Source organism: Littorina saxatilis, linkage group LG3 (genome assembly GCF_037325665.1).
Source record: "Littorina saxatilis isolate snail1 linkage group LG3, US_GU_Lsax_2.0, whole genome shotgun sequence".
Classification (NCBI taxonomy): Eukaryota; Metazoa; Mollusca; class Gastropoda; order Littorinimorpha; family Littorinidae; genus Littorina; species Littorina saxatilis.
Genome location: NC_090247.1, coordinates 43699160 through 43843338, shown reverse-complemented (window position 1 = coordinate 43843338; position 144179 = coordinate 43699160). Strand labels below are relative to the sequence as shown.

At 42.7% G+C, this 144179-nt stretch overlaps 4 protein-coding genes and 1 pseudogene across 13 annotated transcripts in view; 2 read left to right on the top strand and 3 right to left on the bottom strand.

Annotated features, from left to right (window-relative positions):
• LOC138962452 (uncharacterized) overlaps positions 1–43627 on the bottom strand; it is a 172530-nt gene extending 128903 nt beyond the window's left edge. For 5 of the 9 annotated variants that reach the window (XM_070334264.1, XM_070334267.1, XM_070334265.1 and 2 more), the window contains exons 1-27: positions 43221–43626; positions 42279–42548; positions 41781–41932; positions 41142–41315; positions 39205–39409; positions 29800–29979; positions 27237–27445; positions 26460–26651; positions 25407–25525; positions 24671–24889; positions 23289–23422; positions 22821–22957; positions 22029–22149; positions 21215–21519; positions 20452–20711; positions 18080–18234; positions 17605–17730; positions 13708–13825; positions 12985–13309; positions 12375–12487; positions 11477–11581; positions 10843–11003; positions 3706–3837; positions 3008–3183; positions 2553–2709; positions 1634–1846; positions 255–368 (exon numbers count right to left, since the gene is read on the bottom strand). In XM_070334264.1, coding sequence (XP_070190365.1) covers positions 255–368; positions 1634–1846; positions 2553–2709; positions 3008–3183; positions 3706–3837; positions 10843–11003; positions 11477–11581; positions 12375–12487; positions 12985–13309; positions 13708–13825; positions 17605–17730; positions 18080–18234; positions 20452–20711; positions 21215–21519; positions 22029–22149; positions 22821–22957; positions 23289–23422; positions 24671–24889; positions 25407–25525; positions 26460–26651; positions 27237–27445; positions 29800–29979; positions 39205–39409; positions 41142–41315; positions 41781–41932; positions 42279–42548; positions 43221–43475 — 4827 coding nt within the window. In that variant the 5' untranslated portion in view covers positions 43476–43626. Of the gene's footprint in view, positions 1–254; positions 369–1633; positions 1847–2552; positions 2710–3007; positions 3184–3705; positions 3838–10842; positions 11004–11476; positions 11582–12374; positions 12488–12984; positions 13310–13707; positions 13826–17604; positions 17731–18079; positions 18235–20451; positions 20712–21214; positions 21520–22028; positions 22150–22820; positions 22958–23288; positions 23423–24670; positions 24890–25406; positions 25526–26459; positions 26652–27236; positions 27446–29799; positions 29980–39204; positions 39410–41141; positions 41316–41780; positions 41933–42278; positions 42549–43220 lie in introns of all 9 variants that reach the window. The other 4 variants (XM_070334266.1, XM_070334269.1, XM_070334272.1 and 1 more) reach the window with 1 other exon arrangement.
• A 17533-nt stretch (positions 43628–61160) lies between these two features.
• LOC138961205 (alpha-(1,3)-fucosyltransferase 10-like) lies at positions 61161–69423 on the top strand. Its single transcript, XM_070332805.1, has 7 exons — positions 61161–61260; positions 62285–62356; positions 62810–62964; positions 63348–63552; positions 66026–66233; positions 68071–68263; positions 68818–69423. Exons 1-7 carry the CDS (start codon positions 61161–61163, stop codon positions 69340–69342), a joined length of 1458 nt encoding a protein of 485 aa, XP_070188906.1. The 3' UTR covers positions 69343–69423.
• A 10968-nt stretch (positions 69424–80391) lies between these two features.
• LOC138962450 (transmembrane protein 39A-like) lies at positions 80392–118202 on the bottom strand. Of its 2 annotated transcripts, XM_070334262.1 has the most exons (9): positions 118068–118202; positions 112405–112618; positions 111606–111689; positions 111254–111408; positions 110408–110744; positions 108515–108544; positions 106675–106859; positions 93119–93239; positions 80392–84516 (listed from the first exon to the last, which is right to left on the bottom strand). In XM_070334262.1, exons 1-9 carry the CDS (start codon positions 118151–118153, stop codon positions 84289–84291), a joined length of 1440 nt encoding a protein of 479 aa, XP_070190363.1. In that variant the 5' UTR covers positions 118154–118202; the 3' UTR covers positions 80392–84288. The 2 variants fall into 2 exon arrangements, with proteins under 2 accessions (XP_070190363.1, XP_070190364.1); XM_070334263.1 differs by lacking the exon at positions 108515–108544.
• Positions 100514–100632, bottom strand: LOC138963349 (5S ribosomal RNA; annotated as a pseudogene).
• Positions 118203–119545: 1343 nt separating the features above from the next.
• On the top strand, positions 119546–134600 carry LOC138962449 (uncharacterized). The gene is made up of 11 exons (XM_070334261.1): positions 119546–119844; positions 120701–120765; positions 121341–121397; positions 121767–121910; positions 122701–122835; positions 123465–123599; positions 124474–124614; positions 125000–125131; positions 125728–125850; positions 128208–128322; positions 131591–134600. Exons 2-11 carry the CDS (start codon positions 120717–120719, stop codon positions 132735–132737), a joined length of 2178 nt encoding a protein of 725 aa, XP_070190362.1. The 5' UTR covers positions 119546–119844; positions 120701–120716; the 3' UTR covers positions 132738–134600.
• Positions 134601–144179: the final 9579 nt, after the last annotated feature.

The window sequence follows — 144179 nt, the reverse complement described above, 5'->3', positions numbered from 1 at the left end:
GCTACTACAAGAAACAAAGGGACGTAAGCCCTCTAATGAGCTAGGTTGCTTACGTTCCTGTGTTTCATAGATCTTATCTTGTCATTCACACTCTGCCCCACGTGGTTGTGATTAGAGCTACTCTAGTCAAACTGTGCTTGCCACATCACCTAGCTGTACTTTGAAAGTTATAACTACTCGTCACATATCTCTTTTTCACCCTTTTACGTCCTCATGGGCACAATTAAGATCTTGATTCAAACTCCATGACTCACCTCCCTTGATGAGCTCTCCAGGTCAACCTCGGCCCACAAAGTGTCTCTGAAGCGATTATCGAAACGAATGAACTTCTGGAACAGTCCGTACAGCTGACTCAGCAGATCCAGTTCCTGAACACAGAAAAAAAACATGCATCACCTGAATACCATTGTATCATATAAATAGATGAAATAAACTGAAAACATGACTGCTCGTTGCGAGAATCACACACTGAATGTCGCCCCTTTCTAATTCTAGATTGAACCTCATGTCAAGGTTAACATTCACTTTGAGTCTCCGTCATCACTATGTTCAGATACAAAGCAGAGTCACCATTCAATATTCTCCATTCAACTAAATTCTGCATGCTGTACTGTTTCAAAAATAACACTGTCAACTTTCTGATTCCTCTACTTCTGACCAATTTAAAAACAAGAAGGGCAAAGCCCATACGACTCACATGCTTGACCTTGACCTTTACATGACCTTGACCTTCAGGTCAAGGTCAAATAACTAAACCTAGCAATGACATCATACACTAAGAACTGCTTAACACATTTTTCCTATCAAAATACATGTGACCTTGACCCAAGGTCAAGGTCATCCAAGGTCATGCAACACAAAGCTGTTAATTCAAGACATAGGAGGTACAATGGTGCTTATTGGCTCTTTCTACCATGAGATATGGTCACTTTTAGTGGTTCACTACCTTATTTTGGTCACATTTCATAAGGGTCAAAGTGACCTTGACCTTGATCATATGTGACCAAATGTGTCTCATGATGAAAGCATAACATGTGCCCCACATAATTTTTAAGTTTGAAACAGTTATCTTCCATAGTTCAGGGTCAAGGTCACTTCAAAATATGTATACAATCCAACTTTAAAGGACCCTTGCGACCTTGACCTTGAAGCAAGGTCAACCAAACTGGTGTCCAAAGATAGGGCTTACATTACCCTGTATAGCATACATAGCTAAGGTTGCCATTCTCGATAACTTCAGAAAAAAATGCGAAAATGTGAAAAATGGTCGTTTTTAAGACAACAATTACGGCCCCTGTGACCTTGAACTTGAAGTGAGGTCAAGTTGCCGCACATGTTTTTTGAGATCTTGTAACCATACACCATCAGGCCACATCAGGTGTTGATAGACTTAATAGTGTCCAAGAAATATCCAACGTTAAAGTTTTCCAGACGGACGGACGGATGCCAGGACGGACGGACGGACGACTCGGGTGAGTACATAGACTCACTTTTGCTTCGCATGTGAGTCAAAAATGAATATGCTCATCAAAAAACAAATTGGACATTGTTTGTTTTCTTTTAAAATTACAATTGTCACATCGGCTCTGAACGCCAAGCAAAACACAAGCAATGAAACAAACAAGTAAATCACCTCTCCCGTTCTGTCCAGTTCTGGGAAAGGTTTGCATGGGATGCCGAAGAGCTTGGAGACAGAGTCAAGGGTCTTGCGCTTGGTGTCGTAGATCTGGTAGCGCATCTGGAAGTCCTGCAGACGAGACACAGCCTCCGCTGGCTGGATGCCAGGCACAGCTGGACCCTGGGCGTCAAACGCGTTGCGGAACTGGATCACCTCCACCACAAACGTCTGCAAGAAAACAACAAACCATGGAGTGTGGACTTAGCAAAAGGAGGGCCGGGTAGCTCGGGTGGTAGAGCATTGGACTTGTGATCCTAGGGTCATGGGTTCGAATCCAGGCCAGGACGGACACAGGTCAATTCTATATGCAGACTCAGGGACGGTATTCATGTGTCACCTCAGTGGCACACAAAAGACCTTGGTCATTCTGCCATAAGTGCAGGTGGTTGATTACACCTAAAAACGCATTCACCTGTGTGTCTCATCTAAATTTGGGGCAACACCCGGGAACATGCCCCTTATGGTTTCACCGTGAGGGCGTAAAACAACATTATCATCAAATTAGCAAAAGAAATCAGCTGCGCTTAATTAAAACAGTACCAAGGGTTTTGTGTCAGCGCTTTCATTGTAAGATTTGTTGGTACTGTCTACGGTGCTTAGAACAGAGGTATGTGGAATGCCCCTCCAATGGTAGGTCACCGTCCAGTAAATGACACTTCCTGTTTCCCCTTCTTTGTCCATTAATTTAACCAAAGTGTCCCTCTCATGAAAGGCTATCCACAATGTAGGGACTCTTTTGACTGGATTCAAAAGTCAATTTTTATGACAGGTACCACCACTTCACAGGGCCACAGCTGCTTTATAATACAGAGATATCTACAGACTGTACAGCAATGCCTGCGGTTGGGAGTCAAAATGGAGAAGTGCGGCTGACCTTGACTTGCTTGTCCAGTTCCTGTTCAAAGGCTCCACGTCGTTCCTTCAGCAGCACTTCCCGCACTTTTTCTGCCAGTTCCAGCAGCTGCGTCCACTGTTCCCTCAGCTGGTCTACCAGCTCTACCTCCTCCCTTGGCAAGCGCAGCTCGAACTCCCTGCAAGGTCAATGTCATTTTTCTGTCAGTGACCATTCTAGTATTTTCCCATCAGTTACAAGTTACAACCACAATTCTATGATCACTCAATTTTGTCATCAGCCAGTCATTTCCATTTTTTTCTACTGCTTGAAATCTAAAATTATACCTGGTGTCGCTGTCATCATCATCATCATCATCATCATTCTATTACATCTCCATTTCTTTAATTTAGAGCCTGCATCCGAGTTTATTGTTTTTTCTTACCAGTAACGCTCACTAAAGTCCTCTTACAATATTAAAAAAATGCCATACATACCTGAGTTTGTCGTACATGGTCTCAATGGGCAGATACACATCATCAATTTTGTTCTCCATGTCCCGTAACTCTTCAAGCAAGTGGAGAGCGCTGTTCAGCTGATCCAAGGTCGCAACATGCTGCTCCAGTCGACCTTCAACGTTGGTGCGATATGCCACTGCTGCATCCAACTTTTTCTGTGAACATGTGCAAGCAAAAATATAGTCATGGATCAGCTCAGATGAGGTATCAGGTTCTACAAATTTAGCAGACAACATAGCATTGTTTTTCCTTCTCTGTGATCAAAGGTCAGATTGGAATGGTTTAATTCATTGTCTCCAGTTACGAATATATCCGCTCAGACTGTCAGCTTCAGTCGCTTCCTGTAACGTCGATCTAACGCCTGCATTCCAGTGTGTTGATACACTGTTACTACACAGTCACTACAATTCTGAGTGACCTGCTGCAGCACAGCTGGTCTCAGCTAACAAAATCTTGGTCAACATAGGTAGGGTAGAAAGTGATAAAGGAAATCTGCAGATCTACAAATTGACTTAGTTTGACGTGGATCGAACATCCAATAATTATATTCTGTGAGTTTTTTCTGATGTGGCTGTTGGGGCCATCATCTCTTCTTCACAGTAAGCCAACAAAATTAATGAAATTAATTTGACTTTAAATACTAGACGCTACTTCTCAGCTGACAGGTAAAACCTTACCTTGGCTTCTTCATGCAGCACTGAGGCGAAGGTTGTCTTCCATGCCATGGCAAAGCCGTGCAGAGCGTCCTTGATGGGGTCCGACTGCAGACACACCGGTCCCACTGGCAGCATGCTGGGGATGCCCAGTACCTGACATCACACAAAAAGAAAAGTTCTATTATAACTTAGTCTGGGGTAGTATAACTCTTACTCATTCTGATGGTACCAGAGTTAGCCCAGTAGGTTTTTCCTCCAAAATCGCAAACTTTTTCAAACTTTTAAGCCTGTGTTTTCAAATCAACATGAAATTGACTCACAGCAATTATGAACTTGCCCCTTTAGTGAATATACCATTCACATTTCAGTATTATCAGTTACTCATACTCTCTCTCTCTGTATTAGCAGAATAGGACAGTCATAATGATTGTACCTTACCATTATGAATGCACACACTGTTGGGAGAGTACTTAAGTGTTTGTCTGTCATTTCAAAGTTGTTCTTGTTGCCTTCTAACTTTCTGAACTTCTGTGGGTTTACATGTGCACACATATATATAACGTAGAACATAGTCCCTCATCCAAGGATGGTTGGATGAACACTTTCACATGCATACTCCATTATCCTAAAAAACACACATTATAGCTTGTTCTTGATTCCAAATATGCTCATTACATTTAGTCAAGTTTTGACTAAATGTTTTAACATAGAGGGGGAATTGAGACGAGGGTCGTGGTGTATGTGTGTGTGTCTGTCTGTCTGTCTGTGCGTGTGTGTAGAGCGATTCAGCCCAAACTACTGGACCGATCTTTATGAAATTTGACATGAGAGTTCCTGGGAATGATATCCCCGGACGTTTTTTTCATTTTTTTGATAAATACTTTTGATGACGTCATATCCGGCTTTTTGTAAAAGTTGAGGCGGCACTGTCACATCTTTGACGAAGGCCGGACTTCGGTATTGCATTTCAGCTTGGTGGCTTAGAAATTAATTAACCCCTTCACTGCCCACCCCGTATGTAATACGTGGTCATTTTCGGTTTCTCGTACGCCCATAACCGTATCTCGTACGTGGGATTTGTGTCATCAACATTTCAGGACATTTCTGAAAACTAAATGGGAGGTAACCACTGTCCAAGTACTTGTAGGGGTTCTAAACACAGTTCTTTCCCATAGACCGTTCGGATAAGTTACTGAAGCTACTACCACGTGTGTAAAAACCCATGATCGTGTTGTAGAATTCTCGCCATTCACAATGGCGGCCGAAAGTCAGACCTCAACTCGTAGACCTGTTTTCAAGCGATACAGTGTTCTGGAAGCTCTACAAGAAGTGATTTATGGATTACCACACAGAAGAATACTTTTATGGGCTGTAATGTGAGTACCTGATGTTTGACACCAGTTTTAGCAGTGTTTTGTGTGGTTTTACGTGATGCAATGTGTGTCACTGTGTGTGTGTAAGTCCGGAAACTGTAATTTTTGACGAAAATGGTCATTATATCAATTTTTACTATAACAATCACAAACAAAGTCCAATGATCATGTCATCATATAATAGCCAAGGGTATAAGCAAAACACATGCCAAAGATCTAAGAGATATCTCAATAAATGATCGAGCAGTGACCAGATTAGTGAACCTACCGAAGAAAGTGAAATTTTGCCCTGGCACACAGCAATACCAAAATGCTGTTATACTGTGGCAGTGAAGAGGTTAATGACTTTGGTCATTAAAAATCTGAAAATTTTAATAATTTTTTTTCCTCTTTTTCCTCGATCCAAATTTACGTTCATCTTACTGTACATCATTTCCTGATTCTAAAAACATATAAATATGTTATATTTGGATTAAAAACAAGCTCTGAAAATTAAAAATATAAAAATTATGACCAAAATTAAATTTCCGAAATCGATTTAAAAACAATTTCATCTTATTCCTTGTCGGTTCCTGATTCCAAAATCATATAGATATGATATGTTTGGATTAAAAACACGCTCAGAAAGTTCAAACGAAGAGAGGTACTGAAAAGCGTGCTATGCAGCGCAGCGAAACCACTACCGCGCTGAACAGGCTCGTCAGTTTCACTCCGTTTTGCACAAGCGGCGGACTACGGTCATTGTGAAAAAATGCAGTGCGTTCAGTTTCATTCTGTGAGTTCCACAGCTTGACTAAATGTAGTAATTTCGCCTTACGCGACTTGTTATATATTGTATCAATGAACTCAACTGTGAATTTAGTCTCGGTACACAGACTAGACGGCAATTTCTAATGATTAGAGAGGACGCATGCGCAACCAATTACTTTTGGTTTCGCGCGTTACCAGGAAGCTTTCAGAAAGTTTCAGTGCTCATAGAAATGGATTATTCATTTGGATTATAATGTGTTGGGTGAACTTTTTTCTTTGTGATGTGTGCCTCAGAGTGTTTTGTTTCGTGAGGACGATGTCATTAGCTCGGATGAGTCAAGGTGAGAACTGATTTTTCATGATTACATTTCACGCCGGACGCTCGCCGGTTTCTATTTTTTGAAGATGGCGGATTCCGCAGCAAAAAAGGATGCGGAGTCTGCTAGTACAAGTGGTGGACAAAACATTAACAATGAAATGGTGGAAACTGTGCGTGATTTGATGGGGTCGATCATGAGTCCATTTTTGGATAAACTGAAATCTCTGGAATCGAAATATGACGATCTCTTTTGTAACAATGGTGATGATGAAAATCAATCTGAAAACAGTGATCTTGGCGATCAGTCTTTCTCCGTTTCATGCGGTGCTACCGGTGTTTCTATCGGAGATTGTTCCAGCGGTGCTACCGTGGAAAAAGTGAAGAAAAATGAAGCAATTGTTGACCCCGGCAGAGGTTCTGTGGCAGAGGTTTCAACAGAATCAGAATTTGACTTTTGTGTCAAAGCATCAGCTCAGTCAGCGGATCAGCTTGATGATATTTTTGCTGCGATGGAGGCAGACTTGGAAGTTGAAGAGAAAATAGGTGGTGTAGTGGATGAGAAGCTCGCAAACATCACTAAAAGCAGATTCACTGTCAAATTACCAGACCAAAAGCTCAAGGACAAGATGGAAAGTATCCTTATTCCGGCAAACTGTGTGGAAATAAAGGCTCCTATCCTTAATGAGGAGGTGATAGGGAAAGCAAACCTCGACAGAGGTGCAAGACAAAATGACACGCGACTGCTCAATGTACAGAAGCTGATTTCTAAATCAACCGCAGCACTTGTTACGGCAACAAGCAAACTCCACACCTTCACAAAAGAGGGGTGCACTGACAACAGCAGTAGTACCGTGACAGTAGAGAGTACGAAGTTCAGGGCAGAACTGAATGGGATGTTGTCCGCGTGTGGTGATGTTATCTGTCTGTTGGGAACAGCGCAGCAAGAGCTCAGCATCCGCCGTAAATACCAATTAGCTCGCGTTCTGCCAAAGGACATGGCAGCTATTTGCACAAACGAAAATCTCCCGAGTCGGGACATGCTTTTTGGCGGGGATATCGAGAAAGCGATCAAAGGTGCTAAGGAGAATTACAAGATGAAAACTCTGCACACTTCAAGCTACAACAATCGTTTCCAACCATACCAGCGCAAGGGGCACGGTGGTAGGCCTTTTTTAGGTCAAGGGAACACATACGGAAATCAACGAGGGCAGTCTTTCAGTCCCAGAGCTCGGGGGAGAGGTCAGAATCGGGGATTCGGAAAATTCAGAGGAAAACAGTAGACACAGAAGTTTCAAAAACTCCCGATGTGTGCAAAGACAAAGAGGTGAGGGAGTTTTATGATGAAGTTGAAAACATTAAAAATAGATTACAGGAACAAGCAGATCATTTTCAAGCAGGTCAAATTCGTTACTGCCTTCCCTCTTGGAAGGAAGTCTCAATAGATAAAGACATTTTGGAAATGGTACAAGGGATAAATATTGATTTCACAGAGACCCCTGTACAGAGAAAAAATCCTCAAAACTATAATTTTTCCAAAGAACAGACAACAGCAATTGATTCAGAAATTGTCGAACTTCTACAAAAAGGGGTGATAAGAAAAACAGATCACTCGGAGGATGATTTTCTGTCTCCAATTTTTGTGAGACCAAAAAAGAATAATACATGGAGATTAATTTTAAATCTGAGAGATTTGAATGAAAACATGATTTATCAGCATTTCAAAATGGAAACACTGAAGACAGCTTTGGAGCTAGTCACCAGAAATTGCTTCTTCTGTTCTTTGGATCTCAAAGATGCTTATTTTTCAGTGCCGGTAAATAAAGCATCTCAGAAATATTTGAAGTTTCTCTGGAAAGGAGAAGTATTTGTTTTCACTGCATGTCCAAACGGACTAGCACCCTGCCCACGTTTGTTCACAAAGTTACTGAAACCAGTCATGGCCCAGTTACATAGACTAGGATTTCTTTCAACAATCTTCATTGATGATACATTACTTTTTGGAGATTCTGAAAAAGAATGTGTGCAAAATGTAAAAGAGTCATTGTCTCTTCTGGAAAAATTAGGATTTGTTGTGCATCCGGTGAAATCTGTTTTGATACCTTCCCATAAAATAAGATATCTTGGGGTTGAAATTGATTCAGAGGACATGACAGTCACTTTAACAACAGAGAGGAAGGAAAGGATACATAAACTAGCCACTGAGCTGTTACATCAGGGGTATGCCACAGTAAGAACACTCGCAAAGTTCATTGGGCAAGTAGTGTCTGCTTTTCAGGCGGTGAAATTTGGTCCTCTCTGGTACAGATGCATGGAACACGATAAAATTGCTGCTTTGAAGCAAAACAATAATGATTATGACTCCTCTGTGGAGTTCTCTGCCGAAGCCAAAACCGAAATGTTATGGTGGAGGGAGAATATCATGTCATCTGTTAATGATGTGGACACTGATCATGGTGACCCAGATTTCATAATGTTCACTGATGCATCAAAGAAAGGCTGGGGTTGTTCGTGTAGTCAAGGTAGAACAGGTGGACTATGGAATCAACAGGAAGCACAGCAGCACATCAATATTCTGGAATTGAAAGCTGCACTGCTGTCTTTGCAAACCTTTGCTAGGGACAAAACTAACATTCATCTCAGGCTTATGATGGACAATGTTACAGCCATTGCATGTGTTGACAAAATGGGGTCCATTTCGGTAACATGCAATGCAGTTGCTAAGGAAATCTGGTCATTTTGCATTATGCGAGGCATTTGGGTTTCATCGGCATACATACCAGGGATAGAAAATGTAGAAGCAGATGAAGAATCTAGAGTACACAATCTAGATACAGAATGGGCCGTGAAGACTGACATTTTAACAAGTGCTCTGGATATTCTGGGTGCTAAACCAGAAATAGATTTGTTTGCATCAAGGATAAACTGTAAATTCCCTCAATATGTATCATTTAGACCAGATCCAGAAGCTGTAGCGGTGAATGCTTTCACTCTATCATGGTCTAATAAACGTTTTTATGCTTTTCCACCCTTTTGTGTTATTGCCAGCATGCTGCAAAAAATCAACAAAGAAAAAGCTACGGGAGTTGTAGTAGTTCCAGACTGGCCCAGTCAACCGTGGTATCCAAAACTGGCAAAGATGTTGATAAACAATCCGGTGCTTGTGTCAGCAAGGGAAAATCTGCTAGTCATGCCCTCAAATCTTCAGGAAAAACACAGACTGAGAAAGTCCTTAAGGTTGATCATTTGCGAAGTCTCAGGATCAGATATCGAATGTCAGGACTTTCGGCACAAGCTTCAAATATCATCTTTTCGTCATGGAGAGAGGGAACTAGGAAAGTTTACGCGTCCTATATCGCAAAATGGAAAAGCTATGCGTGCAGGAGAGGTATACATACCGTTTCGCCGACTGTGAATGATGCGATCAACTTTCTAGCAACACTGTTCAGGGCAGGACTTGGCTATAGTGCCATTTGTGCGGCCAGATCGGCTCTATCTTGTTACTTAGACATTGCAGGATGTCCTCAATTTGGTGAACACTGTTTAGTGAAACGGTTTGTGAAAGGTGTGTTTGAACTTCGACCCGCTTTTCCTAAATATGCGTCCACATGGAATGTGGATGTTGTGCTGGAGCATTTGGAATTGTACTATCCACATGAACAAATAACACTGAAGGAATTGTCATACAAACTTGTAATGCTTTTGGCACTGTTATCTGCGCAAAGATGCCAAACTCTTCACAGTCTGTCAGTGAATTCAATGCATCTTTCCAACTCAAAATGTGTGTTTTATTTGAATGTATTGCTAAAACATTCCCGCAAAGGAAAACACTTAGCACCGCTGGAATTTTTAGCCTTTCCACAGAACAAGGCTTTGTGTATTGTGTCTGTACTCAAAGAATATCTTCGAAGAACTAAGGAGTTTCGGGGATGCGAAGACAAACTGCTTTTGAGCTATCAAAAACCCTACAAACCCATCAGCAAGGACACCTTGGCTCGGTGGATGAGAGACGTTCTCACACGAGCTAATGTGGACACCCAAGTATTTGGTGCACACAGCACACGGGCAGCAAGTACGTCAGCTGCAGCATCACGGGGGGTCCCCATGGATGTTATCCTCAAAGCTGCAGGTTGGAGCAGCGAGTCCACGTTTTCACGTTTCTACCACAAAGCAGCGACCGTAAATTTGGGGCAGTCTCTGTTGGACTCATATTTCTGCAAGGCTTAGGGTGAGTTTCTATGTAATATAAAATTGTATTGGAGGTTGAGCAATATGTCACAAAGGCAATCTCTAAAAAATCATTAGAAATTGCCGTCTAGTCTGTGTACCGAGACTAAATTGAAAGGACAGACGAGGCTTACCTGGTAAGGTGAAGGCTGGACCTGATTTAGTAGAGGTACACAGACTGCGACGGCTGTTCTAATCCCACCCTTAAGTGAGACTGTAATTCCCTCCGCATTTGGGATAAAATTAGGGCACTAAATTATTTCAAAACATGTGTTTGACTTTGTAACATATTGTTATCTGAAAGGTGATTGGTTGCGCATGCGTCCTCTCTAATCATTAGAACAGCCGTCGCAGTCTGTGTACCTCTACTAAATCAGGTCCAGCCTTCACCTTACCAGGTAAGCCTCGTCTGTCCTTTCAAATAAAACACTGTTTAAACCAAAAAAACACATTTATTTTCTCTTCCCTTATCTCTCCCTCTCTCTGACTGACCTTTTTCTCGATGTAGAGGTAGTGTTCCACCTCCCGCTTGATGGCCAGTGCGCCAGGGTCCGCCACAATAAACTCGTTGAAGTTGCCATGCATGTCATCTTTCCACAGAAAGTTGTAGTAGCTGAAGTGGAACAGGTGTCGACTCACAAACCCGCTTAGCTCTGGAAACAACCATGAACAGAATTATTGAAACAACCATTCCCCACAAAATGATGCAGTAGTTCCTCTTGTCACTACAGCTTGAAAGAGGTTCTCTGCTTTGAGCTATATCTAGCTCGGTGGTCCGAAGACAACTGGGAAATTTGGAGAGCTGTCAGTGACATGGTCTGACTGCTGTGTTTTCTTGTTACGCTCTTGCTGTCATTCAGCAAAGCAATTTTTGAAAGGCTATTAACTTAGCCTAAACTCACCCCTGATATGTCTTCCATTGGTTTAAAAAAACAATTGAAAATGGCTAGAGCACATTTTAGCAGACTCTTACACAAATAAAATCCAATGTCATAGACACAGATCCCATATTTTATTGTTGACTTTTTCACCAGTTTGAATAAGGCATCAGCTATTTAATGAATAAACTATCCATGTATAGACAAAGATCTTAATCCAATGTGTCAAAATAATGTATCGAACAGACCTTCAATGACACAGGACAGTTGTGACTGCAGTTCCTGCACATTGCCGTCGCTGGACACACGGATGAAGAATGACTCCTCCCCGTCTTTCGTCAGCCAAACAATCTCTAAAACACAGCAACAAATTATTCATAATACAATTAAAGCCTTTGCTTACATTTAGTTATTACGTGGTTCAGCGGCTCACCTTGACGGTTAACGTATCGGGGCAAAGCCTTTACATGAATCAAATTTTGATCAATTTGCGTACAAAGTCACATTTGTATAGGTTTTTAGGACAAGCAAAACGGATGCTGCATCATGCAACTTTCTTTTTTGCCGAGATAGGCTACGACGAATGGTTTCATGTTTTTATAACCCCAACAATAATTCTCACTAACTTCTATCACTGCACAATAAACACAAAAGGTTTACCATTAAAAATATTCCTGCTCATGAATATGGTACCTAATACCTGCATGATCAACCTTCTGGCTATTAATTTGCAAGAATGAAATCCTTTCATGCCTAGCAGTGAGTGTTAAAAAACAAACAAACAACCTAACCTGCTTATTCTGTATTAACGATCTAAATTATGCATCCAGAGATATTGCAAGAATTTATTTTCGAATGCAAAATTTGCCACAATGGTTATAGAAGTTTGGGCAAATGTTGTTGTTGTTGTTGTATTAGGCAGTCCTTGGTGTCTCCATTCATCTCACAGTTTGTCAGTTTTGCTGAAATTTGTTTGAAATAATGTTAAGCCAATTCAGTGACTGCAAGCGCAAATCGACATCCCTGGCATTGTACTGTTATTGTTTTTGTATTTTTACTCTATCCATCCTTTTTTCCACCTTAGTGTAGATTACAGGGAGATCACAAGGGGACAATCTAGTCAAGGGGATAATCTAGTGTACTGACCGCTGGTGGCTTCCAGGATGGCATTGGCGACGTCCACTATCACCTTCTGACACACGTCCAATGTAGGCTCCACGATGATGTTGGGAATGCTGAACTTGATCTGGATCTCAAACCTGTTACACACACACACTCAGACACTTTTTCTTGCTTCTTTCGACAGCTAAGCTAGTGCATAAACTCGGCACAGACGAGGGCCCAACAGATGATCAGAGAAAATTAATGACCAGCAAGATTATTAGAACACATCTAGATTACTTCTTCTCAGCATAAAATACACGTACAGTGAAACCTCCCTTTTAAGATTCCCCGATTTAAGACTCCCTCCCCTTCAAGACCATGTTTTCTCAGATTTTCTGTTCATAACCTCTGTAAACGTACTCCCATTTTCAGACTTTCTCCTTTTCAGACCTGATTTTCTCTGATTTTTGAAGGTCTTAAAAAGGGGGTTCCACTGTAATCAGTTTCTTTCGTATTGAAGCATTGCAGCAATCGTTAAAAGTTGGATATTTACGGATGCAAAACCAATCCTCAAGCAGGTCAAAATATATTACCATTCAGCAAGCGCATGTGTGGCAGATCAAAATGGGAGGAAGAGAACGACAGAACTCACTGCAGGTAGGTTGGCTCCAGCGGCTTTGTCTCCAGAGACCAGGTTGCATCAGACAGGTTTGAGACATTGCTCACGGGCCGATCAGACTGCGCTGACATCAAGTGACTGCGAGCAGAGTCCAGACGACTGCCGCCACGGGGTGTGGGACTACTGGCCAAGCTGTCCATCATGCCGTCGTTGTAGCTGTTGGCCCCGTCGTTCTGCGGGGAGAAAGGGGAGAGGGCGCGGACAACTTCCCCCTGGCAGCCGGCTGCCTCTGACAGAGCGGCTAGGGAGCGAGAGGTGCAGCTGAGGACTGCTTCGTACACCTGGTCCTTGTAGTGGCCTGCAAAACGTTGAACAGATTTTTCTTCAACATCTTTCTGCTATATGTGTGTTAATATTTTGTCAAAGCATGAGTCTTCGTTTGTAGACTTTAAAGGGGCTTAACCTCTCAATTATTGGCTCATATCATGCCATTTATTCAGTAGTCTGCAGTTTGGAGGGTAATCATTTATTTGTTTGTGTCTCCAAATGTATGGTGATTTTCTTTTCAAAGCAGTCTTCTTTTACAGAAGATCTATCTCTCTGTCAATATCTTTCATTGATCAGTGGTCTGCAACAGATGTTGTAAGGGTTTTGGAAATACGTTTTTGTTCATTTAAAACCTGATTCTATAACTTCTAAAAACATTGCATCATCAGAGAGTCCCAATGCATGAACTTGCAAAATATAAAAACAAACCTATGAGTTCCATGACCAGTTCCTCTTCTCTCTTGGCCAGGTTTCTCTCCCTCTCCTTTTCGTCGTCATCGACAATCATCGTCATCTTCTTCTCTTTTGACATCTTGGCTGTGTCAGCCTGCAGCACACAGTTATCAGCGTCAGCATCATTGTGTACAGAGGAATGGTCTGAGAGCCATTTTTACTGTGTTTATTATGCATCTCTCTCTTCTTCTGCATTTCTTCTTTAAGATAAAGATGCACACTTGTGAATAGACTTCTTTGTTTAGAACTTAGTAATGTTGCCCTCATTAACTACTCTAGCAAAAAGGAACAAAAAGAGCATTGACGAAGAACAAACATGTTTTCTTCACCTCTCTGTACAAACCTTACTAAAATTTAATGCCAAAATATTTGACTGTGATCAGTCCACTCTGTTCAGCTTTGATTCCAAATTCTCATTTCCCGCTACTGTTAATTCCAACCTTTTTAGTTGCAAAAAGAGATATAATTACTTAGCAACAGTTCAGTTTTTAATGTGATATGCCTTATAGATTTCTTTTAACTCAAACCACTAGCTACACGTCAACACTCAAAGTAGTCTATTGGTTACGTACATTGTATCAACAAACAGACTGTGTGCACATTTAGCATTATATTTTAGTTCATTGCACCTGCTGTTAGTCTTCAAACAACAAAAATGAATACATAATTAAAAAACAGAAGCAACACAAATTAAAATAACTTCCTCAAACACTATTAATCTATTTTAGTCTTGTTCACCAGTTACGCTGTGAGGAAATAACTCCAACCTTGAAGGTCTTAGCCTACACAACCTATCAGTAGGAAACAAAATTACTGATGCAGTTAGTCTTCCTCTACTGAACCCTACAGAACATTTAATGCATATGTGTAGTCTTCAATGATATATATACGAGAGATAACACATTTGACAAGTGGGGTGGGGGTGGGGGCAGGCATCAGGATGAAAAAGGGTTGATGATGGCTGAGGTGCTAGGCATGGGGAAAGGGAGGGGAGGGGGGTGGGGGGGTGGGGGCAGGCATCAGGATGAAAAAGGGTTGATGATGGCTGAGGTGCTAGGCATGGGGAAAGGGAGGGGAGGGGGGTGGGGGGTGGGGGCAGGCATCAGGATGAAAAAGGGTTGATGATGGCTGAGGTGCTAGGCATGGGGAAAGGGAGGGGAGGGGGGTGGGGGGTGGGGGCAGGCATCAGGATGAAAAAGGGTTGATGATGGCTGAGGTGCTAGGCATGGGGAAAGGGAGGGGGGGGGGGGGGGGAGAAGGAATTGGAATGGGGTGAGATTAGGTCAGAGATATGGCATGCTTACTAATTACATGTTCTATGATTGCTATAAGCATTGCATATACAAATCGCATGCATTTACAGCAGGTAAAAATAAATCATACCAAGGACCACCAAGTTTCAGCCCTTATTGGCTGTGTTAGTGTGGTTGGGAATAGTGTTTGCTCTTTTAATACATCCATAATGGTTGTCATGCTTGGTCAAACCACATACGTGTGCCACGCTCTTTGCCTGATCTTGTTTTTGCTTTTGGCTTTTACTGCACTTAAACAATGAAACTCTTTCAAATTCCACAATGGAACTTTTACATCAACACAACTTTCAACGTTTGAAACGGGCCATCAAGGCTCACAAAAAATGAACCAAAATAACCCATTATCTTAAATCATGTTCACACTTTTTCATTCAAAACTGAAACAGGTTTGGAGGCGCGTGCAAAGACTGAACGCAAAGGATATCCTGAGGTTATCATGCATATTGCAGAACAAAGGACAGTAAGGATGCGTAACATTCACAAGATCGACAACAAACACGCATGACCCCTTATTAGGCATGCAGTGAGGCGAAACGGCAACTGAATACTGGTGCAAAGTTACAAGCCACTCTGTGACCAAAAAAATTCTGCAAAAGCATGAAGCATACAGATTTCGCGCCAAACTTGTCAGTCACTTTGTTCTTGGGATGGCGAAGTTTGGAGAGAATAGCCGATCTAGCATTCACCAGGCTGCGAAGCGAAATCGTGTACTCCTGAAATGAATTTTTAACCGAGAACATAGCTGGTTACAGGATCCTTTACGGCAAAGCTCCACACCTAGGCAAGCGATATGAGCAAAACCAGAGCACAGCTCCTTACAGCAAAGCTCAACACTCAAACTATCCAAGTCAAACCAGAGCATAGCTATCTACAGCAAAGCTATAATCACACCCAAACAAAAAATACAGGTATAGCAAGAGCGCAGCTGCTTAGAGCTTCAAAGTGTGACAAGCAAAAGGTTACTTGCCTTGCTGCGTTTGTGAGACTATAAAAGAAAGCGAGAGCAGGAAAAGTACAGTCAGTTTCAGTTTAAACAGACTGAGCTTCTTGGAGAGAACGATTTGTTATTCATTCTTACAAATTCTCAGATTCCAATGGGTCTAATTAGCAAACATAAGTCATATCTTTAAACATTTAAAAAAAAAAAAGAGAAAAATTCCAGCTGTATGCAAGAAACAAAAACTTCTTATTTCATGTCATCTGAGTCTAAGCTGTTTGAAATAATGGTGGTCAAGAAAACTGGATGAACATGCATTTCTGTGCTCCTGCATAACTGGTTTACCTGGCTTTACAAATTATAAACAGATCAATTCTGAAAAGATCACCTACTTAAAAACAACATCCAGAATCGATGCTGGCTGATTTCTGTTTAAAATAACATTTTGTTTAAAACTTGTAAAACCAGGTAGGTCTACTCTGTTCCCTAAATCAACCTCTGGAAATACATTAGATGGACAGTTGAAATGATTTGATTTTTTCAGGTTTTGATAAATCCAGCTGATAAGGGTATTGAGTGCTTTTCCATTAGTAGCTGTAACTATGAAGAGAGTGTTTGATACTTGCTGCAATTTAAAAAGCATTCACAAAATGTGACATCTATGTGAGAACGCACGTCGAACAATGATTTTAAGAAAGAAAGGATGATAACGGCCACAAACATGTTCAAAGACATGTCCAGAAAGCAGTGCAGTAAGCAAGGAAAGTTTAGCGAAGGATAAAATAAACCCTTCCAAGAGCAAAATATGTTACCCGATATACTGACAGACTTATCACATAAAGTTCCATTTAACAATGGTTGCAATAACTCTAACTGTAGTGTAACATGCAAATGTGCGTGTTTGAACCATATTCATTTATTGTTTATTGAGAGTTCAACAACAATACTTGAATGCAAGAAAGAAAACAAATGAAAATGAACCAAACATCACTGATTGCATGCACTGTTTTTGAGCATTCATGATTTACTGATGCAGTGATTGTTGCAAAAAGTGGTGTCAATAATTTTCAAGTAACGTGTGAATTTTGAACAAAACAATCAAGTAAACCTGTCACTCCCGTACGCTGTAGATTAAACAAGATTCAAAATGAGACACTTCTTTTGCAATAATATCATACAGCTATTCATATTAAAGAAATAAAACATCCATATAATAGATTCAAAAATCAATACAAGAGAACCATCGAGGAAAGATCTTCCCATTCTTGAGTAAGACAGACTTCTAAAGTAATTTCAAATCCCTCACTTTTGCAGATCATGTAGTTCAGAAAATGAAGCACATGAAAGAACCATCACCAAGAATGAATCTAAGATCATACACAGAAATTGACATTATGAGAAGAAACACCTCTATAAAGAAAAAAATTGCATTGCAGAGAAAGCTCAAGTAAGGGAACAATAGTTTTCGCATTGCAATGAAAGCTCAAGTAAACAAAACGATAGCTTTCGAATTGCAATGAAAGCTAAAGTAAAAGTACAATAGCTTTCGCATTGCAATGAAAGCTCAAGTAAGAAAACGATAGCTACTGCATTGCAATGAAAGCTCAAAAAGGAGAACAATACCTTTCTGATGGTGAGAAGATTGGCGACGCTCTGCAACCCCTCCAGCACAGTGGACACATAGTCTTTGAGTTGTTCTGATCTTTCCTCAACATTCTCCATCATCATCTCCCGAAATTCCTCTGGAGGCTGCAAATAAAATGAAGTTGTAAACATTGTGATTGTGATATTGACCGAGCTTCATGTTAATTTCCTGTGAAGGACAATGTATTGTCATTGTTATTTCACCAGTGACATAGTTGCTCACTTCACACAGACACTCACCAAGCAGTTCAGTGACTCAGCCCGTCTTTTACCAAACTAAGCTTTCTCCTCTGTGTGTGGGCTACAACTTCCATACACACTTGAATTTCCTGAATACGCAGAATCTTACGTCTATCCTCATAATTTTCTACCCTGCTATTGTGGCAGCCAGACTCCATTTTCAGGGATTACCAATCCAGTCATTAAGACATTCATTCAGCCACACGATTCCTACCCAGGTTTTGGAGAAGGCCAGCTCGAAGTCGTAGAGAGAGAAGTTGGAGATGGTGTGAATCATGCCGGAGACCTTGGTTTCCATCAGCATCTTGACCTGCTCCCCGAGACGCTTCAGCTTGTCCGTGGCTGTGTGAATCTGATGCAGGAAAGCGTCTGGAACACAGTGAGAAAACTGTGAAGGAGATGTGAGGCATGTCATACAAATTCTGAAGAGTTATATTACCAAGAAGAAAGTGGTAATCTGTATAAAGCTCAACAAATCCAAGTTGCTCTTCATGATTATAAACCAATGTTTATGCTGTCACCCCATTCCAATGCTCATTGTGTCAGCACACCTCAATACATTCTCATAATACTTTAAGCACTTAGCAATCATCAATATTCACATTGTCAGGTTACCTAAATAGACAGATTCCGGAAATAACTTGATTTTTATCTTGAATTTTCATTGGTTTTGGTTAAGTTGCCCTTCAGTGCAAACACCGAGTCAAACAACACGTGACTTCTCCACACATGGTTGCTCCATCTGTGGACTGAGGGACGCGATCACATCTGCAATGCCGATTGTCAGCTCCGATATGTGTACTTTTGAACGAAAAGAGCATTATAATTAATGAGCAGACAGTGCAGAAAACACAGACCAGAGCTAATCCTCACTGGGATGTCAGTTGTTTGTATGATTTCACTGGCACAGATCGTTGCTGCACGCAGGGACACCCCATTCGCTAGATATTGGCCTACAATGTCACATGTGGCTTGACTCAGTGTTTCTATGGAGAAGCAAGAAAAAAACAAGGGAAAGCAACTCTTCCACAATCCATAACAAGAAGGGCAAAGCCCATACGACTCACATGCTTGACCTTCTGCTTTACACATTTTACCTACCAAAATACATGTGACCTTGACCCAAGGTCAAGGTCATCCAAGGTCATGCAACACAAAGCTGTTAATTCAAGACATAGGAAGTACAATGGTGCTTATTGGCTCTTTCTACCATGAGATATGGTCACTTTTAGTGGTTCACTACCTTATTTTGGTCACATTTCATAAGGGTCAAAGTGACCTTGACCTTGATCATATGGGACCAAATGTGTCTCATGATGAAAGCATAACATGTGCCCCACATAATTTTTAAGTTTGAAACAGTTATCTTCCCTAGTTCAGGGTCAAGGTCACTTCAAAATATGTATACAATCCAACTTTGAAGAGCTCCTGTGACCTTGACCTTGAAGCAAGGTAAACCAAACTGGCATCAAAAGATGGGGCTTACTTTGCCCTATATATCATATATAGGTGAGGTATTCAATCTCAAAAACTTCAGAGAAAATGGGAAAAATGGGAAAAATAGCTGTTTTTTAGACAACATTTATGGCCCCTGCGACCTTGACCTTGAAGCAAGGTCAAGATGCTATGTATGTTTTTTTGGACCTTGTCATCATACACCATCTTGCCAAATTTGGTACTGATAGACTGAATAGTGTCCAAGAAATATTCAACGTTAAAGTTTTCCGGACGGCCGGACGGCCGGCCGGCCGGCCGGACGGACGGACGGACGGACGGACGGACGACTCGGGTGAGTACATAGACTCACTTTTGCTTCGCATGTGAGTCAAAAACTTGACAGGGTTGTTTCCGAACCTTGTCTATTCATGAATGTTCATGCTGTCACTGTTAGCAGACACTCACCAATGTTCATGCTGTCACTGTTAGCAGACACTCACCAATGTTCATGCTGTCACTGTCGGCAGACACTCACCAATGTTCATGCTGTCACTGTCAGCAGACACTCACCAATGTTCATGCTGTCACTGTCAGCAGACACTCACCAATGTTCATGCTGTCACTGTCGGCAGACACTCACCAATGTTCATGCTGTCACTGTTAGCAGACACTCACCAATGTTCATGCTGTCACTGTCGGCAGACACTCACCAATGTTCATGCTGTCACTGTCAGCAGACACTCACCAATGTTCATGCTGTCACTGTCAGCAGACACTCACCAATGTTCATGCTGTCACTGTCAGCAGACACTCACCAATGTTCATGCTGTCACTGTCAGCAGACACTCACCAATGTTCATGCTGTCACTGTCAGCAGACACTCACCAATGTTCATGCTGTCACTGTCAGCAGACACTCACCAATGTTCATGCTGTCACTGTCAGCAGACACTCACCAATGTTCATGCTGTCACTGTCGGCAGACACTCACCAATGTTCATGCTGTCACTGTCAGCAGACACTCACCAATGTTCATGTCATTAGCACACATGCCAGCAATCTTCACAAATATTCAAGCCGTAAGCATACTGTCACCAAAGCTCATACCATCAGCAAAGTTGAGGCCATCAGTATCACCCTTCACACTCACCAATGTTCATGCTGTTCCAGGCCAGCGTGCTGAGTCCAGGCTGAAGCTGTTGCTGTACGTGGTCAATGTGTGGCTGGAAGAGCTGCTGCAGGGCAGGGGGCACCTGCTTGCACACCTGGCGGTAGTCAGACAGCACCAGCTCCAGGTGGGCGCGGTACTTCTTGAAGCGCCCCTCCTGCTCCAGCACTGACTGCGCGGAGTCTGGAATGGCGATGTCCAGCCTGGTCAGCCACTTGGCCTCGTGGATCAGCTCCAGCACTCTGGACAACGTCATGAACACGAATTAGATAACAAAACTTCATACTCAGTGAAAACCGCACAGATTTTCTGGTATCATCTGATACTTCTTCCTTGACACACCTCGAAGGCTAGAAAAAGACATCTTTTTTTAATCCTTTTATAGCACATCATACTAAGTGTTTATTGTTTCCCTCAACGCTTAATTAAACTCTCATAAATATGTTGTATTGTATGCCTTGTAAATCCTATGTCACACTATAGTAGTTAATAAAATTACATTCCACCTCGAAAGTCAGTCATCCGTCATGCTCCCCTTACTTGTAAAGATTAATTTTTTGCTGAAACCTTCAATGTCATACAATGTCTCTGCCTTCAGTGTTTGCCATTTTGTCACCTCACACATCAGCAACCAAAATTATAGCAAAAAATCTTCCACTCCAATTTTTGTGATGAGTTCTTCTGTAAAGATGACACCACAGAAAGAAAAAGTTGTAAAAAGAGCTGTAAGTTTATAGCCTCTAACCTTTCATCAGCGTTGACGACAACCTCTCTGGTCTCTGGGTTATGCACAAAGAGCGTCGCACGGAGACCTGCACGGGCCTGTTCAATGCGGTTCTTCCACTGAGTGAACCACAGGCTCTCAAATGTGACCAGCGCGGTGGCCAGGCGGTTGTAGATACGCACGATGCGTCCAAAGTCGGTCAGCTGCGTGATGGCTTTGTTGTCGCGGAAGATCTTCATTGGGTCCTCGATACGTTTGAGAAGCTGGCGAGACCAGTAGATGGCCCCGGCTACTGGGGGAGCGTTTCGCACAGTCTGAGGGTTTTCCTGTGTGTCCACAAGAAAGATATGATTAGAAAGATTGAAAATCTTACTCCTGAAAAATTAATAGCAGAATACCAAGAAACACTGCTCTGATAACACACATGCTTCTATTTTTGTTATTATATCAAGAGGGAGGATAATCAGGTATTCATCACTCCTGCAAACAGCCATATGTCTTAACTAAACCCACTGCCTACATGCTGGATCTGATGAAGATTTTTTATTTTCCACACAGTTAAGCGTCAAGTAGAAGGGAAACCACTACTTCTTACCTGTTCAATTAATGTGTTTGTACCTAAACTTTCACTAGACTGCAATATAACCAGAAATGGTGTGTAGTTTGTGCTTATTCCTTCTCATCTCTAGAACTTCAGATAAGTCATACAAGCTTTTTTTTTTATTCTCCAGTGTATTTTTATTTGTATTGCATTATTAGAAATAGCTGTAGAATATGTTGTCTTACTGCTAATACGCAAAACATCTAATGCAACAATGAACTACTAATCCGTTACCTTGTGGCGCTCATAGATCTGTTGCACCTCCTCCAGATCTGCTTCGTACCAGTTGAAGATCTCCACGTACTTTTCCGCGATGGTGCTGCGGATACCATGGCGGGTTTGGATGGGGCCGTACCTGAAATAGCCATTGAGCCTCATTACCACTCAAACTAAAAAAAATAAATAAATAAATAAATAAATAAATAAAAAAGCAACACAAAACAAACCTGAAGTACAGAGAGGAAGATAAAGAAAAGGGTGGGAGAAAAGAACGAAATACAGACAGACAAGACAGAGAAGTAGAACAAAACAGACATTTCTTTTTTGTTTTAAATCAAATTTACTTATTTTAACTTTTTCTCTAAAGAAATGCTCATGTGTTGAGTGTTTGTGATATGTCTGATGCTGTTGTAATGTCTCCTCAGTTTTGCTCATTTTTCTATGGCAATACATTATAATTAACGTTGTTGAAAGGAAGCATTTTTGTCAGTTTTCTTTAAAGATGATGGAACGACTGAGAGGTCAATTTTCATGCCACAGAGCTCAAGAGCATGCAACATCAAATTTGACAAAAAATGTTGGCGTTCAGTAACAGCAAAGGAAAGGTTCATGAAAGTGTGAGGCACACCTGCGATGTGAGACCCCTCTGAAGAGTGGACACCTCCCACGAAAGAATACCTTCTGGAGTCCCTTTGTCTATTATCTTGACTAAAATATACCTGTTATGACAGGTCACCTGCAATGTAGGGGCACTTCTGTCCTTTCATCACAGGTATCACTGTACAAACATATCACAAGCTGACTCACTTGGTGATGGCATCCAGCCCGTGCTGTGTCTTCATCTTGCGCACAAAGATGGCATGCAGGTAGGCAGCCAGGAAGGCCTCCAGCTCTTGAACGATGTCCCGAAAGGCTGTGTAGTGGTGCTCAAACCTGGCCTTGTCCTGCACAAACGTAATGTTCACAAGAATGAGAGATGTTTGCATGCGGTCAGCTGCCCTGTAAACTTACTATGAATTGTCCGGGGGCATCTGTTTTAGTTTTTTTCAACTAGGACCTACATTGACAAACCTACAATTCAACTGGGCATAATCTTTATAATTACGACTTGGTGAGATCCAACTCCATAATAAAATCAATCGCAAGACATTTTCTCTTCTTTAAGTGTGTGAAATCACTGCCTAACAGCTCATACCAGACCTTGCTGAAAATATCATCTAAAAATGCATCAACAAACTCCCTAAGTACAGGTAAATAAAGCACAGTCAGGCCTACCTTTGACTCAACATCCAGCATGGTCTTGGTGGTCACGTTGCTACGCATGCAGTTGTTCATGTGGTGCACGTGCTGTTCCACAATGGTGGTCAGGTTGGGCCCTTCTTCTTCCTCCTCAATGGGGTAGTACTTCCCTGGTGACACAAAGACATTTGCTGTGTTAGGCCTTCAGTGTATACAGCTGCCTTAATGGCAGTGTTTGTAGACTTTTTAGAATGGGTATTTTGACCGAGCTCTAGACTTTTTACCTCTCGCATTCTCTCTCTTCTTCTCTCTTTGTGAACCTGAACTGTTGTCTCGCTTGCTGTTGTTCAACTGGTAAAATCTCAGCATATATTACCAACTCTTGGACAAACATGGCTGTTACGTAAGCTATTCTCTTTCCCCACAACTTACATGATAAGGTATCATTACTGTACTACAGTCGAGATCGCTTTACACGAAATGAAAGGGACCAATATTTTTTTTCGAGTTAACGTTTTTTCGCGATAACGAAAATGATCAAACTATTTTGAAATCGGTTTACTTGCAGCGATGTTCGCGAAACTCGTTTGAACTGCTGACGCGATTCGGTTTCAGCTTTCGGTTTGAACGGAAGTACTCTTTTGTGTAAGAATACAGCCCGCGTCTTGTTGTTGTTAACTTCGCAGGAGTCTGACTTTCGGGTCGCTTTATTTCTCTGACAGCGAATAAAAGGCTCTATTTCCAAAGGAAGCCGCTTTTTTCCGTGTTTTGATGGGCCAATGAAGTGATGAAATGATTAAAGCATAGAAGATACTCGTTTTAAGTATAAACGCTTCAACAGAGTTGATCGGTGCTGACCAACCGAACAAACGCGCATAAGCCTAGAGTGTTTTCGGAAGTGAACACTTCTCGCTTTGGAAGCTACAAGTTGAACAAAACAGTTGCTTGGTGGTGCAAGAGGCCGAGAATTGGCTTCGTGTAAACGTTTTTTGCGTGAGTCTCAGATCGTTTTATTTCACGTTATGATGGTTTTTTTAGTAGGGTTTATGAAGGGAATGATTGGGACTGACAACACGTTTTGTGTAATGGGTTTTTTCGGCTTATCGTTTTTTGTGTTAAATGATCTCGACTGTATATGTATTATCAACGTACATGTACATGTTGTAAAAAAAAGTAAGGACAAGTGTTACCACTAGGCTCATACCTAAAACCTCCTTGATCATGTAAGTATGTATTCAAGATTAATCAACCGAACAATCAATCAGCCAGTCATTCTGTCAATCAATCAATCCTTCTCTTTTTCTTTAGTCCCTCTATTATTTTCTCTCTCTTTCTCCCCACATACGTATATAGGTGTGCATGCATGCTTGTGTGTGTGTGTGTGTGCGTATGTGTGTGTTTGTAAGTGTGTCTCTTACTGAGAAGCTGCAGATGGTCTTCAGTGAGTCCCAGCTTGACGGCCAAGACCTCATACACCTCATCACCCTGTCTGTGGGCGGGCGAGGCCTCTTCCTTGTCCTCCAGTGACTCCACACCGTCCGTGTCCACGTCCTTGCTGTCCTCCTCAGCGATGGCGCGAAGCGTGCGATCAGGGGAAGGGTTGGTGACTGTCACTATGGGGTCGTCTTCATCGTCATCTGTGTAAATAATGCATACACTGATTATTTCCACCTGGAAAAATTCTTAACAGTAGTCACTTTATGTACAAAGAAATAAAAACAAAAACGATGTTGACAAACAAAAGAATTCTGTATTCACCAATACAAGAACAGCCCATACAATAGTTTTGTATGTGCTAATCTTGTATTGGTGAGTACAGATTTAGTTTTGTATGTGCTGTTCTTGTGTGTGTGTGTGTGTGTGTGTGTGTGTGTGTGTGTGTGTGTGTGTGTGTGTGTGTGTGCGTGTGCGTTAATTTGTGTGTGTGTGTATGTGTTTGTGCGTGCATGTGTGTGTGTGTGAGTGTGTGCATGTATACATGCAAGCGTGCGGTCACCTTCAACCACAAAGGACAAGCAACATGTGTGTGTAAATGATTGTATTGACAGTGCATCTATGCACTGACCTTGTAAAGTTTTGATTGCTGTACAAAATCTTGATCATAAATAATCCTCTACAAATGACTAAACTGTTAGTCCATCTAGAGTCACTCACCCATCAGGTCAATGTCTTTTGGCTTTCTGTATTTGGCGTACTCATCCTGGTCAGACCCATCGTCGATGACCATATCCTCTTTACGGGGACGCGGAATGCCAATCAGACTCTTGGTCAGCCTGTACAAAATAGTGTCAAACGTGAGTTTGGTAAAGCAGAACTAAATCAGAAGTATATTGTCGATAATATGGAGGTCAAATACCAGTTGACAACTATTTTCTTTTCTGCATCCTGCACTCACCAGTTATATAGCACCACATTTTATGAAGTCTTCACTGTGAATACATAGCTTTCTGTGATATTCCTCTCACAAAGTATGTACACTGATTTGATTTGATTTTAACTTAGACTCTCTCTCTCTTAAAGAAGCTAATACTTTTTAGGCTTCCAACCCTTTTAAAACAGGTGGACTGCTAAACTTAAAAGCTACAGAAACATAAGGTAAATCATCATGTCCTACCCCTATCCAAAATGTCAGGTGTACATGTTTTTAACTCTAATGACACAGCAACATTTTAAGTGTGCATAATAGTCAAAGATTGTGAGAAACGTTTGACTTATTGGTAACTTGCATAATCAGGAAGATAGCTGAGGACTGGTGACAGCAATAAAAGACTTTGCTACAACCATTTTAAAATGAGTAGTAGAAGAGGCACAGGCACCTTACATTTCCCTGGCTAAGCATTTTACCAACATGTACTTGGACAATATATTCATTAATCTAGCAATACAGATACGACACTTGGTACTTATTTGCTGTACTGTGCCGTGGTGTAAATAAACTCTAGCACCTGTTTAATATCACTGCTTGTGTCACACCCTTGTTTAGTTTTGAAGACAAATAATGTGACTTCCACTAACTCCTTCAGCTTTAATCTAATAGAATTAAGTTAAAAAAACGAAGAATTCTGTACTTGACAGCTCACATATAATACTAAATCAAATGTTTGCCTATGGAGGCTTCTTCAGGACTAACAGTAACAACAACAAAAAAACAGAGGGAAACATTATTCATTAAGCAAGAGCTAGAACAGTCAAACACTTGGTACTGACTTGTTGTACTGGGCCATGGTGTTGATCACCTCCAGCAGTTGTCGAATGCGACCGCAGAACACATCCATGTGAGCCATAATGGCGTCCTCATCCGTAATGGGCACTCCGTGGCCTGCAGCGTCTCCTCGTTTGGAGGGCGAGGTCACGGCCGTCACACGAGATGAGTTGCTGGCGCCTGTCATGCTTCTTGCTCTGAGCAAAGGAGAAAGGAATTTTTCAGGTGTCTAAGTTTTGTGAGTTATCTCGTTCAGCCTTTAATGAAACAACCGTGCAAAGTGACTATAACTGCAATTTGTTTTTGTCATTTGAACAAAACAATCAGTGTGCAAAAAATAAGCAGTGAACAAGTAAATTTGGAGAAAAAAGAGAAAAGAAATATGCGCAAAGATCATAAAAGCAACAAAAATTGAGATGTCAGAAGAGAACTTGTACGCACAAACCAGAACACACAAACACGCATGCACACACACACACACACAAACAAATAGCAATGAAACTGATTCCCAAAACTCAAGATAAACACTCATACAAAACTAAACTTCTTTGTTACTAACATTACCTTCACCATCATCTTTAATTCTGTCCAACAATCTTTCACTCAGCCCAGCACCTTACTATTTCCACCGAACAGTTCAATAACTACTTTCAGCAACCAGGAAAATAAGTTTATCCATAACGTTGTTGCTGTTGCGATTATCTGTGTGCTTGTTCCCCTAACTTCTGTCCAGTCGAATCCATTCATTATTAATGTTGTTGGTCTAGGCTTGTCGCACTTACTTTTGCCCTGGTTGCATGGCCTGAGCAAAGCTGCTGACGGAAGAGTAGTGGGACAAGGTCTGAGAACCGCCCAGAGAATCTCTCAGAGATCGTAGTGCCTCACGGTAAAATCCTTGCAGCATCAGACACGCACGCAGTCGGTTGAACAAACCATCTTCAGCCACACCAATGTCTTTGCTCTCTTTGGCTTTTCCTGCTCGAGATGATTGCTGTAAAAGAAACCATGGCGTAAGGACAAAGATAGGGTTTTGCCTCTTAAATACAGTGGACCGCAAGACTCTCTGGGTGTGTTCTGAGACAGAAAGGTAAAGCCCACAATGCTATTGAAAGGCTGAATTGTCTTGTTACAGTATGTGGCAAGGTATGCAGTCAGTACACATGTACTGGCATGCTTCACAAGAATCGGACATCAATAATTAATGCACGTTGTTTTGAAAAAACAGCATACTGCTGACATGAACACCAACATGGACTCGGCCAAAGCTATCGTACAACAATCTATTTAGCATTTTATTTGATCTTGTCTTCTTGGTTGAATTCATGCAAACGTTTACAAATTAGATTTTTTTTAAGACAAAAAGAAGATGAAAATTACCTGAAACATTTAAAATTAACTTTCAGTAGCTGCTAATATCTCAGATTACAGCCAGAATACAGAAGACTTTAACATCACTATCCCCTATCCTCATTGCTTTTTTTGTCAAATCACATGCAAATTACTTGTTATCCTACAGTGTATAACAAAATGTTAGATTAAGTGTGACACAAAAAACAACACAACGAATCAGGCACACTAGTGAGGATAGTTTAAATTCAAACACACACATTTTCAGCAAAAACATTAGTTATTGTTCAAAATCAAAATATAATAATATTCAATGTTGTACATAAACTGCTACCTGGTTCATAATCAGGTAATGTTGGCACACGTGTGAACAAATGTCACATCTGTTTACCCTAATAGTGACGGCCAAGGCAAATGTCTTAGAGAAATGCACACATACACAGTCTTTGAAACTTAACGGTACACTTCACGCTCCCACCCCTACCCCATTCCTTGCAGAATAAAACATCTGTTAGCGTAGTTACTTCTTGCTCTTTTTTGTAAAGGCCGATCTGCCAGTTAACCCTAAGGGAATGATTATTCTTTGTTCACTTGCAATTCAAAATCAACTGATTTGTACTGTTAAAATAAGTACAAATCAAAGGTTCCACATCACTGGAAGTTAACTGCACTTGGAAATTGTTCAAATGTCTACTTTCCACAATGAGAGGGGCAAATGATGTTGGTGCGCAGTGAACTGAACATGCTCTATCAAGAGGCAGATTGCGAGGGACACAAAACAAAACTTAGTATTTAACCATGAAGCAGATAGAGAACTGAATGAGAAACAAAGAGTCTGCCTACACAGAAGGGATGGGCACACATCAATTGGTAGGCATTGCTATCATTCAAAAAGAACAAAATACTCTGGAAACTAATCTAAGCACATAAGCAAATTTAAACTAACATCAACGTAAAATGTAACTCTAAAGCCTCGACTGATTTTTATCTGTCTTTCCTCTCAAGAATGAAGAATAAAAAAACAAGAGTGATTAGTTATGTTTTGTTCTGGGCTTCTTGGGAATTGTTAGTTTTATGGGAAAAAGTTGTTTTCCACATGGGAAGCACACGGCAAGCATAAACGCAAAACACATACCTTTCTGAAAGTTCTTCCATGACAAAATTAAACATTAAACAACACTGCTATCGTGTACCTTATTCAACTTAATTTTTATTGTTTAACAGTATGTTTACTCTTGTTCACTTGCTTTTGGTTTTTCTTTTGCTGCTGGTATTTTTGCTAAAGACAGTGATTGTCATCTACGTAACTCCAAAAGAAACACTGCGGGCCCCATGTGGGTACATTTCACCTTCCAGGATCAACCTACACTTTCGCATATAAGCTTCAACTGCATCACTTCATTTCCTGATCAATTTTCTGTTGACTCAATTTCTTCTTCCTCTGCGTTCCTTATATAATCCATTTCAGGAATTAATTCATGCTAAAATAAGGCAAGCATCTCACGGTTGTTTTGCGTTTGAACACTTGCACAGAAGATTTGTCTGCTTCTTAAATATCCTTCAGACTCCATTCGCTGTCAAAAACTGTTGCTGAGAAGATCTGTGTATTTCTGAATCAACTATCCTGATATACATCAACACTGAAGAAAAAAAGTTAAGGATACTTTTTCAGGGGTATAACCCAATTGTTGCACAGGAGCCTTTCTATCAAAATCATGTGTGCATTAACAGATTTTGACCAAAACACTTCTATTTAGCATTTGGGCTTTATCCCTGAAAAAATATCCTTAACTTGTTGTGCCCATGCAGTGGACTATAGAAAAGTACCTCATTGCGCAAAGGCTGAATGTAAAAAAAGCCCTTTTTTATGCTTTGCTCCATTTCTTTCCAAAAGAAACAATTTCTCTTATATTATCTAATCCTATCCTTCAGAGGCATTAACTGATGAAAAGAAAACAAATTGCTGTCAGCACACAGTGGGCACAGCACGTCTACTACCTTCAACTTGGACTCCACCTGACTCTTCAGCAGTTTGTGCTGGGGGTCGGCCACCGTGGCGGGGTCGCGCATCATGGCCTCCTGGGCCACACAGTCCCACAGGAGGTCGCGGTCCTCGATGATGTTGATGGTGCACCCCTTGATGTGGTCCTTGCACGCCATCACCAGCTGGTTGGTTACCTGCAATCAATGCACAGTTTAGGCTAGAGTCAGCACAATTTAAGTAGTACGTTTGATACATTCCCCGTGCATAAAAGCCATCATGGGTCATTCACACAGATGCCGAGACACCCGCACACATACACATTTGCAGGTGCACACACACACACACACACACACACACACACACACACACACACACACACACACACACACACACACACAAGAAGAAACATACATTTGAACACACACACACAAACACAGCCTCTCAGGGTCACCTCCAATACACCTCTGACCTAAGGCAGACATGCGTCACAACCTTATATTAATTATGATTAAATCTTTTCGTCCCCATTCAATTTTCTTGTTCACACTTGTAACCATCGCGGTGCGAGGGGAAATTCATGTGAATCGTCCTCTCGAGTCGAGCTTGGGTCAGTAGGGCGACCTACATTAATACTAGCGTGGGTTGGAGTCTTTGTTGCAAACAAGGCTCGGAAATGGAGAGATCGAGCAAGGTGTTGTTCATAGGGCACTCGCACGCAAGACGTGTGGGCGAATTCGTGAAAAACGAAAGGGTAGACAGTCGAGTGCATAGCAACTTCAACGTAGCGAGGGCGAAAGTGTATTTTTGTGGCATTGGCGGTGCTAAGACACAAGCATTAACTCAGGGCATTTTCGTAGAGAAGGTTCGTCAAATCAAACCAGACACACTGGTTATCATGATAGGCGACAACGACAAGGTACACAAGTGTGACGTAGAAGAGCTGTCATCGATGATCGTGGCCACTGCTTCGTACTTCCACCACGCGTTGAAAGTGCCGCAAATTTGTCTTACCCAGCTATTGCCGAGGTGCAAAGAGGACAAGCACAACGCGAAGTACGACGAAAAAGCTTATCAGGTCAACAAAGAGCTGAAGAAGCAAATCAGCGAGATTAGCTATATGCAGTTCTTACAGTTTGACTTTGCACGGTTCGAGGTCGAAAACGCCACACGACATGCCACGCTCAGAAAATATTACAGAGATGGTGTGCATTTAACTGATGAAGGATATTACAAGCTCTACAAAACCCTACGTGGAGTAGTGATACGTTCTGTGGCTGCATCGAGTACATTACAGGTACCCGCTGGTGATCAGTGAAAATAAGTCTCGCTCGTCAAGGGGGAGAAGGTTAGGTAACCTTCAGATATACCCCTGGTTATGAGTTGTTGAGACAAACAGCGTGCCATTAGATATTATATACACGACAGGTTTTTTGCCCAGCATAAGTCTGTCAAGGGGGAGAAGGTTAGGTAACCTTCAGATATACCCCGGTTATGATTTGTGGCATTTACACAAACATGGTTGAGATGGCTTATTTTAAGCATCAGATATATCTGCGTGTAGTGCAGCAACACAAATACAGACAGGGCAATAGTCAGAGTAAACAGACCAAGGTTGCATTAACATGGTTAAGATGGTATCAGCGCCATCAGAAACAGATACGTATGTAACCTTCAGATATACCCTGGTTATGATTTGTGGCATTTACACAAACATGGTTGAGATGGCTTAATTTAAGCATCAGATATATCTGAGTGTATTGCAGCAGCACAAATACAGACAGGGCAATAGTCTGAGTAAACACAAACAGAACAGGGTAAAGATGGTATCAGTGCCATCAGGACGCAGATAGGTATGTGCGTCCCCTTCCCCCCTATTAGAGAGGGGGAGTGTGGTAATGATGGGAAGTGATTTATTCCTAATAGCAGATAAAGACAGCCTAGCTCGTACATATTAGTGAATATGGCAAATATTTGTCTGGAACAGGCTGGGTTAGTGCAGTAAACATTAAATTGTTGGGGAAAAGGGCAGACAATGAATGCGTTCTGTTATCGTGTTTATTCCCTCGTGGCATGATATTGTTACAGCGGCCAGAACATGCCACCAGTCCAGACGCACAGCAGGCCAAAGCGCTTCACAGATGCCACAGTGAGCGCTAGAGGTCGGCCGGCGGCCAAGAAGAGCAGAGGAGGCAGGACAGCAGCTACAACATCGCCCCCCAACAGCCCCTCTTTGGACAACCGGGCTAACGAAACCGAAGCACCTATGGCAGCAGGCATGCAGGCCATGATGGAACAAATGCAGGCAGTGCAGGCAACCAACACACTTCTCATGGCCAGACTGGAGGCCATGGAGGCCAACCAACGGACAACGACCACCCCTTCCCACCAAGCTCTTCCAGAACTTGTTACGACGCACAGCTTGGTTGACGCTGTCGTCACAAATATTACAGGTGGGTGCAGCAGCCAACCAATCCCGGTGGATCTGCACGTGTCAGAAAAGCTAAAACACCAGATCTGGCAAGGACGTTTTATCGAATTTTCCGATCTGCTTTACGAAGGGGAGCAAGAATACTCTCTTGCCATCAACCACACTGGTGAACCTTCATTAGTCCTAGCCCAAAAGTCAAAGCCAAAGAGGATATCCTTTACAAAGTGGGGGGAGGCATGGAATATTTTCCAGTTGGTACTTAGGGCGAATCCCCAGCAAGCACACCTTCCACAGGAAGGATTTGCGAAACATTACGAGGTAGTCTCTGGCCTTTTCCACAAGGGGCAGGACTGGGAATCATACGACAAGAATTTTCGCATCATGGTCGAAAAGGGGTTTTCCAAATGGGGGGAGAAGAATTTTGATCTGGCCTTCGAGGCGAAACAAAATGTCACAGTGAGACGGGATCAAAATCCCGACTCAGCAACAAAGGCCGTACCACCGGGTTACTGCGTCAACTTACATAAAAGGGGCCGCTGTTCGTTCGGGGACCGTTGCAAGTACAGTCATTCGTGTCATTTGTGCCAAGGCGCACATTCCGCAAAGGGTTGCCACAGCTCTCAGTCCTTTCGAGGAAGAGGGCGGGGCCACTCAAACGGAAGAGGCAGCCGCGCCACCGATGACCCAAGGAAAAGCCAAAATTGATAGCGCTAGAATAGGTCAGTTACCAACTCCGGTCAACGTAGCAGCATTACAGCAACTTTTGAAAGGATATGATTTGTACACGTCACAGTATTTAGTACAGGATTTTACATCAGGTTTCCAAGTTCACTTTACAGGAACTCCAAATTGTGAGGTAGTCAAAAACCTAAAATCAGCCCAACAGCAGCCAGATAAGATTGACCGTTATATCCAGAAAGAGCTTAAGGCAGGCAGAATTGCGGGTCCATTTGCAACGCCCCCATTTCCAAAGTACCAGTTTTCGCAAGTAGGGCTAGTACCTAAAAAACAAACTGGCGAACACAGAGTCATTCATCACTTGTCCTTTCCTGAGGGAAAATCAGTCAATGACGGCATTGATCCTGCGTATACCGCAGTCCAGTATGCCTCCATAGAAGATGCAGTAAGGTTAGTAAAAAGGGCAGGAGTTGGAGCATTCATGGCCAAAACAGACGTTAAGTCAGCGTTTCGCATCATACCGCTACATGCACAGGACCATCATTTGTTCTGCTTCAGTTGGAATGGGGAGGTTTTCTACGATAAATGTCTGCCGATGGGCTGTTCTTCATCATGTCGCATTTTCGAGGAGTTCAGTACCGCCTTGGAATGGATAACCGTGACCAAAAGAGGGGTAAAAAACATAACTCACATACTAGATGATTTGTTCTTGGTTAACGCCACCGAACATAAATGTAGGCAAGATCTGCTCTCCCTCTTGGGACTCTGCCATACTTTGGGCGTACCGATTGCACAAGACAAAACATTCACCCCTGCGACGGTGATGACCTTCGTAGGTTATGAAATAGATAGCCAAACATCAGAGGTTCGATTACCGGAGGAGAAACTGGTCAAATGTAAGCAAGCCATTTCATCGCTCATGTCAGCTAGCAAGACAACACTTCGCGAGCTACAGTCTGTGATAGGTCTATTGAGTTTTGCTTGTGGAGTCGTGATCCCTGGTAGGGCATTTCTGCGTAGACTCATCGACTTGACCGTTGGAGTCAGAAAACCATATCACCGCATACGGCTTACGACAGAAGCTAAATCTGACTTACAAGTGTGGCTAGATTTCCCAGACCTGTACAATGGAAAAAATCTCTTTTTGTCCGAAATGTTTTTGTCACCTAAGACTCTGCACCTGTATACAGACGCTGCGCAAGGTTTTGGCTTTGCTGCTGTTTTAGGATCTCACTGGTTTTGGGGTAAATGGACAGATTGGTGGTCGGCACAAAACATTACTCTGTTAGAGTTGGTCCCGATAGTGTTGGCTTTGGAGACTTGGGGGGAATTGTTCCGCAACCAATGCGTGGTATTGCATACCAATAATTTAGCTCTGGTATGGGTAATCAACAAACTGTCTTCCAAAGAAAAGCAAGTCATGAAGTTAATTAAACGTCTGGTAGGCACATCTCTGTCTTTCAATATATTCTGTACAGCAGAACACGTTCCTGGCGTTCAGAATGAGTTAGCAGATTCGCTTTCTCGATTACAGGTGGACAGGTTCAGGATGCTTCATCCGCAGGCGGATCCACATCCAGGTTCCCAGATCTGCCGGCAACGCTAGACTGATGGCGACAGCTTACATCCTGCTAGGGCAAGCGTTGGGCTCGTCGTCAATTACCGCATATAAGAGAGCTTGGGAGTTATTCCGCACGTTCCTAGCAGAGAGCAAAGTACAGTCAGCCTTCCCAGTAAGCGAGCATACAGTTTTCCTTTTCGTGGCATATCTACAAGATAGGGCATATGCGGCATCAACCATTGCTTCCTTCATGTCTGCAATAGGATACGTACATAAGCTTGCTAACCTTCCTGATCCGTCAGCTTCCTTTTTAGTCCGTAAGACGGTGCAATCGGCTAGGAAGTTGAACCCCGCGGTTGATAGTCGACTTCCAATCACAGAAGACATACTTCATCGCTTGCTCATCACGACAAGGCAATCGATTCAGAATAGTTACCATCGGTCGTTGTATTTGTCAATGTTTGCTTTGGCATATCATGCCTTTCTAAGGGTAGGCGAAATCACTATGTCTGCACATAACTTAGCCCTTTCTGACATATTGTTGGAGAGCAAGAACATAACTATCACATTCAGGTCAGCTAAACATGCTGCAGGGAGACAGCATAAAAGTTCAGTGCGTGCATGCAATGATCCTACCTTATGTCCCGTTGCGACGCTGAAGGATTATGTTCATGGTAGAGGCAGCACACCCGGCCCTCTTTATCTCACAGAAGGCCATGCAGTATCAAGAAGAGAGTTTGTTTCCACTCTAAAAGCAATGCTGACAATAGCAGGTATTCCCGCAGACCGGTTTAATTCCCATAGTTTCCGGATTGGAGCAGCTACCACATGTGTGATGAAAGGAGCATCAGACGCGCAGATTCGCGAACTCGGTCGATGGCATTCAGATGCTTTTAGAAAGTACATACGCGTGCAAAACCCATTACAAGGGAGGTAATATGGTCCCCTTCCATCCTGTCTCAGATCAGCAGCTACTTCTTGCCAGGGAGGTCGACCTTGGTACTGAACAGGCTGAGCTGAAAATACTTTCATGATGGTGAGGAGGTTGGCCTCACCACATGCAGCTTATTCACCCTAAAACTAGAGGGAGACTACTTCATGGGGTTGCTGTTGAACCTGGCTAGGTCCCACAGTCGTGGCGGTCAACCCCAAACTTTTGTGCGGGTTATGTTATGTAATACTTTTGCTAAGGCATGGCTCAGGCTTGAGCCAATGCTGGATTGCATAAATTTTGTAAAAAAGGTTGTCATTGAATGTTAGTGCTCAACAGCACAGGTATGTTTTTTATAATGTTGTGTTTTTATTTGCTGCAAGGTTGCATTGAATGTTAGTGCTCAACAGCACAGGTATGTTTTTATATTTAGTCAAGTTTTGACTAAATATTTTAACATCGAGGGGGAATCGAAACGAGGGTATGGTGTATGTGTGTCTGTGTGTGTGTGTGTGTAGAGCGATTCAGACTAAACTACTGGACCGATCTTTATGAAATTTGACATGAGAGTTCCTGGGTATGAAATCCCCGAACGTTTTTTTCATTTTTTTGATAAATGTCTTTGATGACGTCATATCCGGCTTTTCGTGAAAGTTGAGGCGGCACTGTCACGCCCTCATTTTTCAACCAAATTGGTTGAAATTTTCGTCAAGTACTCTTCGACGAAGCCCGGGGTTCGGTATTGCATTTCAGCTTGGTGGCTTAAAAATTAATTAATGACTTTGGTCATTAAAAATCTGAAAATTGTAAAAAAAAATAAAAATTTATAAAACGATCCAAATTTACGTTTATCTTATTCTCCATCACTTGCCGATTCCAAAAACATATAAATATGTTATATTCGGATTAAAAACAAGCTCTGAAAATTAAATATATAAAAATTATTATCAAATTTTTTTCCCCGAAATCAATTTAAAAACACTTTCATCTTATTCCTTGTTGGTTCCTGATTCCAAAAATATATAGATATGATATGTTTGGATTAAAAACACGCTCAGAAAGTTAAAACGAAGAGAGGTACAGAAAAGCGTGCTATCCTTCTCAGCGCAACGAATACCCCGCTCTTCTTGTCCTTTCCACGTGCACTGCCTTTGCCACGGGCGGTGGAGTGACGATGCTACGAGTATACGGTCTTGCTGCGTTGCGTTGCGTTCAGTTTCATTCTGTGAGTTCGACAGCTACTTGACTAAATATTGTATTTTCGCCTTACGCGACTTGTTACATTTAGTCAAGTTTTGACTAAATGTTTTAACATAGAGGGGGGAATCGAGACGAGGGTCGTGGTGTATGTGTGTGTGTGTGTGTGTGTGTGTGTGTGTGTGTGTGTGTGTGTGTGTGTGTGTCTGTGTGTGTATGTGCGTGTGTGTGTGTGTGTGTGTGTGTGTGTGTGTGTGTCTGTCTGTCTGTGTGTGTGTGTAGAGCGATTCAGAGTAAACTACTGGTCCGATCTTTATGAAATTTTACATGAGAGTTCCTGGGAATAATATCCCCAGACTTTTTTATATTTAGTCAAGTTTTGACTAAATATTTTAACATCGAGGGGGAATCGAAACGAGGGTATGGTGTATGTGCGTGTGTCTGTGTGTGTGTCTGTGTGTGTGTGTAGAGCGATTCAGACTAAACTACTGGACCGATCTTTATGAAATTTGACATGAGAGTTCCTGGGTATGAAATCCCCGAACGTTTTTTTCATTTTTTTGATAAATGTCTTTGATGACGTCATATCCGGCTTTTCGTGAAAGTTGAGGCGGCACTGTCACGCCCTCATTTTTCAACCAAATTGGTTGAAATTTTGGTCAAGTAATCTTCGACGAAGCCCGGGGTTCGGTATTGCATTTCAGCTTGGTGGCTTAAAAATTAATTTATGACTTTGGTCATTAAAAATCGGAAAATTGTAAAAAAAAATAAAAATTTATAAAACGATCCAAATTTACGTTTATCTTATTCTCCATCATTTGCTGATTCCAAAAACATATAAATATGTTATATTCGGATTAAAAACAAGCTCTGAAAATTAAATATATAAAAATTATTATCAAAATTTTTTTTTCGAAATCAATTTAAAAACACTTTCATCTTATTCCTTGTCGGTTCCTGATTCCAAAAACATATAGATATGATATGTTTGGATTAAAAACACGCTCAGAAAGTTAAAACAAAGAGAGGTACAGAAAAGCGTGCTATCCTTCTTAGCGCAACTACTACCCCGCTCTTCGTGTCAATTTCACTGCCTTTGGCTTCCATGAGCGCTGGACTGACGATGCTACGAGTATACGGTCTTGCTGAAAAATGGCAGCTACTTGACTAAATATTGTATTTTCGCCTTACGCGACTTGTTTATAATGTTGTGTTTTTATTTGCTGCAAGGGTGGTCCCGCATACAGATTACAAGATGTACATTTTTTGCAATATCAAAGTCTGTGTAGCGGGACCACCCCTATTTTAATACAACTGGCACTTTAAAAAATTTTAAAGTTGCCCTTCATCAATCATGAAGGGCAACTTTAAAATTTTTTAAAGTGCCAGTTGTATTAAAATAGGGGTGGTCCCGCTACACAGACTTTGATATTGCAAAAAATGTACATCTTGTAATCTGTATGCGGGACCACCCTTGCAGCAAATAAAAACACAACATTATAAAAAACATACCTGTGCTGTTGAGCACTAACATTCAATGCAACCTTGCAGCAAATAAAAACACAACATTATAAAAAACATACCTGTGCTGTTGAGCACTAACATTCAATGACAACCTTTTTTACAAAATTTATGCAATCCAGCATTGGCTCAAGCCTGAGCCATGCCTTAGCAAAAGTATTACATAACATAACCCGCACAAAAGTTTGGGGTTGACCGCCAAAATGAAAATGACTAGGGTAATACCACATAAATCCAACCTTACGCGGTGGAAAGAACATGGGGAGGATGGAGGGTCAGCAAAAATTTCTCGGCTGTTCGACTAGAAATAGTTTGGACGGAAGTGATAGAACATCAAGTCCATCATGCCTTGTTCTATTATAGTACTTCCTGTGCCCGCAACCGAAAGTTCGTCTGCTACCAAACGAAGGCAAGGTCCTACCCTCTCCTTTGTGACATAAATTTCCTTTAATTTGGGGCAATTGAGCTTAGTCGTGTATATTTAATGCGGTGGCTGTTCTTTATGTGCATAATTTAGCATTCCCATTTAGCATTATATTTACTTCTGTATTTGTTAATCTGTCTAGGGCGGGGATGTAGCTCAGTCGGTAGCGTGCTGGATTTGTATCCAGTTGGCCGCTGTCAGCGTGAGTCCGTCCCCACGTTCGGCGAGAGATTTATTTCTCAGAGTCAACTTTGTGTGCAGACTCTCCTCGGTGTCCGAACACCCCCGTGTGTACACGCAAGCACAAGACCAAGTGCGCACGAAAAAGAGCCTGTAATCCATGTCAGAGTTCGGTGGGTTATAGAAACACGAAAATACCCAGCATGCTTCCTCCGAAAACGGCGTATGGCTGCCTAAATGGCGGGGTAAAACACGGTCATACACGTAAAATTCCACTCGTGCAAAAAAACACGAGTGTACGTTTCAGGCCACGAACGCAGAAGAAGAAGAAGAAGTTAATCTGTCTGTTTGCTTTGCTTATACATACATATAATCATAACTGAAGTACTAACATATTTGTGTTTGTGTCTGAGATGGAGTAAGGACTGGTTGTAAGACTAGGCTTGTGCCTAAAACTTCAATTTTTACATATGAATCAATCAGTCCATCAATCAATCACCTTAGTCAGAATAATGCCGAGGAATCCTGTGCGAGCATAGTAGCGCGAAATGGCGTCCATCTGCTTCATGGAGTTGGTCAGTCCAGGAATGGCGTTGTTGATGATGGAATGAGGCGTGGCGTCATGGTACAGTTGATCAAAGTGACGCTTCAGTGACTCCAGGTATTTGACTTTGTCCTTGGTGTCGTTCAGCCCATCTGTGAGGCTGTAAAGAATGGGGTGTGTGTTACAGATCAAAAACCGACATGAACAAGATTTCTACCTTTTGTGAACTTTCACAAGAACATAATTGACTTGTGTGCAAATTTTAAAAGAACAGAGAAGGTAAGTTTATGGAATGATTACTTACAGACAAAACAAAACATTCAATGGTACTTTGACCTACCTATCGGTTAAAGTTTTTTTCTTTTTTTGTGTGCTAATTAACTTGCATTTCTAACAAGCAGACTTTTACATGTATGACAATGTTCTACTCTGCCATTGAGGCAACTATATAATCCATTTTGAAGGTACAGCAATAGCCAACTTGCACAATACCCCGCTTGAATAGCTCTCCGGTGCGAAAGATAAGGAAGGTTCACTTCCCTGCGGGCACATTTTTTGCTCTCAAGAGTTATCGTTCCTTCCATACACTACAATCACTGATCTAAACAATGGCTACCGAACAGCAGAATTTTCATGCGATTGCAAGTACTAAAGTTGCAAAAATACCTCAAAGAAAGAAAAATACAATATTCAGGATACAAGAAACCGAAGCTGATAAAGTTATTGAACAGACAACGGAGTACCGGGATGGCACGTCATTTTGACGTCAAAGAGCATTCAGCCATCGCTTCACAAGCGCTGGTGTTCTCTGGCTTGTGTTAAAAAAAACTCGATCGCCTTTCCTTTGTGTACGGACCATGCTTGGGTACTTTGAACGAACTTTAGGATTATTCTTGCGGCTAACATTGCTGCAGCCCACTGCTGCACAGTGCAAATTCACTATTTTCAAGGCGAAGTGTCTGCACTGAAACGCAACCTCTCACAGAGCTATCAAAACATGCCCGCAGTTTGAGGCAGATCTTGCAAGACCACGCAAGGTATTGCAGATTTATCGCGCGACTTCGCGGCGCTGGCCGATAGGGCAAGTCGCCTATTGTTTCCCAGCTACAACTAGTCCAAGTGAACAGGGGAACCCCCCTTATAAGACCCCAAGAAATCTGGGAAAATTAGGTCTTAAAAATGAGGGAGCCTTCACATTTACAGACGCTCTGCATGAACAGAAAATCTGAAAAAAGCAGTCTTAAAAAAGAGGAAGTCTTACTGATGCAGTGCCTTAGTCTCAGCATGGAGAGCAAAGATATGTTGTTTTGTCGCAGATATAAACCACCAGGAGATTCCCACAACTATCTCACAGATGCCTACAGATACCTTTAGTGTTGCCAACCAAACAAACTTTCATGCGGTTTGTCAGTTCGCATCTCCCACCAAATAGTAATTAACATTTGCCGTGAACATGTTCTGAATTCAGGCTAAAGGCTGTGTGCGGTATGCCAAAATGGACTTACATTCAATCTTTTACAATTTTTTTTACGTCACGACACACAATGTCTTGACGTAAAGTACTCAAAACAGAAAAAATTCTCCCTCTCGCTGAGATTAATAGACTTCCATGTAGGCTTTTGACGTAATTAGTTCACATGCGGGACTTGATGTGAGCCTGGTCGAGGGCGACTAAGACCTGCCCGGTGGCAGTCCAAAATTAATTTGTAAACAATTTGCAGTTTTTTTTTTACTCCTTCCATGAAAGTCAATGACACTTGGCATTTGTTCAAATGGATAGCTGCCTGATGCATGACTGAAAGCCCTAGGGGCTCCGTGCACCTGGAGTTAACAGGTCCAGTTACTTTAGATTAGGGGTCTTAAAAGGGGGGTTCCACTGTACCAACACTTACGCAGCATCAGTGGCCTTCCACTTCTTGAGGAGTCTGGATTTGGCCTGGATGAGGACGGCAATGACCGCCTTGCACTCCTTCCCCTTCAGTTGTTCTGTCACGCTGGTCAACAGACGCTGACGACGTCGCCATCGCTCCAACTCTGACAGCGGGCCAGCATTTGGGTCCATGAACCTGAGGAGACAAAAAAAGAGGCAATGGAAAATGTGACTTCTGGTGTAAACTCATGAGCTGTCTATATTTGATGCCAAAGATCAGTTTATTCAGGGTTTCCATTTATTGTAAAATTGTGTATGAAAACATTTGTAACCACGTAAGTATTGTGTAGCTGTACTGCAATTTGTGAAGCACTTTGACTCTTTAAACCTGTATGATAGTGGTATTTCCTTTGAAAGGAATCTTTCCAACTGTGCTGGAGATTTTGTTGCAGTGAGTGTATCATGATGTTTTACACACACACACACACTCACAAAAAAAAGCACCACCCATTGTAACCTAGCTCTTAAACTTCTGCCAAATGGGTTTCTACCGCTCTAAATGTGGAGTCACACTGACCTACTGTTAGCAAGTTTTTGAAGCCATAAGATGGGCTCCAGAATCAAATGCCATAAAAGCTGTTACAGATCAACAATTACTTACCTCTCATCAGCGGTGTCATTGACAATAGCCTCAATGGTGTTGATCCATTCGGTCACCAGTTCCTCATAGTGAGAGATAAGCTGGGGGTCCAAGGCAGCTGCCCTTTGCTGTTTGAAGTCGTTCAGCACAATGTTCTCGGGCTGCCGCAGCATCTGATGACACAGAGTAATTCTCTCCATACAATTACTGCTCCTAGTTTTCACCTCAGCTAAAATGTATACAATTCTATTAAAATACTCTATTAATGTTTACACTGCCCTTTTCTCAATTTTTGTTTGTTTGTTTATAGTTTATTAATTTCCCTCTCATTGTACAAGTTCTTTATTTTTTTCATATTTGCTTTTTTGTTCGTCTTGTTCTTTTCTTTCATTGTTCAGGGTTACACTCAAGCCATGAACCATTTCAAACTGTTCCTGTACCTTGCCGATATAACCAGCCAGCTCAGGTCAGCCACAGTTATAAAACACACCAAAATTACTGAGGTTGAAAATTACTCACCCATTGCCGGGAATGCCTCATGGAGGCAGCCGTTTCATTGAGGGCGATGACAAACTTGTCCATGGAATGCATGAGGTGTGTCTGCCCCTCGTCATTGCAGTGGCCCCAGTCGTTCTGCGCACGCACAATGGGAATGTAGACATCTGACAGCAGGGAGCTCAGAGCTTCTATCGTGTTGTGTTTCAGTTCTCCGCAGAAGATGTCTCGCTCCATGTGATTGGGATCCACATCTTTGTCTGTGCGGTTCCGCAACAAGTACAGCACTGTCACCTGGGAACGCACATTTATGCAAAATTTAAATTTAAATTAAATGCTGGTGAAGTGCTTGAGTACCAAGAGACTTCAAGAGATTAAAAAAAGAAAAAGAAGAAAAAAGAGGCAAATACAAAAAGTTACAACTTCTTGATATTCAGTAGCCATTTTACTTTCAAACAGATGTGTATATGACATGGCTGCTGTTCCACATGTCTATAAAATACTTTTTCTGGGGCTTAGTTTAACAATTAATGCTAACAGTAGGTGCAGCAAGTTTTTGATACCTCACTGGTAAATAAAACAACTGTAATTCCAGATTTGCTATAAAAATGTGTCAGAAATTAAGGAGACTGCTTATAAGCACAACTTGCATTGCTTTTGGTTGTCTACATTTTGAATGCATACTATGTTGCTTTGCCATTTTCAAGTTAAATCTGACATAATGAACATCTCATTACAAGACATCCGATAGATCATTATCGGAGTGTATACCGGGACACAAAGCTGCATACTCTCAAAGTCGGAATGAAAATACTAGTTCAACTTCAATGCCAGTTCAGTCATACCCCACCAATGTGGGAAAAACACGGTCCCGACATACGAACTTGAAACAAAATTTTAGCAGTTGGTCTGAGGCTGACTAAACTATATGTAACAACCGTGTCTAAAGTCAAGATCAAATCAAACCTTGTCTAGATCCACATCTTTCAGCATTGCAAGGTTGCCAGTGACGTGGAGTTCGCGCGTCGAAATAACTCCAGACTCCGGTATCTGGCAGTAGAAAAACAAACGACATGGTCCACCAGCACGAAGAAACTTATTCACTTTGTTCAAAGTCGATTCTTCGCACATGAAATCTTCCAGAAGGGTAGGATTGTCGTAGCCTCCGATTTTGAAGCTCTCCTGGATTTTTCCAGCAACCCACCAATGTCTTTCATCCATGATGGCGGTTTATTTTGTGCCCTCCTGGATTTTCAATGCACAGAGTCCTAAAGGGTGCAGCGACGTGTTATACTGCTACACTTCATAAACCCGCGAATTCCCATGGCATGTCAATTGATCTCCGCCATATTGCTTGTTGTTGGTAACCAATAGCCCGGATGAAGCGTCGGTCAAAATAATCAGTATGAGAATTACCCAAGTGCGTATAGAATAACTGAGCGTTCTCAAATCTGCTGTCCACAAAATGATGGTTTTGCTTGCAAGCGTGTTTCCGTTGCCATTGACAAGGACTTCCTGGAATATACAAAAACTAAGACCGGGTTGTACATGCACCACCAAATAGTATTAATGATAATAATAATGCTGATTATAATGATTATAACAAGTTAAAGTGATGATTAAACACATACGCGCACACGCCCACACACACACACACACACACGGCACACTCAGTGACACACGTCGCCGCCGCCGTTCAGTCACGGTCACTGACACCGGCCGCTGACTCCGTCGACTGACGTGACACAGCTCGGAGACACCGAGACAGCCGATACTGATGCAAATACACACACACACATACATATATACATATACCGGCACGCACACTCACTGAGACTGACTGAAACACTGTGACAGACAGGCAGGCCGTGGAGACAGACATACGTGACACTGAGACTGCCGAAGTTCAAGTCGAGGCAGACCGTACACACACACACACACACACTGCACACACACACACACACACACACACTGACACACACTCACCGGGTACCACCGCCTTCATTATTTACATACACTTTATTTTTAAGTGTATTATTACGTTTTAGTTTCGCGCGTCAGTCATTATTACCAAGACTCTAGATACCTTATATCTTGTTCTTAGTTTTTAGTTGGACTTAATCAGTCGCGGTACTGTCTGTCCTCTTCTGTCTTGGTTTTCTTCATTCTGTCTGTCTGTCTGTCTGTCTCTCTCTGTCACCATAATTATACCATTTTTACTTCACATAGTCAGGCCAGGGGCGGATTGGGGGAGTGGTTACAGGGGTTCCGGAACCCCTCCCCATCGGCTCAGTGTAAAGAAAACAAGTCGCGTAAGGCGAAAATACAATATTTAGTCAAGTAGCTGTCGAACTCACAGAATGAAACTGAACGCAATGCCATTTTACTCGTAGCATCGTCAGGCCACCGCTCATGGCAAAGGCAGTGAAATTGACAAGAAGAGCGGGGTAGTAGTTGCGCTAAGAAGGATAGCACGCTTTTCTGTACCTCTCTTTGTTTTAACTTTCTGAGCGTGTTTTTAATCCAAACATATCATATCTATATGTTTTTGGAATCAGGAACCGACAAGGAATAAGATGAAAGTGTTTTTAAATTGATTTGAACAATTTAATTTTGATAATAATTTTTATATATTTAATTTTCAGAGCTTGTTTTTAATCCGAATATAACATATTTATATGTTTTTGGAATCAGCAAATGATGGAGAATAAGATAAACGTAAATTTGGATCGTTTTATAAATTTTTTTTTTTTTTTACAATTTTCCGATTTTTAATGACCAAAGTCATTAATTAATTTTTAAGCCACCAAGCTGAAATGCAATACCGAACCCCGGGCTTCGTCGAAGATTACTTGACCAAAATTTCAACCAATTTGGTTACAAAATGAGGGCGTGACAGTGCCGCCTCAACTTTCACGAAAAGCCGGATATGACGTCATCAAAGACATTTATCCAAAAAATGAAAAAAACGTTCGGGGATTTCATACCCAGGAACTCTCATGTCAAATTTCATAAAGATCGGTCCGGTAGTTTAGTCTGAATCGCTCTACACACACACACAGACACACAAACACACGCACATACACCACGACCCTCGTTTCGATTCCCCCTCGATGTTAAAATATTTAGTCAAAACTTGACTAAATATAACAAAAACAAACAAGTCGCGTAAGGCGAAAATACAATATTTAGTCAAGTAGCTGTCGAACTCACAGAATGAAACTGAACGCAATGCCATTTTTCAGCAAGACCGTATACGGTTTTGAGACGACCATTTGGCTTTGCCTTAATAGGCGCCAGGGTCGGTGTAACTTACACCTCTGACTTGTAGGTGAGGACAGTTGTCTAGAACAGCGCGGTGCATTTTCCTTGAATGAGGGTGCAGTGTTCGGTATAGAACTAAGGCGCGTCCGCCGCGACGGTGCCTGAGCTAAACATTGGCGGGTACTGCTCACAGCCCGGCACACGGCACTGTAAACATTCCCCCTCCCTTCACCTCTCTCGCCACCATTGGTCTCATAGCTATATACTCGTAGCATCGTCAGTCCACCGCTCATGGCAAAGGCAGTGAAATTGACAAGAAGAGCGGGGTAGTAGTTGCGCTAAGAAGGATAGCACGCTTTTCTGTACCTCTCTTTGTTTTAACTTTCTGAGCGTGTTTTTAATCCAAACATATCATATCTATATGTTTTTGGAATCAGGAACCGACAAGGAATAAGATGAAAGTGTTTTTAAATTGATTTGGACAATTTAATTTTGATAATAATTTTCATATATTTAATTTTCAGAGCTTGTTTTTAATCCGAATATAACATATTTATATGTTTTTGGAATCAGCAAATGATGGAGAATAAGATAAACGTAAATTTGGATCGTTTTATAAATTTTTATTTTTTTTTACAATTTTCAGATTTTTAATGACCAAAGTCATTAATTAATTTTTAAGCCACCAAGCTGAAATGCAATACCGAAGTCCGGGCTTCGTCGAAGACTACTTGACCAAAATTTCAACCAATTTGGTTGAAAAATGAGGGCGTGACAGTGCCGCCTCAACTTTCACGAAAAGCCGGATATGACGTCATCAAAGACATTTATCAAAAAAATGAAAAAAACGTTCGGGGATTTCATACCCAGGAACTCTCATGTAAAATTTCATAAAGATCGGTCCAGTAGTTTAGTCTGAATCGCTCTACACACACACACACACACACACACACACACACACACACAGACACACACACACACACACACACACACACACACACACGCACATACACCACGACCCTCGTTTCGATTCCCCCTCGATGTTAAAATATTTAGTCAAAACTTGACTAAATATAAAAAAAACTGTTTGTGAATTATGTTGTTGTTTCTGTCTGTAAAGCCGGGGGAAGAGTTAATTGTTTAATCAGTATCATTGTTGTACAGTTTTAACTGCCACTCCTATGCGACATGTCTTCCCTCTAACCATACTGTATGATGTCGGGAGCAGATATCATGGAAGACAAGAAAATTGGTTGTTAAAAATCAACATGGCCGAAGCAATGTTTTCATAAAAGAAGCAGTATTGTACGGGCACATGTTGAATTTGGGTTACATGTGTTGCAGAGTATTTGAAAATCCGTAGGCATAAAAACATGCAAAGAAGAGTGATAGGTCCCTGTTGTGAATATAGTCAAGTGGATAAATTGATTACTTATGTTTCACACTGGTTTTGCTGTTACAGCAGTCCCTCTCATGAACGGACACCCTTGGGCCAGTGCAAACCTGTCCGTACTCATTGCAGGTGGCCGATCACGGGAGAGCCCCCCCCCCCCCCCCCCATTACACACACTGACGGACTGAGTGAGTCTTTGCTACTCACGGTGAACGAGCTCTACTTGTCCTAAAACAATAAGGTCAAACTACTACAACTTATAACAGAAAGAAAAAAACCTGTCCCGGCTATAAAAATGACGTTAAATCAACGGTGTCAGAAAAAAAGAGATAAAAGAAATCCTCAAGTTCATGAGGATACAGGCACCCCATGAAAGCAGCCACGAACATACTCACAGAGGCACACATGCTTGTGCAGATACTTTGCAAAAATATGAATTGAAAACCTGCATATGTGGTAATTTCTTCTTTTTTTGTGTGGCTTTATTGAATACTTCAGGCAGTGACTTTTCCCTGTCCAGTTTTCTCTTTCGTCTCTCTTACCCCTCGCTTACCCACCCCCCATCCCCTTACCCTCCACTCACTTTACCCAGCCCCGACAGCACAAATTTCTAATCTGCAAGGCAGAGTACACATTTTCTAAAAGGAAGACTACTCCTCTTCAATTATATCCAGAGATCTTCCAGCTGTCTCCACCATAAGCCAAGTCAGTGTCGAGTCTTATACCCCCTTTCCACACAACCGTTCTTGGTCCCGTTCCTGTACCGACCAAGGAACGGTGTGGGCCCACGGGAGGGATCGGGACAGAACCGCAATGAACGTAGGCCTAACTGATTTAACGGAACTGCTTTGAACGGTAGGGTCGGTAGGGACGGCTGAGTTTGGGCTGCATGTTCACATTTTTAGCCGTTCCCCTCCCGATCAGAATGAACGGTAATGGAACCTCAACCCATCGCCATCGGTAACGGAACGCTTGGATCGTTAAAGGAACTTATAACAACGGTAACGCAACGGTAGCGCTCTCACACACTGAGTTGTCATACCCGCATTCCACACATCCGTTCTGTGTCCCGTTCCCTTACCGACCAAGGACGGCTGCCACTATGGTCAGACGCTGCTGAAAGATGCAAAAAAACGGCCGTTTGCGCAGCGTTCCATTGTTGTGGCAGCAGTCCTTATAGTTGGTACGGGAACGGGACAAAGAACGGTTGTGTGCTCGGAATGGGGGTATAACTTTTGACACAGACAAACTGTACTGAAGAATGAACAGATCTATGAGGTAACCGTTTCAATGGTCCAGGCTCAGGAAACAAAGAGCATATAGTGCAACTTCATGTTGGCATCTTCTCCACTGAAAGCTGAACCCAAAGACTGAAGACCAAAGTGCTTACCCCACTTCTGACCCGAATCACCCCCCTTCTGCTGGGTACACGTGCACTCAAGTTAACCTCTGCTTTGACCTGTGTGCCAAGTCGGATGAATGAGAGAGAGAGAGAGAGAGAGAGAGCGAGAGAGAGAGAGAGAGAGACACACACACACACACACATAGACAGAGACAGACATAGAATGACAGAAGCGGCGGAGAGACTCAGAGGGAGACAAAGACATACATACAGAGAGAGAGAGAGAGAGAGAGAGAGAGAGAGAGAGAGAGAGAGAGAGAGAGAGGGAGAGAGAGAGAGAGAGAGAGTGGAGAGATAGAGAGAGAGAGAGAGAGAGAGAGAGAGAGAGAGAGAGAGAGAGAGAGAGAGAGAGAGAGAGAGAGAGAGAAAGAGAGAGAGAGAAAACCACCTGTAACTGATCTCGTGAGAACGGTAACAAACGAGACATGTCACCTCTCCGAGTGCATTCCAATAGATGACCGCTCCTGCGATCATCAATAAATTGCCATTATTTAATACTAACTTTAAAAGAAATAATGAGTGGCTGCTGACACCAGTTGATCATGTTTAAAATCAAGGATAAGCCACAAATTGTTTATAAGATAGCTAAATTTCTTCAGCTTCAGGGGGGCTTTGCCCCCTAGACACCCCCCCCCCCCCCACGGTACCCCACCTCTACCGACCCCTGGACCTCAGGTTGTAACCCCCCCCCCCCCTCGGGCTTAACTGCTCCGCCCCTGTAGGCCTACTTGTTTCCCGAACTACTTAAATCAGTTATTCGTAAAACCCGGTCCCTTAATTTTGATTGTTCCGTGTTGCTGTTTGTTTCTGGTGAGTCCATTTTGTTATCTTGTTCAGATTTAGAAACTTCAAGGATTTATCAGCACAGCATACCGCGTTCCACTTTACTTGTAAACACTACATAAGTTATGAACATGACAGGTATTCGTCTATTTTTAAACCTTAGCCTATATGTTTGTCATGCGCCTGTTTGTTAGTGTCACCAAATTTAGGAATAAAATACAGAAACATGGTCGGGCGTTTAACTGTTCTGTTCTGTTTTTGTTTCTGTTTTGTCGAATAACAAAATACAGCAAGTTATACAAAAATAGGTTCGTACGCATCGCTCGTTCACTCCACACACGTGTAAACTGGCCCTGTGGTCATACGTGTAACAATGGATGATAGTTCCATGCCGGCAACGGCTTTAGAAAAAGAAAATTTGACTCATGTTGTGTGCCTCTTCTAGGGGTACTACGAACCACAGGCACACGACACAGGGGGGTTGGGTTGTTCTCCTCATGCCTTCTAATACAACGTAGTAGGAGAGCTCATCCACCCACGTTATTTTTCGCAACGCAGCTTTACACCCGTCCAGGTTCATGTTGTGCCTATGTTAAAATCCTTGAGGCTTACACGAATTACCTGTCACAGGATTATCTTTCTGCTTGAGTAGGCCATTGAGTGTGTATGCTTTTGCTGATAAACCTTGCTGTGTTTACACATATCCGTCCACGACTTTCGGCGTTCAGGGTGAGTGCATGGTTTTTTCTCCTAAATTGTTTAACTTACAATGCCCCTATTGTCAGTTTGAATTTGCTTTTTGCAGGTATCTGTTGTTCGGGGTTTTCTCCGGAATGGATTTACTTTTGCTGGTAGCATTAGTGGAAAACAAGTGGAATGAATCCAAGAACTTGTTGTTTTCTATACTTCAACAAAGGAACAACAAAGTTATGTTTTGTGGTGCCTAGAAGTTTTTGCACACTATGCACGCTCGCGTACACACACACACACCCTCGCTCTCTCTCTTGCTCAGTCGTTCGTTCGTTCGTTCGTTCTCTCTCTTCACGCCGTAGACGGTGGCTGCATTGGGGAATTGCCTCCGCACAAACTTTCACCGATGAAGAGCAACACGCCGGGTGAGTTTCTGCACGACAAAATCGTCTCTGTTTTCTCCAAAATGGCATATCATCACATTGCTGACGTTTGTACTTCGACCTAAGGTGTTATAGCATCCCATCATCGATTTTATTCTTTTCTTCGATGCATTTGTTAACGTTGAGCTTCGATTATTTATGCTTTTCTTGCAAAGTTTGCGTAAATTCTGACTTCCCACAGTTATTACGGAAAATCAAGGTTATCAATCAAACTGCAGTCTATTGAAATATCATTATTGTTTATTAGTTGACATGTGATCCAAGTTGTGTCATCCAAAGTCACGCGGTTGGAGCGTAATTCTTGAATCTGTACCACGACTGATCGATTTTGCGGCTGCCCACCTACGCAATGTATCTTTGCTTATGGCTGCATGCCTACGCACTTTCTGGCTGTCCACCTATGCGAGAACTACAAATAATAAAATGGTATATTATAGTTAGGGCTCTGTTCGTGACTGTTGCCTGCCTGTGTAAACATAAGACAAGACAGCGTTTATGACTGTAACCTATTTTTTATCCCAAGTAATACATAAATAAAGAAATCCGCGGAAATATTCTCATCTTCGGAAATTTTTGGGAAAGGTGGGTATTATGGATTAGTTTTTCCAGCTGACTTTAGTCACTTGTTTACAGCTCACTCTGTTCGTTGGTCTGTCTGTCTGTCAGCTTGTCTGTTGGTCTATCATACTTTGGACACTTTTTTTTATCTCTCTACTTTTACCCGTTATAACCATCAGTGCTGAGCACATTTTTGGACACTAAATCATGCGTAAGAAACGAAGGATCTTCACATATCAAACCTAAACCTAACCCAGGTTACTAATCCTAACCCAGGTTATAACCCAAAACACTTTAGTAATTAAATTTTTCGAACCAGTTGCAATATTTTAGAGAAATCATATTTACCACATACACAAAAGAACGCTCTTAGTCTATTATATAGCATAACACATAATTATTGGGTTTTGATGATCACGTCATCTCCCATTTTATGACGTCACTTCCGGTTTCTAAACTATATTGATATGTCAAAAAAGTGACGTCATACACTGATATGATAGCGAGTGATCTTTCCCGCCCGAGTTGCAGACAGTTGCTGAAAAGAACAATCGATATCAAACACACTCAGCCTGGCAGCATTCTTACGCATTGGTTTTAATTGTGGCAAGCCCAGGCCTGGAAAAAGAAAAGCTGACGGCAATACTAGTCACTAAAGAGTTAAATTGGCCTAAGTTCCAGCAAACATCTGTCATCAAAGCCCAAGGTAAATGGAAAAAGAAAAGCTGACGGCAATGCTAGTCACTAAAGAGTTAAATTGGCCTAAGTTCCAGCAAACATCTGACATCAAAGCCCAAGGTAAATATGTAGTCGTTAAAGATGGTAAAGTCTTTGTAGACGAAACGGCTCGCATAGCATCATGTCTCGAGGAACAACCAGAAGAAGTGTTTGAAGGAAAAGATGAGGTGCAAAGACTGCAAGACCTCCTTCCAGAAGCTATATCCAAACTCGAAAACAGTGGTCATCTGCAGACCTGGATTACACTACATGAAATGCTCGCAGATGGAACGTTTCCAATGGACAACATAGCCTTCAGGCTGTTCATGGATGTTGTGAGATTCTTGTCACTGCCAACGTCCGCAGGGATGCGATACAGCAAAGATGTGAAACAGTTTTGGAGAACAGGATACCAGCTGTTCAGAGGCAGGTTCCTACGCTTCATGGGCGGCCCAAAACATGCAGGACCGTTAAATAAACATTATAAAATTATTAAATAAAATGAATAACAAAATGTAATATATACTTACAGGGGCGTAGCACACGGTCCGGCAGGTCCTGCGACCGCCGGACCACTTTTGGGCACCAAAGAAAACACAAAAAGAAGGAGAGCGAGAGAGAGAGAAAGAGAGAGAGAGAGAGAGAAAGAGAAAGAGAGAGAGAGATTAATTCCTGTATCACACACGAGACGAATAAGCCTCAGCGGTGTAGTGCCTGTGATATTTTTCTACCGGACCACTTTTGACAACGAATTTGTGGTTTTTATTTGTTTTCCGGCGAACCTTCTTTGACAGTTCTGCTACGCCCCTGAGGTCATATGGAACAGGCATAAATTGCCATATATTTCCCGCACTGTAAAACTAATTCTATAATCATAAGAAGCAAAAAGTATTCGTCTCCCAATTCCCAAAACATACAAATACAAGCATAATATTAACTATTATATTATTATATTAGTTATTACTGGATGCGCTGTTCACAGTATCATTTGCGCAAATAATGCATTGGCATGCAGCCAATGCACCCTTTGCGTAGGTGGGCAGCCGCAAAATCGATTAGTCGTGGTACAGATTCAAGAATTACGCTCCAACCGCGTGACTTTGGATGACACAACTTGGACCACATGTCAACTAATAAACAATAATGATATTCCAATAGACTGCAGTTTGATTGATAACCTTGATTTTCCGTAATAACTGTGGGAAGTCAGAATTTACGCAAACTTTGCAAGAAAAGCATAAATAATCGAAGCTCAACGTTAACAAATGCATCGAAGAAAAGAATAAAATCGATGATGGGATGCTAAAACACCTTAGGTCGAAGTACAAACGCCAGTAATGTGATGATATGTCATTTTGGAGAAAACAGAGACGATTTTGTGCAGAAACTCACCCTGCGTGTTGCTCTTCAGCAGTGTAAGTTAGTGCGGATCCAATTCCCCATGCAGCCACCGTCTACGGCGTGCTGAAAACACAAACACTCACACACCCACGCACACACACACATATACACCGCACACTCATTATCTCTCTTTCTCTGTCTTTCTTGCTCTCTATTAAGCAACCGGCTATTTGTATATTTTCAGAAATTTGCATAAAATCATCAAGATGCGCGTCACAAAAATGAGGTACGTGGACTGCTTGTGTACATTTTCTCTCATGTTTTTCACACACATTCAGCCACCCTCCCACACACACACTCACACTGACACACACACTCATACCACACACACACGCCACATCCACCCGAAAACAAAGACAGACAGTGTGTGTGTGTGTGTGCGCATGCGTGCGTGTATTAACCCGGTGATGTGAAGTGGGATTTTCTAGAACTTCCAAACAGCACGCCAGGGGAAGTGTTACGGCAGAAAAATCGCCGTGTGTTACGCTAGCATTCTGTAGTCAACCAGGTTTCGAGCGCAAAAGGTGTGTAACTTCCAAACTAATAATTACTGCGGCGTAATTATTGAAGCCAGCAAAGTTTATTTGGTCTCAGCGGATTGATGATTGCATGAGGATTAACATGATATTAGATTAATTTTTGAGGCTTCTGTTTTAGATTTGTGACAGCGTCGTATTTGTTGATATTGTTCGATTTGGGGATTTTTTTTAAATGCCGGTGGAGATTACAAGAGGCTTGAAGCAACAAAGGTCATTTGATCAGGTAATGTGATGTATCATAACTAAAATGCATCAAACCCTACGTACCCAAATCGATAGTGTTGGGGTGTAATCCATCCAAAATCATGAAGACACTTCCACAGAAGAAATCAAAACTCTACGTACTCAAATCGATAGCGTTGGGGTGTAATCCATCCAAAATCATAAAGATACCTTCACAGAAGAAACCAAAACTCTACGTACTCAAATCGATAGCGTTGGGGTGTAATCCATCCAAAATCATAAAGACACCTTCACAGAAGAAACCAAAACTCTACGTACTCAAATCGATAGCGTTGGGGTGTAATCCATCCAAAATCATGAAGACAATTCCACAGAAGAAATCAAAACTCTACGTACTCAAATCGATAGCGTTGGGGTGTAATCCTTTTAAAATCATGAAGACACTTCCACAGAAGAAATCAAAACTCTACGTACTCAAATCGATAGTGTTGGGGTGTAATCCTTTTAAAATCATGAAGACAATTCCACAGAAGCAACTGTTTACAACGGAAGTTGTTGGTGTTTTTCGCGGAGATTGGGCATGGGTGAGTATTGTCGATTGAAATGAGCAGCGTTCACGGTAGACCACAAGTATTTTCCCTGATTTGATGTGCTTGGGCGCGACACCGTAGGTCTTCTTCTTCTTCTTCTTCTTCTTCTTGCGTTCGCCGTCACACCATCAGTTTAGTCTGCGAGACGAATGACGTCGTGGCTTCCAGGTCTTGTCTGCTCCCATAGAGTTTGGTGCGGAGAGGGACTGATGCTGGCCACACTTTGTCTCTGATTGGTTTGAGTTGGGGGCATGTCATTAAGACATGTTCTGGAGTCTGGTCTTCCAGACCACAGGGACAGGTTGGTGATGGGGTCAGCTTCAGCTTCCTGAACATGTGGGCGTTGAGGCGACAGTGACCAGTTCGTAGTCGCATGATCACTACTTGCTGCCATCGTTCTAGGAGATGATATGCGTCTCTCGTGGATTGTGGTCGCATTGCTGCCTTCACGAGGGTTTTCTTTTCAGCGAAGCTGACTGGGTTGTCTGGTTGTTCCTCCCTGGCTCCGAGTTTGGCGAGCTCATCAGCTGTTTCATTGCCTGGAATTCCGCAGTGTGCTGGAACCCATTGCAGGACTACTCGTCGAGTCTTGGCAAGCTCCTGGAGTTTCTCCATCAGACGAGGAAGTTTGTTTCCTGCAAGGGCTTCCAAGGCAGACAGTGCATCGGAGAGGAAAACAACTTGGGGGCATTCGCTTTCCGAGTCATGAATCATGGAGGCTGCTTGCATGATGGCCTGAACTTCTGCTGCATAGTTTGAGCAGTACTTTCCTGTTGGTATCCCTGCTGTAGAAGTGTGCCCCTCAGGAGATCTGACAAGTACACCTGCTCCTCCATTGGCCACGGCGTTTGTTGCTGAACCGTCTGTATACGCGTGGATCCAGGCGTCTTCAGGGTACCGTTCAGCAATCATGGCGAGTGTTAGGGTGCGCCTGGCAGTGTCGTTCTGGGAATCTCTTGAGGTAACGTAGGGGACTGTGGTGGAGATGTGAAGATTCTTGTAGTCTTCATTCCATGGCTGCGGCAGATCTGAGAAGCTGATTGGTAGTGCTGATGTAGGTACAGAGGCTTGGTGCTCTCTGGCAAGTCTCTTGCTTTCATGTAAGAAGCTGCTGCGCTTGAGGCGGTTCTTTGTCAGGTTATCCATCCTCTTCTTCATCGGATGTGCAGGCAGGCACTTGAATTTCTCTGACTGAACCATGACCTTGGCGTCTCTTCTCTGACTGAGGGGTTGAATGGCAGCAACTTCTTCCATGGCCTTTATTGGTGTGGATCTCATCGATCCAGTAATGATCCTGAGGGCTTGGTTTTGGACCCTGTCCAGTGTCTGCTGGTGGGTCTTCGCTGCTGTAGACCAAGCTGTGGAGCCATACTCAAGATGGGGCCTGACTGCTCCCTGGTAGACTCGCTTGAGTATCTCTTCGTTTGCTCCCCAGCTGGTTCCGGCTAGCTTCCGCATGATGGCAAGCTTGCGCCTGGCCTTTGCTTCAGCATTGTGGATGTGGGGTTTCCAGGTCTGTTTCTTGTCAAAAGTGACACCAAGATATGTTGCCTCGTCATCACTTCTCAAGGGTGTGTCACCAAGCTTGATGGTTCCGGTCTTTTGTTTTGAGGATAGGGTGAAGAGTGTTGTGGAGGACTTTTCCTTGTTGATGGCAACACACCATTCATCTGCCCATGCCGCCAGCCGGTCAGCAGCCAGTTGCATCCTGTAAGTGGCAGTTGTGGCGTATTCCTCCTTGCACCACATCACCAAATCATCAGCATATAATGCAGCGTGGATACCTTTGGGAAGAATTTGTACAAGGTCGTTGATGAAGACCAAGAAGAGTGTAGGAGAGAGGACTCCTCCTTGTGGGACACCATGTCGCAGTAGTATTTTCTTGCTGACTCGACCGTTGACTGAGATTCTTGCTCTGCGGTTGTGGAGATAGGATCTGATCCATCGCAGCATGTTGCTTGCGATTCCACATCTCTGCAGTTTCACGAGGAGACCATCAGTCCAGACCTTGTCAAAGGCTTTCTGTAGATCAATCCAGGTGGCGAAGAGGACCTTCTGTTCCTGGAATGCATCTTCTATTTCTTGGGAGAGATAGGTTGCCTGGTCTTCTGTGCTGTGAAACTGTCTGAAGCCTGCCTGTTCAGGAGCCAGGATGTTCTCAGTCTCTAGATACCAAAGCAGGCGCTGGTTGACCATCCTCTCTAGGGTCTTCACAGTGCAGCTGGTCAAGCTGATTGGTCTGTAACTAGCAGGCTTCTTCTTGTCCTTTCCTTTCTTATGGATAGGAATCATGATGGCCTCTCGCCAAACTTGTGCCAGTTTGCCTGTGTCCCAGCTGAGATTGAAGACCTCCAGTAGTTTCAGGACAGCTGTGTTGCCTAGGTGCTTCAGCATCTCGTTCGTGATCCCATCTGGCCCTGGGGATTTCCTGGTTTTTAGTTTCCTCAAGGCAATTAGTAGCTCATGAAGAGTGAGGGGTTGCTTCATGGGTTCCACATCTGTGTGGTGTTGTGGCCGCTCTCTCTGTTCTCTTCTTGCTTCTCTTTGTTGGACAGGACTGACAGGTACATTGCTCTCGTCTGCATAGTTGTCAGCAAGACGGTTAGCTGCTCGTCTCCCTGTCAGCATCTCTCCGTTCTCTTCCAGTGTCACATTCTGGCTTCTGTTTTCTTCATCATTGAGCTGTCCTATGACTCTCCACAGCTTCGTTCCGTCTCTCTCAAGATTCAGCGCAGCGGTTTTTTCTCTCCAGCTTTTGCGTCTGGCCTGGATCTTTGCCTTGAGAAATTCAGCCTTTGTCTGCTGGAGCCGTAGGTGGTTCTCATCTGATGGGCTACTTTCTGCTGCCTGTCTGGCAGATTCCATCTCATCCTGCAGTTCTTGTAGCTGGTTGGTCCAGTATGGCTTGTACTCTTTGCGAGCACCTCGTGGGATAGACTCGTGGGCTGCTTGCAGGATGCAGGCGTTCAGGTCTCTGACAACGTTACTGATGTCTCTACCTTGGACATGGAGGTCCTTGGTAAGAGTGTTTGTTCGGTGTCTGAAAAGACTCCATTTAGCCTTCTTGTAGTTCCAGCGAGGGTGGACAGGGTAGTTCATGGTGTTCCTGTTGATGGAGAGGAACACTGGCCTGTGGTCACTTCCTCCTAACTGCTCTCCCACCTCCCTGGTGACGTCTCGGTGGACATCTTCGGTGCAGAGAGCAAGATCTGGAGTGGAGGTAGTGCGCCATCGTCTGGAGTAGAAGGTTGGGGTATCATTTGGGGAGTTTATGAGGATGAGATGGTGTTCATCTTGCCAGTCTTCCACTTCTTCACCCCGGCGATCGATCTGACTGTAACCCCAACTCTGGGAGTGACAGTTGAAATCCCCTACTGCGAGAAAGCTCGAGTCTGGGACTTCGATGGTGTCAAGGGATAGTGGACGGTCGTTGGGGCAGTAAAAGTTCAGGATCTGCAACTCTGTGTCATTCAGTTTGGCCCGAATCATCTGGTACTCTGCTCCCTCCATGTGGACGGCTGTTTCGCAGGCTTGGATGTTGTTCCTAACTAGTGTCAGGACTCCGCCTTTGCGTCTGTCAGCTCTGTCCTGTCTGAAGCACTGGTAGCCTCTGACCTTGAAGGTTTTTCCCATTTGCAGGTGGGTTTCTTGAATGCAGCAGACGTTGATGCTCCTTTCATGCAAGATATGTTCTAGCTCTGTCTTCTTGTTCATGACTCCTTCTGCATTCCAGTGCATCACCATAAAAGGTTGACGCTTCTTGGATGTTGAAGTGGTTGTTGTGCTACCAGTCGCATTCCTCCTCCGTCCCCTGGCGCAGCAAGACGGACGAGAGGGACCTCCAGTAGCTGAGGTTGGGCTCCTTTGAGGCTTGGAGCCCGGCGCTGCCTCACCCCGGAGGGACCTCAGTGGGCGAGCGCCATGAGTGTCGCTTCTATCTGATGGTGTCATGGTTGGCGTTGATGCGTGGTACCATGGTTTATTAGAGTGCGCTGTGCAGCCCAGTACCTCCGTCTTCAGCACTCGAGGTTTCTGTCGGGGTTGCCTCACCCTTAGCTCATGGCCCGTACGTCCTACCCTGAGAGCACAGGGGGGAGGATTTGCCGGGATCCCACCCGGAGCTAGGGTTTTAATGCGCCCATAGTCGCATTAGATGAGTCCCGTCGAAGGGCGATGGAGCATTTCGAAGAGAGTAGCAGTGCCGCCTGCTTCCCCACTCCACCCTGGTAGGAAACACCGCCAGTTTGGTCCGCGGCCGCAAGCGGCTGGTCTTCATATCTGAAGTCCGTTCCCCTATCCGCCACCCGGGGACGCGCTGGGTTGGGGGTGGTCGCCCCACTGAAAGTCCCACACTGGGTTAAAGAAGTTCAGCCTGTCCCAGGACACCGTAGGTGAAAGGTTTTACACTATTTTTCACTTTTATTTCAAAATTTCTTTTATAGAGTAAATTAGGAAAAAAAAAGAAAAAAAGAAGTATCAAATCATCCTTCGCAACGAGGGTGATTTTTGAACGATTTTGCCGAGAAAGAAACTTACCGTTTTGTTTCTAACTACATGCCCCCTTGTCGTCTCAAACATTTGAGAAAGGCTTTTTTGGGGGGTGAAATGTATACCTATATGGGAATGTAGATGGGGACCCCTTTCTCTCTTTGAATTTGGATAGCTATCTTACCCATTGCACTATTCCCCTTATAGGGGGGTGGGGGGGGGGGGGGGTAGGAAGTAGGTGAGGCAAGGGAAGGAGATGGAAGAAAAAAGGTCGGGAACGTTTTGAGAGTGGTGGGGTGAAGTTACGAAGTGAGAGAAAGAGAGAGAGAGTGTGTGTGTGTGTGTGTGTGTGTGTGTGTCACGTGTTTGTGTGTGTGTGTGTGTTTGTGTTTGTGTGTGTGTGTGTCTGTGTGTGTCTGTGTGTATCCCTGTGTGTGTGTCCCAGTGTGTGTGTATCCCTGTGTGTGTGTGTCCCAGTGTGTGTGAGTGTGACAGGCGCAGCACGTGGGGGATTACCCATGCGGTCCTCAAATGACACCAAATGCTCCCCCCCCCCCCCCCCCCCCCCGAGGGCAGTTTGGGTTACCGAAGCGTCCACAGAGGGCCGCTTCCAAGTGGGGATCAGAACGGGGTGTTAACAGGTATTTTCAGATTTGTTTTTAACTGAAAATAAAACCCGGACATTTCTTGTAATCACGAGCCCTGAATAAGGTTGATGTTGTTCCTTAATTACTTACTGTTCAATTGCATTGTGCCCATTGTCACGCACACGTAAGCTTACGCAAGCATACCACCATTCATGCTAGGTGCAGTCCGAGGCAAACAGAAATTACATACACTAAATGAATTCACAAATACTAACAATATAATATGGTTTGTCGCTTGTTGGCAGACCAGCTTTTTTATACACCAGTTAACAGTTCCGCGGCCATTTTAGATCTCGCACATGCGCACTTCTTTTATCGCGAGCAGATTCGACCTATTTCCTTTTCCGGGTGATGCGCATATTGTTTTTCGGCATGTTTATGTCTTTTTCCTTTTCCGGTTGATTTCACCGCATGCGCAGATCGTGTTATTCGCCCACGTCTCTACGCTAGGGACACTACTCCGGCGCACTACTCCACCCGTTGAAAGGGGGAAATATTTTCTTCAGTGGGGGAAGGGCTCCTAATATTGACCACTTTTTGTTTCATGCTGATAACTAGCTTGTTTTCTTGTGAAGAAGTTTCATTTTGTGTTTGGTATTCCTTCTCTCTTAGGTTAACCGTTAGGCCTAATTAGAGTGAAATAGCTTTGATAGACATTCAGCAAAAATTAAATACAGAAAAAAATCACAAATGGTCCATATAAGGAGCCTGGGCGCCTAATATGGACCAGTGAAGCGACTTTCACGAATCACTGTAAAAAGCCCCCTATACTTCAAAATAACATGAAACAACTTAGTGTGCAAGTCAAACTAATTAAACTATAATTTAGATTTATCTGTTTTGGGTCGATAAGAGCATTATTTGAAGCACACCAGGAAACTAAAGAAGTTTATCAAAAACAGAGTGAAAATAAGTGAAATTATCAACTTCCACGAAAAGAAGACTATTTGTTACATTTTTTTGAAATCTCGAGGGCTAGTTATAGGTTATTTCCAGCAAGCTTCTAAATGAATTAATGAAAATAGCCTAAAGCTTTCATTTTCTTCGATTTGTTGAAGGTGGTCCATATTAGGGGACTCACACATACTTTGAGATTTTGCTATTATTAATTTGCAGTAGAAACTCGGGGTCAAAACTGCTAAAATGTAACAAATACTGTCTTAGCTGTCATATATAGCTATTTTTGTGTGATAAATGCTTTGGCTGTGGACAGAAACGAGTCCGTTTTAGGCGGCAAATTTAGAGTGAACCCTGCCAAAAGTGAAAAAAAGAGAAAAAGCCTAACAGTTTTGAGGTTTGTGTTTCTGCAACTGCTTTGACATGTGCAAGTTATCCAGAGAGGGTGAATACAGCCAATGAAATTGTTTTGAGCGCTCTAACGCCGTTAGTTTGTCAGAACAGGAGGTGGTCCATATTAGGAGCCGGTGGGTCCATATTAGGAGCCCTTCCCCTACATGGGCAACAGTGGGTTTGTTCTTTTCGCCAGCTGGTAATGAATGAAAACTCGTGAACATGATGACAAAATAGTATCAACTCACTCTCCTGGCCCAAACACACTCTCACACACACATATTAATCAAATGCAATAAAGACGTCAATCAATGATGGTAGACACAGACGCACAAACACACAGTTACCAGCACAACACAGCGTGAATCATCAGAAAGTTCCGTCCTACGACGAGATGAAGTGACGAACAAAGAAATTATCCAACGACGAGTTGAGCTTGCGGTCAGTCCAGTGGTGACGGAACCACTCAAGGTTACCTCAGCCTCGTACACTCACGAAAGCATCATATCCCCTCGAAGATGCGGTGGGGGCGTGCCATCCGCAAGAAGCTGCATCCCAGCGCAGGAGACTGGCACCTCTTCCAGCCAAGCTCGGGTCCTCCACTAGAGCCAACTGAAAGTCCTTGGACCTCCAACCGACGAACCTTTTGCTCCCAGACATTGAGCTGGCGAGAGAAACAGGAGACGAACCCAGGGAAAGAAAGAAAGAAAGAAAGCCCAACCGGCTTATGATCATCCGCTGTCAGCAGCTGATATGTCACGTGACGACATGATCATCATTACTGATCATTCAACACCACGCAGAGACAGGAGACGAACCCCTGGAAAGAAAGAAAGAAAGCCTAACACGTCTCTTCTGTCTCAATAACTTGCGTCACAGAGGCAGTAACATGCAACGCCTTCACAGCTCCCCACCCGATCAAGAAAACCGTATAACACGTATAAGCGGGATACACGGGGAAAACGACTATAGTCTGTCCCTCCAGCTCACAGCCACAACTGTTTTTAAAAAGAAACTGACCGTTTACCTGTTCCAGCTCAGACCCGCGTGCCGCATTGCATCGCACTCAAAATTACACCAAACGTTTGCTTCTAGTTAAAGCTGTAGTCTATTTACAACATTAAGCAACACTTTCTGTCACGGACTGTGACACCCATGAATGATTGAGTATGTCATTGTTTAAACCAAGTCAAAGGATATCTGACTATTCTGGATTCTTGTATGTTTTTGACCTTTTCAGGCTCGTCTTCCGGTGTTTTGGAGCATGCGTACTGCTTACAATTATCTGGATGGGAGGTTTCAGTCTATTCGGAACAAGTAAGTTCTACCAAGCCAAATAAACCAAGCCACTCACCCACCCGCCCATCCACCAACCATCCAAAAAAATGCACCAACAAACCAACCAACCAATCCACCAAGCAATCTTACCAATCGACCAACTAAACAAACACATTTGAACGTTTGGGGTATAAAACAAAACAGAAAAAAAACAATTAGAAAACAAACAACCAAACATATCAGACCGTAACTTCACCCTTCCAAATTACTTGCAGCGATAACTGAATTTGAACCACAGTCAAATCTCGTGGTCACTTGGCTGTTTTATGATGACTTGGTTAGTTGCCTTTTTTATGTGTTACAGGTCAGTTGTATAGTTCAGAAGAGCAGGACACATTTTCCCTTCAATCATCGTCAGCCAAGGTGCAAAATAAAGGTAAATATTTTCCTTTGACTTGGGCCGTGGTCAGTTCGTCCAGGCTGGTGGGTGATGGAGGAGAAGAGTACAGCTTTTGAATGGTTAGAGGGAACGTTTTGTGGAGTTCTTTTATGCAGAAATAGCACATTATGTCGATTATTGTACATCAAGCGTAGTTCCCTTTGACGATTTTGTTTCGGCGTCCTTTTGTTTAACATAAAAGTAACCACAAAATGTTCGGGTTTACAACTACACTGTAAAGGATGCTTGAATTACAATAGAGCGAGTAATGATGATGATGATGATGATGATGATGATGATGATGATGATGGTGGCCAAAGGCAAGCACGATAGTAGAGATGCTGATGCTGATGCCAGTGACAGTGATTTGTGCAATGGTTACAACAATTGTATAATCAAACGCCACAAAACATTGAGAAACTAACGGTTTCTTTGTTATTTTTTTGCCAGCCGTGCGAAAGGAGAAGAAGGAGGGCGATGCAGTCCCACTAATACTGTGGTGGGATCCTATATCTGGGTACTCCGGCGACGACGTCATCCGCTGTCAGCAGCTGACGTGCCACGTGACGACAGACAGAGAGAAGTGGCTTCAAAATGACGTCACGGTACGCCTACGGTTATACATGTCCTTTAAGAAAAATTAATTCCCGTGTTGACTGCCATGTGCATTAACACAGATTTGTCTAGGCTTGTCTAAGAGCACCAATTCTTCCACCTTGGCCCAGAAAAAAATGCAAACCTTTGAAGGGATTTAAAAAGAAGTCGACGGGCGCAGTGGCCTAGTGGATAAGACACCGGCATCCTAAGCGGAAGGACGTGGGTTCGAATCCTGGTCGCGCCTGGTAGGTTAAGGATGGAGATCTAAAAGGGGAAAAATCTACCCGACAAAATATTGATAAATACGTACGTGTTTGATACTGCTTGCGGATGTTTGTTCACGTATTTTCGGAATTCTTCTGCTATACTACTAGCTAACATTTGCTGACAGATGCTGTCATTTTACGGGCCTTCGCTGTCTTGCCACGAGCTACCCTTGCCCAGACGAGAGGGCGACTTGTGGTCACTGTACCACGACGAGTCGCCCAAGAACCGGGACTTCCTCTTCAGTCACCAGTCCGTCATGGAACTCTTTAACTATACAGCGACCTTCCAAAGGACCTCTGATTTTCCTTTTCCAACACAGTGGCTGGATGGTGAGTCTCTTCAGTACAGACGGCATATCTAACTGTTACAAAGGGGTCGAGAAAATCTAAATCATCCAAATTTGAAATGATTATAAGCAGATTTGACACTTTTTAGTGATTTCAAGCGTTTGAAAGATGATGGCAGCGGAATTGGTGGGATGAAGTTGGCAGTTCCCTATCTGTCGGTAGCTCTCTTAAATAATGATGAAATATAAATCTGCAATTGTATGTAATACACTTTGTGCCGCACTATAATTGCTTTGTTCAGCTGAAGATGCTTCTCTAGTGGAAGAAAATTCAGAATACTTAATTTCATATCTATTTGTTTGTTTGTTTGTTTGCTTAACGCCCAGCCGACCACGAAGGGCCATATCAGGGCGGTGCTGCTTTGACATATAACGTGCGCCACACACAAGACAGAAGTCGCAGCACAGGCTTCATGTCTCACCCAGTCACATTATTCTGACACCGGACCAACCAGTCCTAGCACTAACCCCATAATGCCAGACGCCAGGCGGAGAGAGAGAGAGAGAGAGAGAGAGAGAGAGAGAGAGAGAGAGAGAGAGAGAGAGAGAGAGAGAGAGAGAGAGAGAGAACGAACGAACGAACGAACGAACGAACCAACTTTATTTTTCGAGGGTAATGGAGTAGATACAGCAAAGATCTTTTTTCATCCAGCCCTCGCCCAAGAGGGAATTAACTAAGCAGTGCATAATATTAAAGCAGGAGAAGAGAGAGAGAGAGAGAGAGAGAGAGAGAGAGAGAGAGAGAGAGAGAGAGAGAGAGAGAGAGAACTGAACTGAACTTATTTTACAAGGATTACGATTTAAGGCTAGGCCTTTTCTAGCAATCTGTCTTTGGGACGCACAAACACACAATGAAGCAAATTTAAAAAAAGAAAAAGTGGGGGGAAAATAATAATGATGATGATGATGATGATGTTAGAGAGAGGGGGAGAGAGAGATTACCCAGAAGAACATTAGCCGAACCCCAGATTTAATACCCATATATCTTCTGTCGCGCTTATTTGCTGACTAGTGCCTACAGCAGAACTAAACCCACTTATTACCTGTAGTGACATACCTCGACGAGTTTGTTTTCAGAAGAAAACGTGACTACTACTTTGAGAACAAACTGATGTCAACTTTTTGAAAGCGGTGAAACCTTCAGGCAGGAATCAGTGCATGGCACATTTGTTCAGAGGCAAAAACATAGTAATAGAGCACCTTTTCAGGTAGCACTAATCAATAAGCTCTAACATGTAATTTTCTAAATCACCTGCCGTCAAGCATTATTCAACCGGATTTTAATTATACCCTGCGAGATAGGAAAGGAGAGAGGTATAAAAAGAGTTAGAAACACACTTACACAGGCATGGGAATTCCAAAATAGAAAAAACTCTGAAAATAGGCCAAGGTCCAGGGGCCGCCTAGGACCCGGCGGGGGAACCAGTGGGGGCAAAGCCCACCGGAAGGAAAACGAATTGTAGCATTTTAGACCAATATTTTGATAGTTCTTGTGTAAGCATATAATGGATTGAGAGACAATAGTATACATATACTTTAATTTACTTTTTTTTTTGCCGCGGACAATGTTTTATTTTCGCTGAAACGTAATTTCCTTTTCGCGGAAATCCACTATTTCGCGGACAATTCCCATGCCTGCTTACACACACACTCACTCTCACACACTCACTCTCTCTCTCACACACAGACAAACACACACACATTGGCACTTTCACCGGAAGAAAAATGGGAACGTTTTGGCATGGGGGACGTTTTCTGAATGGGATAGAGTATAGATACAGCTGGTGGTTTCCCCCAAAACAGTACCCCGGGGGACAGACTTGTGATCTCCCAAATGGTCCCTCGGTTGACAAGGCAAGGCAATATTTTTTTTTTTTTAAACCTGGGGTTACATGAATTCAATAAAATGTGTACAGTAAAAACAACAACAAAAAAATGTAATAATGGGACACAACACTTCAAAATTAATAACCAGAAATAAACCAAACTGGATTCATAAGTAGATAATTTTAATCATATTTGTGTTAACAGGACGGTATCTGTTTCTGTTTTCGTTTTTAATAAAAATAAAAGACGTGAACAAGTAATCAGAACTCTTTCAGAATATTCTTAATAAAATATATCAAATTCAATAACTTTCAGTTTTTTTTGTTAAATTCAAATAAATGTTTACATCTGACTGCATTTGAATGTCTACAAAAATACAATGGTAACAACAATTTTGGTTACTGAAGCGTTCCCCGGGGGATACTTACAGATAGGGGACACAAAGAGGTGTTACATCGGCTAATTCAATTTATTTGCTTCCCAACTTTTTATCAGAACTTGCATTTACACATTGCGTAAGTCTAGTAGGTAGCCTAAAATGATTACCTCAACCGGGCCATGTGTCATTCCATGTACATGCTTCCCGGCCCTACTGACCGAAACTAAACCGCTTACTTTCTGTTTCGTAGCGGAGTCGGACATCACAAGCAGTGAATACGTGGTACCGGTGTCAGAGAAGACACGACTGCGGACCACAGACAAGCTAGCTCCCGTGCTGTACGTGCAAAGCGACTGTGGAGCGCCCAGTGACAGAGATCACTTCGTCTCCATGCTGCAGAGATACGTCACCGTGGATTCCTACGGCGCCTGTCTCAACAACAGACAGTTCCCCAACTAGTCAGTCGGCTGCTTGTTTTGCTTCACACTTGATTGTTTCTCGATATTTGGTTATACAAAAAAAGGTGTACAAATTTTATTACAGATACATGTACTTCCATATGAGATCCAAGTCGTCATTACATTTAATCAAGTTTTGACTAACTGTTTTAACATAGAGGGGGAATCGAGACGAGGGTCGTGGTGTATGTGTGTGTGTGTCTGTGCGCGTGTGTGTGTAGAGCGATTCAGACCAAACTACTGGACCGATATTTATGAAATGTTACAAGAGAGTTCCTGGGAATGATATCCCCGGACGTTTTTTTCTTTTTTTCGATAAATACCTTTGATGACGTCATATCCGGCTTTTTGTAAAAGTTGAGGCGGCACTGTCACACCCTCATTTTTCAATCAAATTGATTGAAAGTTTGGCCAAGCAAGCTTCGACGAAGGCCGGACTTCGGTATTGCATTTCAGCTTGGTGGCTTAAAAATTAATTAATTCTTCTTCTTCTTCGTCGTTCACTAAAAAAAAAAAAAATAAAAAAAAAAATTAATTAATGACTTTGCTCACTAAAAAAATCTGAAAATTGTAAAAAAAAATTTTTTTATAAAACGATCCAAATTTACGTTCATCTTATTCTTCATCATTTTCTGATTCCAAAAACATATACATATGTTATATTTGGATTAAAAACAAGCTCTGAAAATTAAAAATATAAAAATTATGATCAAAATTAAATTTTCGAAATCAATTTAAAAACACTTTCATCTTATTCCTTGTCGGTTCCTGATTCCAAAAACATATAGATATGATATGTTTGGATTAAAAACACGCTCAGAGAGTTAAAACGAAGAGAGGTACAGAAAAGCGTGCTATCCTTGTTTAAATGTCGAAGCTGCTTTTCCCATTTTTACCCAAGAGACCGACTGTATATTGTGTTATTGTATTTGTCAGACTTGATTGTACCAAGTCCCTACACATGTTGTAATGCGCTTAGAGCCAAATATTTTTGTTTTTTGTAAGGGATAGGCGCAATATAAATACACTTTATTATTATTATTATTATCCTTCTCAGCGCAACTACTACCCCGCTCTTCTTGTCAATTTCACTGCCTTTGCCACGAGCGGTGGACTGACGATGCTACGAGTATACGGTCTTGCTGAAAAATTGCATTGCGTTCAGTTTCATTCTGTGAGTTCGACAGCTTGACTAAATGTTGTATCATGTTTTCGCCTTACGCGACTTGTTTTGTGTCTGCATTTGTTTGGGTTCTCACTTAGTTGTTCGTTTGTTTGTTTGCTTAACGCCCAGCCGACCACGAAGGGCCATATCAGGGCGGTGCTGCTTTGACATATAACGTGCGCCACACACAAGACAGAAGTCGCAGCACAGGATTCATGTCTCACCCAGTCACATTATTCTGACACCGGACCAACCAGTCCTAGCACTAACCCCATAATGCCAGACGCCAGGCGGAGCAGCCACTAGATTGCCAATTTTAAAGTCTTAGGTATGACCCGGCCGGGGTTCGAACCCACGACCTCCCGATCACGGGGCGGACGCCTTACCACTAGGCCAACCGTGCCGGTAGTTGTTCGTTGAATTTGTATCCATACAAACAGTGTAATGATTTAGTTAAACAATGTCACAAACAATGTGAAAGTCTGAATGCGCAAACAATAGGTATACATGTCTAGTGACACATACGTGTTAGCCTATACTTAGGGGGGAATGTTTGGTCACGGTATTAGTTCTTCAACGATAACCTTATTCGACTGACAACTTGCTTGTTGCTTGTTTGTTGTGTGAAATAATCAGAATCATTCAATTTAAACGCGATGTTCTAATTTGCAGCACACGGCTTTCGTTTGATGGCAAAGGCGACATGTCCCCCATGACGTCAGAAGAGTTCTACCGGTTTGCGGCTCGCTACAAATTCGCCATTGCCATAGAAAATGCGGCCTGTCCCGACTACGTGACGGAGAAATTGTGGCGACCCTTACAACTGGGTGTAGTTCCCATTGTGTTTGGTGCTCCTAACATCAAGGTGAGTTCTGCACATTTGCAACAGTTGATTTTCGGAATAACCCTGTGGGGGTGGGGGGGGGGGGGGAGTTATGCGATGCGGAGGAGCTGTATCTTTTTAAAATGGATGCAAGATGCGGTGTGTATACCTCAGTGGCACTGCTCTATAAAGGCAGTAATGGCAATGGAGCGACCTTACTGTAACGGCGAATAATGAGTTCCGATGCCCATATTTTGGAGAGAAAAAGGCATCGTATGGATTGGACATTGGCATTGTCTTATGTGTGTGCGAGCGTGCGTGTGTCAGTGCGCGCGCGTGTTTGTGTGTGTGATGGTATGTGTGTGTGTGTGTGTGTGTGTGACGGTATGTGTGTGTGTGTGTGTGTGTGTGTGTGTGCAAGCATTCGTGTGTGTGTGTATCGGTGCATTGATTTCCGATGCCAATTGATATCGTACGAAGCACTTTTCCCGAGCGGTACCGAGTCAGACAAGAAGCAACTAAATGTGTTTGTTAGCGAGAATGTGTGTGCACCTACAGCGGGACATTTTCCAAGAAAATACAGTTTTCTGTTGCAGGATTTTCTGCCAACCAATCATTCCGCTCTTGTGGTGGAAGACTTCGAGTCTATGGAGGTGCTGGCAGCAGCAATTCATCACTACGACAAAGATGATCAACTGTACGCATCCCTCATGCCACACAAACACAATGGACTCATATCCAACCCCACACTCAAACAGCTTCTACATCGCAGGCCTCAAAACGGCAATGTTCGGACAGCTATTCTGGAAGACTACGACTGTTTTCTGTGTCAGAAACTGCACAAAGCCATCGAACAGCACAAGAGCGGAAAAAGCATCTCAAAATCTGTTGGAAACAACACGCACAATGGGTGTGAAAAGCCTGGAGAGTTTGGAGACAGTGGTAAATATATCCGAGGCGAAAGCAGTGCTAATTTTTATCATGTTCCGTGGCGATTTGGGGAAGCTGCAGCGTGCGTGATGAGAAAACTGATTGAACAAAACAGACACGTACCGCAAGAAACGTTTGATGCTATGGTCGCAAGAACCGCAGACAATTTTGAAAGAGAGTGTTCATCGTGAATGTTAGCTCTATCAGACGTGAGATCCTGAAATTGTAAAAAGACTCGAAAGCCTACACAGCACCCCCCCCCTCCCTCTCCCCTCCATCCCCATCCCAACCACCAAACCTGGTGACCTCAAGAATGATCTGTAAAGCTTTGAAAATGTCGACAATTTGGATGGAAGAAAACTTCTGTTGGAGTGTTCGAGGCGGTTGCCGGGCAGGACAGTGTTGAAAATGTGTTAAAATTCCATTTTAGGCATGCTGGAACGTATTTTAAACATGACTAAATTTAACAGGCTAGCCGATACCAAGCATCAGTTGACGCCGATTGACTTTTGTCTTGGTAGCTCTGTTGATGGAGCGCTACCCCTGTGATCCTCGGGTTGAGATACACACACACACACACCCACACCCACACAGGTACATGCGCACACGCAGTCACGTACACGCATATAAACAGTCACACGCACGCACACACACATACACGCACAGACACAGACAAGCACGTCCACACACACATATAAAAATGCTAACAGAGACAGAGACACATGCATGTCACGTTTCAATAGATCACAAAAGGTGATTATGAACGGTTAGTTACTGCTAACTAACTAACCACACCACGATCCACTCTCGCAGTCATACAAATAGATAGAATCAACAAAAGTATAAGTTTCAGACGCCTGTTTATATACCATCTCGCCACCTCCCTCGAGACTTCACTCCAAAAGATGTTTTTACGTTCAAAACGTAAAAAAGGGGTCACTGACAAAAATGCCAGTTAATGTTTAGAAAATGATAACACGCTGATCTCGTGTATAGACAGGAAAAATAGCTGTGTAAAAGCGCTGGTTAAATGCAGTTGTCACAACCCGCGTCGTCACCACTCAAATATAATCACAAATGGTAGAAGATGACTTGGTGGTAAAAGGGCGCGGTACACTTAGCTTTTAGTTACGTCACTCTCCATCCATTTCATCTTTTAAGTCCAATTTGAAAACTCACTTGTTCCAACAACATTACGGATAGTTCCTTAGTATAGAGTCTGGGGATGTGAGATGTGCATGATGTGTTGTTTGAATCTGACAGTGATTGTATGATTTTTGTTTACATGTATTGTTGTCACGCGCTTTGAACTTCTGATAAGGCGCTTTATAAATGCCCGTTATTATTATACGGAGTGGGCGACCCGTAAATAGTCCTTCCCCACTACTGCTTCGTTGATTGGAGTGCCGGCTGGCGTGGAACGAAGCAGGGAATCGTGGGGAAATCAGGCGCCTCAGTCAGCTGCTGAAGACAACGGGTGTTCGTGTAGGTGACGTCACTGCCTGCACTCCCCGGAAGACCCCTGCAGACGGCGGCCTCACCGGTTATCCCAGCAGCAGCAACAGCATACAGCAACACCGCGACACCAGGTTACAGCTTACCGAGCTCCGCGAAGATAGTTAGGTAGGTAGTAGATACCGCTGAATCCCGCGAAGGTATGTAGGTAGTAGATAGGAAGGCTGCAACACAAAGCATCGGTGCACTAAACATTCCACGCAACCCTTCACCCTCCACCTTCAAACATACATATTTCATCGAGCACGTGGCCTGCACAAACGAACTTTTAAAACAACAAATCAGCTATTTTCCTTCCTTCTCTCCATATCTGCAAAAACAATATACAGATTATTATTTTAGCGTCACAAAGAGCAAATTATGCGCTAACCTGGAAAGAACAACAGAGAGTATTTCATTCCACAAACATAGACTCGTCAACACCGTTAAATAACGATTTATTACCTCAACAGCCTAATGTAAGTAGCTCTCCTTTAAGCGAATCCGCTTCCTTTGTATGGCTTTCGTCCGTCGACGAATTTCCTGCCACACTCTCTCTTGTGCTGAATTTACTTCATGCGTAGGAATTTCCCCCCGCTCAGCCAAGAAAAACACCTGACAACCTCGTCGTCAGAAACATGTAAGCATCGAAAGCAGTCACTTCTCCCTAAGAGCCTTCCTGGACGCGCAGAGCAGGCACGTTGACATAAAAGAGGGCCCCAAAGGGTTTAAAATCGTGATCGTGATTGGCGTTTTTTGACCTTTCTGTGACCGTGATTGCCGAAATTTCCATTTCTGTGATCGTGATGGGACTTTGCCCGTGATCCGTGATGACAAAAAAATCAAGTTTCGTGATCGTGATCGTCATTTGTTTTCGTGATCGTGATGGGCATTATTGCAAAGCATTTTATTTTCAACGTACATTTTTCACATCTGTATCACTCTATGATCCTCTATTCGTCAAGGTGTTTGTGATCGTGAAAACAAAAATCAAGGTAACTGTGATCGTGAAAGCTAAAATTTCCCTTCCCGTGATCGTGATGATACTCCCCCTTTGGGGCCCTCATAAAAAGATATATCACCCCGTGTTGGAAAAAAACCCAACTCTCAAGAAGAGGAAACAACTGACTTCTATCGTGCTCAATGCCAAAGTGGGGCCGTTTCAAGTCTTCCCCAAACCACCTTGAAAACATCACGTGACTCCAGCGACCAATCGCTATCGTCACACGTACAGCTCAGTTTCCAGTTGATTTTGTCCAGACAGCAAAATCACGCACGTGGAACCCCTGAACACAATGTCGTCCCTTGCATGCCAGCCAGGCGTGCAGAAAACGAAATCCCTGTGCCAAGCTCGGTCAGCAGAAACCAGCCCGTCGCCAAAAGCACAGGCGCTTTTCGTTGCAATTCGAGAAAGACACCCCACAGAGCCCGTATGCATGAGGAGGAAGTCAGCAACACTGGAAGTAGAGGCCTCTTTCGGAAGTGGGAACTCCCGAAGTTTAACTTTCCAACTGTTCACTAGTATGCATGAACGCCGGAGTGGTGACTTCGAGAGTATTCGGTCAAGGTCGCGAAAATTGGGGGAATCCTAACTAGTACGCATGCGTTTGTTAACGGTAAGCTTGCCACCAGAAGAAACAAATCTCATCGCGAGTTCAAAAAGGCGAACGTTGAGCGCGCTGTAGTACTAAGGCCCAAAAAAAAAATAGGTGTGGTTACGGTAACATAGCCAAAAAAAATAGGGTAGGTAGGTAGGCAATCACTTTTTTTTTTTTAACTTTTTTTTCTAATGTGTACAAATTAAACCTACTTTACAGGGAAATACGTGTGCGACACGGGCGCTTTCGCTTTCATTGCGTTTTTTGCACTCTTTTTTTGTTTTTTTTTATGTTTTTTTTTGACAAATGTAATAAAAAGTTATAGGATCGGCCCCTAAAAATAGGGTAGGTCGGGTTACCGTAACCACACCTATTTTTTTTTTAGGCCTAACAGCGTTATTGCTGTTGTTTTTTGAATGGTTAAACGAAAGGGTCGGTTCAGACCTGTGATGATTGTCTTGGAATCGAATGACTGCCTATGACAAATGACTTTGTTGGCTTGAATGTTAGGAGAAGAGTAAATGATTAGGCGTATGTTAAACTTTTGTTAAAATTTTTTTTTTCTCAGCTGCTTGCTTCAATTCTTTTTTGTTTTGTTTTTTGTTGTTGTTGTTGTTGCGGGGAGTATCCCTCTTCATTGATCTTTTTTTCTTTTCCTTTTTTCTGCTTTTTATATTAATTGTTCTACTTTAAATGTATCTATATCGTTAACAATACTATTTCTAAATGTATTTTAAACACGCCCCAAAAACTTCCTTTACGGTAATTTTTAATAATCATATTATATTTACAAATCACTTTATCCTCAACGCATTTCCAAGTGAACATAATTTTGGCGCACAAAAAAATAAAAAAATCAGTATAATCAATTTCGTTCTCACAATAAGTACAACAATTACTGTATGTTGAACTTGTGTTTAATAATTTTATATCGGTAAAACTGTTGGACAAACATAGATTGGTTATAGGGAAACTTGGGTTACTGGTAAAGTTTAAAAGGAAGAACATTATGCAGTAGACCGTAAATAACTAAGTTTAGGGACTTGTTCCTTATTTATTGAGGAAATGTCTGTCAAGAAGTTTAGAAAAGACAATACTGTTCATCGGTGTTTTAATTTGTTTTCCCTCGTTAATATTTGATTACGATGGCGATGCATGGTTATAAACAGTCAAAAGTCAAGATTCGATTTTTTTTGAAAGCATAGGACAGTTTCTTTACGCGTTTAAAAAAAATTAACACAGAGGCAAAAACCGGTTGTTGCAGTCTGAATGCAATTGAGGTCTATTAAGAAAAAGGTTAATTAAAAAAAATTGTAGCTCCCAGCGGCACTTGAACCCAGAGCGTCGGATTGAAATTCCGAATCCGTAACCACTGCACTATGCTACTCGTCTAGAAAAGGCACTATGCAAAGATGTGTTATCAGTTATTCAGTCGTGGTAGTTTGAAAGCTCACCACCTTCGCCGAATGACTCCAGCACGGTTTTTTCGGTCAGTAAATCAGTGATCGTACTGTCGGTTTTGAGCCCCTCTGTTTCAAGCTTTTCACCTAAATTAAACAAGAATGTCACAGTTCGTGTCTATGGTGCAAGGTAGCCGACCGTCTCATTGTAGCCAAGTTACGACAGTTGCTCGATTGACGCATTTCACGTCTTCAATATTGTGTCTGAGCTCATTTCCCAATGCCTTTAAAACCAGAATGTCAGGCAATTGTAGCATGCGTTGGACGTTTCTTTTAGATGGGTAAGGACCTTTAAGATGCGATATCGTCGTATAAATGATGAAATTAACTTTGAAAGTGGGAACTTTGGAAGCGAAGTTGCCAGCTTCTCGGTATGCACGAGCTAACTTGAACGCCGAAGTAGTGGCTTCGAGAGTCCTGAGGTCAAGGTCGAGGAAATTGGGGGAATCCCAATTAGTGCGCATGCGTTTGTAAACGGTAGGCTTGGCGACCAGAAGAAACAAATCTCATCGCGAGTTCGTAAATGGGCGAACGTTGATCGCGCTGTAGCTTTTACTATACGTAGTTGTTGTTTTTGACTGGTTGAACGAAATGGTCTGTTCAAAGCTGTGATGATTGTCTTGAAATTGAATGACTCTGTAATAATGATTTTGTTGACCAGAATGTTGGGGAGAATAAAACTTTTTTTGTTTATGTGGTAGCGAAGTCGTTTATGTTAAACCTCTTTATTCTTATTTTAATGATTGTGTATCGGTAAAACTGTTTGGTTAGAGCGAACGTTTTGGGCTACTGGTCAATTTAAAAAGGCAGAACTCAAGTTTGTTGGGGAATCAAGATATAAGGTGTAGTGAAAAGAAGATAAGTTCAGTAACTTTCATATTAATCGGGAAAATGTATGTCCAAATTTTTACAAAAGATAAATTGTTGTACTTAGGTGTAAGTAAATTATGTTTGTCCTCGTTAATTGTGAACAGGATGTATGTTTATGTAAAGTTGAAAGTCAAGATTGGATTTGTTTATCCTACGCGCGTGTGTGCATGTGTGTTAGACATAGAACACTTTATTATCTCAATTTCGAGAAACTCGGGTGTGGTGAATCACAACAAACAACATAAAACGTAAGAAAATAAATACAATATCGAGGCGCAAATAACCAGCTCATAATAGTGTGTGTGTGGGGGTGGGGGGGGTGGGGGTGCACACACACACACACACACACACACAAAGTCGAACACACACACACACACACACACACACACACACACACGCACGCACGCGCACACAAACAAACGCACAATTATACCCGCACGCACGCACGCACGCACGCACGGGCAGGCAGGCAGGCAGGCACTCGCACAAATACATACAAACACTTTCACACACACGCACACGCACGCACACACACACACACACACACACACACACACACACACACACAAACACCCCCTCCCCCCCCATGTGCGCGCGTGCACTGCAAACGAATGAATGAATGAACAGACGCACACCCACACACACGCACACGCACTCTCACACAAACACACACTCACACATGCACACAAAGACGCCCATTTACATAGAAACACCCCCTCCTATAAGCGGGGATGAAATTTTAAGAGTGGTGGCCAGTGACCCAGAACGAACAAAAGTCAAAGCTAGCAACTCAGGTTTGTATTCAGGGAAATTTACACGAAATGCACGCACGAGATACGACTTTTCTTTCTACTTTCTCTCTTTGGGACTTTCATTTGCGTTAGATCGGTTTTATATGAAAAACAGAAGAAAAGCCCTGCTAATTTGCACTGAGAAACTTTGGAAGCAGCGTGTTTACTCCTGGGTTTCGCTGTAGTACAATTACCGGGTAGTGATTTTTTCCGAAATGTAGCGAGAGCATCAACCATGTGCTCAAACAGGCTGTTAGCTGGAAGTCTCTCAAACTTGTTGAGTTGGTGAATAAACTGCATGCGGTTATTCGCCAACAATACCGCGAAGTAAAAAGGTCTTTCATAAATGTTGGGGAGTTTTCTTTGACGCCACAGTTTGACAGATTTGTTGTCTCGCGGGACATTTGGTTGTTTGAAGATCAGGGCAAAAGGAGCAAGCGTTTCAAAAAGTTCATGTCTGCATTGGTACTGACAGACGAACAAGTACTAGTCAGGAGCACAGACGGATGCAGAACATCCCGTGCACCAACACATAAAGGCAAGAAGCCAGGTCAAGTTAAACGGAAACAATGTGCCAAAACCACAAGCACACCGAAGAAAAGAAACAGGTCCCCTTCTTCTCCCAGTGGTGCACTCTGTGCCAACAAAAGGGTTAAAACCAAAGACAGTGACAGTGACTTTGACTTTTAAGGGCAAAATCTTAAGTTTTTTATAATCGTCGAAAACAAGACTGGATTGTTTTAATAGAACTGATTTTAGTTCTCGTCTGTGTAGACTATACAGTGGTTTTAAAATGTTTGCACTGGCTGAGTCCCAGATGGTCGAACAATAATCCGTGATGGTTTGTAGGCTATGTATGCATTATAAAATAATAACCTTGAGTGTGGATCAAGAAAGTGTTTTATTCTGTTCAACAAATATATTTTCCTCGACATGGTTTTATCCCTTCTAATGTTGTAATGAAAGCACTCGGTGCATGGCCGGAAAGGATTTTGTGAAGGAGCACGCTTTTATTCGATTTAAATCTTTCTTTTAAGGGCAAAATCTTAAGTTTTTTATAATCGTTGAAAACAAGACTGGATTGTTTTAATAGAACTGATTTTAGTTCTCGTCTGTGTAGACTATACAGTGGTTTTAAAATGTTTGCACTGGCTGAGTCCCAGATGGTCGAACAATAATCCGTGATGGTTTGTATGTATGCATTATAAAATAATAACCTTGAGTGTGGATCAAGAAAGTGTTTCATTCTGTTCAACAAATATACTTTCCTCGACATGGTTTTATTCCGTCCAATGTTGTAATGAAAGCACTCGGTGCATGGCCGGAAAGGATTTTGTGAAGGAGCACGCCTTTATTTGATTTAAATCTTTCTTTTAAGAGCAAAATCTTAAGTTTTTTATAATCGTCGAAAACAAGACTGGATTGTTTTAATAGAACTGATTTTAGTGCTCGTCTGTGTAGACTATACAGTGGTTTTAAAATGTTTGCACTGGCTAAGTCCCAGATGGTCGAACAATAATCGGTGATGGTTTGTATGTATGCCTTATAAAATAATAACCTTGAGTGTGGATCAAGAAAGTGTTTTATTCTGTTCAACAAATATATTTTCCTCGACATGGTTTTACACAACGATCTAACATGATGGGTCCAAGATAAATTATTATCGATATTTACTCCCAAAACTTTGTGATCTCCTACTTCCGCTATTGCATCGTTGCCAATTAATAAGGAATGAGGATTATTCTTGATGTTTTGTCTTTTTTGCCTTGTTGTATTTAACATGTATTTGGTCTTTTGGGGGTGAAGACTCATGTGGTTATATTCCGTCCAATTAATAAAAAACGCTCGCGCTGGACCCGAGTACTCTTCAGATTGACTCGCTCCCCCAGTATGAAAGTTTTTGTCTCAAGTTGTGCACGTTTAAGACCAAGTGATTGATCTGTGTGAATTACAGGCATTCCCTTTGCTATATAAATACATTGCATGCGAGCCGAGGATGTGCGTGGTGACTGGCCTTTCTCTTTTATTTGTAATTTGATCACAGTGAAAATGCACACACACACACACACACACACACACACACACACACACACACACTCTCTCTCCCTCACTCCCTCTCTCTCTTCCTCTCTATCTCTCTCTCTTACACACACACACACACACACACACACACGAGTACAGACGATCAATCGGACCTATTATCAAGTTAGTGTATCAACTTTTGAACGAACTGCGCCCAGTAGTTTCCCAGCAATAAGCTGTTAAGTCGAGACACACACACACACACACACACACAATTAAAGTCTGCTGGACCCTTGTACTAGCGTACTCGGGGATGAGATCATCTACACTGTTCTGCAATGATAAATAAACTTTGTCTAATTTTTTTATCAGAAGTGTGTATGGTCGTATCATCAGCAAATAGTGCTTACGGGCACTCAAAGCCAGCCTGTGGTGGTTGTCGTTCGTTTTTATCATGTTCCATTTCGCTACATTTCGCTACATTTCGCTACATTTCACTACATTTCGCTACATTTCGGAAAAAATAACTACCGCAATTACCCTCACTTACTTCCTCGCTTGCTTCAAAAGTAAGCACTTTTTCCGTCCCATGCATGCGAAATGGAGGATGTAGCCTACTTCCGATGTCGCTCAAAACGTAGGAAGTTGTCGCAAACTACCATCAATTACTTCCTCGCTTTGCTTCGAAGTAAGCCCTTCTTCCGGCCCATGCATACGAAAGTGAGGCAAGTTCTTCCGATGTCCCTCAAAACTTCGGGAGTTTTCGCGAACTTCCCCCATAAGCATACGGGCACTGGTGTTGGTTGCCCCTTGGTGGCCCAGCCAACACTGGTTTCCCGATCTTCTTCGTCTCGCGGACGGTCCTCCCATTCCTCTAGACGTCAAAAGGGAGAACTGGTTCAGCCAAGATCGGGCGTCCATCACGAGAACCCCCAATCGCTGAGGCGTCACGCCTGAATACTGTTAGGGATCTCTCTGCGTCGCTCAGATTCCACTTTAGATTTTGTACAGAAAGCCCACTGAGAGTCCACTGGCTCGGTATATTCCTCCCACTGGTCAGCTTGGGTAAAGTGGTGCTCTGGGAATGGCGTTAATCCTACTTCTCCCCGTTCCATGCAGGTTGCCAACCACCTTTGATGGTTGGCTGCTCAGGGCATATATCTCCTTCTTCCTTGCGGGTTCGGAGATCTGCTATCTTGTCTACGTTGAAACAGTTAGGCCATTGCATTAACCTAGGCGGTGTTATTGCTAGCGTCCTCAAGGGCGCAGCTATAGGTTCCTCGAGGTCAAAGTCTCCTTTACCCTCTTGGGATCTGTTTTTGGTTCTTAAATTTCTTGCAGTCGGCAAGTTTGACTAACTTGACTCGCAAAGCTTTGTTTTTGGTGTTGCTAGCTACTGCCCGAAGAGGCAGTGAGGTTCATGCCCTTTCAGGTCTTCTTCTTCTGCGTTCGGCGTGGGCTCATGTTTTTGCACGAGTGGAATTTTACGTGTATGAGTATGACCGTTTTTACCCCGCCATTTAGGCAGCCATACGCCGCTTTCGGAGGAAGCATGATGGGTATTTTCGTGTTTCTATAACCCACCGAACTCTGACATGGATTACAGGATCTTTTCCGTGCGCATTTGGTCTTGTGCTTGCGTGTACACACGAAGGGGGTTAAGTCACTAGCAGGTCTGCACATAAGTTGACCTGGGAGATCGGAAAAATCTCCACTCTTAAACCCACCAGGCGGCAGCGACCGGGATTCGAACTCACAACCTCCCGATTAGGAGGCCGACGTCTTACCACCACGCCACTGCGCCCGTCCCCTTTCAGGTCTGTCTAAAGACATTTCTTTTGAAAGCGATGGTTCCCTTACTTTAAGATTCAGACCGGAATTTCTCGCTAAGAATCAAAAGCCTCCCCCATCGTTCAGATTCCTCCCTTGAGTCGGATCCTTGCTCCAGGAGACCCGGACTTGGTTAACTGTCCAGTTAGGGCTCTCAACAGTTATTCAGCTCGCGTAACTCTCATCACGTCTAGAGATCAAAAATTGCTCTTTATCTCCATGAACACGATAAGGAGTAAGGACGTGTCTCGGGTAACCTTGGCTAGATGGATTGCTACGCTAATTAAACAAGCGTACGCATGGTGGCACAGACAGGAGGGGGTTGGACATTCTGTTCTTCCTCTGACTTTTGCAAGAACTCATGAAGCCAGGGCTTGGGCCTCTTCGCTAGCAGTTCTGCGCTCAGGAAGGCTGGCTGAAGTCCTCGATGCTGCATACTGGAGATCGCAGGACATCTTTATCAACTACTACCTGCGAGATGTCGCCAGTACGCGACAGGACGGCAGTAGTTCCCTACCAGCCCTGGTAGCTGCGGGCCAAGTCTTGCCTGCCGTTTGAAGCGAGTGTCTTTTTCCCTCCACCTTTATTAGCAATCTGCTATATGTGAGTTGGGTTAATGTCGTGTCTTAACTGGACGAACTAGGCCTTGAGTTCGCCGAACAAGTTCACCCAGTTAAGACACAAACCATGGTTCACGAACCTTAGTTCGGCGAACCAAAGGTTCGTCTGGTTAAGAACAGGCTTAAGATATGTAATTTAATCGAAAATGTTAGTAGTAAATTTTCATTTGATTAAGATACTTACCCAACTCACATAGTTAATTCCCTCCCTCCTTTCCCGCTAGTGGGCTTTGTTCTAAAAAGAGAGGGAAGTTTTTTTACGCGTTCGTGCGAATGATCTCAATATGGCGGCAAGGTCAGGAAGTCACGTGACTTTGTCCTGTTAATGGGTCAAGGTAGCTCTTTTTTTAGAGTTGCCTCCCTTGTTACCAAGGTGATGCGATGCAGCGTTCTAGCACTAGACTGAAGTAAATTGCTATATGTGAGTTGGGTAAGTATATTAATCAAATGAAAATTTACTACTAAAATTTTCGAATATATAATATGTGTGTGTGTGTGTGATACTGAAACTTGGTTAAACTGTTTTGTAATTACATACCTAGATCGCACAAGACGTTTGCTTGATGGCATCCTTTATTCCATCTCTTCAACAGGCGCAACAGACGTTCTTGTCTGAATACCAGCGCATCAGACAAGTACAATAGCATTCTTTCTTTATTTGGTGTTTACCATCGTTTTCAACCGTTCAAGGTTATATCGCGACGGAGGGAAGGGGGGTGATGGGATAGAGCCACTTGTCAATTGTTTCTTGTTCACAAAAGCACTGATCAAAAATTAGTACAATAGCACAAATGAAAACACTGACATGACTAGAACCATGCTGCCACTATTGAGAATACAGTGGTACCTGCCATAAGAGAACACCTCCCACAAAAGGACACCTTCGGTCATCCCTTTGTCTATTAACTGGGCAAAAATAACCTGTCATAAAAGGCCAAGTACGATGTTGAGAAACTTTTGGACATTCCAAAGGGTGGCTGTTCATCAAAGGTACCACTCTGCTCAAACAACTTCAAATAAGAAAGAAGTCGCGTGTAGCGAAATTAATACATTTAGTCAATCTGACAAACCCACAGAATGATACTGAACACACTGCATTTCACAAAGACAATGCTTTGCCAATGGCCGCGACCCAGACTGAAAGCGCTGACATATTCACGTGGAAAACGTGATTGCTTAAAGTGACAAGTCAGTATAGCGCAGTAGCATACAAAGCGTCACAGGACAGCATGCTATTCTTTATTCTTTTTATTTTTCTGAGCTTGTTTTTTTTTTATCCTAACATAACATATCTATGTTTTTTGAATCAGGAAATGATACAAAAATAAGATGAAATCATTTTTGGATTGATACTACAATTTTAGTTTTAATTAGAATTTTGAGACTTTTAAGGCAATGCGTGGCACTAAAATTAAACTTGGAGAATACACAGAATAACCAAGTTTTTCGAATAGTTATTGAAGTGACTTATAAAAATGAATGAAAAAATTGTGAAAATGAATGGCCACAGATTGCCGTTGCTATGGAAACAGCCGCCATATTGGATTTCTAGGAAATGGTTTTACAGCGACTTTATACATAAAAAATGCATGATATTTGGCACAAAGATACACACAAGACTTTATTTACAATCATATAGAGCGATTTTTTGACAAAAGACAACAGTTGAATTTATAATAATTTTTGTAATAAGGATTAACGATTTTTTAACCTTATATTCATTAATCCTTATTTAAAAAATTAATACAAATTCAACTGAAGTCTTTTGTCAAAAAATCGTTCTATATGATTGTAGATAAAAGCCTTGTGTACCTTTCTGCCAAATATTACACATTTCTGATGTATAATGTTGCTGTAAAACCGTTTCCTAGAAATCCAATATGGCGCTGTTTATGTCAGTTTCTATAACGACGGCAATCTATGTCCTTTAGTTTTCGCAATTTTTTTCATTTCTTTATATAAGTCACTTCAATAACTACCCAGAAAACTAAGTTACTCCATGTATTTTCTAAGTTTTATTTTGGTCAATTTAGTGCTGCTCATTGCCTTAATGACCAAACTCATTAATCAATGTTTAAAGGCACAGTAAGCCTCCCGTAAACCATCACAGATACTGTCAGGCTTTTACACACAGTACAAACAACCCTTCCATTTGAACGCTCACCAAATGGGAACATCCTAGGTGCCCTATGTAAAGAGCGAGCAATTTCCAAAGAATTTATTTTTGCGTGGTTTATCTTACCCCTGAGCCATCGTGAACCCGTGTGATCCAGTTTCCCTTTTTCACAATGCAGTCGTCAGTTTGTAATTTGAATGCGGCTCGCTGTGAGCTTATCTGCAATAGCACGTTATTATGTATCTCTGACTTTTCACAAAACAAACAAATGTGGTTCATAAGAACTCTAGCGATGGCTTTTGACTGCCTATAAACCGCCGTCTGCAACGAAAACCATGAACTTGCGTGACCCTGCTTCCGGGCTTTTCTTTTTTCAAACTTTCAAAACTTCGAATTGTACTGATCGTCTTGATGAAACAAGAAGGGCAAAGCCCATACGACTCACATGCTTACATAGCAATGACATCATACACTAAGAACTGCTTTACACATTTTTCCTACCAAAATACATGTGACCTTGACCCAAGGTCAAGGTCATCCAAGGTCATGCAACACAAAGCTGTTAATTCAAGACATAGGAAGTACAATGGTGCTTATTGGCTCTTTCTACCATGAGATATGGTCACTTTTAGTGGTTCACTACCTTATTTTGGTCACATTTCATAAGGGTCAAAGTGACCTTGACCTTGATCATATGTGACCAAATGTGTCTCATGATGAAAGCATAACATGTGCCCCACATAATTTTTAAGTTTGAAACAGTTATCTTCCATAGTTCAGGGTCAAGGTCACTTCAAAATATGTATACAATCCAACTTTGAAGAGCTCCTGTGACCTTGACCTTGAAGCAAGGTAAACCAAACTGGTATCAAAAGATGGGGCTTACTTTGCCCTATATATCATATATAGGTGAGGTATTGAATCTCAAAAACTTCAGAGAAAATGGGGAAAATGTGAAAAATAGCTGTTTTTTAGGCAACATTTATGGCCCCTGCGACCTTGACCTTGAAGCAAGGTCAAGATGCTATGTATGTTTTTGGGGGCCTTGTCATCATACACCATCTTGCCAAATTTGGTACTGATAGACTGAATAGCGTCCAAGAAATATCCAACGTTAAAGTTTTCCGGACGGACGTCCGGACGGACGGACGGACGGACGGACGGACGACTCGGGTGAGTACATAGACTCACTTTTGCTTCGCATGTGAGTCAAAAATCATTCTTTTATGATTTAAGAATGTTTGTGTAACAAGCTGTCAATTTATTATTTAGATTATAGAAGTTAGGTCTAGCGCCAAAACGCACCACGGTCCGATTCATTCTGATAATCATCGCTCCACGGCTATCGCCAGTTGAAGGGAAGTAACTCATTTTTGACCTGAGTTCAGAACGGGTCCGATTGTGATGGAGACAATCCGAAAAATTAATTCTTTGAAAATTGCTCGCTCTTTACGTAGGGCATTTAGGATGTTCCCGTTCGGTGAGTGTTCAAATGGAAGGGTGTTTGTACTGTGTGTAAAAGCCTGACAGTATCTGTGATGGTTTACCGGGAGGCTTACTGTGCCTTTAAGCTTCAAAGCTGAAATGCAATCCCATAGTCCAGGCTTTGTCGAATATTGCTTGACCAGAATTTCAATCAATTTGATAGAAAAATGAGGGTGTGACAGTGCCGCCTCAACTTTCACAAACAGCCGGATATGACATCATCAAAGACATTTGTCGAAAAAATAAAAAAGACATCTGGTGATATTATTCTCAGGAATTCTCATGTAAAGTTTCATGCAGATGGGTCTAGTAGTTTTCTGGGAATCGCTTTACACACACCCACACACACATGCAAGCACCCTTGTCTCGATTCCCAGTCTATGATAAAACATTTAGTCAAAACTTGACTAAACGTAAAAACACATAGAAACACAAGGACTGCACATGGTCATACACCTGAGCACCTGAAAATTGTCCAGTGGTAGAGATGTATACCACTCCATTTCTTTCCACCAGGCAATATTGCAGGGCCGCTGTCAGCAGGAGTGGTGTGCATGAGAAAGTGCCGAACTGGGTGGGATCCAAGGGATAGGTCATATTGGTTGAAACTGAGATTTGTTTGATGTTTCAACCAATCTGACCCAGTGCTTGGGTCAAACGCAGTTGGACAATTTCTCATGCATACCATCCCGGTGCTGCACTCTTAGCATACGATCACCGTCACTATCCTGAAGGTGTTGAGAAATCATACTTCACACGATGCTGGTGATTCTTAATGTTTAAACTCACAGCAATCAGTTCAGCGAAATGTGATCAGATTTATAAGTTTCCACACGTTCACCACACAATGGTCACTGAGTGTTAGCAGCGGGATCGTGGTCTCTGTATGTCTTGCTCATGATGAAAAAGTCTCTGAGCAGCTTGAAGACGGTGTAGAAATTGCAGAAAAGCATGAGTGCCAGACACAGCACATGGCTCCACTGAATACTCTGCGCCAGTCGGAAAAACTGATAGAAGACCAGGATTCCTGCTAGACCCAGTAGCCAGCTCATCACGTGTAGTGGTTGGTGGAACAAAAACTGAAACGTACAAAAAATATAATTTTATGAGTGTTAAATGGAAAATTTCAATAATAAATTTTCATTTGATTAATATACTTACCCAATTCTCATAAATGCATTGACTTCAATCTCACATGCTAGATGTCGAAAAACTACTCAAATTACCTGCTCTTGCAAGGGTGGTAACCAAGCTAAAAAGAGACACCATAGCCGTCGCTATGCCCTGTCCCACCTGGTTACCCATAACCCACCGCGCACCACGTGAGCGCCAGCATCCGGAATAATCATTCGAGACTTCTCAAAAACCCGTAGGAAATTAAGTAGCGGGGATGGATGGGAGGGTATTAACTATCTTTCTTTCTTTATTTGGTGTTTAACGTCGTTTTCAACCACGAAGGTTATATCGCGACGGGGAAAGAGGGGGAGATGGGATAGAGCCACTTGTCAATTGTTTCTTGTTCACAAAAGCACTAATCAAAAATTTGCTCCAGGGGCTTGCAACGTAGTACAATGTATTACCTTACTGGGAGAATGCAAGTTTCCAGTACAAAGGATTTAACATTTCTTACATACTGCTTGACTAAAATCTTTACAAAAATTGACTATATTCTATACAAGAAACACTTAACAAGGGTAAAAAGAGAAACAGAATCCGTTAGTCGCCTCTTACGACATGCTGGGGAGCATCGGATAAATTCTTCCCCCTAACCCGCGGGGGGTATGTAAGTGATCAGGACAGTAAGATTAACGATAGAACCACCAAGAAATCATATTTTCAGCAGGGGGCACTCTATTTTTCAAGTCTTGATTGTGATTATTTTTGTAACAAAAGATATTGAACCAAAAAAAGGCTAAGAATTCTTCAAAATTGAGTTGCACCTCGAGGCCGATGTCTGTTCTTTAATCGTAGGTCAGTTTGTAAGATCAAAAACATCGCAAAAGACATATTCGAACTGCCAAACTGCACAAGGTGAAAGTGTGTTATTTTGTCTCCCTGTTTTGGGGACTACCGATTTTCCGCGAGATTACCTTCTCTTAGCTTGGTTATGTCTATACAGTGGAACCCCTCACAACGACCCCCCTCTCTAACGACTACCCCGCCCCAACGACCCTTTTTTTTAACCGATGTGTTTCCTTATAGTTGTCACCAGTGTAGCGACCACACCGCTCTAACGTCTAAGGACCGACCTAACAGCTTGTGTAACGACTTGTCAGACAAAGCCAAGACTCTCAGACTGATCACTGACTACCCTAAGCTCTGACAACTGATCCTTGGAAATTGTTTGGAAGAGTACACCTCTCTATTTCTCTCCAATGCTCTTCCTGCTGACATGCAGTGACACCGGACACCCCACTGAGTTTAGCCAGCTACCCCCCCCCCCTCTCTCTCTCTCTCTCTCCCTCCCCCCAGCCATGTACTATTTGGTGCTGTGGCCAGAGAGGTGTCACCAGCTAATTGAGGCCAGCTGCACTGTTCACTCAGAGCAAAACTAGTTGACTGTGTCTAACTTTTGACAAAGCAATACAACTGTTCCCCTGTTTTTCGCTCCTTAACCACTGTTATTCCCTTTTAGAGAGAGAGACCCGTTCACTGATGCTTGTCCCATGCCTAGCTACCGATGCCCAGCCCTGGTTCTTCTTCTTCAAAGAAGTTGTAACCTAAATTTTGAATGCCTTTAGACATCGTTAGTTTCAGATCCAGGGTTGGTTGTTTTTACGCAATATCGGCTGATATTAAATTACATATTCTTACACAACTCACATAGATAGCAATAACTTCGTTTGGTTGCTAAGACATTGAAGCACTCTTACATGGTAACATGGGGAGATAACTCTAAAACAAAAACCACCTGCCATATAAGGCATGATCCGTGGTAGTTATCTCCCCTACCGGTGCCCGCGCATGCGCAGGCCGTATACCGGTAATACTCATTCCTTTTTCTTCAACGCACGGAGCAAGACGTGCTGTAGTACTCTGGCTTTGATCTAAAGCTATTGGTCTTCACGGCGGTGACTGACCATCGAATCTTGGTAACGCTGTTGTTGGTTCATCTCTACTTCAAGTATTGGGTGAGAGCTTTCATTTTTATTACCGAGACGCGTTTGTTTTAACTTTTGGAGTGTGTTGCAACTTGTATTTTGGTTCAGTTTTGTCATACAAAATGGCGGACTATCCTTAAGATTTAGAGAGTGAGTGAAAACTCGGAGTTCGACCAGCCAGGCTTGCTCTCCCAGTTCTCAGTCAGGCAATGCAACCAATATAAAGTTAAGGTAGCTACTACCACTGCGTCTCGTACTCAGAAATTTTCACTGAGCGATAACGTTTCTGTTTACGTTTTCAACCCGGCGAATGATGAATTGTGTTACGGTTTCGATTGACAAACCTACCTCGTCTGTTGCGGCTTCTTTCAATAAAGTTCAAGCGCCTAGCGCTGTTTTAGCTTTGACTAAAGCCGATTTGCTGGCGATTTTATCGTCTTTTTAAACAGAGGTGCATGTTTTGATCTCGTCGGAAAGGGCAAATAGCCTCGCGTGCTGCTCTGCCCCTTCCTTCGGGTGTTGTAAATGTTCATTCGCTTGTGCGGGTTCGTTTCGAACCGACTGCGACGGTCACGTCCGCTGGCGTGGTCGCAGATCCAACGACGGTGTTGGATATGTCGGACTCATCTTTAGACAAGTTTTTGTCTGAGTCTAGGACATCAGCACTTTCGGGTGTTCTTGGCGAAGTACGCAAACCTTTGACGTCGGTTTCCGTCTCGGCGGAATTGCACACTGACAGTAAGGGTTTTTCCACAGACCAACCTGGCTCCGTTTTCACGGTCCTGGGCATGGGATGTGAAGGGCATGCGTCTGCTGGTTCCACTCCCTCAATTCCAGTCGGGGCGGCTGCTGGCAGACAGGTTACAGGATCTTCCGGTTCCAATTTATTGGGGCTGGTCGATGCTCATGCTAGTCAGTCCTCTGCTGGTTCCGCCCCCTCAATCTCAGTCGGGGTGGCTTCCGGTGGCAGGAGAGGATCCTCTGCTGGTTCCGCCCCCTCAATTCCAGTCGGGGCGGCTTCCGGTGGCAGGAGAGGTTTGACTTCCGCCGTTAGCACTTCGCTGCTGGCGGGAGTCATTCATCAGCCTGTGGCTTCCGGTTCCGCTGTTGCGGCTTCCGCTAGCCTTTCTCAGGCTACATCCGCTTCCTTTCCCAGCCTTTCCGCTGGCATTGGACAGCCGGATGGTGGTTCAATCCACGAGTTTCCGGTTTCCGGAAATTTTTCACAACCGTTTCCGGTTTCGGCTCAAGTTGCCTTACCGGATGCCGGTTCCGCTGGACATCCCTCAGATGATCGCTATGATGCTTCTGTTGGGGATGAACAGGATATGGAGGAAGAAGCATCAGATGCAGATGAGGAAGCTTCTCGCCGACTTCCGGCTAAGCTACATCATTTGTTGGCTTTGGCAGCAGAGGTTACTGCACACTGCTTCACGGAAGGGGTGTTTGCGGCAACCACTTCCGCTGCTCCTCCTCCATCAGCTTTTGCTGATTTCGTTTCTTATCAGAAACGGGCTGAGAACTTCAAGTTTTTAGAGTCACCTGATGTGGCTTATCAACTTGCTAAAGTTTATCTGAGCGATGTTCCTCTTCCGCTGCTATCGGCTCATGGGGACGCTCCTGCAAGAGGCTCAGCCCTGGCTTGCTGCTCTTGGTCGTGTGGCTCATCATTCTGTGACCACCAACCGGAAGCTTTGTCTAGCTAGCACTGGCAGACCTTTGTTGTCTTCCTTTGCCATGCCATTAGCCAAGATGGCTTCGGCGGCTATCGCTTCCGGTAGCAGGATGGTTTTGCCTTCCGCCGTTAACACTTTGGTGTTGGCAGTCGGCAATCATCAGTCTTTGGCTTCCGGTTCCGCTTTTGCGGCTTCCTCTGCCTTTCCACGAGCTGCATCCGCTTCCTCTCCCAGATTTGTGGCTGGCACAAGGCAGGTGGATGGTACATCCGTTCGCGGAGTTCTGGCTTCCGGAAATTTGTTTTCCCCAACCTTTCCGGTTTCGGCAAATGTTGCCTTGCCAGGATTGGTTTCCGGTTCTCATCCTTTTAACAATCGTTGGGATTTCACTGAACAGGAAGCTGCCATCGTTTTGGCACTAGCAGCAGAGGTTAATATGCACTGTTTCCCGGAGGGGTTAGCAGTAGCATAGTTATCTGCGTTACTTCACCATCAGCTTTGGCTGATTTTGCTCCTTCTCAGGAACAATCTGCGAACTTTAAGTTTTAGAGTCTTTCGTGGCTTTTTCAACTTATAAAAGTTTTCTCACACGATGTTTTGCCCCACTTCTGCCTTTTACGGCATCATATGGGGAAGGCTCCTGCTTCAGGTTTGCTGTGGCTTGCGTCACATTCAGCTGTTTTGAGCCTTATTGCAGGAAATTTTCGAACTTTAAGTTCTGAGATCCTCCCTCGGGGGCATTTGAACTTGTGGAAGTGTTTTCAAATGTTTTTCCTTTGCCTCCACTTCCTTGTGGGCAGCGAGGCGGCGTTGCTTTCGCTTGCGTCACCCGCGCAAGTAATGCATCACTCGCTGAGCGCTATCCGTAGGCCTCGGTTACACCAAGCCTAAGAACTTTGCGTATTCTTTTCTTCTTAATACGGAACCGCTACCGGCTACACCGGGCTTGACGATCATTCATCTTTATGTTCATAGCAAGGAGAAACTGTCTTTTTCAAGATCATGATCTCCTGGCTGTGAAAGATTGTGGCCGCACTTCTTTCTTTTATCGTCTTTGAACAAGTCTTTGAATTGTTCTTTTCCTTGTGCGGTTACGTACTCACGGGATGCCTTTGTGTCTGTTGGGACACATTTACAAAGGATCTAACTTTGCTGTTTACCGGAGAGAAGTCCTCGGCCGACAGTATTGTTCTGTCGGTGAAATTTTATTCTCTTCCTTGCCTGAGGGTTCTCTTCGAATCCTCTTCTGTGCACGCAGACTCTTCTCTAACAAAGAGAAACTCACAGCAAAATAAAAGCCCACGGCAGGCCTGGCTTTTCTTATCTAGAAAAGCACTAATCTGGCTGTTCTCAGCTTTGCCTTTTACCTTCTCAGCATGGCGTTTTGCCAAATACCCATCACTTTATCCCCTCGGGGCGATTCAGAGGTCGGGTTTGTTTATCTTCTTCCCGGCATGGCGCTTTGCCAAATACCCACCGCAATTTAGCGTCGGGTTCAATGGGAAAACAATAGCATGTTATTCTTACTATTGACAGTTCTGTCAACTGGAGTCTTAGTGCTTGTCATCACTCTGCTTTCAGCCTTTGTGTGCTACCACAGCGGCTGGAGGGGGATTAGGTTCTTTCTTGGGTCACTTACAAAGATCGTGCCGATGTTTACTCCCTCCTTTGGTACACAAAATAGATCGTAAGTGGCTACTTTTATGTTGATTCTAAGCAATCAAACAAAGAGCTGGATCATGTTAGTGTCTTTTCTCGACTGGTTCTCAGACACAACCAATATTTGGATTCTCACACCATTGCTCATGCAAGGTTTTTTCCATTGATTCTCTTTCCATCAGCGAAGCAGTTTTTCTGTTTCCTGTGGAATTGTTTCCCCTTGTCAGGGGAGAACATGTGTTAATTCAATCAGGCAACACCTCAGTGGCCTTTTTATCTTAATAAGCAAAAAGGGGGGGGGGGGGCATCTCGCTTCCCATCGCTGCCACATCGAGCATGCGAGATTTTGATGTGGTGTTTCCACCACGAGATCTTATTAGCAGCGAAGTACCTTTTTGAGAGGTTTTATGTCTTGGCAGACTCTCTAAGTCAGTCTAACATGTATGTCCACACGGACTGGACTCTATCTCTTTACGCGCTTCTACTCCTTCTGGTGAATTTGGAGAGGCCGCTGATAGAAGTTTTTTGCCTCTCGGTACTATCTCCTTCTGCTAAATGTTCGTCTCACCGTTCCCGGATATACTCTCGATTTTACTCGGAGCGGCCTGTCGGTCGCACATTATGGGCCCATTTTTCATTGGTTGTCAGCCCTTAAGACCCTTAAAGCTGGCAAGAGGGCGCTGTTTTTTACACTCGATCCACACGGGTGTCTGCTGTACGGGAATCATTGAGACGCTCAGGGGCTTCTGCCTCAACTCTGGATTTGGTCTAGAGATCCCATAAGGGTTCAGCGGCTTAGTTTCCATGTCACATTGTCTGACTTGGAACAAATGGCGTAATATTAACGGAAAGAACTCCATTTCTCTCCGTTCATTGCAGGTGGCGAACCACCTATTCGGGCTTTCTGAATTTTCCCCACGTCTCTGTTTTAAGACGTTACGCGTTATCAGTTGCACTGAAACAGCTAGGTCGCAAAATTTTTTCACTTGGGCTCGTTATAGCCATCGTGGCTAAAGGAGCCTCCCTTTGGCTAGCTGAAAACAAATCTCCAGTCCCGACTTGGGATTTGCTCCTAGTTTTCGAGCTTTTGAGATCGGATTGTTTAATCCTTGACAAAATTAGCCTTATTAATCTAAACACGAGAAGCGGTCATACTTACTCTAGTAGCTTCTGAGAGAAGCGGGAGTATAGGTGCATTTTCTATCTGGTTTTGCTATAGTCATCTCTTTGGAGAAAGACTGATCTATAGTGCTTAGGTTTGATTCAAATTTCTGGCGAATAATCAGAAACCTGAGGAACCAGCTCTGATAATACAATTCAATCCACGTGCAATAGTTTGGCTCTGTTAGAGCCATATTAGTCTATTGAACATTTCGAGTTTTAAATATATTTCTAACTCGCACTGATCGGTTTAGATCATCAGAACAAAGGCTTTTGTTTATTTCCATCAACTCTTGTAGAGGCAATGACTTAGCGAAGTCAACCTTAGCTAGATGGTCTGCCACATTGATTAGGCATACCTACAGTGGTGGCAGGAAAAGGGGGGGGGGGGGGGCAGTCAGTCCTTCCTCTTCAGGCAGCACGGACTCAAGAAGTCAGAGTGTGGGCCTCTTCTTTACCTGTTCTCAAGTCTTAGAGACTTACATAAGTCTTGAATGTAGCTCATTGAACGTGCAAGAACGTAGTCCTGAGCTTCTATCTGCGGGATATTTTAAGTACCCGCTTTTATAGTACACATCTACTAGACATCAGAAGATGCCTTTTTATATGTTTTCCTACGGGACATATCTGGTTCCCGGCAGTACAGAGCTTTCGGTCCGTCAGCTATTGTAGCTGCAGGATAGATACTGGCAAGATGTTAATTTGTGAGTAAATTTTACCCACCACCTAGATTAGCAATCTGCTATCTATGTGAGTTGCGTAAGAATATGTAATTTAATATAAAATTTCAAAAATAAATTTTCATTTAATTAATATACTTACCAACTCACATATCGAATTCCCTCCCAGCCATCCCCGCAATTTGTATAAAGGGATATGGGTTTCAGAACGGAATGAGTATTACCGGTATACGGCCTGCGCATGCGCGGGCACCGGTAGGGGAGATAACTACCACGGATCATGCCTTATATGGCAGGTGGTTTTTGTTTTAGAGTTATCTCCCCATGTTACCATGTAAGAGTGCTTCAATGTCTTAGCAACCAAACGAAGTTATTGCTATCTATGTGAGTTGGTAAGTATATTAATTAAATGAAAATTTATTTTTGAAATTTTATATTATATTAATTGTGCAATTGATGTAGCCAGGCATTCTCTCTCTCTCTCTCTCTGTCTCTCTCTTCATCTTATTTGTATAAAATATAATTAAAGATTATCAAGATAAGTGTTGAAGCTATCACTTGTTCGCCATGTTTTGCTATCGGAATGTGTATTGATTATCATTTCAAGAACGTGTCCATAAGCAATCTGCTTGTTAACGTTCTTAATGTTGTTATTGTTTGAAACGTGTGGTTGAGAAATTGAATAAAACACGCTTAAACCAACACAACTGAAGGGTTCACAGATTAGGTAACCGACTCACTGGTCAAGAGTATCTTGTCAATGAAAGAGGTTACACACAGATAGCGATGCTGAGAACGGTGGCCAATTTTTCACTCTCTTTCTCGGAGGGCCTTCATCATTGCAGGGACTGCTGTGAAGAATGCTTGCTCAGAAACTAACTCTTTTTGCATTGAAACATGCACCAGAACTGGTGGACACCATCGACAATGTCAAACATGAAATCGAAGCAGTTTGCTTGAGGAAACGGTCGTCAGCAACTCAAACTTCTCTGGGTTTTTTTTTATAAGAAAATCTGAGGTGACTTTCTTTGTGGTCCCCTGACCCCGCCCCCTCCCTCTGTAAGGACCCCCCTCCATAAGGACCGATTTTTGTCAACATTTTCAAGGTCGCTAGAGAGGGGTTCCACTGTATTGAGACCATTAACTGTGTGAATGTGGCCAGGATGAACTGACTCTGTAGCACATTCTTCAAGTGTGCCCTTTCCTTGCGCCCCCATACTGGCCAGAGATCACAGCTCCAGATGTAAAACTGTGGGGAACTGTGGAAGACCTGCGCTGTACTTGCCAGTTCATAACATCAGCAGGCCTAAGACTATAAGTGACACAACCGTCGAACTGAGAAGAAAAAGAAGACGTAGACTGTTAACTAATTTTTGCTACTTGATGATGATAAAGAGAACTTACGTAAAATCTGGCGTGCATGCTGTTCCCTGGTTCGGCAGTGACGTTGACACCGTCGGCTTTGAACAACCCTCTCACATGTTTGACCAGCGCCCCCTGGGGCCACACCTGAAGCTCTGACCACCTGCACACACAACCTCATTTGTTAGAATGTGTGAGTGTGTTTGTGTTTGTGCATTGAAAGTGTGTGTGTGCGTGTGTGTGTGCGTGTGTGTGTGTGTGTGTGTGTGTGTGTGTGTGTAATGACTGTGTGCGAGCGCAGTCTTTTGCTATGTTTACAATTATTCTCCTTGCAAGTTCAAAGGACAGGTTGGAAGATTAGGCTAAGCCTAAAAGCTTTTGTAATTAAGTTCTGAGTTCTGGTAGGTTTGAAGTTTGACAATAAGACTTTCTGTTCCAAATACTGTCCTGCCTGTGTAGACGATCATTTTCACAGCTACATATTTGTCCAGACTTTTTATGTGGAATAAGAGCATCTTTTCACTTGAACACATTCCAAAATTCAATAGCATGGCTGCATTTTGAGAGAGCTTTTTGCTAAATTAATATTGCTACATGCAGCAGATTCAAATAGGTGGCATTTCAAAACGTTATTGAAAAATCCTCTTCTCCAAAGACTGAAAAGAAAGAGAGAATGACAGATCTTGATTGAACAATTGAGGAACAAAATATACAAACTTCACTAAATTAATTGTGACAGTGTGCACTTTTAGTGTACAAACAGACGATTTCTGCCCCATAGCAGACGACATGAACCTCACTACAGATTGGTGTACGTTTCAGCGGCGGCCATGTTTTGTGACGTCATGACCTATCTATTTTTGATTTGATTGAGTTGAATGTGCTATTTTATGCAATTTAAGCCTATATATTGCTTTTAGATGATAATAATGGGTGGAAATAGACATTATGTTGCTGTATGTTCGTGCTGAGGTACTTTTTAGCAGTACTACTTGTCTCCAAAAACCCCCGAAAACCCCAAAAACCTCCGAAACCCCCCGAAAACCTCATCAGAAATAAGAAAACTCGTCCTTAGATCGTGTTTTCTTACATAATTGTTTGCAATCCTGACTTATATTTGCAACTGTCACAGTTCATGGCTTTATTTTTGTGTTTGTGCGAGGATTTACGAAGGAGCGTAAGCACTAATCACATGACTTTCAGTGCTCTCTGAAATCTTAGCGCCAGTAGGTGAAGTTTGGAATCCCCTATTATCTCCATACTTGCAACTTTTCCATAAACCTAACTTAGTGCACTCCATTTCTAATCCCCTTGAGTCACTTTTTGAGTTAAAGTGCATAAATTAAAAATTTTAGTAATAAATTTTCATTTGATTAATATACTTACCCAACTCACATATAGCAATTAACCCTGGTTCAGTGCTGGTATCGCTGTACGCGTCCCCTTGGTAACAAGAAAGACGCCTCTAAAAAAGAGTGACCGAGACCCGTAAGGGTGTCTAGGCCAGCCCGGAAACGAGGCTGCCTTCCGTATGCGCGCGCATACTCCGCCATATGCATCATTCTAAAACGAAGCCCAACTCACTTCTTTTTTAGACATATATAACCCCACAGCGGGGAGGCGGGAGGGAATAAACGATGTGAGTTGGGTAAGTATATTAATCAAATGAAAATTTATTACTAAAATTTTTAATTAAATTACATATCTTACCCAACTCACATATAGCAGATTGCTACTAAAGGTTGGAGGGCACTTTACCCAAAAAGGAATCGAGATTTTGTCCTGCCTCTACCCGAGCAGGTAACCCAGAAACGCATCCTGTCTCAAGGCATAGAAATCCCTGAGAAAGACATCAATGAAGAACATTTCAAGAAAGCCAGTAAGCCGACTCAAGAACTTCCGCCAGGAGATTAAAATGAAGATCAACTAGAGTGGAAGCCCAATCTTTTGCCTCATGAGGCCTGGCTGTAGTAAAGGGCAAGACTGCCCTGACATTCCCTGCCTGACTCTGCCACCAGCCAAGAGCTTGCCTAGCTATGGTGGAGACCCACTTGGCTAACGAGACTTTCGACATAACTCTAAACCGTACCATGATGAATGAGATAAAAAGAAGTTTCTGAGTCTCCAAACGAGTGTGCACAGCCCGAAACAGAAATCTGCTGAGGGCTCTAACAGGACAAAAATGTACATCAGGATCTCCAAGAGCAATAAACTTGCTCAAGAGAGGAAAGTTGAGTCCGCGCCACCCGAAGAGAGAGGACTGACTGCTCCCCCCCCCCCTTTTAATTCCTTGCCAACACTTGAAGGCATGCCTAAACAATGTGGCAGTCTATAAAGCTAAGGTTGACTTAAGTAAGTCATTACCTCCACCAAAGTCGATAGAAAAACTTTCTATCCTTAACCAGTGTTTAACGTCGTTTCTAACCGTTCAGGGTTAAAGAGCGACGGAGTTGAAAGATAAGAACAAGAGCTGTTAGAATCAATAATCTGAAAAGATCCATGCAAGCTAGAAAAATCATTGAACTCGAAATGATCAAAAGGCTAAATATGGCTCTGGAGGAGCCAGAATATTGCTAAAAGGTTTAAAATGTGAACGAAGCTGGATTCTCCAAATTCTGCTTACTTGCCAGAAAATTTGAAGGAACCCTAAGAACCATAGATCAGTCTTTCTCCAAAAAGCTGTCCATAGCAAACCTAGCCAGAAAAAACCTTCTGCATAGAACACAGAAACTCTGAACCAAATCCAGAGTTGAGGCAGAAGCCCCTAAGTATCTCAAGTGTACCCTTACAGCAGACATTCAGGTAATTCCAATGTGAGAAAGCAAAGATGCCTTCTTGCCAGCCTAAAGAGGTCTGGAAACCAAGATTGCAAAGACCCGTACTGTGCGACCAACAGGTCGCCCAAACTGACTCAAAAAGAGCCCTGTGAAAGCGAGGGTATGGAGCCCAAACCCAAAGTGGATAACAGCCAGCCTGAAGCTTTTCGTTTGGAAACGAAAAACAGCCAAGACCTGCCCTGCGCTTTCCTTTTACCGTGAGATTCTCTTAGTCAGAGAACCCGCGTGCCTAGAAGCGGGCTCAAAAAGAGACCTTTCAAACAAGAAAGAGATTAACCTCTAGCCAACAGAATAATACTTAAAGGGCAGAGGCTTACTCTCAGGTAAAAAACGGCAAAGTAAAATCTTTGTATTTGAGTCCTGTCGGACCACAAAGATAACCTGTTAAACGTAACCGCCCAAGCGAGAGACTAAAAGCAAGTTTTGTTCAAACGAGCCAATCATAAAGAAAAGATGCCGCAATCTACCAGAGCTAGGAGACCTTGATCTAACAGACAGTATCTCCTTGCTATCGCCATCACCAAACCCGAGGGCGGTTCCATAGAACGAAAAACAAGAGAACCTAAGTCCTTAAGCTTGGAGTTAACCGAAGCCTACAGAAAGCGCTCCGCGAGTGACACGGTACTTGAGCGTAAGAAACAAGCTAAAGCACCACCACCACCACAGGTAAATAGTCGTGCGTTGCCCACAAAGGTAGTGGTGACAAAGAAGACTCGCTTGCGAAAACTTCCGCAAGAACAAGATGACCCCGCCAGAGGATCTAAGAACTTAACACTCGAAGATTCTCCTCAGAAAGCTCAAACCAACTGCAGACGACACATCCCTGTCAGGTCTCATCCTGAAGAACGACGAATCGGCGTACAGACACGCAGTGGAGGAGCTGGTGCAGTGGTGCGACGACAACTTCCTGGAGCTCAACGTGAGCAAGACGAAGGAACTCATCATGGACTTCCGACGAACCAAGTCCGCCACCGACCCCATCATCATCAAGGGCGAACCAGTCGAGATGGTGGATACCTACAAGTATCTGGGCACCATCATCGACAACCAGCTCGACTGGTCGCCAAACGTGGACGCCGTGTGCAAGCGGGCAAACCAGAGGCTCTTCTTCCTGAGGAAGCTGCGGCAGTTCCACGTCGACCCACAGATCCTCCACCTCTTCTACCAGGCGACTATTCAGAGTGTCGTCTCCTTCAACCAGCTCTGCTACCACAGCAGTGCAAAGAAAGGCGACATGGAAAGGTTGGAGAAGATTGTGAAGAGAGCAGGCTCCATCATTGGCTCTGAGCTTCAGCCTCTCAGCACTCGATTCCCGAGTGTGGCGCTGAAGAAGCTGAGCATGATCCGCTCTGACGACCGCCACCCTCTGCACCAGGCGCTCGCATCGTGCGAGCCCACGCGTGAGTCATCACGCCGTTTGAGGTGCTGGCGGGCCAGGACGAACCGGATGAGGGACTCGTTCCTCCCGATGGCTGTACGACTCTACAACCAGTCCCTGTGAATGTGACAGTATGCTAGATAGACTTGAGTGCTGTAAAATTTGACTGTGAGGACTATGGGTGATGTGAACTGTGACTGCGGAAGGACAATGAGTGCTGTGAACTGTGACTTGGAGGACTATGGGTGATGTGTAGTAGGTGTGAGCGATGGTAGAGTAGAGGACGTGTGTTTGGCGGGGGGGGGGGGGGGGGGGGGTAAGAGTGAAATGTTGACGTCTGTTTACTTTGTATGATGGGGGGGGGGGGGAGGTTATGATGTAATGTAATGTATGATGATGTACTATGTGTTGATTGCGTATGTATGGGGGTTATGATGTAATGTATATGTATGATGATGTATTCTGTGTCGATTGTGAATGTATGGTGGGGTGGGGGGGTATGATGTAATTTAATGTACGATGATATATTTGGTGTTTGATAGTGTATGATTGTTTGTTAGTTGTAATGTTTGTGCGTGTGTTATAATGCAATATGTTATGATGTAATGTGTGATGATGTATTCGGTGTTTGATAGTGGATGTATGCTTGTTAGTTGTAGATCTAGTACGATGTTTGAGGCTGTAATGTTTGTGCGGGTGTCATATGTAGCCGTACGAGGGTTCCAGTGTGTGAGTTGTGCATGGCCGGGCGCTAGAGTGCTGCATGAATGAGTAAGTGCATGTGGAGTTGTATGGCTGGGTGAATTGTGGGTTGCGTACGTCCGAGGGGCACATGTAGCCTGTGTGTCTGAAGTAGTGGGTATGTGTGCGTAAGGGTGTGTTGATATTGAACTTCAGTTGTTGCTTTGTAAATGTCTATGTATCAGTGTATTATGTCTTGCCACACACATGCCAAATTTCCTTGTATTGATGAGGACAATAAAATTTCTTGTATCTTGTATCTTGTATCTTGTAAATGCCGCGAACCGCGACACAGCTGAAGTAAGAGCCTCCCCATTTCCTCCTCTTGTTCCAGCATCACAACGAACATCGAAATGATGAGAACCAGTCACCCCTCCCGATAAGGCAAAAACTTGCCAACAATCGGAAAAGTTTTGAAAAGTTTCAAACGTCAAAACACCATGCCAGATCTCCATCCACCTGACTCACGCCAGCTGGAAGACTGGAAGAGAAAGTGAAAACAGCCTGTAAAAAAGGCAAAGGAACCGCAGAAACGGAACCAGAAGCCAAAAGCTGAAAAGTGCCGACTACCAACACCACAGTGTTAACAGTAGAAGGATATCCCGTCCTGTACCCAGAAGTCACAGCCGCAAAAGCGAAAGCGCAACAGGCCGTGGATAAGTAAACATCAGGACCAACCGGTTGCACAGAAACACACCGGACGATCCCGTTGTACCTCGAACCATTTCAGCTGCGAGCGCCACTGCACTTGCTAACTTGAAACAGAACCTAAAATCAGTGCTTTACAGAAAAACAGGAGCACCTTAATCTGAACAGCCTTCATGCACCTCCGTGCAATCCGGAAGCTGACTCCATGCTAGACTTAAATCTCCAACAAAGAATCAGCCCTACTGCTCGCTTCCTGCCCCCCTGCTCGGTATCAAAGGTAGGAAAGTGACCCCCAGAGAGACTCGCATGGTCAACCCAAGAATCACCCAGCCCACCAACTTCCTGCCCCCAGGGCGGAAGCTTACGTTGCCTAGGGCTCTTAGCCGCTGCTGAACGTGCGCCAGAAAGCGGAAGAACAGACACGGTTTCAACACTTCACCGCACAAAGCTTGCTACCTCCTGCGAACGTACACCACTTTCACCGGAGAACCCGGCTACACGCGGCCCTTTGCCAACTCCAGGGCAATGGACAACGATTCCCGGAAGCTGAAGTGAACATCCTGTTCCTCCGAACTTCCGGAAGTCATCAAACCGGAAAAAGGTGGAGGAAGTAAAGCTTTGCTCTCAACCACCCCCTCCAGTCAAAACTTAAATGCCGTTTTCCGCCGCCCACGTCACTGCGCTGGACAACCTGAACGGCAAGTTAAGCTGGGTGTCGTCCATCCCCGTGAACGCACCCTCATATGGAAGTATCTTCGTTATCCTCCCCTTCATGCTCGCAATCGCAATCGGGAAGGTGACCCCCGCCTTTCGCGGTCCACCAACTTCCATAATACTTAAATGCCATTTTCCGTCGCCCACGTCACTGCGCTGGACAACTTGAACGGCAAGTTAAGCTGGGTGTCGTCCATCCCCGTGGACGCACCCTCATAAGAAGGTATCCTCGTTACCCTTTCCTTCATGCTCGCAATCGCAATCAGGAAGGTGACCCCCGCCTTTCGCGGTCCACCAACCTTCACAAAACTTAAATGCCGTTTTCCGCCGCCCACGCCACTGCGCTGGACAACTTGAACGGCAAGTAAGCTGGGTGTCGTCCATCCCCGTGGACGCACCCTCAAATGGAAGTATCCTCGTTATCCTTTCCTTCATGCTCGCAGTCGCAATCAGGAAGGTGACCCCCGCCTTTCGCGGTCCACCAACTTCCACAAAACTTAAATGCCGTTTTCCGCTGCCCGCGTCACGGCGTTTGGACAACTTGAACGGCAAGTAAGCTGGATGTCGTCCACCACCGTGGACGCACCCCTTCCTGCCCCCTGGGCGGAAGCAGATGCCTTTCAACCTGGCCACAGTCTACTGACGAGGCGGGAAGCATAGGAACATCTGTTCGCTTGTCAGGGCCCTTAGCACCCACTGACACCCCGACTAAGCGGTGGATATCAGCCAGTGGTTCAGAGCTTTCGCCTGGGCTTTGACCAGAGGCTACTTTCTCAAGACAACGCTCTACACTTTGGCTGGAGAACCCAGCTACTCATGTAGTCCACATACCTTGTGAGGAAGACGGAACACCTAAAGGTGAACCAACAGACGCCGGAGACCGTGAACTCCCCACATAAGGTCACAGCAGGGGACGAACGACCACTGTCCAGAGACGAACACACAGCAACCCCGGCCGGGAGAGCACGTAGTTCTGCCTTTGATGACGAAGTGCCAGCTGCCAAAGCAGAAACCTGTGAACTTAAAGTCAAAAGCAAAGAGGCCACGTCTACGGACGCAAGCCCAATAACAACATGTTTAACACCGAGCCCGGACTAATCCATAGGCTTAAAACAAAGGTGGCCACTGCACCCGGTGTTCACAGGCGGTCACCCATCCAAGAACTAACCGGGCCCGACGTTGCTTAACTTCGATGAAAGGACGAGAACCGGTGCTTTCAACGTGGAGTGGCCGTTGGCCGGCAAAATGGGGGTTCCGGAATAGTCACCAGTGTAGTAAACAAACTGGAAGCGGACTTGTCTACCGGCTTAGCGGGTAAAACAATCAACACATCAAAAGATTTTAGCAAGAGAATCTACAACAGAAACGGACATAGACCGGATTGTTTAGACTTCCTAAAAGCTTTCTAAGGAGAAAAGGGCACAGCAGCTACCTATTAAGAAGCTGCCCTCTTCTTAGCATTGTCAGCCATGACGGAAAAACGACTCACGAAAAAATTTCTGAGAAAAATCGCAAGTCCAAAATACGGCCAACAAAACTGCCAAAATCAAGCAAAATACAAGGAACGACCTCACCTCAACATAGTTGTGAAGTCCAGATGACACGAAGAGACCAAGAGGAACGAAACAAAGTCAAAAAGACTAAGTAACAACGGCTGAAACAGCCAGAGCGTACATAAAATGCGACCAGTCCCACTGACGCTGAGGTTTTAGAATGATGCATATGGCGGAGTATGCGCGCGCATACGGAAGGCAGCCTCGTTTCCGGGCTGGCCTAGACACCCTTACGGGTCTCGGTCACTCTTTTTTAGAGGCGTCTTTCTTGTTACCAAGGGGACGCGTACAGCGATACCAGCACTGAACCAGGGTTAATTGCTATATGTGAGTTGGGTAAGATATGTAATTTAATAAATGTTCAGACTAGAGTAAGTCAAAGTTTTCATCAGTTTGACTTGTGTTTCTCTGTTAAGATTTTAGTCATTAAGTTGCCTTTTACTGCCAGCCCTCACCGCTGGCTAGCACCGTCTGTCCTTTTTAGGACAATGCGAAAAGAGAGCAGAATGCATCAGTCTCTCCTGCCAGTACAATAACCTCTCCACAACAAGCCCTATGTAGTGCCTCCATCGCAAGGCCCCAGGCTAGACTACAAAGACTCGGAGGAGGTTGGCCCCTAGACGTGCGGCATGCGGGCCCACCGGTGTGTGGAAACGCCCAGGTGCCCACGAACCAACCTCCAGCTATGGGTCAAATAGCCGGGCAGGATAGGCTCGTCAACCCTGGCAGGCAGCTATCCTAAGAGAAGACCACTCTGAATTCAAAACGAGGGTAGAGGAGGCTCATCATCCATGGAAGGAAACTCGTCTAGGAGAAGGAAAACTCCGAAATGAAACCCACGCAGTCCCTCGAAGACGGAACGGCACTGGCCTTTTTTTAGGCGGGGAGCAGACCGGGTGCCTACGCTACCCTCGACAAATGGTTGTGTCATCAACGAATCAACGTGATGGTGTCGTCTTCATGGGTCGCAGCCAGGTGAAGACGGTGCCGGGCCCTCAGCCTCAAAGGGGCCCACCCAATGCGACTGGCGACTCCCACCCATCTGACGTGGCCGGGGATGGGCGGAGTAGAGCTACCGGCTACCAGATCAAAGTCACCAGATCAAAGTCACTGCCAGAATACAAGTATGGAAAGGTCAGAGGTTTTTCTTGAAATTGGGTGAATGGTATTTGGTGCAGGAAGTGATTGAGTTTAGCAATCATTATTTAGCTGGTTCTCGATTGTTAATCGGTCATTAATTCTGAGTAATTAATCATAATTACTTTTTGGTCTGGACTCTAAAAGTTATATTTTATAACATGATTTAAAAGTATTTTTCACACTGGTTTTGTAGCTGCAAACCGATTTTAAATGTATGCATTTTTCGTAAAGTTGTCAGCTGTCAAAGATTCTAAAGAAACACAAATTTGGCTGGCATACGATGCTACAGGGCCTTTTTGGGCAGACGAGAGGGGCGCGTTCTGTGCAGTCCGCGCGAACAGCATATAAGCATCCTGGGTACCACTGCTAAGTTTTCAGTCCATTGTTCCACTTCGCTGACTTCTCGCGACTTTAGACTAGCCTTGATTTCATAGTATTGTGATTAGACCCAGGAAAAAGAGGCATAATTGTGCCCGCTCAGTTGACTTATAGGAAAAGAGGATTTGATCCCAATGTAGATCGGTTTGAATTGTGCCTGTGTTGATGTTGACAAAGAAGGGTTGAGATCACTGCCATTGCATGCTAGTTCTACATGGGGTTTGAAATAAAACAATGAACCCCGTCACCCAGTCTGTTCGAGTTAGAGAGTGAGAGAGAACCTCCCCACATAATATAACAGAGAAAGAATGAGAAAACAATGAGAGGGGGATATAGAGCTGGACAGGGTAAGAAACAGGGAGACAGAGAGAGACAAATAAGACTTTATTATCTCAACAGACACATTTGCTTATGGTGTGTATAATGACAACAAACATAAAACATGACATGGAATAACATAAAAAACGCTGGCGCTGGACCCGAGTACTCTTCAGACTGGCTCGCTCCCCCAGTATGAAAGTTTTTGTCTTGCGCACGTGGATTTAAAAAAAAAAAAAAAAATTATTTATTTTACACAATTAAAAAAATTATTGGAGTAAAATAAAACATTAAAACGTTCATAATAAACAAAAGTAAACAAGAATTAAAAAAAAAAAAAAAAATAGACCACCCATGCCGGGAATCAAACCCGGATCACTTGGATTTAAAAAAAAACAAAAAAAAACATTATTTATTTATTTTACACAATTAAAAAAATTATTAGAGTGAAATAAAACATTAAAACGTTCATAATAAACAATAGTAAACAAGAATTAAAAAAAAAAAAAATAAATAAAAATAGACCGCCCATGCCGGGAATCGAACCCGGATCTCTTTGGCCATAGTCGGAAACGCTTTCCTCCAAGCCAACATATCTGACAATCGCCAGTGAACTCAAATGCCGATAGTCCTCGCGCAGTGGTACACGCACGCAAAGCACGCAAAGCCTGGTGTGGTGTCGCTGGCTGGGCGGTTTATCAGCCGAACGGCTGTTCTATTCCACCGCGAATCGCGCCCGCCGTTAAGAGTGGCTTTTGTGATTTATTTCGCATTTAGGTCCCAGGTAACATTATGAAGTTTTAATACGATCAATCGGACCTATTATCAAGTTAGTGTATCAACTTTTGAACGAACTGCGCCCAGTAGTTTCCCAGCAATAGGCTGTTAAGTCGAGACAGACACACACACAGACACACAATTAAAGTCTGTTGGACCCTAGTACTGCGTATTCGGGGATAAAACATTGAGAAGAGAGAGAGAGAGAGAGTCTGTCTGGAGTCTGGATGGTTTATTGATTGGGCCTTGGGCCCATTTCAATTCGGGGTGTACACATTTTCATCATTCATACTTCATGAAAAATAATCATTGTAATATTAATCATACTAAAATAAATCATCATCATCGTAATGACAGTCGACATGACGACTGTGGAAACAGGCATTTACAACAGCAAAACGTTTGGAAAAGGACAGTAAGCATCAGCACAAAATCCAGTCTCTGTCGCACTTGACTCATGTCTCTCTGTCCTCTTTCCGTCCATCCATCCATCCATCCATCCATCCATCCATCCATCCATCCATCCAGCCATCCATCCATCCTTCTATCCATCTCGTGTCCCTCTGTCCTCCATCCATCTAATCAACCGTCTGACTGTCCAACCATTCATCCGTCATCCATCTATTCATCCCTCCATCTATCCCCTCACATGCCCTTTCACACGCAAATCTGCAAGCAGTTATATGCATAATCGTTACATCTCTGATACATAGCATCACATTAACGTTTTGCAAAAAAGACAAAACTTTATTACTGTTTTTTAAGCAATCGACAGAAAGCAGCAAAAATAGCATACACATAGAACAAGATCGTGCAATATCTCATATTCACTGTCCCCACTCACTGCGTATTTTAAACGCGTTCATGATGAAGGTTGCAAGTCTAAGTAATATTGATCTGTTTGGTGTCGCTAGAAGTAGCGCCAGTTTAAAGCTTGATGGGCGGTTGTAATATTTTGCAGGTATGTAGTACTCGCGAATACCAGCATATTTTGGACATTTCAAAACAAAGTGAATTTCATCTTCGGTCTCGTTTGCGCAGAATGGACACAAGTAATCTTCAGCAGTTGACGACCGAGTGTGTCGGAATCGGTGTACTTTGAGTGGCGAGACACCAAGTCTTAACCTAATCAGGCAGTTTCTTGCTTTGACGTGCTTCAGGTCATTTAAGTATGAAGACATAGATAAGGCTGACTTGAAAGTGCTATAGAAAAGGAATCGTTCTTTACTTTGTACTGTTTCTATCCACTCTTGCTTGTATAATGTGACTAGTCTGTTCTTGAATTCCGCTATGAACGCATTTTCATTTCCAACGCCTTGTTGAATCCAAACTTGGTCAAAGCCGTATTTGTACAGCACATAGCAAACTGATGACGCCCATGTTCTTTTATTTTGTTCGTGTAAATAAAGCAGCATTTTATAAGCTTTTTGTGGCAATCGATGACTAGGCATTTTCAGGAGAGAGAGAGAGAGAGAGAGAGAGAGAGAGAGAGAGAGAGAGAGAGAGAGAGAGAGAGAGAGAGAGAGATCAAATCAAATCAAATCAAATCAAATTTTATTTTACGAGGGTTGTGGCATAAGCAATGTAAACGAGCTTCTTTTCAACCAGCCCTCGCCCAGAGAGGGACTATTCTAATCTTAAATACATATATATATATATATATACACAAACGTAAAACAATTACAAAAGATAAGCATGACAGTAAAAAAAAAAGAAAAAAGAAAAAAAGGCAGAAAAACTATTCACTATACACGTTGTAGGCTATACATACATTCTTGCGTTATGAAACACTGATGCTTTTAGATGGACAGATATGATCAATATGAAAATAATCAGAACGGAGTCTTCCATCACTGTGACTTTTCGTAATTTGACATTAAATGTAATGAGAGGTGTTTTTTGAAAGTATTGAGACTTGTTGGGACTCGAACTGATTCCGGGAGAGAATTCCACAAAACGCTGCCAGAATAAGCTAAACTTGATTTAAAGAGATCTATCCGCGGAATGGGGACGTTGAATTTTCGGCTTGGTTTGGCTTTAAATTTTGTTATGAAAGCACGTGGTGCATGGCCGGAAAGGATTTTGTGAAGGAGCACACCTTTATTTGATTTAAATCTTTCTTTTAAGGGCAAAATCTTAAGTTTTTTATAATCGTCAAAAACAAGACTGGATTGTTTTAAGAGAACTGATTTTAGTGCTCGTCTGTGTAGACTATACAGTGGTTTTAAAATATTTGCACTGGCTGAGTGCCAGATGGTCGAACAATAATCCGTGATGGTTTGTATGTATGCATTATAAAACAAGAAATTCCTTCGAGGTAGGAAAAACACCCCTGTTGGTCAAAGGGAAATAACCATTCTCACTGCACCCATTCTCACTGCCACCAACTGAGAAGGTTATTTCCCTTTGACCATGAATATGTTTCTCTCTAAGTCCTTGTAGAATCTTAATCCACCAATAACTCCCTAACCGTGTGTTTGACTGGTCCCAATTTTTGTAAGGACCGTCTCAGGAATGTATAGAACCTGTTCACCAAGTTTGGTGACGATCGGTCCGTTCATTCTTGAGATCTATATGCGAACACAAACACACAAACACCCAAACACACAAACACATCGAGCGAAACCTATACACACCCCTATACCGGGGGTGTAATAATAACCTTGAGTGTGGATCAAGAAAGTGTTTTATTCTGTTCAACAAATATATTTTCCTCGACATGGTTTTACACAACGATCTAACATGATGGGTCCAAGATAAATTATTATCGATATTTACTCCCAAGACTTTGTGATCTCCTACTTCCGCTATTGCATCGTTGCCAATTAATAAGGAATGAGGATTATTCTTGATGTTTTGTCTTTTTTGCCTTGTTGTATTTAACATGTATTTGGTCTTTTGGGGGTGAAGACTCATGTGGTTATATTCCGTCCAAATAAGGAGATCATCTACACTGTTCTGCAATGAAAAATAAACTTTGTCTAATTTTTTATCAGAAGTGTGTATGGTCGTATCATCAGCAAATAGTTCACAATCATCATTAACACTAAAAGGAAGATCGTTAATATACAGAGAGAAAAGAAGTGGCCCAAAGAGAGAGAGAGAGAGACGTACGCGCTGTAAGGCACATGAACGTGCCTGCCCTCCACTCGCTGCCACCGACCCAGATGAAGGGCACTACGGTGAAGCAGGTCCAGGTAGCGCGGTGACAAGAAGTGGGTCACCAGCATAAGGAACGTGCTCAACCATGTCAGGCACACGTGCTGCCCAACCCACCAAGTATCGTAGTAAAGCGTGTTCTGAAATATTCATACATTTATATCAATGCAAAAATTATTCCAAATGTTAAAATACTTAAAAACAGCCATCCCTTCTCTACCCCACCGTAAACTGCGCAATTACTAAATCTATTTTCAAGTGTTCAGTTACACTTTCACTTGGTGGATGACTACCATCAAACAATGAATGCGTATGAAAACTCCGCAATACCTGGTGAGGCAAGTAAATAAGCCTGCAGTGAATCAACATGGATCATTCTGTACCCGCAAAATAGAGATTCGTTTCAATGAATGATGATGATTTACCTTTACCAACAAAAACAACTCATATTAAACAGTTGTAAATCACAGCAGCCACTGTAGAATTTGTATGAGAAACCTAATTCAGACACGTTTTAGGTGCCTCTAGAATGTGTCAAACATTCGGGAAATTTATTAGGGAAAAGGACTAGGTCAGATGCATGTGGTAGTCTCATGCGCATTTGCAAAATCTTGCCTTTTCTAAAACAGTCCTTCATTTATTTATTCATTTTTTTGTATACAGGTCAAGTGTACAATTCCAAGATGGTGAGTTTAATTTTGCCCTCCCACAATTACCACATAAAATACTATTTCAATAAAAGGCTATCAGAATAGAGAACACAAAAATGTCCTTAATATTAGTAGATCATACCAAGTTCTCCTGCAGCAATGCAGCAATACAACAAGAACACTTAATGTTTGGGTTCTCACAATAAATTTGCCCTTGGGGATCCTAATGAATTTCTTTTATAAAATTTTGTATCTGAACAATAACTAGGCCACACAGACAAATGTAACCACTTATGTTCATGAAACTTCAGTCAGGTCACAGTAAGTATGCATGAACTACATGTAGTGAATGTATTCAACTAAGCTTCTCACCTTAATTAATAGTTCATTACTTGAGTTTCCAACATAGTTTGAGACATTGAACTATTTATCACTCAGATACAACGAAAACAGCACAGAATAAAATAAATAAAATAAGTATAAAGCATTGACACAATTTGAACAGCTCGAACAAAAGATTGAGAGGCTCTGAATGAAAATTGCATACACATATATAAAAATGGGCCAACAAGTTCAAACAAATACAGTGAGGAACCGTGTTGAAATGAAACTGTTGAGGAATATTATAATTTCAAACATTTACAAAAAAAATGGCTACAACAGTCTAAACAAATACAATGTAAAAAGTTTGGTGGATGCATGTTTGCTTGTGCCGAAATATAAAGAAGTCACAAGTTTATTATAGCAGCTGTTGCTGGCAAAACTAATAATAATCTAAAAACAATAGCAGCAACATCAAGTTGAAATGCAAATCAAAATATCAAAAGAAAATATCAATTGGTAATATAGAACTAGAAGCTGAGTTTCACATAAAAAAATATATGTTATCTAACATATATAACATACATAACAGCTCTTACGAAAAATCTAATACTGTATCACGCTTTTTGAGCCGCACATAAAACTTAAATGTTCCAACCTGTTCAACCATTTGTGATTTAACATTTTTACTGTGAACAGAGGAAGAACTCTAGTGGAATAGTGAGGGCAACTTCAAGTACAAACTGAACATAACAACAGGCTAGAAACACAACAGCTAACAACATTCAAAGAAAATCAATACAACAGCTAACTTCACCACTTACCCAACATGCCTCACAATTGTTTTGGACATTCTGTTGAACCACAGACAGATGAATACTGATGCATTTGATTTAGTTATACCAGAAGTGGATTAAACTAGAAATAGGCAACCACCATTATATCCTGTCGACGCGCGCTGATACGATCACCCATCGGGATTTCCCCAAAAGCCGATGATACTTAAAATAGAATGAGTAATTCTGGGAAATCGTTCACCAGAGGTACTCGATAATTATACAACCCTCAGATAAATTTAATCTTCAATACATCACTCAAACCTTTGGAATTAATTAAAGTGAATAAAATACAAGAATAACGAGTTAACAAAACCAAAAAACTTGTAGGTTAAGCGATTTGAACTCATGACCGCTTGGTTAGTGGACGAGCTCACTATTCTCTGGGGTGAAAAAAGGAATTTGAACTTCTTACGTTATACGTGAGTTCTCGAGCATGTGTTGACTCCTCGGTTTTCAAGTGTCTCCGTTCGTATTTGTGTAATGTAAGTTCTGTCGATCTCACTCGAGCTAAGTTAAGTTGATAACTGACCCTATGCACCCTTTTACTTCGTATGGAAAGCAATCTCAAGTAGCGTTAATTTCAAGTGTGACTGACATTTTGTTGTAGTCCGGCTCTAAAATGTATTGCCCAATCGCTGAAAGGGGCTGACGTCATTTCACAAAAGCATTTCCCTACCCAGAATTCAAATTTTTTTGGTTGAGATTTCGAGGATTAAGTTCAGGACATCATCGCCCTATGGTCGGTTTATTATATAAAGGTAAGCAGGCGGTTAAAAACGGGCGTCGACAGAGCCAATAAAGGGAGATATTAACTTGTAGAAAATATACCTGTCGTTATACTTATAAGCACTATGTGTGAAACAGTCAAGAAACATTGGGCCGATCTACAAGATTGACCTGAAGTAGCTCCAGGGGGTTGAACTGTGCCTCTAGGTGTATGGTATGGTGGAACCTACCCTGACCTCCACTTTTCAATAGCAACCACCTGCCTATGGGACCTCTTCTTCCTCTTCGTTCATGGGCTGAAACTCCCACGTTCAATCATGTTTTTGCACAAGTGGGTTTTTAGCCCGACATTCAGGCAGCCATTCGGGGGAGCCCATAGGACCATCCCAAAAGATCCCCTGACCAACTGTTAATGGTATATAACTCACCTTTCCATGGCCACCATCTGTCTATAACACCCTTTTTTGGCCAGTCCTTTGGGTGGTTTTTCTAAACAGGTTTGACTGTCTTTCGTATAAATCCAAGAACAGATAGATTTCGTCATTCCTTATGGCTTTTCATGACCAGAATGTGAAAGACTGAACACTGTCTCAGATAAGTTTTCACTTTATTTATTTGTCTGTCGGTCCACTATGAATGCCATTGGGCTGATGTACTCATGAACGTCTTGTTTTGTTAAAATTAAAACGTTTCAAAACCTTACCATTCTTGTTTTTTTGATGATGTCTTTGGTATGATTATCACAAACTGAACTAACAATAGCAAAGCTAATCTGCGTTTTAAGCAAGCTACATGAGAATCCTAAGTGTGTGCGTGTGTGCTACCACATGGAGAGATAATGACCATAATGTGAGCGATAGCTACAGCACATTTGAAAACAGGATGAGAACTGTAAAGAATGATGAATGCAGCACAATAGCGGTAAACTATGATCTGAGAGAAGAAGTCTACAGTGGAACACCCCTTTTTAGACCCCCTGAATAATGAATACAGTGGAACACCCCTTTTTAGACCCCCAATTTTAAGACACCCTCCCTTTTAAGACCTAATTTTTTACAGAATTTTGGAGGACGTAAAAGGGGGTTCCACTGTATAAGTATAAAAAGATGGAAATTGATTGCATCAGTAACGAAAAATGACCCCAGAACTGACCTGCGCAAAGCAGAGGGGGACAAAAGCCATGTAGTATGCCGACAGCATGGAGTTGAACAGCACTTGCTTCATGCGGTCGTTGAAGTCCGTCTTCAGCATCTCCACTTCCTCACGCACAACATCCGGCGTCAAAGTGCAGCTGTGGAACAGCACTGGGTCCTTATCGATGTTATAAACCATGGCCGTGGTTGCTGCAGTGTGTTGGTGACCTTCCCTGGGGCTGCTTCTGTACTTTAGATGCTGTCTCTCCACGCTGGCGACGGGTCGAGGCCAGGCCTGGTAGCGGGTGTACAGTGGCTTGACCGTAAGTCCAAAGAGGATCAGGTAAGTGGCCAGTCTGTTGGAAACACAAAGACAAGGACATTTATAAGCCAAGCATGTGAAAATAATATGGCAACAATGGAAATTCACGAGCACAACTTGCTCGTTTTATAGGCAGAGTTGGCATCTAAGTTCTTGGATAAACTGTAATATCCTTCAGTCTGCCTCTAAAAAGGTTATCTTACGTTTTGTGTGTGTAGATCAATTATTTGACAGAGCTTTTAGTTTTACCTTGCAATAGCTGAAATAACTGTTCACTAAGCTTCAGACTACTATGGTCCAAAATTAATACCTTAATCCAGTAGAACCCCCTTTTAGAACCATAAAACATCAGCGAAAATCAGGTATAAAGAGCCACAAGGAAGATAATTTATACAGATAGTATGTGCCAAATATCTGAAAAAGCACGGTCATAAAGTCTGAAATTGAGGAACCTTAAAAGGGGGGTTCTACTGCATTCCAAGTTAACTTGCAAACAAATGTTATTGTCTCAACATGATGCACAGGAAGAGCAGGACTACTCACGGGTAGCAGAGGAAGAGAGAGTATAGCGGTGAATGTTGCGTGATGACGTAATAACCGGTGTATCCCAGCAACACTACCATGGTAACAGTCACCATCACACGTAGTAGTAGCAGCACCCAGTACCTGACGCCTTTGGTTGCACTGGTCACCAATATCTGATCAGACCAAAATAACAAAATCAATGTTTCCAATTCCCTGACCCACACTGTTTTTCCTCTCGACCATACCATTTTTTTCCTCTCCCCAAAATATCAATCAAAAGAAATCGATTGGCAGACGTGACAAGGAAAGCTTCTCTTCTCTGACATTTAGGGGACAGAAAAGAAAAAAGAAAACAGACCAACAAACGTACCTCTTGAAGGAAGCAAATGATCAGGCGTCGACTCATGATGATCGCCAGAAAGGAAACAAGGTAAGGGTCAATCAGGTAAAAATTCTGTAAAAACAACATATACAAACGTCAAAGTACTGTGTCAAGAATAAAAACACATGAAACATTTTTGCTCCTCTACTACTACAAGCTATAATACATGCAAGCCCTTAACATGTTCTTACCAAACTTCTTCTTCTTCTTCGTTCATGGGTTGAAAATCCCACGTTCACTCAATGTTTTGGCACGAGTGGATTTTTACAAGTATCGCCGTTTTTACCCAGCCATGCAGGCAGCATACGGCGATTTCAGGGGAGGCATGCTGGGTATTTTTGTGTTTCTATAACCCACTGAACTCTGACATGGATTACAGGATCTTTTCCGTGCGCACTTAATTGGTCTTGTGCTTGCGTGTACACACGAAAGGGGTTAAGTCACTAGCAGGTCTGCACATAAGTTGCCCTGGGAGATCGGAAATCTCCACTCTTAACCCACCAGGCGGCAGCGACCGGGATTCGAACTCACGACCTCCCGATTAGGAGGCCGACGTCTTACCACCAAGCCACTGCACCCGTCTCTTACCAAACATTTCCCAAAGTTGGTATATTCCCCAGTGAAAATAAAGAATACCCAATAGTGCATATATCGTTAAAACGGCCCATACCAATCTATCAGTAATTAAAACTATTGGAAAATTACGTGCCATACTCCCACTTAATTTAGGAAAGAAGGCGCAAACTTAAGGTTTCTAGCATAGATCAACATTTAGGCATGCACATACCAGGGCATAGTTGGCGTGTGAATGGGGAAGCCACCAGACTGTCTTGTACAGATTGACGTACTGCAGCCCCATGACAACAAGTCCCAGCATGTACAGGATGATTTCAAAATGTACATTTCCATCCATGGGAATCTCTGGCAGCACCACATGCTTGGGCAAAACCACCATGGAAGCCAGGGGGATCAAGTTTGGCTCCCGTTCATCTCCAGCGTGGCTGAAATTGTAAAGCAAACAAGTCAATTTGTTCTTCTGTAAAAACTTAACAAGTTGCGTAAGGCGAAATTACTACATTTAGTCAAGCTGTGGAACTCACAGAATGAAACTGAACGCACTGCTTTTTTCACAATGACCGTAGTCCGCCGCTAGTGCAAAAGGCAGACTGAAAGTGACGAGCCTGTTCAGCGCGGTAGCGCTGTGCTGCATAGCACGCTTTACTGTACCTCTCTTCGTTTTAACTTTCTGAGCGTGTTTTTAATCCAAACATATCATATCTATATGTTTTTGGAATCAGGAACCGACAAGGAATAAGATTTTAAAACGATTTCGGAAATTTGATTTTAATCATAATTTTTATATTTTTAATTTTCAGAGCTTGTTTTTAATCCAAATATAACATATTTATATGTTTTTGGAATCAGAACATGATGAAGAATAAAATAAAAGTAATTTTGGATCGTTTTATAAAAAAATAATTTTAATTACAATTTTCAGATTTTTAAGGACCAAAGTCATTAATTAATTTTTAAGCCTCCATGCTGAAATGCAATACCAAAGTCCGGCCTTCATCGAAGATTGCTGGGCCAAAATGTCAATCAATTTGATTGAAAAATGAAGGTGTGACAGTGCCGCCTCAACTTTTACAAAAAGCCGGATATGACGTCATAAAAGACATTTATCGAAAAAATTAAAAAAACGTCTGGGGATTTCATACCCAGGAACTCTCATGTAAAATTTCATAAAGATCGGTCCAGTAGTTTAGTCTGAATCGCTCTACACACACACACACACAGACACACATACACCACGACCCTTGTCTCGATTCCCCCTCTATGTTAAAACATTTCTTTCTTTCTTTATTTGGTGTTTAACGTCGTTTTCAACCACGAAGGTTATATCGCGACGGAGAAAGGGGGGAGATGGGATAGAACCACTTGTCAATTGTTTCTTGTTCACAAAAGCACTAATAAAAAATTTGCTCCAGGGGCTTGCAACGTAGTACAATATATTACCTTACTGGGAGAATGAAAGTTTCCAGTACAAAGGACTTAACATTTCTTACATACTGCGTGACTAAAATCTTTACAAAAATTGACTATATTCTATACAAGAAACAAATATAAATTCCTAAAGGCCATGGCTGGAGAACCTGCGAGTCGGGTCCGGAGCCCCCAGGCTCGGGGACCGGCACTCTCCAAAAGTGTCCTTTATTTTTTTTAGGTCCGATGGGTCGTTTATTAATGATTTTTTTCTAAAGTTCAATTCAAAGAACTGTGGTCTTTTCTTTTTGTGAGAAAGATTAGTGGTGATCTGTTTTAGACTCAGAAAGTCTTGTATTTCTGCAACAGCGCGATCACTGATGAGCGAATGACTGTAGTGAGACTAAATGCCATATTTTTTTATTCGTCAGAGATTTTGTTGAAGCAGAGACATAGGTCGAAGTAACTTGATGTGAAGCAGACTTATGTTTTGGCGTTTCTGTAGCTAGTGGGTTTTTTACGGGGTGGGGTAGCTAGCCCCACGCCCAACCCTCCTCCTTTTTCAGCCGGGCTTGGGACCGTCCTAGGCGGCCTATACCCCAGACGGGGTCACAGGCGTAGGTGAGGTGAGGTGAGGAGACTTATGTTTTGCCATAACTGAAACAAATTTCTTGTTTTTTTGTTTGTTTTCATGTTAATGATTTTTGTACTGAATTTTGTAAACTAATGCTGCTTAACCTCAGCACCAGTGTTTCACGTTGCTTGGTTCGCGAACGCGATAAATGCCGAATCAGTCATTGACCAGTTCGATCACCGAAATGCTTTGGAATAAAGAAGAACAGAGCAAAATAAAATAAACGAGAGTTAACTCTTACCAGTTCACTCCCTTGACCATCCGAAGATATATCTTCGGATGACTCGCTAAGCCCTTTTAAGCACTCAAAATAACAACACAAACAGTTTATTGATTGAATTATCGTTGCATGTTGACAGCATTTCAAAAAGATCAATACTTTGCTTGCTATGACCATGGTTTTCCTGATATATATATTTGGTGCGCCTGTGCTCTGTTCGCCATTGTAGCAAACTTTTGCGACAGTCAGGAATTTTTGCAAGCTAATATTTCAGCACAGCGAGTTCATCTGAGCCTGAGGTTGATTAGCTGTACTCAGATGGTGTTAATGCTTCTAGTTTTGAGCATATATTGGTACTGAAAACTTTAGCAACAAATAGAAAATTGGCAGCAAATAGTCACTGCTTCGAGACAGCAAGTGTTCCCGTCTCTATTTTTAGATTGGCAGCACTTGCTCACAATTCTTTTCACTCCAGCAGTGAGCTTTTGGTTTATTTTTTATCAAAAGAGCATTGCTTTTTTAATCATAGCGATAACATACTTTATTTCATCATAAATGTCACTTTCACTAAATCGTTGTTTGTCACAGTCGAGCATGCACTTGTTTACATCATGATGGCAGCTTTCGTGGAATCACTGTGTCACAGACTGTGCTTGAGTCTGTAGGTGCACACAATCCAGAGGTACCGAGTATGGAAACAAATTATACTGTAAGCATTCAGCATTGCTGTCTTAACTTTATAAAAAATTTGTCAGAACATAACCACTCATTTTGTGTTTGCTCTATGCTCTTTTCAGATCCGGAAGCTACGTGAATTTAGATCTAGGTCCAACCCCTGCAGCACCCAATTTACAAGCAGTATAAGTGTCATCCTGACCTCAGGTCGGCGGAGATGTAGCTCAGTCGGTAGCGCGCTGGATTTGTATCCAGTTGGCCGCTGTCAGCATGAGTTCGTCCCCACGTTCGGCGAGAGATTTATTTCTCAGAGTCAACTTTGTGTGCAGACTCTCCTCGGTGTCCGAACACCCATGTGTGTACATGCAAGCACAAGACCAAGTGCGCACGAAAAAGATCCTGTAATCCATGTCAGAGTTCGGTGGGTTATAGAAACACGAAAATACCCAGCATGCTTCCTCCGAAAATGGCGTATGGCTGCCTAAATGGCGGGGTAAAAAACGGTCATACACGTAAAATTCCACTCGTGCAAAAAACACGAGTGTACGTGGGAGTTTCAGCCCACGAACGCAGAAGAAGAAGAAGAAGAAGAAGACCTCAGGTCAAAATGAGTTCGGCTCATTCTTAGATCACCTTTAGATCTAAACTGTAACAAGTGAGACTTCATTCAGTCTTGTGGTGAGTGCATGTGTTCCCTCAAATGGAAAAAGTTCAAACTTGTAAGCTGACTGGCATGACACCAACATCGTTATCAGCAGATCGTTGTTATAGTAGGGTTCATTTTTGAAAATAACAACCAGGCATATGCGTTTGGGTGTAGATCTGTGCAAAAAGGCTGTTTGCACTTAAAAGTTAAATAAAATGTAGTGTTAGAAAGGCATTTTATTTTCCAGATGTATTTTTCATGATGTAGCGTTAAATCAGTGGACCAGAGACCAAAGGCATCCCCTAAAATCAAATTCGCTAAAGGAGAGTTTCAGATACTAAAATGCACACAAAAAATGATATCAGCAAACCTGACTCCCTTTTATACTTTAGTTGCAAGAACAGTACATGTTCTATCACGAAAGTTATTTTTGTGTTTGTAATTAGATGCATTTAGAGATTTTTCAAACCAAACTATTACTCTTTGAGCTCAGAAGTCCTACTTTTTGACGTATTGGTATGTTTATTCAAGATCAGGCTGGACAAATCATTAAAATTTTTATCAGGAAACAAAATAAAATTGGGATTTTATGTGAAAAATTAAATAATTATCAAAACAATATCAACAGTTATTCATGACGATTGTCATGGGTGTGCTGGTTTTGGCATGAGATTAAGCAAAATGGTTTGATTTCATCCATCAAAACTTTGTTCCATTCTGTTTTTTCTTTTAATTCCTTATTACTGTTGGCACGAACATTTCATGAGCTTCAATTTGATATGCAACATGTGATAATTACCTGAAGAAATGAGCATACCACTTAAGATTTTTTGGCCATACCCTCATTTCATTGTTTTCAGCATGAAATACCGTGAAATGGTAAGAATTAGGAAGGAATTTTTTTTGTTTTTTAATAATTAAAAATTTTTTTTTTAAAAATAAAAACATGGCAAGGCTCGAACCTACGACCTCACAAACCTTGGCACAGTTCTCTAACAACTGGGCTATGGACAGATACCTGCCAGGTAAGGGAAAACTAACAAACAATGAATATTTCGTGAGATACCGGTGACAGCCGGTGTTTCACAAGCCTTGGGGCTCCGGAACCGACTCGCCGGTTCCCGAGCCACTCCCATTCCTAAACTACTCCAAAATGATTTTTTATATATTTTTTTATTGATAATGGAAACTGGTAATCTTGAACTTTAGTGTGTTAATTCATAGCTCAAAATTCAGAGGCATCTAACTTCTAAGCCTCCAAATTTGCAGAACCTGCACTTGTAAGTATATAATATATCAAGTCATTTTAGATCCCTTTGAAGTCATGGAATAAACTGTACCTTACTCCTTAGTGTTGATTGCATTTCATTTACATGCGTCAAAGACGGAATTATCCGTCCAATCCGACAAGGGACGTAACTCTATTGTGTAAATGATGTCCCTTGGTTGAAAACGTTAGCGTTTTTGTGTCATTTTTGTCGATCAAACAACCAAATTAATTAATTATGCTTAAGTTTGGAGCTCAATCCGTCAATTAATTTCACGACAAATGTTCTTTGGCTTGTTTCCAGGGACTTGTATCAAAAATAAGTAAAGAATGCCACTGAATTTTGAGCTATGAATCTAACACGCTAAAGTTGAAGATTACCTGGAAACTTTCAAGGAAAGCATTTCTCTCGACAGCAAATTGGTAATCTTGAACTTTACCCGTGTTAAATTCATAGCTCATAATTTAGAGGCATTTAAGTCTCCAAATTTGTAGAACCTGCACTTAATTTTAGATGCCTTTGAAGCTACGAAATGAACTCCAATGAACTGTACGAATGCATTTCGTTTACATGGGTCAAAGAAGGAAATATCCGCATGAGCGGACAAGGGAGACAACTCTTTCGTGTAAATGATGTCCCATGGTTGACAACGTACGCCATTTTTGGTGCATTTTCGCGATTGAACAACCAAATTAATTAATTATGCTTAAGTTTGGAGCTCAATCCGCCAATTAATTTCACGACACATGTTCTTTGGCTTGCTTACAGTTACATGGACTTGTATCAAAAATAAGTAAAGAATGTCACTGGATTCTGAGCTATGAATTTAACACGCTAAAGTTCAAGATTACCTGCAAATTATTTGTTACAGAAACAAAGTGTTATTCAGTCGGAAAAAAACCACCTTGTCCGGTTTCATGGGCAAGGCCTACATTTTAAGTTTCCTTGGTCGGCAAGCTGCGGTTTTAATACATCTGGTGAGCAGATTTTTCACTCTTTGCGGCGAACAAAGGTAACAGTTTACCTTCCTGATGAACCTCCACTCTTTGCAGATGATGGATAAGATGAACCCGGCTGTATGCGTGAAAAAGTTCTCCGTCCACCTGGCATCTTTGACAACTATCACAACAAAACTGTCGGTGCGGATGAATGATACGAGTGCACTCCCTTGGATTTCTCCACTTCCGGTTGCACCGGTACAGTGACGTCACGAATATGTAGTTTCGATTTTGACAAGCCGGTGTGACGTTTTCATCTTTCGCCGTGTTGATATTTCGCTTCTCGGCCTCGTTGATCTAGTATAAACTCTACACTGAACAAAAAAACACCCTTCGATAGTACTGATGAGCGACCTTGTGTACCTTACATTCATGGGGTCAAATTTCTCCAACCAATTTGTTTTATTTAACTTAGAAATTTGATTCATCCTAAAATGTTTTCCTTCTTACTCAAGGGACGTAACCACTCAGTACACGTTTTCGAAGAATTCGATTTTTGGGGTGAAATCTATTAAAATTTACCACCAATTTTCTTCACATGCAAGAAACTGACATGCTTTTCGTCCATAAATAATTTCACTTCTTAATTTTACCAGGAAACAACATTTCAGTCTTGAGTACTTATGTCGAGGGGGAAATATGTACACAGGCGAAAGATGAAATCGTGACACCGGCACTGACACGACAAGTCGCTGTTCGTTTAGTAAAATCACATTGTTCACACAAGATACTGCAGATTCCGAACAGCCAAAGAGTGTATTAATGGAATGACTTAGCCCGGAAATGAACAGAAGAATGAACAATGGATGTAAGCTCATCAGTGGGATCGCTGCACAACTGATCGAGTCAATCAGGAACCTCAACTGAGCCTCAACTGATTCAGTCAAGGTTTTTTTTCCTGACGCCGGTGTCACGAACTGAAACCTCAGCTGAACAATCCTTCTCATTGCGGTCAAAAAAAGAAGATTTAAAACTAACTTTAAAAGAAATAATGAGTGGCTGCTGACACCAGTTGATCACATGTTTAAAATCAAGGCGGATAACTTCATAAGCCATACATTGTTCATAAAATAGCTAAAACTCTTCAGGGCAGACCCCCTACCGGCCTGGACCCCAGGTTGTAACCCCCCCCCCCCCCCCCCCCGGGCCCCTCTGGCTTTACTGCTGCGCCCCCCGCTATGTCTTAGATGTCATTTGACACTTGTGATGAACTTCGGTCGTCTTTTCTTAACATTACTAGTAGTCTTGAGAGCGCACAGGCCCCACCCACTTCAATTTGACTGATCCCGACCTGCTCGTGACGAGTGCCTCAGTGTGTTCAAGCCGTCATGAATACAATGCCCGTGAAGTGCATAGTGCTTTTAGTTAAATGCGCTATAGAAATCTCTAATAAATAAATAAAATCATTCATGGTCTCAGTCACCGAGACGAGACGACTGTCCAGAGGAAATGACCACTCGATGAAACGTCACAAGTACGTCATTTAATCCCTGACGTCAGAGGACTCTGTTGCTATTGCTGGCATTCTTCACAGAGATGACAATAATCAGTGACTTGGAATAAGCCGTATTTTTCTTTAGCTGACGCACAGTCAAACGTGCTTCTTTCAAAACAGCCAATGCAGTACAGTAACATTTCCATTGCGAGGGATCCCGACCTTCATGAACAGCCAAAATTACACGTACACCGTCCACAGTAGATTTTACTTCGATGTGATGGAAGGAAATACTTAGTTGTTTGGAACAACATGGACTCTGAAAATGATTCTCAAGTGGAACTGTGACAGCTGCGTCTTCCACAAATGTAAGTTATTATTGCAGTCAATGATAATTCGGAGGAAATGAGATTTGTATGCAGGAACTTCTTCTTCTTCTGCGTTCCCGGGTATGCAGGAACAATGTAAAGAGCAATTGTTATTGTGTCCTGCAACATCTCTAATGTCTAATGAAACAAAGACCAAATGCAAGTTGTGGGGAAAAATGACTGTCTAGTAATTTCAATCCGGCAACTCTTTTACTACTTGCCCGCCTGTGTGTGTGTGTGTGTGTGTGTGTGTGTGTGTGTGTGTGTGTGTGTGTGAATTCAGATGTAGTTGTCGCAAACTTGAAATTGAATCAGGACAAAATAATGACGTTGATCGTGAAGGTAGGCTAAGCCTATGTTGCGACATGAATGCACTAGGTGATGAGTTCATTGTGTTTACATGTTCAAAATTTAGTGCCAAACGATTCAAGTATATTCCTCATAAATATTTGTCAGTTCAAACTATGTTTACTCTTTGTAATTTTATGTCTGGAGGCAAGAACGTAAAGTTTAAATTCCAAATTCCTTAAATTAGGTCAGGTCATTTTCTGTTTTAAATTTTCGAATCGAAATGTCAGATTACTGTTAGCTAGTTGAAGCTTTGAACAAATTTGTTTCTGTTCTTTGCATATTTTACGTGAGCTATCATTCATGCCCCAAAAGGGTTTAAAGGATTTAAACTTGAGTACCTGCGAATGGCGTGTGTGTGTGTGTGTGTGTGTGTGTGTGTGTGCACAGTGTGTGTGTGTGTGTGTGTGTGTGTGTATGTGCGTGCTCAAAACATTACGTTGTGATACTAAAGTCGAGAGCAGGAAATGGAAAGTAACCAGATGTTAATTGACTTCTATCATTTCAGATTTCAGACATGTAGCATGGTTTGGCGTGACATTGTGATTAGTTACTGTCTTCTTTCTGCAATACGTAAGTTGATCTCACTACACACAATTTCAAAAGAGACATGTTTATACAACTCTCCAGAGAAACTGACACGTCACTATCTGAAGGAGAACTTTGCTTTGGGCAATTCTCTACACAACACACACACACACACAAACACACACACACTGACACACACACACACACACACACACACACACACACACACACACACACACACACACACACACACACACACACTCAAATGTATTTGCTACATTTATTAGCTATTTTTCCCTTCTTTAATCGGGACATATTTTTTGGACGTCCGTCCTCCGTCTGTTCGTTCTAATTTGTTGTACATTAGTAAGTAATTCGCGATCACTTTCGAGTTGCGTGTGAATTGATATACTATGATGGAAAAAGTGATCCGTGATTATGCCAACTGTAAAGTTCAATAAATACTTTGGTGCAGCATTTTTCGGCATAGAAACTTGATCAAGTATTACCTAAGGTAGTGGTGGTGGTGGTGGTGGGGGGGGGGGGGGGGGGGGGAGGGAGGTATCCATGTGTATATATTCATTTCAGTGTTATGTAGTAATTTCTTTTTTTGTGTGCAGTTCAAGCATTAAACACATATCGTGACGGAAGGGCCGCGATGAATCTAGTCAATGCAGGTAAATCTCGTCAAAGAAGGTTTAAAACTTAAAAACAAAAGTCGACGCTGAATCTCCCTGCATGTCTCGGTCTGTCAATTTTTCTTTCTCTTTTACACACACGCACGCACGTCCGCACGCTTATACGCACGCACGGACGACACACACGCACAAAATCCCAAACAAAATGAAAGCATACACAGAAACAAACGCACATACACACACGCACGCACGCACAAACACATGCGCACGCGTACATGAAAAGATACCGATACAGGCGATGGACATTGTTGTTGTTGATATGATACCATTCCACTACTGAAACTGAAGATGAAAAAAACTCCTTGTAAATGTGAGTCGTCTGATTTGATTATTGTTTTGATCTGAAAGAAGCAGGTTGCAATCCGGGTCAGTGGGGTGACCGGTGCACACAGAAATGTCGCTGTCTCCTGAAAGCTGACCAGTGTGACCACATGACTGGTCACTGTGAGAGTGGCTGCCGCCCTGGTTACTATGGAACAGGCTGCCAACAGCGTAAGTTCAAATATTCATTGTCCAGTCAGATGCTCGTTTAATTTGTTGTCAAGATTTCCATATATATTAAGATTGCCATTACCTCCAGAAATGACTACCTGTATAAATGCACGCAGTCACAAGCAGTCCAGGTTATTTTGAAAAGGGGTCACTATTGCGCCTAGGGTCCATCTCAGACTTACCTGGATTGTTTCCCTTTATCCGTGTTGAAAAGGCATACATTTTGGAATTATAGGTCTATTTCCCGCAACCTCTGGATTGATCGCTGAATATATGTGACAATCATACGTCTAGCTAGATACATTATTTGAAATAACAACTCGAATATCTCCTTCATATTTTTCTTTATCTATTTTAAGCGTGTCTACAATGAGGGCATCGTGTAATTTTACCCGTGGACATTTTAAAAAAACCCACCATTTCTAAGTCACAAAGATAAGAACAGATTATACTGACGAAAATTGAGGTTTGGGCAGATTATGAATTTTCATGCAGACAGTTTTGTGTGGTTTTCTGAGCCAAGTTGAAAACAATTGGAGTTTTGTAATAATAAAAAAATGCTATGATGTATTTCTCAAAGAATATTCAGTTGCCTGCGTAGTTAAGAATGCCTCATTGATAAATAAAGTTTGGCACATCAACGATGACAGCAGGGACTATGACCACTTGAGGTTCAGCTTTTGACATTAGTGTGTAACATTTATAGTAATGATACTTCTCAGAAATTGCAGTAGGAAGGGAGGTAAGCAATGTTTGTCAAATCATTATCGCCTCAGTTTTCTTTTGTCAGTGTGCATTGTTGGGATGTACGGTATCAACTGTGCGTTGCCATGCGGTCAGTGTAGTGGAGGGAGGTGCCACCCCCTCACCGGACGCTGTCCTGGCGGCTGTCGGACCAACTGGACAGGAGCTCTGTGCAAAACAAGTGAGTTGACACTACAATTATTGTGTACTTCAATAACTGTGGACAATGATATTTTGGATTTGCGTCAAAACTCGCAACGTTTTCGCATAATTATGTGGAAAAAGTTAATATTGTGGAGCTGTAATAATAAGTACATAATGTTTTTCGTTTTAGGTTTGGCTGATGTGAACACACACGCACACACACACCAACAACAACAAGAACAACAAGAACAAGAACAAGAACACAAACACAAACACACATACACACACACGCGCGCGAGAACACACACACACCGTACACACACACACACACACACACAGTCACACACACACACACACACACACACACACACACACACACACACACACACATACCAGCAAGCACACACAAACCATCAAGCACGCACCAACTTGGTCTGGTCGAGTCTTCGACTGAGGTACCAAAAGCCTCAGAATCTTGAAGTGGACAAATTTCTTGGAAGATGTAGCGTGTCCCATCGTCGTCAGCAGACTTATTTCTGTAAATAGTTGTCGCACAGGCAGAAATTGGCAGTGAAAAAGGCGCATGTATAGCACTGTTGCCAAAGAAAACAACTTTTTGTGAAGAAGAAGGCTCTCTAATGAATACATACGTATGTTTGTTTTCAGACTGCAGCAATAGGGGCAGTGGGTGTCCAGTGCCTTGTGGTCATTGCCTGGGGGGTGCTGACTCCTGTGACCAGTCCAGGGGAGTGTGCAGAGGAGGCTGCATGCCTGGCTGGACTGGCCTCGACTGCACCGCCGGTAAGTTGATGTGCTGTATACAATCAGTGAAACCCTTCTTTCGAGAACGCCAATTCTAAGACCCTCTCTGCTGCGGCAAGACCCTGTTTCTAAAGGTGTTCTTTCATGTGGTCTCGAAGGTTACCTCCATTATACGACTACTACCTTTATACGGCTCCCTCTTTATACGACTTGAGAAGGAGGGTCGGGTGCAAGGATATATAGGAGCTATCAAAAATGTCTGCCCAAATCACACACCTTGGGACGACTCGGGTGTGGTCGTACAGAGGGGCCTGGACCACAGAGAGAGTGGCAATTTTCTCGTGCAAATCAACCAGCTAACCAAAATTCTGCTGCAGGCTGTCGACAAGGGGTGTGGAGCGAGGGCACCATGTCCACGAAGAGAATTACAAAGCATGACAGTAGTTTGAGCGTGCAGTAATCTATGAACCTTACAAAATGTGTACGATTCTTGCTCTGCAGGCTGAAGACGAGGGGTTTGGGGCAAGGGATACATGCTACAGGACCACGATGAGAATGTCAAATCATGACAGAAGTGTCAACGTACAGTGATCAATGAACTTGACCAAATGTGTAGGATTCTTGCAGGCTGTCTACAAGCGTGCAGTGATCAATTAGGAACTTGACCAAATGCGTAGGATTCTTGCAGGCTGTCTACAAGCGTGCAGTGATCAAACCAAATGTGTAGGATTCTTGCAGGCTGTCCACAAACGTGCAATGATCAATGAACTTGACCAAATGTGTAGGATTCTTGCAGGCTGTCCCACAAGCGTGCAGTGATCAATGAACTTGACCAAATGTGTAGGATTCTTGCAGGCTGTCCACAAGCGTGCAATGATCAACGAACTTGACCAAATGTGTACGAATCTTGCAGGCTGTCCACCAGAGGTGTGGGGTGAGGGCTGCAGGACGGTGTGCGGGAAATGCAAGGGGGGCGACAATTACTGCTACGCTGACAACGTTCTCTGTATGAACGGCTGTCAGCTAGGATTTTCAAGATCGGCCTGCAACACAGGTAAGGATGGGTTGTGTGCGAGCGGCGGGGGCGGGTAATTGTGTCAGGATGGGTTGTGTGCGAGCAGCGGGGGCGGGTAATTGTGTCAGGATGGGTTGTGTGCGAGCGGCGGGGGCGGGTAATTGTGTCAGGATGGGTTGTGTGCGAGCGGCGGGGGCGGGTAATTGTGTCGGAGAAGAAGGCAAATACTTTAAATGATTGAATAATGGGTCAGTCCTCACGAAGGCAAATACTTAAAATGATTGAATGTGCGTTGCCTATGCTCTGCATCACGATAAGTAATACTACAGTAGTTGTGCAGTATCTTTGAGACTTTCGTGTGTTCTTAAATGATATTGATTGTTTTACTGATTTGCCTAACTTCCACCAACATTGAAACCGACAGAACAAGAGGACTGCCCCGGCCGAAAATGTCGTTGTGGTCGGTGTTACGGAGGCTCTGACCGCTGTGACGTCACCACTGGTACCTGTCGGGATGGGTGTGAAAACAATTACACTGGAAAAACATGCATGAGTGGTAAGACAACGCGTTACGGAATGTCGCAGAGAAAGACAATACGTCTTCAAATTGTCTGCACATGCAATGTGTTTGCTATTTCTTAAACATGTGCCTCGAAAGCGTTCAGTGTCCTACTTCAGTTGTAGTGGGTCTGGTGGGTGTTTTCTCACAGATAGTCTTGCTAAGATAAACTCACACGCGCACACAAACATATATACACATGAATGCACGCACTCAAGCAATCTTAAAGGCAAACTCCTTCCCGCTTATACAGTTCGGCCCCCATGTCAGATCTAGACAAGCTTTTACATGGGGCGAGGCCATTCATTCACTTGGTCACATACCAAAAACCAACATCCTGATTGTTTTCTGTAGTGAATTTGAATTTTTGGATAAATGAATGTCTTTGGCTTTAACGAAATCAATTCATACACAACTTAAAGTGTACACAGAAAGCACCCAGGCTTTTCATTTTTAGTATGTGACCAAGTTGAGGAATGGTTTTCTGCCATGTTAAAGCCTGGCCTGATCTGAGATGGTGACCCGAACTGTTGTCATGAGAAGTGTGTCTTCAAAATGAGAGGTGTACTGTAAGTTTCATTTCTTTTTGGCAGACTGTAGAAAGAATGGACATGAAGGGCGGTGTTATCCCAGGTGTCGGAACTGTTCATGCGGCTGCAACATTTTGACCGGGGTCTGCTCGGAGTGCGGTTCTCGGAGTGCCTCCCTACGACCAGGTAACTTCTTGTTGCTTTTGTTTGTTCTTCTTCTTCTTCTTCTTGTTCTTGTTCTTGTTCTTGTTCTCCTCCTCCTCCTCCTCCTCCTCCTCCTCCTCCTTCTCCTCCTCCTCCTCCTTCTCCTCCTCCTTCTTCTTCTTCTTCTTCTTCTTCTTCTTCTTCTTCTTCTTCTTCTTCTTCTTCTTCTTCTTCTTCTTCTTCTTCTTCTTCTTCTTCTTCTTCTTCTCCTCCTCCCCGCCCTTATCGGTACATCATCGACTACGATTGTTCTCTGGACAAGCTGTTTAGTGCATTTTGCGAGTATTTCTAGCTCTTCTGCGGCGCAGTGGTGTCCCAGAATACTTGCAAGCCAAATACATACAACTTATAGTTTATTACACAGGCCAGCAACTCCAAAAAATATTACATTTCATGGAAGCTGAGATGATAACAATTAGAAAACTGAAGATTTGAGGTCTCTTACTTGCAGGATACCTTTTTCAGAGCACATGTTCCAAATGACCGCCGTTTCGCTGCAGACACTCTTGAAGCCGACGAGCAAAGTTGTCAATCACCTTGACACACTCTTCCTTCCTCATGGCACAAATGTTCTGGGTGATGGCCACTTTCAGTTCAGCAATTGATTGAGGAGGATTCTCATACACGTGGTTCTTCAAGAACCCCCAGAGATAAAAATCTGGGGGGTTCAGATCAGGTGAATACGGAGACCACTCAGGTTCGCGGCGCCTGCTGATCAGCCGATCAGGGAATCTGTGGTCCAGCCACTGCATCGTGATATTGGCTGTATGTGGAGTTGCCCCATCTTGCACATCTCGATTCACGCCACGACGTGTCCCAAGTACCCCCCAGAACTTGTTGAGCACCGCAATGTAACGCTCCTTTGTGACAGTGATTGCATCCTCGTCTGCGTTTTCAAACCAAAATGGTCCGATTATGCCATGCTTGGAGATGGCCACCCAGGCCGTGCATTTCACAGAGTGCAAGGGCCTCTGAAGCACCTCGTCTGGGGCTTGTGCGCCCCAGAACACATTGTTCTTGCTATTGACATGCCCACAGAGCAAAAAGTGTGCTTCGTTACTGAATCAAACATCATCAAGAAAGTCAGGGTCCTCTTCGATCTTGTCCTCGAACCACCGGCACATCACAACACGTTTTGCCATGTCAGCTGGTGTGAGTTTATGCTTGATCTGGATCCTGTATGGGTAAAGATGAAGATCCTTGATCAAGATTCTTTGCACTGATGAACGTGAAATACCCAGCTCTTGGCTTCGTCTTCGGATGGACTTTGTCGGACTCCTTCCGACAGAATCTCTCACCGCATTCACACTGTCAGGAGATCTTACAGTCACCTTCCTGCCAGATTTGGGTATTTCTGCCTTCTTGTTGATGTTGTTGACTGATCCTGTGTCTTTAAATTTGTGAACCCAACGATAAATTTGGCTTTTCTGGGGATAATTGTTGAAGTGGAAATTCCTGCGATATTTGGCTTGCACCGTTTTGAATGATTTCGTCGCCAAATAAGTAGTGACGCAAAATAGTTTTTGCTCTTTTGTCCAAGGCATTTTAAATTTGTCTGATTGCTAATTATTCGTTGTTATGGTCTCCTCTTTGCAAATCTGAAAAATAAGAAAAATAACTTTAAATATTGGCAGAGTTATTAGCACTAACATAGGTTGCAAGTATTCTGGGACACCCTGTAGATCTTCATGGGATATACAGGTTACAACACTTGTGATTTTTTAAATGGCTTGTATTTCAGTCAAGACCCAGCGGGAATATCAAAGGGACTTGATATTCATCCGCTGGGTCTTGACTAAAATACAAGCCAGATAAAAACCCACTCGTGTTGTAATAACCTATATATATATACATCTATTTAACACACAAAAAAGAAAGAAAAAAAAAGAAAATAAGAACCGGCCTGTTTCCGTTGACAGTTGAGCATTCCAGAGAGTCACAGGATTTAGCAATGTTAAGCCACGTAGCCGGTTGTCCGTAGACAAAACAAACTAGAATACTTCTGAAACTGGAAGAAGAAAAAGGACGTAAACATTGTTTTCTCGGCTGATATTAAAAGCTGCACCTTGGAAACTGTACGCACTGCTAAAGCTTTGATGACCTCCAGACATTACGCAAGTTTGGTTGAACGTATGAAGCTAGAGTGTTTGAATTTCACACACTCTCGAGGGGTTGGTGACCTCCAGACATGACGCCCTCTGGGTAGACCTTAAACACATTTTTAAGATCACAGCCGAATCATGTTGGACCCTTATCAAGTGTGTACTGAAAACTCTGGACATAGACGTTCTTTGAGTGCAGGCAATGAAGCATATTTTCACTGAAACTTTCCTCCACAGCGAGACCTTCCCAAGAGAAGCTCAAGAAAGAAAAGCAAGACTGGTTGTGGATTACATCGTGTGCCTCTGTGGTGTCCGCAATAGTAGTTCTGCTCGCCGTGGAACTCACCCGCAGGTGAGTTATACGTAACGCACTTGAGAAGCTTCTGTTTGTGAACGAAAGGCTGTAAGATAAGAAGCAGGTCACAGCATTGCTGAAGCAAGGATTTGTATTTTTGTCGCAGATTACGATATAAACCGTCCAAAGCTTTACACAACAATGTCACAGAAGACTACACACACCTTTAGTGTTGCCAGCCTAATGAGACTGTATGCGTTTTGTCAGTTAGCCTCTGTCGCCAAAATGTAATTAACATTTCCCGTGATCACGTACTTGGGCTGAAAGCTGTGTGCGGTATGCCAACATGGACCCACATTCCATCTTTGACAATTTTCTTACGTAATAAGTACCCAGAACAGAAAGAATTGTCCCTCTCGCCGAGACAACTAGACTTCCATGAAGACTGTTGACGTAACTAGTTCACTTGCGGGACTTTATGTGAGCCTGATCGAGGGTCACGCTTTTATGCCTCGAGAATGCAAAAAATTAGTTCGTAAGTTTAAAATTGTGATAATTTAGTACAACTATTTGCATTCGATCGTAACCGTGCGCGCGCGTGTACGTGTATGTGTTTGTATGGGTGTGTCTTTGTGTCTTTCTCTTTCTATCTCATACAATCTTTCAATGTCAAAGTGTCCGTCAATACCTGCAAGTCTAAATACATTAAAAAAAACAAGTCGCGTAAGGCGAAATTACTACATTTAGTCAAGCTGTGGAACTCACAGAATGAAACTGAACGCACTGCATTTTTTTCACAATGACCGTAGTCCGCCGCTTGTGCATAACGGAGTGAAACTGACGAGCCTGTTCAGCGCGGTAGTGGTTTCGGTGTGCTGCATAGCACGCTTTTCTGTACCTCTCTTCGATTTAACTTTCTGAGCGTGTTTTTAATCCAAACATATCATATCTATATGTTTTTTGGAATCAGGAACCGACAAAGAATAAGATGAAATTGTTTTTAAATCGATTTCGAAAATTTAATTTTGATCATAATTTTCATATTTTTAATTTTCAGAGCTTGTTTTTAATCCAAATATAACATATTTATATGTTTTTGGAATCAGGAAATGATGTAGAATAAGATGAACGTAAATTTGGATCGTTTTATATATATAAAAAAAAAAAAAAATTATTACAATTTTCAGATTTTTAATGACCAAAGTCATTAATTAATTTTTAAGCCACCAAGCTGAAATGGAATACCGAAGTCCGGCCTTCGTCGAAGATTGCTTTACAAAAATTTCAATCAATTTGATTGAAAAATGAGGGTGTGACAGCGCCGCCTCAACTTTTACAAAAAGCCGGATATGACGTCATCAAAACCCCCCGCGGGTTAGGGGGAGTCCCATATTGGTTGGGACGAGAAAGAATTTACCCGATGCTACCCAGCATGTCGTAAGAGGCGACTAACGGTTCTGTTTCTCCTTTTACCCTTGTTAAGTGTTTCTTGTATAGAATATAGTCAATGTTTGTAAAGATTTTAGTCAAGCAGTATGTAAGAAATGTTGGGTCCTTTGTGCTGGAAACTTGCATTCTCCCAGTGAGGTCATATATTGTACTACGTTGCAAGCCCCTGGAGCAATTTTTTGATTAGTGCTTTTGTGAACAAGAAACAATTAACAAGTGGCTCTATCCCATCTCCCCCCTTTCCCCTATCCCATCTCCCCCCTTTCCCCGTCGCGATATAACCTTGAATGGTTGAAAACGACGTTAAACACCAAATAAAGAAAGAAAGAACGTCATCAAAAGTATTAATCGAAAAAAAGAAAAAAACATCCGGGGATATCATTCCCAGGAACTCTCATGTCGAATTTCATAAAGATCGGTTCAGTAGTTTGGTCTGAATCGCTCTACACACACACACGCATAGACAGACAGACAGACAGACAGACAGACAGACAGACACACACACACACACACACACACACACACACACACACACACACACACACACACACACACACACACACACACACACACACCACGACCCTCGTCTCGATTCCCCCTTTATGTTAAAACATTTAGTCAAAACTTGACTAAATGTAAAAAGAAGTTTTTTCAGTCTCGTTCTCGCTTTATCAAGTCATGCAGGCCTTGACGTTCAGTTGTACATCGACAAAAACACGAGTATACCTACATTCGACTCAAATGACTGTTTTACATACACAGAAACATTGATTCGATTATAACAACTGATAAAGGAACAACATCTGTGTGCGCGAGAGAAAGAGGGACGCACGCACGCACGCACGCACGCACGCACGCACGCACGCACGCACGCACGCACGCACACACACACACACACACACACACACACACACACACACATGTCCTAATGCAAATAACACTAGAATATTATAATTTTAAACTTTCTGAAGGTACACTTATATCTATTTTCGGACATGGCAGATTGTGAACAATTTAAAACAGCGCTTACATATCACTTAACTTTCATACTTTTTTTAAAGATAACTTTTACCTCTTCTCATGCCATTTTTCAGAATGGGTGTATTGGTACGTTTCGCAGATCGGTTAAAAATGACACGGTCAATTGTTTGATTTATTTATATTCAATTGTGTGGACTCAGCGCGGCAACAGAGAAAACAGATCTTAGTTTAGCCTTCGAAACCATCGTGAAATTACGCTATTTCCAGCAATATCGGAAAAACACGTTACAATAATTAAAATAAAAACACATCTTCTCAGCAAACGTAATACCACTTCCAAAATAAGTCCTGTGATTGTAATTGATTGGAGAGATACCCCATTCAATTACCCAACCCTCGTTTATCTGATTCATGACATGTCATCATATTCAAAATTCTGTATCATAAAATCTGTTCGATCGATTTCTCTAATTTTTGTCACACTTGTTTGAACACACTCTGAAAATACCATAGACAAAATATTAGTGAACTATTTTTGTTGGTTAATCTTTATAGACAGTAATAGTTCTAATTGTTATATTATTAAACTGAAAGCTTAATATAATAACGACACTGAAATTCCCTTGTGTAAAGAAATAGAACTGGAAGCAGGCAGTGATAACGGCACAGAGATGTCTCAGTTTTTCCTGTTGACAGCGCAGGCATTGTGAGCTGATATTAACATGACGCCAACATTTCTTCTAATAAATTAGTAACTTTTTCCGATCACTAAAACGAAATGTCACAAGCTGGTGAACGGCTAAATAAGATGTTTCGGCTTTGGTTTGAACAATATATGTACAATATTTAACATTTCGGATCCGTACTTTAAGCATACGTATGTTTCGTTTTCCAGGCTGTCCATCCGCAGCCGACATCGTCACGTGCGGGACATATTCAACAAGCTGACAGCCGACGACTCGTTCCGCTTCATCAACCCGCCCCTGCTGAATCGCACCCGACGCGTGAAGGATCCGCAGTTCGACCTCCAATGCCTGAGCACCAAGGATCGCGAGCACGTCCTCCGCGAGCTGGACTGCCTGCTGGAAGACAAGGAAGAGTACGAAGACTTCGTGCGGAGCCCCCGCTACAGGGAGCTGAGGGTGCTGGTGGCCAACAAGGCCTGGGCCACGGACAGTTCCTATGTTGATGCCTTCGGCCACGAGCCCGACTCAACGGCCGCCACGATCAATGCCATTACCCGCTGGAAGCTGAGGCTGAGCAAGTCGCTTGGCTCTTCCGTGGACGTGCAGACCAATTTGGTGGAGGCTGAGGACGGGCTCGCTTTGCAGAGCATCCTGAAGGACCCGGAAAACGCTGAGCCGGAGACGTTGGACGACGACGGCGGTCGGTCTATTGGTCACAATGTCCGCTTCTCCTCCGCCGCCTCCATGATCATCTTCCCCGTAATCAACTCCTCCAGCAGTTCTGTCTGTGGCGTTAGCAACCAGGATGCCAGTGTCTTCAACACGCTCTCCAATGCCTGGTCGTCTTTGACCGGCAGCAGCAACGTGGTCGCCAGTCCCTCGGGTGTTGACATCAGCTGTGAAATCAGTTCTCCTGAACCTGCTGATTCTCCTTCTTTTTCTTCTTCTGCGGTCCCAAATAGCAGCAGCCCTCTTTCGGCGCCTGTACCACCATTGACCCCCGTCAAGGGAAACTCTGACACGGTATTGTACACAGCTTATGATGATACGCTTCGCTTCGCAGCTAGAGATCTCCGGTCCCAGAAGCGCAACGAAAAACGCGATATTTCTAAAAACGCGCTGTCGTTATGCGACGAGGGAAGCTGCTGTTTGCATATCTGTAGGCGGACTTTTGCCCATAGTAAAGATGACAAACGTTGTGCAAGAATAGGCTCTGAAAACGAAGATAACATTCGACATGACGACTTGGCTGAGCAACTACTCTCACTGAAGAATCGCCATTTGTTGCGGACTACCGATTCGTTAATGCTGCTAACCTCCCCGAAGAGGGATGAAGAAGGGGATGGCGTGGATTGACGACTTGATTTTTTGTAGAGACTGGAACGACGTGTTTTTGAAAGAGGAGGTAAAACAAAAAAGGGAGGGAGTGTCAGGTAGATAGAGGCTGAAAGACACTTTCTTTCTTACTATCGAATCTTGGCTGAATTAAAATATACACATTCATTTTGAAATGAATTTATCACATGTTCCCCTGTGCTTCGCGTGGCCTGCAGCTGTGCGCGATGAGACGGTTACTTACCATACGAGATACGTCATTCCAAGCTTTGCCCAGAGTGACGACATTCATGTTCTAATTTTTATATCGAGACATGGATAACAAGAAATTCCTCTGATAGGAAAAACACCCCCGTTGGTCAAAGGGAAACTGCCACCAACTGAGAAGGTTATTTCCCTTTGACCAACGGGGGTGTCCGTCTATAAGTCGTTGTATAATTTTAATCCACCAATAACTCCCTAACCGTGTGTTTGACTGGTCCCAATTTTTGTAAGGACCGTCTCAGGAATGTATAGAACCTGTTCACCAAGTTTGGTGACGATCGGTCCGTTCATTCTTGAGATCTACTTGCGAACACAAACACACAAATACCGCCACAAACACATCGAGTGAAACCTATACACACCCCTATACCGGGGGTGTAAAAGCACGCTCCTCCAGGTTTGACCTGTAATGCTGCGTCGCCCAAAACAAATAACGGTTTTGGGTGTGACGAAAAAAAGAACAGGGCCGCAGTACTATGTAAATTATGAGCAATTCTTCCAAATCCATTTAAAAACAAGAAATTCCTTCGAGGTAGGAAAAACACCCCCGTTGGTCAAAGGGAAATAACCATTCTCACTGCCACCAACTGAGAAGGTTATTTCCCTTTGACCATTAAATATGTCACTCTATAAGTCCTTGTAGAATCTTAATCCACCAATAACTCCCTAACCGTGTGTTTGACTGGTCCCAATTTTTGTAAGGACCGTCTCAGGAATGTATAGAACCTGTTCACCAAGTTTGGTGACGATCGGTCCGTTCATTCTTGAGATCTATATGCGAACACAAACACACAAACACACAAACACATCGAGCGAAACCTATACACACCTCGATACCGGGGGTGTAAATATGAGTACACGGAGCTAGATTGTTCTTCTTTCACTGCGTTCCCGGCCATGTTAGATTATCAATAGTAACGCCTTTATGGCAAAGTCTGCGACCCGCCGCAGCGATCATGCTGTTCTCATCAGCTTCTAGTGGGCCGAGCTAGATTCATCTCCTCGAAAACAAGTGACACACATTTTTATGTTTTAACATTACATTCAGTCTTCATCAGCCCCTGTGCTAAATTTGAACTGTCTTGCAAAAAGTTACTGGCTACTCACTGAGCACTGAGGGTGTGTGTCTGATGTTTGCTCACTAATAATATCAGACGCAAAGAAGAAAGGTCGGGTGATATTACTACTGCATAAATTCTTGTGTGGCAGTATTCTTCAACTATTGTACAAACATGATAAAACTTGATTTCAAACATGCGATGCTGAATACTACATGAAACTGTTGAAAACTGTTGAAACGAATGTGGAAAGTGCAAGCAAAATGTCTCCACTTAGTAAAAAAAATAATGTGCAGTGTAGTTTTAACATTGACGAGAATTCCGTTACACCTCGTATTGATGACGCTTTTTGACGCCACATGTTCTTGGCACTCTGATGTTTTGTGTGTCTGTGCATGTATGTGTCTGTGTGCGCATATGTGTCTGTATGGGCCCATGTATGTGTGCGTTTGTGTGTGTGTGTGTGGGCGTGTGTGTTTGTGTCAGTGTGTGTGTGTGTGTGTGTGTGTGTGTGTGTGTGTGTGTGTGTGTGTGTGTGTGTGTTTGTGCTAGATGTAAATGTTCGATTATTAATTTGATTAAAATATGGTCGGTTGAAAGCCGTTCATCTTCAATCATGGTTTTCACTGTGTTGTTTTTGTCAGAACACTAACGTCAATATTACTTGCAGGCCTACACTCCGATTCGGGACGGGACAGGACCTCTAGAAGACGGGTGCTCAAATATAGCATCTGTAAATTCGTCGAGTAAATTGTTATTCTCAGTTACGCCTCAGTTAGGCACGAAACAAGCAAACAAGCAAACAAACAAACAAACATACAAACCAAAAAACTAAAAACCTCACCCTAATCGCCCCCTCCAAAAAAACAACCCACCACCCAAACACATACACCCAAAAACAAAACATAGACGAAACAAAATAAAACAAAGAAACAAATACCACCCTTAAAAACACGAACAGCAACAAACAAACAAACAGAAAGACAAGACTACCTCACACACACACACACACAGACACACACACACACACAGACACACACACACACACACACACACACACACACACACACACACACACACGCACACACATAGTCTTTCGGATGAGACGAAAAACCGAGGTCCCTTCGTGTACACTACATTGGGGTGTGCACGTTAAAGATCCCACAATTGACAAAAGGGTCTTTCCTGGCAAAATTGAAAAGGCAAAGATAAAAATGTCCACCAAATACCCGTGTGACTTGGAATAAAGGCCTTGAAAGGTGAATGCTCGCCCTAATAGGCTTGAGGTTTGCTGGCCGATGTGAATGCGTGATATATTGTGTAAACAATTCCATCTCACACGGCAGAAATTAATATGTAAAGCGCTTAGAGAACGTCAAGCGCTATATAAATCTCCCCATACAATACAATTCGCCGTCTTCACTATCTTACTTGAAATTCAACTCTCCATCCGCAGAGACCCCTAAAACATGTGTAGATTAATTTATGTCTCAACAACAAAATTAATATTGGTGTTAATATGTTTCTGCATTGTGATGCTAATTAGAGACATAGATTTGCTTATACTTGTTTATTTCCTAGTTGTGGATTAATATTGATAACACGGATGCGCCACGGTCGTTAACGGCGCCAGTTGTGCAGCAACGTTTTCGCCGGAGGCGATTGAGAGAAAAATCCCACTGTAGTCATTATTTTAAAAAAAACCACCCACCCAGCAACAACAACTTCACAAATTGTTAAGTTTGATATTATGTGTGTGCTCAACTCGGATTTATAACTAACCTCCCACCTCCGTCCTCACAAACACACACCTAAAGTACCCCCCCCCCTCCTTTTTTGTTTTAATTTTTCAAATGCATTTAATTTTCTCAACTCGTAATTCTTGTATTTTATTCATTTTGATTCATTCCAAAGGTTTTGAGTTTTGTATTGAATATCTAATTTAGTGCGTGTATGCCCTTGAACAGCTGTCTCACAATCCCGCATTCTATTTATAGTTCGGGATACAGAATTTGTCTTTTTGTAAAAAAGATCAAAGGGCATATGTATCACCGCGCGTCGACCGAAGGTATTGCTGGTTAGGGGCTTGTAAGATCATTTGATTGTAGTTAAAGGTATAAGTTTAAGAACAACAATCACTCAACTTATTGTGTACTCCTCTCTCACTTATTAAACTTCCCATCCCCCACCACACCTCTTCCTCTTTACTGCCTCTGTACTCGATGCTGCTTTCTAGATTCTGTTGTGGGAACTTGGTTACAATAAACACTTAAAAACTGTTTCAGAACAGAGCACATAAGACTTTACATAAACCATTTTCAATACGAGTTGTTTTGGTACCCACCTCCGACTAAACTGTCCTTCCCCCATCACCCCTCGCCCCTTTTCTACTCCCCCCCCCCCCTCGCCATACTCTCTCCTTCGGTCCTTCTCAGTCCTATCAAACCATGAGGCGCTTCTCGTTCTCGTGTGATAAGTAGTCCGACTGTCTCTAATACACCTCCTGGTCTGGAACAAAAGCTTGGAACATTGCTCGAAATGAGACATAAGACAGAACACATAAGACTTCTGTGATACGATGTTTTTGTTGTTGCACCCACCTCTGCATGACTAACCGTCAATTAACCCTCTCCCACCCTCGCCCCACCTTACCCTCCCCCTCCATCCCCGTCACCCTGGTCCCTCCGGAACGAAGTGAAGACGTGAACACCTGGCTGGTTGTCCTGCCGTGGCCTCCCCGCCGTGTTTGTCCAGGAGCTACCTCGGCCAACAAGAACTCGCGGCGTTCTGAGCCCTGCACAAACCTTCCCCTGCCTTTCGCAAGTTGTCCGGAAGTTTCAATTGATTTAGATAACACAGTTTATCACTGGAAATCCGCGCTAGATTCCTGGCCTGCTGCAGGCTAGGGGCTATAGGGCTAGGCCTGGACAGGAGTTGCTGTGGCTGCCTTGTCTGTAAGGGGCCGCTGCTCATATTCTGGCTTCTCTCGTCTTTTTCTCCAAACCTCTTGGATTTGACTTGGGAGACGAGACAGGGTAAGCAATGGAATATTTCATAAAGTACAATTGAACGCCCCTTTTAAGATCCCCCAATTTAAGACTACCTCCCTTTTAAGACCTGGCTTAAAAGGACTTTCTGTTCTTAACCTGTGTAAATTCACCCCCATTTTAAGACTCCCCCTTTTTAAGACCTGGTTTTCTCAGATTCTTGGAGCTCTTTAAAGGGTAGTTCAACTGTACACTACGAAATGTTTACAAGACCATCAACTATGTGTCCTCAAAGTGAACAGATTACAATCAAACAGAAATATAGAGAAGATGATAAATTAGAACAGATTTAAAGCTGCAGTTTGGTTCATGGTAAGCCGATGGCGAGGGAGAATATGATTGTTGTTATTGATAATGATTTTGGTTTATCTCTCTGCATCATTGCATTACTGTTCCTTCCATATAAATCCGAACAAGATATTTGCAGAAACAAAGGAGGAAACCGGTTTTTTTTCTTTATTTACTTACTGGTTTCCTTTTTTTTTTAGTATCAAATCTATCAGTTAATTCATTCTTTCATTTATTTAATAATTTTGTTTTTATTAATCTATCACTTATCTATTTCAAGTATTTCATTATGTTTAACATATTTATTAATACAAATAGAAAAAAGGAAAATGTCAGGCATTGCTCACCCATCCATTGAGGCGGGAAGATCCGTTCTTAAAACATTTGTTTGAACAAATACCTGCACCATGTTGACATTTGTCTATTGGTTTGTAGAGGCACCGTTGACTATACACAAAATGGGAGTGTAAAATACATTTCATAGCAACATGTAGAGGATGAAAGTCGCTTGTTCATTTCAAATGCGTGTGATTCTTTCATGTGCCAGGAGATTGGTTCCGGAAAACTCTCGCTTACTCCATTACACATGTCGCATGCATTTAGAGCCCTTACTTCCCTCTGGTTATTAGATCTCTAAACAGCGCTCTGCCTCATTTGGTTTAAGATTCTAACATGTAAATTAATTTGTTTTAAGTTAAAACTTAAAAAGAGTTATGTAAAAAATATTTGATAACGTATGAACGGATGTTTAAAAAAAAGACAGATTTTTAGAAAAAGATCAAGTTGACACCATCCATGACTATTTTTTAATGCATAACAGTTGTGGAAAAGTTCAACAGAAGAAAACAGAATAATTTTTTGAGCACAAGTGCCGTCAGTAGGAAATACTCAACTTCTATATATAGACTAACTGTTCCATACTGGGGTATCAGTTTCTTCTTCCTGTTGATATTCAAATATGGTCACAGTTGAAAAATAACTAACACCAGTGACAAATGCAGTACAGTTGATAATCGTCATACACTTTTAAAAACAAGAAGAATGTGACACATGAACAGGTTTAAAAAAAAAACATAAGAAAAAAATCAAGGCAAAAAGATTTAAGTTTTATACAGGGCAAGTGGAAAATAAGGTTATGAATTTATGAGAAAAAAGAAGAAGTTCTTTTAAGGACTTAAAACGTACTTAACAATCTCTCTCATGAACGGTTAGGAAGGTAAGGAGCCAGGGGGCATGCACTTTGGAACATATGATGAAATCGACAGTCTTCGCAGTGAACTCAGATGGGCATTCTCACAATGTGCTTCTATATAAGGAGAGGTACACCAAGAACATAATTACGTCCATAATATTTTATGTATCGAATCTGCCACGCGTTTTGACACGTAATGCCTACAGTCAAAAATATGAAACCAATCTGAAGAAAAGAGATGTATATAAGCCCAAAGAAGGAAATAAAGACACAAATTCCCTATGCTCATTGACACTGTTTTCATCATTTAAAAAGAAAAATTCCTCAGAAGAAAAAATATCGAATAAAAAAAAAAGAAAGAATAAACACATACAAATGTGACAAATATGACATGCTCTTTGACGCAATGTAGGCTACATCAATGTAACACGGGGAGGAGGGGAACTCCTTAGAAGGACACATGGACATACCAAAATCTGTTGCACATTTTCGGCTGTGTACACCACGAAAAACACATCGTATCAAGTAAGAACAGCAAATGAAGAAAAGCATAAATACGACATGCTTTTTCACAATCTATGAATCGCAGGTAAGAGGGAAAAACTCTGTAAGAAACACCAACCAGAACAGATATGGAGACATAGAAATCTGTCATTCTCTTTGACATTGTATGATTGAGAAACATAAGGAATACCAGCCGAAACAGCAAATGAACGCACACAGAAACTGTCATGCTTCCTCACACCAAATGCAAAACGCTGTATAGAAAAATAAACGATTCCATCCCTACTGACCGAACCCTACTGACCGAATCCCTACTGACCGAACCCTACTGACCGAATGCCTACTGACCGAACCCTACTGACCGAATCCCTACTGACCGAACCCTACTGACCGAATGCCTACTGACCGAATGCCTACTGACCGAATGTTTGCTGGCCGACCCCTACTGACCGAACCCTACTGACCGAATGCCTACTGACCGAATGTCTACTGACCGAACCCTACTGACCGAATCCCTACTGACCGAATGCCTACTGACCGAACCCTACTGACCGAATCCCTACTGACTGAACCCTACTGACCGAATGCCTACTGAGCGAATGTCTCCTGAGCGAATGTCTTCTGGCCGACCCCAACTGACCGAAAAAGGCAACATTTATCAAAACTGTGTGTGTGTGTGTGTGTGTGTGTGTGTGTGTGAGTGTGTGCGAGCGTGTGTGCTTGTGCGAGCGTGTGTGCTTGTTATAATTATTATTTGTGATTATTTGCGATTATTGGCGATGTAACGTTGCAATCACGCAAACACGCACACACACACACACACACACACACACACACACACACACACACACACACACACACACACACACACACACACACACTGACATATTTGTGCAATAAGTGCGTTACTTTTAATATATCTAATTTTACGCTGTCACTTTCTATCATTAATATACTTACAGATTATATTCAAAAATTGTTAGCTTTACATAAAAGCATGTGGTGATAAAACATGGTCCAACCCCCCCCCCCCTCCCCCTCTCTCTCTCTCTCTCTTTCTCCGCGTCTCTCTCTCTTGCTGTCTACCTCTGCAAGTCAATAACGCATGTAATAAAACATGAAGGTAACATGATATGATGCTAACACACACACACACACACACACACACACACACACACACGCACACGCACACGCACACACACACACACACACACAAACACAATCTAACACACACACACACACACACACACACACACACACACACACACACACACACACACACACACAATCTAACACACTCAAACACGATGTCTTGTCATGCAAATGTAGTTTTTCGGTCAGTAGTTTTTCGGAAAGTAGTTCTTCGGTCAGTAGGCATTCGGTCAGTAGGTATTCGGTCAGGAGGCATTCGGTCAGTAGGCTTCGGTCAGGAGGCATTCGGTCAGTAGGCATTCGGTCAGTAGGCATTCGGTCAGTAGGCTTCAGTCAGGAGGCATTCGGTCAGTAGGCATTCGGTCAGTAGGCATTCGGCCAGTAGGCATTCGGTCAGTAGGCATTCGGTCAGTAGGGTTCAGTCAGTAGGCATTCGGTCAGTAGGCATTCGGTCAGTAGGCATTCGGCCAGTAGGCATTCGGTCAGTAGGCATTCGGTCAGTAGGCATGACACCAAATAAACGTACCAACCAGAAACGCGCAGAAAAGACAAATGGGCACTGCTGTCTGACGCTGTTGGCATTATAGAGAAAATCTACGCCTTGTGGACAAAACAGAAATAAGAAAGGCACAATCTGGACACAACAACCTGCCATGCTTTTTACATTTAGTCAAGTTTTGACTAAATGTTTTAACGTAGAGGGGGGCATCAAGACGAGGGTTGTGGTGTATGTGTGTGTGTGTGTGTGTGTGTGTGTGTGTGTGTGTGTGTGTGTGTGTGTCTGTCTGTCTGTCTGTCTGTCTGTCCGTCTGTCTGTGTGTGTGTGTAGAGCGATTCAGACTAAACTATTAGGCCGATCTTTATGAAATTTGACATGAGAGTTCCTGGGTATGATATCCCCGGATGTTTTTTTCTTTTTTTCGATAAATACCTTTGATGACGTCATATCCGGCTTTTTGTAAAAGTTGAGGCGGCACTGTCACACCCTCATTTTTCAATTAAATTGATTGAAATTTTGGCAAAGCAATCTTCGACGAAGGCCGGGGTTCGGTATTGCATTTCAGCTTGGTGGCTTAAAAGCTAATGAGTGAGTTTGGTCATTAAAAATCGGAAACTTGTAATTAAAATTATTTTTTTATTAAACGATCCAAAAACAATTTCATCTTATTCTTCGTCATTTTCTGATTCCAAAAACATATACATATGTTATATTTGGATTAAAAACAAGCTCTGAAAATTAAAAATATAAAAATTATGATCAAAATTAAATTTCCAAAATCGTTTTAAAAACTATTTCATCTTATTCCTTGTCGGTTCCTGATTCCAAAAACATATAGATATGATATGTTTGGATTAAAAACACGCTCAGAAAGTTAAAACGAAGAGAGGTACAGGAAAGCGTGCTATGAAGCACAGCGCAATCGCTACCGCGCCAAACAGGCTCGTCACTTTCACTGCCTTTTGCACTAGCGGCGGACTACGTTCAGTTTCATTCTGTGAGTTCCACAGCTTGACTAAATGTAGTAATTTCGCCTTACGCGACTTGTTGATACTGTATTCACCGTGACAAAAGACACCAACACGTGGAGAAGAAAACAATCTCTGCACCAACCAGAAAGGCACAACAACGGCAGAAAAAGTTCGCCATACTATCATACACTGTGTATTGAAGGAAAAGAAGGGGACAATGCAGAAGAAGAAAAATACCATCTAGAAAAGTACAAAAAAGACACACAAATATGCCATAGCTCCCAGTTTACACTGTATGCATTACGGGGGAGGGGGCCGCTGCACAAGAAGAAATATTAGCCAGAAAGGCAAATTAAGACACACAAATGTGACGTGTTCTTTGACACTGTATGCATCACGGAAAAAACATCAGCACAAGAAGATAAATACCAGCGAGAAAAGCACACGTCACATGACGAAGGTCTTTGCCCGGCCAACTGTCTAAACATGGCGTGGATATTGTGCAAGCACGGCTTGGGAGCGTTGTTGTAGAGATTATCACGTGGTTATACTGTCGTCACATGACGCGGACAGCGGCAGAGAACTGTGTGGAAATGCATGTTTCACGTGTGCCTGGTAAGCAGCCAGGACAGGGCGTTGGGGGCGAGGACTAAATTCATATTGTGCTCACCCGTCTCAGCGCTGGGCTTTTCGAGGCTTGTAACTTATGTGCAAGAAAGAGGGCTAGCTGGCAGCTTGACCACCAACAAGGCCACCTTTCACTTTTGTCCAGGCTGGTTTGGGACGTACTTCGTGATAAAGGCAAATATGCCGTTTTGAAGGCGGATCAGGACATAATTTCAAAGGAAAGACCAGTTCAGAAATTAGTTTTGACCAGTGATTCAAAAATTCATTTTAGTCTCAGCTAGATACGGACGAACCTTTGTGACAAAAGGCAGCTATATTTTCAAGGGAGAGTGCAATAAATGTGCAGGGGATCGACCAGAATCCGCGCAAATGAGGTCATTTGACCGATCACTCAAAACGTCAGTTTAATTCGTCCGAGATGTTTCAGGACAAACCCTTAGTGATAAAAAAAACCACCCCATTAATTTCAAGAGATATCGCAATACGTTTGCAAGAGAAAAACCAGAACCAGTACAAATTAGTTCATTAGACCAATCAGTCAACATGTCAATTCAGTCAAAACTGTCATGGGACAAACTCTTTGTCACTAAAGTCCCATACTTTTCAAGAACAAATTATCTATTTCCTTCAACATGAAAATGAACATGAACATTTACAAATTTACCTGAGACACAACGGCACGGTTGGCCTAGTGGTAAGGCGTCCGCCCCGTGATCGGGAGGTCGTGGGTTCGAACCCCGGCCGGGTCATACCTAAGACTTTAAAATTGGCAATCTAGTGGCTGCTCCGCCTGGCGTCTGGCATTATGGGGTTAGTGCTAGGACTGGTTGGTCCGGTGTCAGAATAATGTGACTGGGTGAGACATGTCTTATGTGTGGCGCACGTTATATGTCAAAGCAGCACCGCCCTGATATGGCCCTTCGTGGTCGGCTGGGCGTTAAGCAAACAAACAAACAAACAAACAAACCGACACGGTTCACTTGCTGTAAAGTTTGGTAATTTGAAACTTTCTTGAGTTTAGGATACTGTTCTTGAACATTACCGACAACTATATTTTCAAGGAGAAGGCAATACTTTAACAAAGGAAAGGCTAGAATTATTACAGGTCATTTGACCGATCTTCACAAAATTAATGTGTCAAACTCAAAACCATTGCATGGCTTTGTCTTTTCGATATTTGACCAACATGTAAGAAATTCAATGGGCCACTTCACCGTCTTCAATCTAAATACGCGTTTACTTGAAAAGACACCTGAAGCTATTTCGTACAACACACTTATATACATGTGTAAAGATTGAGAACATCGCTATCCTTTTGAACATAATCAAGACAAATCTAAGGGACACGAGTCTTATTGGAAATGTTAGTGCTGTTCAGTTGTTTACGAATTGTGTGACCTACCGCGGATTGAAGCTTACAATACCTAAACTATTTGTAGTCACTCCAAAAATCCGTTATAACATTTGTTTGCATAACGCATAACCTCCACTGTTTAATTGATTAATTCAAATCACATAATTACTTATTCATGCGTTTAATAACGTGTTTTTTTCTACTGCTGGGTGCATTTTCGGTTCCTTTCCTACATTATGATGTTCACGAAACTGAGGGTATACTTAAAGTGAAGTTCGCCTAGAAGTGACGCGGCATTATTTATCAATTTGGAAGTGACGGCCATTGTCCTTCATACTGAACATCCAGCTTCTCCATATCATTGTTCACGCTTCGACTATCACCAAACACATAGTTATCTTTTGCTGCCACTTGTTGTTTTGGGGGGTTTGTTCTTGTTTTTCAAACTCAGGCCCAAACGCCGGTGCACCAAAACACCCCCACGTCCACATTCCATATCCCTCCTAC

Excerpts from the sequence above, each read along its gene's own strand:
- LOC138961205 (XM_070332805.1), top strand. The coding sequence starts at position 61,161 with ATGCGGTGGGGGCGTGCCATCCGCAAGAAGCTGCATCCCAGCGCAGGA. Across the intron at positions 62,965-63,347 it reads GGCTTCAAAATGACGTCACG|ATGCTGTCATTTTACGGGCC; the intron begins GTACGCCTACGG and ends ATTTGCTGACAG. Across the intron at positions 68,264-68,817 it reads TTGGTGCTCCTAACATCAAG|GATTTTCTGCCAACCAATCA; the intron begins GTGAGTTCTGCA and ends TTTCTGTTGCAG.
- LOC138962450 (XM_070334262.1), bottom strand. The coding sequence starts at position 118,153 with ATGCCAGGTGGACGGAGAACTTTTTCACGCATACAGCCGGGTTCATCT. Across the intron at positions 111,409-111,605 it reads TCATTTGCTTCCTTCAAGAG|ATATTGGTGACCAGTGCAAC; the intron begins GTACGTTTGTTG and ends TGGTCTGATCAG. Across the intron at positions 108,545-110,407 it reads TCCCCCTCTGCTTTGCGCAG|AATGTCCAAAACAATTGTGA; the intron begins GTCAGTTCTGGG and ends GTGGTTCAACAG.
- LOC138962449 (XM_070334261.1), top strand. The coding sequence starts at position 120,717 with ATGGTTTGGCGTGACATTGTGATTAGTTACTGTCTTCTTTCTGCAATA. Across the intron at positions 125,132-125,727 it reads TGGAAAAACATGCATGAGTG|ACTGTAGAAAGAATGGACAT; the intron begins GTAAGACAACGC and ends TCTTTTTGGCAG. Across the intron at positions 128,323-131,590 it reads GCCGTGGAACTCACCCGCAG|GCTGTCCATCCGCAGCCGAC; the intron begins GTGAGTTATACG and ends TTCGTTTTCCAG.